The sequence below is a fragment of the Syngnathus typhle genome, linkage group LG14 (assembly GCF_033458585.1).
Source record: "Syngnathus typhle isolate RoL2023-S1 ecotype Sweden linkage group LG14, RoL_Styp_1.0, whole genome shotgun sequence".
Lineage (NCBI taxonomy): Eukaryota > Metazoa > Chordata > Actinopteri > Syngnathiformes > Syngnathidae > Syngnathus > Syngnathus typhle.
In genome coordinates this window covers 12,085,797-12,207,692 of record NC_083751.1, presented here as the reverse complement: position 1 = coordinate 12,207,692, position 121,896 = coordinate 12,085,797, and the positions used below count along the sequence as shown (strand labels likewise).

At 45.5% G+C, this 121,896-nt stretch overlaps 7 protein-coding genes across 22 annotated transcripts; 4 read left to right on the top strand and 3 right to left on the bottom strand.

Annotated features, from left to right (window-relative positions):
* Positions 1 to 3,624: 3,624 nt before the first annotated feature.
* apc2 (APC regulator of WNT signaling pathway 2) lies at positions 3,625 to 16,335 on the top strand. The gene is made up of 13 exons (XM_061297492.1): positions 3,625 to 3,774; positions 3,858 to 3,948; positions 5,235 to 5,529; positions 5,863 to 5,971; positions 6,061 to 6,174; positions 6,234 to 6,308; positions 7,312 to 7,398; positions 7,459 to 7,816; positions 8,028 to 8,126; positions 8,200 to 8,348; positions 8,479 to 8,673; positions 8,737 to 8,951; positions 9,138 to 16,335. Exons 1-13 carry the CDS (start codon positions 3,631 to 3,633, stop codon positions 14,458 to 14,460), a joined length of 7,254 nt encoding a protein of 2,417 aa, XP_061153476.1. The 5' UTR covers positions 3,625 to 3,630; the 3' UTR covers positions 14,461 to 16,335.
* Positions 16,336 to 16,396: 61 nt separating this feature from the next.
* On the bottom strand, positions 16,397 to 48,218 carry LOC133167007 (uncharacterized). 3 transcript variants are annotated; one of them, XM_061297476.1, is made up of 2 exons: positions 42,390 to 48,218; positions 16,397 to 17,251 (listed from the first exon to the last, which is right to left on the bottom strand). In XM_061297476.1, the coding sequence occupies exon 1, from the start codon at positions 46,302 to 46,304 to the stop codon at positions 44,694 to 44,696; it is 1,611 nt and encodes a 536-aa protein (XP_061153460.1). In that variant the 5' UTR covers positions 46,305 to 48,218; the 3' UTR covers positions 16,397 to 17,251; positions 42,390 to 44,693. The 3 variants fall into 3 exon arrangements, with proteins under 3 accessions (XP_061153460.1, XP_061153462.1, XP_061153463.1); XM_061297478.1 differs by having other exon boundaries at positions 46,080 to 48,218; XM_061297479.1 differs by lacking the exon at positions 16,397 to 17,251 and having other exon boundaries at positions 40,800 to 42,538; positions 46,080 to 48,218.
* A 112-nt stretch (positions 48,219 to 48,330) lies between these two features.
* On the bottom strand, positions 48,331 to 51,017 carry lg14h19orf25 (linkage group 14 C19orf25 homolog). 3 transcript variants are annotated; one of them, XM_061297489.1, is made up of 3 exons: positions 50,733 to 51,005; positions 50,411 to 50,617; positions 48,331 to 49,989 (listed from the first exon to the last, which is right to left on the bottom strand). In XM_061297489.1, the coding sequence occupies exons 2-3, from the start codon at positions 50,574 to 50,576 to the stop codon at positions 49,826 to 49,828; spliced, it is 330 nt and encodes a 109-aa protein (XP_061153473.1). In that variant the 5' UTR covers positions 50,577 to 50,617; positions 50,733 to 51,005; the 3' UTR covers positions 48,331 to 49,825. The 3 variants fall into 3 exon arrangements, with proteins under 3 accessions (XP_061153473.1, XP_061153472.1, XP_061153475.1); XM_061297488.1 differs by having other exon boundaries at positions 50,818 to 51,003; XM_061297491.1 differs by having other exon boundaries at positions 48,331 to 49,977; positions 50,411 to 51,017.
* A 165-nt stretch (positions 51,018 to 51,182) lies between these two features.
* sgta (small glutamine rich tetratricopeptide repeat co-chaperone alpha) lies at positions 51,183 to 55,917 on the top strand. Of its 5 annotated transcripts, none has more exons than XM_061297483.1 (12): positions 51,184 to 51,329; positions 52,454 to 52,573; positions 52,632 to 52,741; positions 53,096 to 53,168; positions 53,225 to 53,324; positions 53,409 to 53,513; positions 53,832 to 53,973; positions 54,046 to 54,108; positions 54,301 to 54,338; positions 54,406 to 54,528; positions 54,897 to 55,020; positions 55,679 to 55,917. In XM_061297483.1, the coding sequence occupies exons 2-11, from the start codon at positions 52,474 to 52,476 to the stop codon at positions 55,006 to 55,008; spliced, it is 966 nt and encodes a 321-aa protein (XP_061153467.1). In that variant the 5' UTR covers positions 51,184 to 51,329; positions 52,454 to 52,473; the 3' UTR covers positions 55,009 to 55,020; positions 55,679 to 55,917. The 5 variants fall into 5 exon arrangements, with proteins under 5 accessions (XP_061153468.1, XP_061153467.1, XP_061153464.1 ...); XM_061297480.1 differs by having other exon boundaries at positions 54,897 to 55,038; XM_061297481.1 differs by lacking the exon at positions 51,184 to 51,329 and adding an exon at positions 51,363 to 51,494 and having other exon boundaries at positions 54,897 to 55,038.
* Positions 55,918 to 56,586: 669 nt separating this feature from the next.
* Positions 56,587 to 66,635, top strand: slc1a8a (solute carrier family 1 member 8a). 5 transcript variants are annotated; one of them, XM_061297472.1, is made up of 11 exons: positions 56,587 to 57,097; positions 57,451 to 57,530; positions 57,925 to 58,140; positions 58,371 to 58,413; positions 58,495 to 58,693; positions 58,784 to 58,883; positions 58,958 to 59,191; positions 59,378 to 59,572; positions 59,643 to 59,777; positions 60,208 to 60,310; positions 60,574 to 66,635. In XM_061297472.1, exons 1-11 carry the CDS (start codon positions 56,843 to 56,845, stop codon positions 60,718 to 60,720), a joined length of 1,707 nt encoding a protein of 568 aa, XP_061153456.1. In that variant the 5' UTR covers positions 56,587 to 56,842; the 3' UTR covers positions 60,721 to 66,635. The 5 variants fall into 5 exon arrangements, with proteins under 5 accessions (XP_061153456.1, XP_061153457.1, XP_061153455.1 ...); XM_061297473.1 differs by lacking the exon at positions 60,574 to 66,635 and having other exon boundaries at positions 58,958 to 59,044; positions 60,208 to 60,536; XM_061297471.1 differs by lacking the exon at positions 60,574 to 66,635 and having other exon boundaries at positions 60,208 to 60,536.
* A 2,001-nt stretch (positions 66,636 to 68,636) lies between these two features.
* zgc:113223 (uncharacterized protein LOC541424 homolog) lies at positions 68,637 to 76,285 on the bottom strand. Of its 2 annotated transcripts, none has more exons than XM_061297485.1 (8): positions 76,151 to 76,285; positions 75,521 to 75,578; positions 70,877 to 71,001; positions 70,735 to 70,809; positions 70,556 to 70,666; positions 70,368 to 70,496; positions 69,839 to 70,000; positions 68,637 to 68,974 (listed from the first exon to the last, which is right to left on the bottom strand). In XM_061297485.1, the coding sequence occupies exons 1-8, from the start codon at positions 76,283 to 76,285 to the stop codon at positions 68,828 to 68,830; spliced, it is 942 nt and encodes a 313-aa protein (XP_061153469.1). In that variant the 3' UTR covers positions 68,637 to 68,827. The 2 variants fall into 2 exon arrangements, with proteins under 2 accessions (XP_061153469.1, XP_061153470.1); XM_061297486.1 differs by having other exon boundaries at positions 70,556 to 70,651.
* Positions 76,286 to 76,912: 627 nt separating this feature from the next.
* Positions 76,913 to 81,564, top strand: reep6 (receptor accessory protein 6). Of its 3 annotated transcripts, none has more exons than XR_009717887.1 (6): positions 76,913 to 77,046; positions 78,756 to 78,849; positions 79,002 to 79,140; positions 79,212 to 79,898; positions 79,979 to 80,381; positions 80,821 to 81,564. XR_009717887.1 is itself a non-coding variant. In XM_061297487.1 (6 exons), the coding sequence occupies exons 1-5, from the start codon at positions 76,914 to 76,916 to the stop codon at positions 80,341 to 80,343; spliced, it is 612 nt and encodes a 203-aa protein (XP_061153471.1). In that variant the 5' UTR covers position 76,913; the 3' UTR covers positions 80,344 to 80,381; positions 80,821 to 81,564. The 3 variants fall into 3 exon arrangements, 1 of the variants encoding a protein (XP_061153471.1); XM_061297487.1 differs by having other exon boundaries at positions 79,212 to 79,380; positions 80,267 to 80,381; XR_009717886.1 differs by having other exon boundaries at positions 79,212 to 80,381.
* Positions 81,565 to 121,896: the final 40,332 nt, after the last annotated feature.

Below are 121,896 nucleotides of genomic sequence, written 5' to 3'. Positions count from 1 at the left end.
GAGGGCCAGATTTAGTAACGTGAAGTTTTTTCAGACATTTTTTAACTACAAAAATTTCATGCAAATTGGGACGTCAAACGCTGCGTGTTCGCTTCTCTTCCGGGGGAGGGGGGGGGTGCTAATGGGACGTCAAACGCTGCGTGTTCGCTTCTCTTCCGGGGAGGGGGGGGGATAATGGGACGTCAAACGCTGCGTGTTCGCTTTTCTTCCGGGGGAGGGGGGTGCAGCCATTTCTGGGGACTGGCTTGATTTCATTTGTGTGGCGGGCTTCATCTAGTGTTGAAACTGAGAAGTGCAACAGAGTTGAGCTCAAGCTTCTTGTGCGGGCCATATTCAATTATGTTTTCAGAATTTGCTGCGGGCCAATAAAAGCTGGACCGCGGGCCGCAGTTGGTCTGCGGGCCATAGTTTGGACACCCCTGGGCTAGACGATACGGTATGCTAACGTGACAAACACAAACGAAGCGCTGAGAACGAGCCTGACGTAACATTCAGTTATTCAAAAAAAACGATTACCGTATTTTGCGCCCTATCAGGCGCACCGGGTTATAAGGCGCACCTTCAATGAACGGCCCATTTTAAAACTTTGTCCATATACAAGGCGCACCGGACTATAAAGCGCATAAAATAGAAGCTTTACTGCAACAAACTGAAGTTGACTAGGGTTGCGGTATGCACCCACTAGCCAATAACCAACGAGCCTTCTGTAAACAATCGCGTTTCTCAAACGATCTCCTATAAAATGATCGGAACTGACTAAAGTTCGATCTAACGCATTGGTACTGCTTACCTATGTTTCCCTTCCATATCGATCTGTAGATTTACTCGAAACATTAACAGAGCAGCCTATTTTGACATGAAATAGCCTCGCGCGTATAGCAGCTATCGTTATAGCATTAGCCATCCGCAATTTCCCATGAGTCTCAGCTCGCAATCTCCCATGAGCCTCAGAAAAGTGTAAACAATCGCGTTTCTCAAACGATCTCCTATAAAATGATCGGAACTGACTAAAGTTTGATCTAACGCATTGGTACTGCTTACCTATGTTTCCCTTCCATATCGATCCGTAGATTTACTCGAAACATTAACAGAGCAGCCTATTTTGACATGAAATAGCCTCGCGCATATAGCAGCTATCGTTATAGCATCAGCCATCCGCAAAATCCCATGAGCCTCAGCTTGCAATCTCCCATGAGCCTCAGCAAAGTGTAAACAATCGCGTTTCTCAAACGATCTCCTATAAGATGATCGGAACTGACTAAAGTTCGATCTAACGCATTGGTACTGCTTACCTGTTTCCCTTCCATATCGATCCATAGATTTATTCGAAACATTAACAGAGCAGCCTATTTTGACATAAAATAGCCTCGCGCATATAGCAGCTATCGTTATAGCATTAGCCATCCGCAAAATCCCATGAGCCTCAGCAAAGTGTAAACAATCGCGTTTCTCAAACGATCTCCTATAAAATGATCGGAACTGACTAAAGTTCGATCTAACGCATTGGTACTGCTTACCTATGTTTCCCTTCCATATCGATCCGTAGATTTACTCGAAACATTAACAGAGCAGCCTATTTTGACATGAAATAGCCTCGCGCGTATAGCAGCTATCGTTATAGCATTAGCCATCCGCAATTTCCCATGAGCCTCAGCTCGCATTTTGAAATGAAATAGCCTCGCGGGTACAACAGCTATTTGGTGACGCCCCCTGACTACAGTTACCGTAATGTAGGGAAGCGATGCGACCTTGTAATTTACTAGTCGTACTAAAACGTACTAAAACATTTTGGCAGAGCACTGTGTACAACCAGTATGGATCAACAAATTCATCAATTGATCCATATATAAGGCGCACCGGACTATAAGGCGCACTGTCGACTTTTGATAAAAAATTAGGTTTTTAGGTGCGCCTTATGGGGCGGAAAATACGGTACATAAATAACACGTTTATAAAACCATCTGTGTCACTCCAATTCATTAAATCCATCGATCGTCCTTTGTCAACAATGCCGTGTGCCGCGCCGCAGTTCAAATTATTCCACAGGCCCATACAACAATATATAAACTATATTTTAAATAACTATCACATAAACAACAATATTATCAAACCATTTGTGTCACTCCAAATCATTAAATCCTTCGATCAAATTTCTCGTCCTTTATGTCATCCTGGTGACAGAGGACATGTCCAGAGGATATGGCGCTTTAAAGTGGTAATTACTTTATTTGATTTTTTCTCTCTATTTTTCATGTTTTGAAAATGTTCAAGATAAAGATATCAAAGCATGTGAAGTGATCAACTATACTAAAAATAACGTGAAGTGGTCAACTGTACTTGTAAGTGATGTGTTAATGATCAAGTAAAAATTTGTGAAAAAAAACATATATAAGTTGCTCCTGCGTATAAGTCGCCCCCCCACCCAAACTATGAAATAAAACGCGACTTATAGTCCGAAAATTACGGTATGTTGTCATTAATCCTTAGTTTATAATCACTGTTTTGTAGGTGAAAATGCTTTTAAATATTTTTAGGCAAACTGTTATGCTTCACTTTGAGCATGATTTGAGCAGTTAGATTACCTACCAAATCTTTGAATTTAAGAATTTGTGATTTAAGAAATAGCCTGTTAGTGTGAGAGTGTTTATAATTCTAATGTCCTTTTGTAAACGCGTGATTTGTCCTAATGAGCTTTTGTAGTTGTTTCCACGTGTGCAGTAGCTCAAGTATGGTGATATTAGAGAGCAACATTCACACCGTCATGAGGGAATTCAACTCACGGTGTTGGCACACAAGACAGGGGAAGTGTACAGCCTACACCATCAGCGACTCCCAGGCTAAGTGCTAACTACGAAGAAACCAGCACGACGTCACAAAGTGCGAATCAATGCCAAGCTAGGCAAGGCTAATGTGCTGTGCATGTGCATTGTTTCGGCTCCTCGCTTGTAGGATGGGGTTGCCGTGGTAACTTGACAGTTTTGGGAAGTGTTGAATCAGCACCTTTGATCAGCAACATTGCTGATGATGTTGATGACAGTTTTCTGTCCTTGCAGAGCTAACTAGCATGAAGTTAGCATAGCGGCTCACATCACGCCACCACGCTTTTCTGTACAAAGATGAACACGACAGCTGCGACTACTAAAGTAACCAGACGATTGTAGGAGGAGCAGTAGTAGAGTCATTCGCAGATGCTCTTTGTTTACTTTTTGATGCAAGAGAATGGTGAAGATGACCTAAAACCACTTCCTGTTTCAGGTCTGCACATCAGAGACCCCCCCCAGCTCAACAATTATTGATGTTTCTGTCTACAGTTTGTTTTTGGATTTAAAAAAAAAGAGACTATTTCCATAGCCAACATGTTAAAATATATAATTCGTTTATATCACACTATTTTACGCCCACATGTCATGTTTCATAAAATCACTTTTACTCATCCATTGACTTTTGATCCAGTTTTACTCTGAGGCTTTGCTTCTGGATGCGCTGCGGAAACAACACCAAACTAAAGTTAATCAAATGAGCTGACTTCAGTTGGATTTGGAATTAGAATATTTGCACAATCCGTCATTCTATCAATGATTCCATGGCTTCCTCTCCTGCAGGGGCGTGCCCTTCTGCCCTTGCGTAACCATGGCCAATGCAGCGGTGGCGTCCTATGACCAGCTGGCCCACCAGGTGGCAGTACTGCGCAAGGAAAACTCCCACCTGAGGCGGGAGCTAGAGGACAACTCTAACCACCTTTGCAAGCTGGAGAGCGAGACCTTTGGCATGAAGGTCCTAGTCTTGACTGCGACACTTCAAGGGTTCCATTTGCCGTGACCTGCCAATCATTTGTCGTTGTCGTGGCCCCCACACAGGAAGTGCTGAAACAGCTGCAGTGTAAGCTGGAGCAGGAGGCGGGGACTTTGGCGTCGTCGGGACGCAGCGACGTGCTCCACCAACTCAAAGGTCTGACCCTCTAAAAACACTCCCCATAGTGATGACGGTAACAGGACCGAGTTCCGCATGAGGAGGTCGCCCAACGAGCGAGAGAATGACAGACGGACTTTAGCGCTCTGACTGTTTCTGCCGTACATTGAGGATCTCCAAGTCTGGTTCTTGAGAGCCCCCTTCCGAAGTCATCGGCATCACAATCTCGAAAGACCATATATTTCTTGTGTCTGGAGGTTAGGTGTTTTTTGCACAGCGTCTGCTGTGGCTAGTGAGCCTCTCCAGTGCGCAAGAAGCCTGGGCAAGCTTTATGGAAGCCTTGAGTTTCCCAGGCATCAGGGCTTCCCTCTCGGCCTTCCTGTTGTCATCCAAAGGAACGGTGAACCGATACATTTGGCATCAGGTTGGCCGCAGGAGTTGCCAGAACAATGCTTTTTTAAAGCATGAGTCTGCCTAACGGAGTCCGAGCCGGGTTTCCTGTCGGGGTTTGCTCCCTTAGCCTTTTTGTTCCAGACGGTACCCACAAGGCAGCGGGGGTGCTATTTCCCCCATAGCTGGGACAGTGGTTAGCGGGCGCCAGGACATCCACACGCCGGTGGGCCTGTACGTCACGCCTAGGGGCCCACTGTTGCTCCCTTGATCGATCCCCTGCAATTTGGCCTGGAGCCGTGAGGCACCCAGTCACCATGTGTGGCCACGAGGAGGCATGCAGAAGTCTTGACGGTGGAGAGGCTATGTACCGGCTGAGGAGACTTACGCACTCGGCTCCTCTTTTCGCCCCCGGAAACAGGGGGCTAGCCGGCGGCAGTAGCTGAAAGCAGAAGGTAGCAAGCAGGAAGAAGCATGCAACATGCACTAACTACGAGCACTACTACTCCAACACCACTGCACTTCGCATCACAACACCCTGTGTGCAAGCACACACACACACCCTTCCGAAATACGAAGTAGTAAAAAGCGCTAATATTCTTCCTCAAGGACTTTAACACAGTTCGAAATATCAGCCACATACGCACTCGATGGGCTACTGCAAAGGAGCCCGGATGTGAGGCTCATCATAATAGAGTGCAGAGCACTCAACGACAGTTCCTGCTTGACAACAAGCGATGCTGCAACTTAGATGGGGACCTTCTCTGCCTCTTGTTGCCGTTATGGACTCAGCGCTGCCCGGCATTTCCTGGCACAGTGCGCTAGCACATTAGAGGCATGTAACTGTAAATGTCAACTTGCCTATAAAAAGTGCCTCATCTGCGGTACTGTGAGCTAACACCGTAATGCTAACTGATAATGCTAACGTGTTTCAGAGCTGCACGTGGACCTGACCAAGTACTACGAGCTGAAGCATCAAGATCATCAAGGTCATCGGTCACATCTGTTGGCGGACAATCAAGGAGGTCCAGCAGAAAGAGAAGACCACCTGGCACTGCCTTCATGCCAGGCCTCCCCCTCTTCGTCAGCTCAACAGCCAACTCGCGACAACGTTACCGCCATCATGTCGCCGCATCACTTCCTGGACGGAGCCCCGCCCAAAACGGCCGTCTTCAGCGGGGCGGACGGGCGCCTCAGCGACCATCACATGGACGAACTCTACAAGGAGAGGTGGGCAGGCGGGCGGCAAACAGGGGACGAGCGGGCGGGCGGTGAGCGCCCTGCGCTTGCGTCTTATCCAGTTGATTGATTTTGTGTTTTTTGGAGAATTTTTTTCTTTTGAAAGCGCATCCTTGCTGATGCACAGCGCTTCCACTGATTGGGCGTTTTGCTGGTGTTGGCCACCTTTGTGACGATTCCGAGCTAGCTACAAGAAAACAATCGAGGACTAGTGACTTTTCATTCCTGACCACCTGACAGAATCAATTTGACAATGCGTTTCGTGGTGGAGACCCTCGGAAGTTAGTGATGCAAACACCTAACGGTGCTCTCGTCCCACCGCAGGAACCAACTTTTGGGAGAAATTGACCGTGAGGAGCGTGAGCGCTGTTGGTACTCCACCCAGCTGGAGGCGCTATCCCAGAAACTCACACACCTGCCTCGCATTGACACGGTAAAGGCACGCAGACGTGATCGATGAGGGAAAGAGCGGCCCGGCCCAGCCGGCGGCTGACACTTGTGTGTTTCCTCTGCTTGCCGCAGTTTTCCCTGCAGATGGACTTGATCCGCCAGCAGCTGGAGTTTGAAGTTCAGCAGGTGCGCCGCATCATGGAGGAGCGCTTCGGCAGCGGCGAGCAAACGATGCATCGTGCACAGGTAGCCGAGCAGAAACGGCAGACCGGTGCAGCCTGCTCAAGCCTGTGTGCACGTTGCAGATGCGTGTCGCCCATCTGGAGCAGCTGGAGAAAGAACTGCGGGAGACCCAAGGGAGTCAAGAGAGCCAACTGCAGGTCCGGAATGTCTCCAGTGTGCCCAACTAAAAGACTTGGGCAACAAAGTCTTTGTTTTTGCCATGCAAAAGGCAAAACTCTTTGTCTTGACTCTGACTGCCGCTGGACAATGCGGCCACATAAATAGGAAGACTTTGATGCCTTCCGGGATTGTGACGCTGTCAATAGAGCTGTCTTTCGGAACTACTCTGTAAGTCGGCGCCAGCCGGAAGTCTGCGCAGTTGCCCGCTCCTCTGGGCAAGTTGGTGTGTCTTTATGATAAGACCTCTGCTTGCGCCTTTGTGACAAAATGCTGCCTGCCGTTCTTTTTGTAACACAATCGAGCTCTTCTTTCAGTCTTCAGCCGCTAGCCTCGTCCGCTACGCTCGTCTTTTTCCGGGTGTATTCAGACCTGACTTTTGTATCCGCTTTAAACGGACCAGGGTTCGATTGGAAGGCTGGTCCGGACCTTTTATGCAGGTGTGAATACACGAGAACGAATCCTGGTGCGGATTAAAGAAACGGGCCGAGACCCACTTTTTCAAGTGGTCTCGATTCGCTTACAAACGAACTCTGGTGCGGTTCGCTTCAGGTGTGAATACAAACAACAAAGATCCACACCAACAGCACAAATATGCAGAGCAGGAACGCAGCGCGTAGGACTCTCATGTTTTACTCCATTTGCGGGTCTGTGCTCTGTGTGCCGCCCTGGTCATTGCTGTCCAATGGGAGCACAGATCGTCACAAGCGTGGATGTGTATATTTCATTTGCAAAATGTACAGTCTGAATAGGAACCGCACCAAACGAAAAAAATGAAGTCCGCTTTTGGTCCAGATCAAACAAGCTGACTAAAGGATTTTTTTGGTCTGAATACACCCTAAGTCTCACTCACTTCCTGTTTGCCATTGTCACTTGACTCCACAGTGATAAAAAAAACATGATTCCGATCCAAAAGGTCTGCTTGTGCACTACAATAAAAATGTCAAAGTCATTGTCTTCTATTGGGCGTGCGTGTGTGTGCAGCTGCTGGGTGCAGAGAGGCCTCCTGTGGGAGAACCAGAGAGCAACACGACAGCCTGCGCAGACGGCATGACAGACGGAGGCAGCAAGGTAGCTAATCGGACGGCGTGACTGGACAGACTCGTTGTCAACGGCGACTGCCTCCTCTAGGCGGAGATGATCTTCTGGCTGCTTTCCATGCTGGGCAACAGAGACAGGGATGAGATGTCCCGGACCCTGCTGGCGCTCTCCAGCTCCCAGGACAGCTGCATTGCCATGAGGAAGTCAGGCTGTGTTCCACTGCTGGTCCAGATGCTCCACCAAGACGCCGGCGGGCCGGGAGAGGCGCGCTGCAGCCGCGACGCTAAGTCCCGAGCCGGCGCCGCCCTGCACAACATCATCTACTCCCAGCAGGACGAGGGCCAAGCCCGCCGGGAGATGAGAGTTCTGCACATGCTGGAGCAGCTCCGGACCTACTGTGACAGCGGCTGGGACTGGATAGAGAACCACACCGAGACCCGGATCACCAGTGAGTACTTTATACGCACACAATGATAAACCAGAGGGATGTCAAAAGCGTGGCTGGTTGTATTATCTTGAGATTAGGATGGGAGGCCTCAGTGTGTTCCACCGGTGATTCAGGTGTGCCTCAAAAAATGGCCAATCTCATTTCATTGGTCCCAAAAAAATGTTTGTGACATTGTGCCTTGGCTGATTTTTTTCTTGATCTACTCCGTCAGATATTCCCGAACCTGTAGACCCTCAGATCTGTCAGGCCACGTGCGCCATCATGAAGCTGTCCTTTGAAGAAGAGTTTCGCCGTGCAATGAACGAATTAGGTGGGTGAAATCCGCAAACCAAGCAGACGGTTCCCAATCAAGTTCTGAGAGAGTGCCTTGTGCTGCCCTCCAGGTGCTCTGCATGTGGTGGCAGAGCTGATCGACTTGGACCAGCAAATGCACGGCACGCATAGCGGCATGCACGACCTCATCAACACGGCTCTGCGGCGCTACGCCGGGATGGCCCTGACCAACCTCACCTTTGGAGATGTGGTCAACAAGGTGGGGGCCCACATGCGTTCCAAGCGAACACCAGCCGATGACGCTTGCGAGCATAAAGCGATCGGTGAAGGAGCAGTGCAGTGTGCACTTGTTGTCCCTGCCCGGTTCAGTCAACAGTGTCCATCCGCAGGCCACGCTGTGCTCCCGGAAGAGCTGCCTGCAGGCTCTTGTGGCCCAGTTGGGCTCAGACAGCGAGGAGCTCCACCAAGTGGTCTCCAGCATTTTGAGGAACTTATCTTGGCGGGCCGACATCAGCAGCAAGCGAGTCTTGCGAGACATTGGGTGCGTGTCCGCCCTGATGACGTGTGCCCTGCAGGCCACAAAGGTGAGGCCCATGAGACGCGGCTGTGTCGCACCAGAGCTGCATAAATTCGGCTTTCTTTTCTAGGAGTCCACGTTGAAGAGTCTGCTGAGTGCACTGTGGAATCTGTCGGCTCACAGCTTGGACAACAAGGAGGCGGTGTGTGCGGTGGACGGCGCTCTGGGCTTCCTGGTTAGCACGCTGACGTACCACTGCCAGACCAACTCACTCGCCATCATCGAGAGTGGAGGCGGAATCCTGAGAAATGTTTCCAATTTGGTGGCCTCGCGAGAGAACTACAGGTGTGAATGTCCGCTCGTGTTGTGGGTGGGATGGGTGGATGGATGGATGGAGGGAGGGATACTTTATTGATGGCCAGGGGGAAATTCAGTTTTCCAGCAGCATTCATACCGCAGATTGGCCGCCATTGCCCGCCCGCCCGCTTGCTCGCTGGCTCACCATTTGATTGGATGTTTTTTTGTGTTCAGGCAAGTCCTGCGAGATCACAACTGCCTCCAGACTCTGCTGCAGCACCTGCGCTCACACAGTTTAACCATTGTCAGCAACGCTTGTGGCACGCTGTGGAACCTCTCGGCTCGAAGCCCAAAGGACCAGGAGCTGCTGTGGGATTTGGGCGCAGTGAGCATGCTGCGCAATCTCATTCACTCCAAGCACAAGACCATTGCCATGGGCAGCGCCGCGGCTTTGAGGAACTTGCTGAGCAATCGACCCCCAAAGTACAGGGACGCTTCGGTGCTGTCGCCGGGCTCGTGCGTGCCTTCGCTCTACATGAGGAAACAGAGGGCGCTGGAGGCCGAGCTAGACGCCAAACACTTGGCTGAGACTTTTGACTCGCTGGCCGAAAGGAGCCCCAAGCACTTGAGCTTCACCAAGCAGCTGCGCCACATTGAAAGCCTGGCCAAGGATTACGCTTCAGATTCCGGCTGCTTTGAGGACGAAGAGGCCCCCGTTTCCTGCAGTCTGGACACTGCAACTTTATCCATGCTGTCCACGTATCTCAGCAATTCCGACTCACTGGAAAATCACAAGCGGGACAGTGAGCCCGGCCAGGACCTGGAGCGTAGCCGACCGCTGTCTGATGAAGTCATGTCCACTGCTGCTGAGAAACTGGCAAAGAAGATCACCAACACCGTTGCTAAGATTGATAGATTGGTGGAGGACATGAGCATGCATACATCCTCCGAGGACAGTTTTAGCCTCAGCTCTGAAGACCACCTAGCCGATTGGCCTTACGGATCAAAGGAACTCAACGAGAGTTGCGCAAAGTCGTGTTCCCCCTGCCGTCTCTCAGACACCACCAACTCGGTCCATTGCCAACGCCTCAGCAGGGCGCATGCCTTATTGCGCCTGAAAAGCGCTTGCACCAGTGTGTCCACCGACAGCTTGAACAGTGGCAGCACCAGCGACGTTTTCTGTGGTGGCAAAGACAGAGTTGGGCCCGCCCTAAAACTTTGCATCCCCCAGAAACGACCCGATCGGCTGGATCTGGAGGTGGCCCACCACAACGTGCAACATGCTCTCCTGAGTCAGCAAGATCTTCCGGAAAGAGATTCCGTGGACGGCAAAGACAAGATGGGTTTGGAACTCTTCGACTCAGATGCAGAAAAGAAGCAGGACCCGCCGGCGCAGACGCCAGTCAGTGTGTCCACTAAAGTCTCTTCTGACATCAGCATGGCCTCCGTCAATATTTCTCCTTCATATCTGCAGGTCCCGCTCATTCAGAGCTTCGCTAAATATGGTGTGGCAAAGACGTCAATGGGCGATCAGGCTTCTGAAGAGACGAGGAGGCAAGCCTGGGTGCCCACTGCAGGCAGCATCAGCAAGTTTTCGCCAGTGACGTCGGGCAGGAGTCCAACTGTTGGCACAATAGAGACGGTGCAGAAATACTCTGTGGAGAACACGCCTATCTGCTTTTCCCGGTGCAGCTCCTTGTCCTCACTTTCTTCTGGAGACGGAGCACTGGATGGACCAAGTGACAACGAGCTGGAGAGTGACTCCTCACTTGAAATGATTCAAGCGGGAGACGATGTCCAGCGGGCTGAGGAGGACGAGACCTTAGAGGATCTGAGTGACAGCCAGTTGCTCCTGACTGATTTCCCCAGTCAAGAGAGCCATCCCATCCCAATTATGTGTCCGGACAAAAGAGAAAATGTATTTCTTCGGAGATCCTCCCCAGTAGTGCTCGAAGACACATCCCCATCTAGTTCTTCAGAGAACTACATCCACGAGACTCCTCTGGTCATGAGTCGCTGCAGTTCTGTCAGTTCTTTGGGCAGTTTTGAGTCTCCGTCCATTGCCAGCTCCATCCAAAGCGATCCCTGCAGCGAGATGAACGACGGAGCCATCAGCCCCAGCGATCTTCCAGACAGCCCCGGCCAAACCATGCCTCCCAGCCGAAGCAAGACTCCTTGTTGCGTGGAGTTCAACGGAGGGGAAGTACACTCGGTGAGCTCGGCTGCTCAGTGGGAGAACACTCTGCGCAAGTTTATCGAAGTCAGCGACTCCAAAGACAGGTTCAACCTTCCTCCTGATTTGGACACCATGATCTACTTCACAGTGGAAAAGCCCTCAGAGAATTTCTCCTGTGCATCCAGCCTGAGTGCATTGCCCCTGCACGAGCACTATGTCGAGAAAGATGTAGAGCTGAAACTGACGCCGCTCCTCCAGCAACGTGACAGGAACCTAGCTCTCCAAGACCAAAAGGACCAGGCTGAGAAATACAGTGAAGGCAACTCTGACGACGACATAGAGATACTGAAGGAGTGCATCAATTCGGCCATGCCGTCCGGATTCAGAAAAGTCAGGCCTTCCTTGGTGACCAGCGTTGCTCCCCAATTTCTCACTTCCCAAAAAGCTTTGCATCTTCCCGTTTACATGATGCTACCAAATGGCAAGACGCAGCTGTATCCTGGCAGGAGAACCGTCGTCCCGCACAACCACGTCAAGTTTGACGACTCGGCCGTCACCGACTCAGCTGACGGGACTCCGGTCAACTTCTCCCGTGCAACTTCACTGAGTGACGAAACTCTCCAGCACCCAGTAAAGGACTGCCCGTCTCGGCCCCTGGCCAAGGAAAGAATACTTGATGAGGAGGCAAAGCGGATCCAAGACTTGAGACTCTTCTCCCACTTCCACAGAGCAAACAAGATGAGGCCTCCGCCGCTGCTGCTGCTGCCACCACCATCGCCCGTGGTTTGCTCAGACCACACAAGCAAACACGTCATCCCCACACAGAAGGTTCTGATGCAGAGCAAAGAAGTGGCTGACAGAGTGGCCAGCCAGAGGAATCGCCAGGACTCGCCCGGCCAACGGAAGAAGGTGAAATGCCAGAGTGCCGCTGGGAAGCTCCCAAAACCCGTTCTAAATCACAAGGCAGAAAATAGCCTTCATCAGAGGAGACACGCGGCACAGAAGTCACCTTCTTTAGATGAGACCAAGCACTTTTATCAGGACAAATCCAAAGTTGCCAGCAGAAGCCACACCAGGGAAGAAAGCAGAACTTCTCTCTCAACAAGCATGACCAACATCGTCAGGTCGCCAGCAAAGCCCATAGGCTTTCACGTGCTCAAGCAAAAGCTGATGGACGGCTTCCCAGCCTCTTCCTCACTCAGCTCCTCAGTGAGCTCCCTGAGCGACGCCGAGTCTGGGGATCACCGATACAAAACCCAGCAGATTTGCTCCAAAGACAGACACAACAAAAGTCTACATATGATGCAGCAGGCCAAGTCCTCGACCGTCTGCAGACATGTTGACGCTCTCCAAAGCTCTCCAAGTTCACTCAGCGTGGACTCAGAAGACGACCTCCTTCACAAGTGCATCACTTCGGCGATGCCCAAACAGAGACGGAAGATGGCCGCCAGGAAGAAGAAAGCGGAGAATGGCCAAAAGCCCAAGGAAGTCTGGAACATAAATGAAGACAGTGATGACCCAGCGTGGGATCAAGCATCGGACCTGAACAGTGTGGAATGGAGAGCCATTCAAGAGGGTGCAAATGCTGTGGTGACGGGACTTCAGGCAGCCAAGTCCCAAGAGTTCTCCTCTGAAGAAAGTGAATCTGTTTTGTCCTTTATGTCCACCTCAAGCTTTACCCCCAAGGAGAAAAAATTTGCTCAAGACAAAAAGGCCAACAAACCTCTGGACTTTGCACAGCGCAAGCCAGTGCCCAACTTGCCGGTGGTTTTCAGAGGCAGAACAGTCATCTACACTCCCATCAAAGAGACGGCTCCGTCGCAAATTCCTCCACCCAGGAAAGTGGCCTCTCCAAAGAACCCAGAGCTGGCTCAGCACAGGTCAAAGAGCCTTCACCGATTAGGACGACCGCAAGACACGGAGCTCTATCTGCCAAAAAGGAGCTCAACTCCACCTCCGAGGATACCGCACAGTTCTTCTTCTGGGTCGTCACAAAGTTCGACACCATCCAAGCATTCTCAGAAGAAACTCACAAGCAGGACTATCCAGAAAAAGAATAGCACACTGTCAAGTAGCCCCCATGAAAGGAAAGGACGCTCTTTGGTGGTTACTAAAGTGGAAAAAACACCACCACCCAAAACCCAGAAGTCACCAGTCAGAATACCTTTTATGAAGAATTCCGTAAGGCCAGCCAGACCTCTTTCACCTCTGATCACCCACCAGGCCACAGGGAGACAAAATCAGGTCGGTGGCAAACGAGTCCTTCCCACGAGCCCAACTGACCTGCACAGGGTGAGCCCAGCCCATTCTTATGATGGTGAGTCAGATGCCAGCGGATTCTTGAGACAGCTGACATTCATCAAGGACTCAAAGAGCGGACTGAAACGTGAGTGCATGCCCCGTGTCCACAAGTCCCGATCCCAGAATGCTTCCCCCCACCAGGCGGCTTCGGCAGTCTTCCTTTGCTCGTCCCGCTGCCAAGAACTCAAGGTGGCTGCCCAGCCCCCAAGAAAGATGACAGCAACAAGTACAGGCCAAGCACAGCGAGTCCACAGACCTCAGCTACAGGCCAGAATCGCCTCCAGGGAACGGGACCTGTCCACAAGACGTCCATCCAGGAGAACCAGCTCTGAAAGGCCCAACAAGGCAGCTCAACAAAATGCCCCAGGCAAAGTTTGGGGAGACAGACAACAACAGCAGCAGCACAAAGAAACATCTAAAACATTTCACGCTTCATCTCCGAGTATAAACACGCTGAGCCGAGTGACCAGTCGCTCTTCCCTCCGTTCATCATCCTCAGATTCAAGCGCACGAGCCAAAAGCGAGCATGATACAAAGAAGAAAAGTCCCAGAACCTGTATGAATGACGGCGTCACCTGGAGGAGGTTCAAGGATGAAGACGTAGCTCAGCTCTTAAAAAGCTCTCTGCCGCCAAACGCCTTGCCTCTGGTGCCATCACCTGATAAGGCCAAGCCATCTCTGTCTCTGACAGAGAAGATGCAGACGATCCTCCCAGCCTCGCGTAGTGTGAGTGACGCTACGGTTCAGACAGAAGAGTTCTCCAACACAAAGATCAACTCCAGCACCTCTCCCAGTGCGGAGTCAACGGCAGCCATTCTGGAAGATGCGGCCGGACGAGAGCTATTCAGGAAGAGTAGCGCCATTGCCGGGGGGGAGAACTTTCAAGATGGAGAGTCAGACGGCACCACCTCTACCGCAAAACCAGACGGGCATGTGGGCGGAGCCGTGCATTTCCGCCACGTATCTCCAAGCAAGGCGGCCAGAGTTTCTCCATTCAACTACGTCCCCAGTCCCATGGTCCAGCTGGAGGCCCCAGGCACGAAGGCCGACCACAAAACGGACAACAGAAGTCAGTCTTAAATGTTTGATGAAAGACATTTGAGAGAGTCTTCATTTGAGCTAACCTCGTGTGAATTTAATTGAATGAGCCAACGCTAATAAACAAAGGAAGGACATATCCTAACTCTTATTTATTGAGGCACAATATTACATTAGAGCTAGCAATATTGCAGTCGATATGTCAAACCTCGGTTTTCGAACGTCCCTGTTCTCGAACAAATTGGAATTTGAACAAAAAATTTGAGATTTTTTGCTTCGGTTGTTGAACAAAATTCTTAGGACGAACCTCGCGAGATGAGCCGAAGGGACCCGAGAAAACCCGACCGCGCGCCCCGGATGCCGACTGACTCCGTTTGTTATTGTATTTTCGTTACTTTGAGGATTGTATTAACCCCTAATCATGCCTCCAAAGAAAGCAAGAGCAGTAAAACCATCCTAAAACACAAAGACGCTCTTAAAGCAATGCGACAATGAGCGCCCTGCGCGCTGCGGTTGCGCGATCGGACCAAATTAAGCTCCCTGCGCACTGAGGTCCACTTAAATTTTGGAAAGTACATCAGGACTTAAAAAATATTTTCTAAATTTCAGCGACGGCTCTTTCACAGTAATGCGACCAGCGTGGTGCAGTTGCGCGTTCGGCGGCGCGCTACGGTTGCGCGTTCGGCGTTGCAGTTGTGCGATCGGACAAAAATGCGCAAATGAAAAAATGCTTTAAAAAGGCGGGGTTTTTTTGTCTTGGAACGGCTTAAAGTTTTTTCCATTATTTGTAATGGGAAAAATAGATTAGGAATTCAACAGATTAACTTCTCGAACCGCCTTCTGGAACGGATTGTGGTCGGAAACCGAGGTTTGACTGTACATACTATGTTTCTCTATTCATGAGTGCATCCTGACTCTAATTTAATGAGCGTTAGTGTACTTTGTCTAATTGAAGTTGCCGTAACACGACGCCATCAACAGTCACACGCCCTTGAGCCGATCTGAACACCCGGGTAGACGGCAGACTGTGAGAAGCGTTTCAAGAAAATGCAGGAAAAGATGATCATCCCGAGAACTACAACACGTCCATGTAAGCATACAAAAGTAAATGGGGGAAAACAGGCTTGGAGAACTGTGAGAGAGGAACTAAGTATGCTGTTACTTTTTTTTTCCTTTCATATTTTAAGCTGGTGAACTCGACCCATACGGCACCAATGTTAACATGACAATGTCGGCCACTCGAAGTTGAAACATGTTTTGGTCATCAGCGGCGATTGGCCGTAATAAAGTTAAAAAGACATACAAGAGGGTTACAGCCGGTGGACGACGCAGATGAAGTGTCTGGCTGTCGCTCACCCCGTGTTTGGTGTGCACGCAGCGAATCATGCTCGCGGTAGAACGCTAGTGTGGTGAGCGAAGCGTCGTGTGCTTGCTGTGCATGTAGAAACAAAAAGTAAGAGTTATTTTCGCATTGTTCTTCAACCATTCAGTTAGCCCCGTGCTATGGGTTAACACACATGCTGACAATAATTTGGCACTCGCGCAAAAGCATCAGTTGTCATATTAGCAGTTGATTGATACCAGTTAATTATTGTAGCTTTGACTGTGTTCCTCACAAGTTTGTACATAACAGCACACTAGAAAATAAGACGTGCCGATGCATTGCTCAATGTTGGTGTGAAGCAATATGAAAAAAAAAGGTGTTTTGTGTATATTTAGCGTAAAAAAAAGATCCGCCTATCGGCTTGTGCCATTTTTACATGTCAAGTTTCTCCCATGTTATCTTGCTCACCGTCTCGAGTTACGACTGTTATGGTAAAGCGATTTTGTGTTTTGCGGCTGGAGATTCGTCACAAGCGACTTGGAGCTTGCCTGACTGCAACTGTTCAAATTCTCAATAAAAAACGCTGAACGAAACGTCTCGTTTGCATTTCCGACTGGCTGCAACACATAGCAAACACCAAACAATATATAAAATGGAAAAGTCATAAGCGGGAATTGAACCCGTGACGCAAAGGAACAAAGTACAGCGTACTGAGCACCGCCATAACCGCTGCACCAATGTGGCACAAAGTTGACGCAATGGATAATTTTCATATAGCCAAAACTAAATTACCCGGCGAGGGTACGCGTTGATCTGATGCCTTGTGTATACACGCCCATGTTAACTGGCTTCTCGGAACCAACTTGACATGGTCGCGTTCCAAAGCTTCACGCCAAACTCACAGCAGGGCATCATGCATTTATGACATGATCAACTTTCTAGACACATATGGAAATGGATCTGTTGGATTTTTGGTCCACAATTTAGGGAGCGCGCTATCTGCGCCTCACGGCAAAAGCCATTGCATGCTCGTTTGATTTCTTCAGATTTAGGAAAATGCTAAGACACTGAAGCAGTAATTAGACTTACACACGTTGGTTGAGTACAATCACAATTTTTGTTAAGAAAGCTCTGTTTTCAGGAAAGTACACTACAGCGCTGGGCCTTTCGCGCGACCATGCTCAAGAGCAGAAAGTCATTCAGAAAAGGCAACGTTCAAGGTTGTTTGCTCAGCTTATATTCAGTTGCACATGCCAGTGTGGGCCGAGTTTGATGGGTGATGAGTCAGGGGGTGTGGCAAGTTCGAAGGAGATTTTGATTCCATGGGAGTGGGTGCTGGTTCGGTGAGAGCTGGTTCCGTGGGGGTGGGTGCTGATTATGGGCGATTCCGTGTGTGTGGGGGCTGTTGTCTTCCATCCCGTCTTTCAGCCTTGGCGATCACCTTTGGCCGGGTTCTTGGTTGTTTTTCCTCCTGCCGCTCTTCTTCTGGCACCTCTACCGGTGTCCTTCCTGTAAAGTTTACAGTGTAAACCATTCTTGCACATACATCCACTTCGCCCACTGTCGCACACTGCCTATTCATCATTCTTTCAATTTTGTCATTTTGTACGGAATTATGTGAGCTTTTGGCTGTATCATCATCAATTTATTAATGTTCCCTGACTATGCAAAGTTTGTACTCACTTACCATGTTTTTGTTTGTTCGTTCTTTTGATACTCCATGTACTACTTGCTTACGTCATCATATTCTTAGTTTAATCATGCTTTCAACCATATCTTTTCTTTGAGGCAAAATATTTCCCTCTCCAGAACGTTCAGTAGTAATTGAAAACTGGCGTCTAGCATTAGTCAAAACATAAGATACAATCAAGTACTGAACATTTTTAGACGACTTTGGCAGTGTCCGTGATTTAGAAAATCATCAGGCATGCATTAAACAGTTCCTTAAGGATCATTAAGCTATTCAGGCAATATATAAAAAAACATTAGTTATTTCAAAGTGCTCAGAAATAAATATCAGATCATAAAGTTATAAAATCCTTTGTCATTACCCCCTATCAAAAATGTCTAGTTATGTCTGCTTTGTCCTTTATGTAAACAACCGCCGCGCTGCTGACGCGACGTCGCATCGCGTTGCGCGTCACTCGACGGAGCTCTCTTTCACTTCCGTGGATTGAAGTCGGGCGCCGGCGCTCGGCCGGGTGGCTGTTCAGGGACGGTGGATGGGGCTCGGACAATGTTTTTACGCACGCCCGGTCTTACTCTACCGAGCTGTCTTTCACCTCCGTGGATGGAAGTGGCGCTTAGCCGGGTGGCTGTCCGAGGACGGTGGATGGGGCTCGGTCATGGCTTTTACGCACGCCCGGTCCTATTCTATGGAGCTCTCTTCCACTTCCGTGGCTGGAAGCCCACGCCGCCACACACCTGTAAGTTTGTTTTGTTAAATAAAGAGCCGTTTACCAAACCCACGTCTTTCCTTGAACTTTGTTAACGCTACAATATAGTTATATAGTAGATCTGTGGAATAACGACGAGGCTGACGTCAGGGTGCACGCGCGGTGATGTTGACAAAGGACGAGGAATTTGATCGATGGATTTAATGATTTAGAGTGCACAGATGGTTTGATAACATTATTGCTTATATAATAGTTATTTGATATATAATTTATATATCGTTATATGGGCCTGTGGAATATTTTGAAGTACAAGAGTCGTCAGCGGCGCGCACGTATTGTTGACAAAGGACGATTGATGGATTTAATGAATTGGTGTGACTCAGATGGTTTTATTAACGTGTTATTTATGTAATAGTTTTTTGAATAACTCTGAATTTTACATCAGGGCCGTTCTCAGCTCTTAGTTTGTGTTTATGTCACGTTAGCATACCTATCGATTAGCCTGTTGTTGCTCGTTCATGACTGTTCTTGGTGTTGGATTTTGTCGAATAAATTGCCCCCCAAAATGCGACTTATACTCCGGAGCGACTTATATATGTTTTTTTTTCACTTTATTGGCCATTTTATGGCTGGTGCGACTTATACTCCGGTGCGACTTATAGTCCGAAAATTACGGTAGGCTGTTTTATCAAAAAATGTGAGAGTGAAGGAGGAGGTTTGATTTGTAATCTGGCATTTGGGTGCCACTTTTAAGAGTCTGTGCAGGAGCATAGATCGTTTTAGTTTGTTTTTAAAGATATATTTAACAGTTTATCTCGGTGCAGTAAGGATATAGCAATTCCGAAAGACTTAAAATTAAAAGCAAAATTACATTTTAATTCCGACATATGCCAGCTAACATGAGGATGGAAAATAAATACATAAATAAATACTGGCTGAAATGTGGCATGTGTTGTAAACTGGGCAAGGAGACATTCACTTTCAAGCACTATCATTTAGCGCTGCTGACAACAATAACTTATGAGATGGTAAATCAAGGAGGAGTGTCATATTTGAAACACAGGCGCTGTATGACCTATAGATTGAACAATAACATTCACCGCATATACAACCATGTTGGTAGATTGTTAAATTACATTACAGTTTGATACAAAGGATTTCAGAACTTTATTTGATGAGAAACACTGGAACTAGGATTTTAGCCGTGTTAATGGGTAGGGTGGATGGATTACTCAGAAGGGGAAAAAAAAAAAAGCATTTAATAAGGGCAGCTTGATAGTAAGATGATGAGTGTGCGCAACTGATAGGATACAAAGTTTTAATAGGAAGATTTGGGGTGTAAGGAACAAATACTGCACAGGAAGACTAATAACACGAAGATAGTTTTGTGAAATTTGTGTCCCAGTGTGTTCTGCCCTAGCGCGTGGCACAAGTCTTGAACTGAGTCCTTGTACTCCACTGGCTGCCTCAAAATCAACAGAGGACTGTCCCTGGTCATGAGACACCTTTGACCTTTGGGAGAACAACGGGAACTATTATCATGCTTGAAGGGGGTAAGCATAGCTCTTCACAGGACAAGAACCATACAGTTGGTGGAATAAACACAGTTGCAGATCAAAAAGAAAATGGACTGAAAGAACAAAGACAAGATGGACGCATTTGAGAAAGGCGGACAATCCAGCCCTGAATCATCATCATGAGAATCTAAGAGGAGAGGCTGCTAAAGACTTGCACGAGGCACATGAAGTCAAACTGGACACATTGCTAAAGACTGCTGAAGCATTACAAAGTTGGTGGAGTGTGGGACAAAAGGGATGGATGTGTGTTTGGGTGCTGGGGCGGACATAACTGAGGAGTTTTGATAAAAGAGGGAATAATAAGGCTGCTTATTGACACTGAAACGGGGATAAAAAACAAAATACATAGATATGGACAGTGAAGATGCACTAATAATAACAAATCATACGACAGCGTGATCAAAAACTTTGGAAATTGGACATTGATTGATAGAAATTAAATCATTTCAAAGACATAATGAATCTGATGGAAATAATGAAATTTTATAATTGGACCGGTGAAAATTTGGATTCGGGCAACGGAAGGCTGAATTACGACAGAATTTAATTACACATCAATTGCGACTGATTTATAGGATGCATATTTGAGCTTGAAGGGGTGAGGGGCCATAAGAAATTTGGAATTCTGGATAGTCAGCAAAATAGTAATACAATGTACTACAGCAGGGACGCACGGAGCCTTTGGCATGGCATTCAGACCATCACGGACTACAAGCCCGCACCGCAGAGCTGTGAAGGGGACGTCCGTCTGCTCAATGACCTTAACCGCTTCTTTGCTCGATTCGACGCTCAGAACAGCACTTGCCCGCTGAAGGCCACTCCCCCTTCACACGAGCTGCCCCTGTGCCTCTCCGCCGACAGCGTGAGGAGGGCGCTTGCCGCTATCAACATCCGTAAGGCGGCGGGCCCTGACAACATCCCGGGTCGAGCGCTGAAGGACTGCGCTGGGGAGCTGACGGATGTCTTCACAGACATCTTTAACACTTCCCTGCAGCAGGCCATCGTCCCGTCGTGTTTCAAAGCTGCCACCATCGTACCTGTGCCGAAGAAACCTCCTCCGTCCTGCTTCAATGACTACCGCCCCGTGGCACTTACGCCCATCATCATGAAGTGCTTTGAGCGGCTTGTCATGGAGCACATCCGTTCCGTTCTCCCCCCCACCATTGACCCCTTCCAGTTTGCATACCGAGCCAAGCGGTCCTCTGAGGATGCCATCTGCTCTGCCCTCCACTTGGCCCTCACCCACCTGGAGAGGAGGGACTCGTATGTGAGATTGCTGTTTGTGGACTTCAGTTCTGCCTTCAACACCATTGTGCCACAACGTCTCATCAGCAAACTTGACAAGCTGGGCCTCAGTACCTACCTCTGCAACTGGCTACTGGACTTCCTCTGTCAGAGGCCACAGGTGGTACGCGTGGGCGACAAAATCTCCGCCAGCATCACGCTGAGCACGGGGGCCCCCCAAGGCTGCGTGCTCAGTCCGCTGCTCTTCACCCTCCTGACGCATGACTGCGCTGCAACCTACAGCGACAACCGCGTAGTGAAGTTAGCTGACGACACGACTCTGCTGGGTCTCATCACCAAGGGAGACGAGACTCAGTACAGGCTGGAGGTTGACCCTCTGGCCACGTGGTGCAGGGACAACAACCTCCTGCTGAACGTCGACAAGACCAAGGAGATTGTTGTTGACTTCCGGAAGGGTCACACCCAACACCTGCCGCTGACCATCGACGGTGCTGTAGTGGAGAGAGTGGGGAGCGCCAGGTTCCTGGGGGTGCACATCAGTGAGGATCTCTCCTGGTCCACCAACACCGCATCACTGGCAAAGAAGGCCCAGCGCCGCCTGTACTTCCTGCGGAAACTCAGGCGAGCGAGCGCTCCTCCGGCCGTCATGACTACGTTTTACCGTGGCACCATTGAGAGCGTCCTCTCCAGCTGTATTGCTGTTTGGGGTGGCAGCTGCACTGACTACAACTCGAAGGCCCTGCAGCGCATAGTGAACACGGCTGGTAAGATCATTGGTGCTTCACTCCCCTCCTTGAAAGACATTTACATCTCCCATCTCACCCGCAAGGCGACCGCGATTGTGAGTGATGTGAGTCACCCCGTTAACTCTTTGTTTGATCTTCTGCCCTCTGGGAAGAGGTTCAGGAGCCTGCGCTCCCGCACCACCAGACTCAACAACAGCTTCATACTCCAGGCTGTTAAGATCTTGAACTCGCTTCCCCGTTCTGCGTAGCGTCCTGTACTTTTTGCGCTATGCTTGCTGGCTCCGTTTTGCTCCTCTTATTTATTGTGTTATCTGTTTATTTATTATTTATTCATCACTCATACTATTTATTGTTTGAATTTTTGCCTTCTTGTTTTTATATTGTGTCGCTTACTTGTATTGCTATCGTGTAATATGTCTCGTCACCGTGGGATAGAGAAAACGTAATTTCGGTCTCTTTGTGTGTTGTGACATGTGGAGAGATTGACAATAAAGCTGACTTTGACTTTCGACTTTGACTTAATTAAAAAAGAATACAGTAGGGCTTTAAATAACAAATACATTGACATGACCCTTGCGACAATTGATTTAAATGGCAATTTACGATTGGCACTTGGGGTTAGGATTAGCAATCCATTCATCCATCCATTACTGGTGCGGCTTGTCTTTACGAGGGTCACGGAGGATTAACAATAATAACTAGAATTTGTCATTTCTGTAGAAATTGCGTGTGAAGGCGAAGAGGCTGAATAAAAATTCGGGGAATACTACAAGATTATGTTTAAATTCGGAACGTGTTGAATTGGTCAGAAAATGGATGAAAATATAGAAAGAATTTTGTAAAATTGGGCGTGAATTTCAAAATTGAAAGTTTGGAATATTTGGTAAGTGGAAAGTTTTGGAATAGGTAGGCATAAGATGAACAGTTAAAAAATTGAAATGGGTTGACTCAGTGGAAAAAAAAAAAAATTAGAAGGGGAAAAAGGAAATTTTGCAAAATTATACCGCAATGTTAAAAGTGAAAATGTGAAATTTTAATCTAGGAAGTGAAAGAAGGTGAGTTGGAGGAACTATGTGGAAGAAAATGAGAAATATTGAATGTGCCATGAAGAATGAATGGTGAAATATTGGCTTAATATTTGTAAATTTCTCGAAAACCGTAAATATTTAGAATATTTGGCATGAATATTTAGAATGTGTTAAAAGTGGAATGAAGTGAATCAGATGGATTCGTAGAAGTAGTTAAGCTAAAAAAAAAGAATAAATAAATAAATAAATAAAAAAGAGGCAGAAGAATGCAGAAGAAGTTGAATAATAATAAAGTCAAGGCAAGTCAAGTTTATTTATATAGCCCACAAGCAAATCTCAAAGGGCTTCAAATGTACAACAATTGACGATTTAAAGTACAGGAACAATAAGTGTGAGGGCCACAATGATGATCATGACAGCAAAAATATTTCTAATTGGTTTTGATAGGTACAAACGGGGACCGTGGAAGAAGGTTTTCAAAATGTGTGATATAGTGTGACTCCATTATCAAGAGTAAGCATTTCTTTTAATTCCAAGAATTGCCATCAACAAAAATGAGAACGATAATCTTCAAGGTGATAGTGTAAGTGGCAGGAGGAAGCTGTGTATATTGTTTTTTAAGCATTATTTTTAGTATCATTATTTTTTAGGAAGGTCAGTTATGCTTGTGAGGAGATGAATGAAGGAACAAGGTAACAGTAAAAGGGAGTGCTAAATTTTTGGTTCTTTGCCAGAGGTAGTTATTTGGAGGGATGAATTTAAACTGAAAGCAAAATGGAACTGTTTAGTGGAAGAAATATGGAAAGGTGGAAATATTGAAGTTACAGCTCAACACAAAGTGTCAAAATAGTCTAAGTGTGAGACGTGAGCAAAGTACCGTTTTTTCCATGTATAACGCGCAAAATTTAACTGATTTATTGTCCTAAAATCTGGGGTGCGCATTATACAAAACTTATTATAAAAATACTTTTTTTTTTTGCTAAATCCGGATATGATATGGAGGCCGCCATTACAGATGCGCTTTCTTCTCTGCTGTTCACTTCAAACACGCTCCATACGAACACAATGCTCTCGTATCAGACGCTTGCTCGATCACCTGCTCGTTTGCTGTCACAATGTACCCTACACAGACTTCAATGGAGAAGCCCCATTTCAATATTATGACCAGACGTGACTATACCAGCATTGACAATCAAGACTCTGTGCCAAGACGGTGTATGACAACAACTCAGACTTACCTGACTGTGTGACGAAATGTATGTGACCGAATTTGTGATGACTTGCTTTGTTTCGATGTTTTACCTAATTGTATTGCAGCCTCTAACAGCAACCCAGGGAGCAGATTGTGATTTATTTGTTAAACTCGTGTTTACTTTGCAGGTTGTCAACTGCAGTCTTGGAGAATTTTGCGTCATGTCTGTGAACATGCATTAACACCTAACTCCTTACTTTTCATAATGAGTTTGTAAACGTGATCGTTTTCAGGACAGGCTCGGCAGGCTCCAGTTTTCAATTTCATACGTTTATTTTTTGTTTATCATTATGAATTGTATTTTTTGGTATTATGGATGTTTATTGTGCGGAGAGCTGCATGCTCAGCTACAGGAGGGTGATGGCTTTTGTTCATACAGCCATGTGAGATGCTGCCAGTCGAGTTTCAGGGACTGAGAATTGGTGATTCCAGGCCAGGATGGCATCTGGAGGTACACCGAAGTCCAGCTGGCGATGGGTATGTTACCATGGACATAGTTATTTTCACTTTTTAACCATAGTGACACATTTTTTAGAATGTGTCAAAAGGGGGAGGGGAACAGGTGGATAAGTTATGAACGTTAAAGTTTGAATAACACATTATTCACGTGATTCATTCAGGATAAACAATGGAAGGGATTGATAAATTGAACAAATTTAAGATGACTGCAGGAGTATTATGGCGAAAACAAATAGATTCAACAATTCTTTTACCTATAAAATGGTGGCCTTTGGGTTTGACGTACAGTCGCTTCAAAGGAGGAAAAGCATGATTTAAGATACGTGATTGATCACTGATTAAATGTTAGTAAAACAACAGATTGAATAAATTACGATGACTATGCTCTGAAAAGGCTATCCCTTATACCAGGGGTGTCAAAAAATTTTCGCAGGCCGCATTGTAGTCATAGCTTCTTTTGGAGGGCCGTTATGACTGTCACCCCAAATAAATGTATTTCTCATTTTATATACAGTAAAAGCTACAAAACAAACTGACAAGTTACTCGTTTTCAAATCAGACAAGTAAAAACAGGTCTAATATTTAAAAATAAAATATTATTAAAAGTGAAGACAGTTTGCAATTCGAGTAATGGCACATGAATATGAAGCACAATTTGTCTTCGTGGGCCACATAAAATGATGTGCCTGGCTGCATCTGGTCCCCGGGCCTTGAGTTTGACACCTGTGCCTTATACCAGGGGTGGCCAAATATGCCTCAGTGACGTTATTGAAATCTTGTCTCCTGAAAACGACAAACTAAAACGAATGGTCCCGAAATGTCCCGCCACACATAGTAAGTGAAAAAACGTATTATGTTTTTGTTTGTGGAATTTGTTGAACTGAGAGTTTGTCTGTGTGAGACAATGCACACGATGTTCATTGTTGAAAATGTGGTCTTTGGTCTGTAGTTTTAGTACTGTAGGAGTCAATTTGTCATTATCATGTTGGTGCGTGACATAATAATGTCACACAATAAATTTGGCTGAGCAGAGGGGTGTGTGTGTGTTGTGTGTGTGCGTGTGTTTGCGCATGTGTGCGTGTGTGTGCGTGTGCGTGTGTGCGCGTGTGTGTGTGTGGGGGGGGTGTTCATGTGTGCTCATGTCTATGATGTGGCTCTTTGCGATGACACAGTAAAAAATGTGGCTCTTAGTCTCTGACGGGTTGGCTGCCTTATACTACAAAGGTAAAGTAGGATTAGAATTTGATAAAACTGAAATGGACATTCACATATTCCAAAAGAGTTTAAACTGCTTGCAATACTATTACAAACTAGAATTTTGCAATTTCTGGAGAAATTGCGTGTGAAGGCGAAATGTATGAATAACTTCTTCGGGGAATGCTGCCGAACGATGTTGAAACGTGTTGAATTACTTGAGAAATGTAGAATATTTGGAGAATTTGTGGTGAATTTCAAAATAGAAGCTGTGAAGTTTTTGGTAAGTTGTGGAATAGGTAGAAAAACGATGAACAGTTGAAAGTTGGAATGGGTTGAATCGGTTGAAAAATGTAGAAATGAGAAGGGAAAACGGAAATATTGGAGAATTGGGTGTGAATTTCAAAATAAAAGCTGTGAAGTTTTTGGTAAGTTGTGGAATAGGTAGAAAAATGATGAACAGTTGAAAGTTGGAATGGGTTGAATCGGTTGAAAAATGTAGAAATGAGAAGGGAAAAAGGAATTGGGTGTGAATTTCAAAATAAAAGATGTGAAGTTTTTGGTAAGTGGGAAGTTGTGGAATAGGTAGAAAAATGATGAACAGTTGAAAGTTGGAATGGGTTGAATCGGTTGAAAAATGTAGAAATGAGAAAGGAAAAAGGAATTGGGTGAGAATTTCAAAATAAAAGATGTGAAGTTTTTGGGACGTGGGAAGTTGTGGAATAGGTAGAAAAATGATGAACAGCTGAAAGTTGGAATGGGTTGAATCGGTTGAAAAATGTAGAAATGAGAAAGGAAAAAGGAATTGGGTGTGAATTTCAAAATAAAAGATGTGAAGTTTTTGGTAAGTGGGAAGTTGTGGAATAGGTAGAAAAATAATGAACAGTTGAAAGTTGGAATGGGTTGAATCGGTTGAAAAATGTAGAAATGAGAAGGGAAAAAGGAATTGGGTGTGAATTTCAAAATAAAAGATGTGAAGTTTTTGGTAAGTGGGAAGTTGTGGAATAGGTAGAAAAATGATGAACAGTTGAAAGTTGGAATGGGTTGAATCGGTTGACAAATGTAGAAATGAGAAGGGAAAAAGGAATTGGGAATGAATTTCAAAATAAAAGATGTGAAGTATTTGGTAGGTTGTGGAATAGGTAGAAAAATGATGAACAGTTGAAAGTTGGAATGGGTTGAATCGGTCGAAAAATGTAGAAATTAGAGTAGAAAAAGGAAATTTTAGAGAATTTTGGTTGAATTTCAAAATAAAAGATGAAGTTTTTGGTAAGTGGGAAGTTGTGGAATAGGTAGGCAAAAGATGAATAGTTGAAAGTTGGAACGAGTTGAATCGGTGGAAAAATGTAGAAGTTAGAAGTGAAAAACGAAATTTTATGAAATTTTGCAAAATTTTATGCAAATTTTAAAAGTGAAAACGTGAAAATTTTGAATTTGGCAAGTTTGGGAATGTCCCCAATGTGATTTGAATGTGTTGAATCATGTGAATTTGAAACTGGAACAACGTAAATGTGAAATGTTGAATCTGCCATTAAGAATGAATGGGGCAAAAATCGCCATAAATTTGTGAATTATGCGAAAACGGAACATTTTTGGAATGAGAAAAATGTGAGCACACGCCATGAATTTTTGGAATAAGTGAAAAGTGGAATGGAGTGAATCGGTTGAAGTATGTGGAAGTAGTTAAGCGCCAAAAAAGTGAGCGGAATAAGTTGTTGAATAATAACTAGAATTTGCAATTCCTGAAGGAATTGCGTGTGAAGGTGAAGAAGTTGAATAAATATTGAAGGAATGTTGTAGAATGATGTTGAAACGAGTTGAATCTGTTGAAAAATGTAGAAATGAGAAGGGAAAAAGGAACTGGGTGTGAATTTCAAAATAAAAGATGTGAAGTTTTTGTTAAGTTGTGGAATAGGTAAAGAAATGATGAACAGTCGAAAGTTGGAATGGGTTGAATCGGTTGAAAAATGTAGAAATGAGAAGGGAAAAAGGAATTGGGTGTGAATTTCAAAATAAAAGATGTGAACTTTTCGGGAAGTGGGAAGTTGTTGAATAGGTAGAAAAATGATGAACAGTTGAAAGTTGGAATGGGTTGAATCGGTTGAAAAATGTAGAAATGAGAAGGGAAAAAGGAATTGGGTGTGAATTTCAAAATAAAAGATGTGAAGTTTATGGTAAGTGGGAAGTTGTGGAATAGGTAGAAAAATGATGAACAGTTGAAAGTTGGAATGGGTTGAATCGGTTGAAAAATGTGGAAATGAGAAGGGAAAAAGGAAATATTGGAGAATTGGGTGTGAATTTCAAAATAAAAGATGTGAATTTTTTGGTAAGTGGGAAGTTGTGGAATAGGTAGTAAATTGATGAACAGTTGAAAGTTGGAATGGATTGAATCGGTTGAAAAATGTAGAAATGAGAAGGGAAAAAGGAAATATTAGTGAATTGGGTGTGAATTTCAAAATAAAAGATGAAAACGTGAAAATTTTGAATTTGGGAAGTTTGGGAATGTCCCCAATGTGATTTGAATGTGTTGAATTATGTGAATTTCAAACTGGAAGAACGTAAATGTGAAATGTTGAATCTGCCATTAAGAATGAATGGGGCGAAAATCGCCGTAAATTTGTGAATTTTGCGAAAACGGAAAATTTGTGGAACGAGAAAAATGTGAGCACCCATGTCATGAATATTTGGAATAAGTGAAAAGTGGAACGGAGTGAATCGGTTGAAGTATGTGGAAGTAGTTAATGGACAAAAAAGTGAGCGGAAGATGTTGAATAATAATAATAATAACTAGAATTTGCAATTCCTGAAGGAATTGCGTGTGAAGGTGAAGAAGTTGAATAAATATTTAAGGAATGTTGCAGAATGACGTTGAAACGAGTTGAATCGGTTGAAAAATGTGGAAATGAGAAAGGAAAAAGGAAATGGGTGTGAATTTCAAAATAAAAGATGTGAAGTTTTTGTTAAGTTGTGGAATAGGTAAAGAAATGATGAACAGTTGAAAGTTGGAATGGGTTGAATCGGTTGAAAAATGTAGAAATGAGAAGGGAAAAAGGAATTGGGCGTGAATTTCAAAATAAAAGATGTGAATTTTTTGGTAAGTGGGAAGTTGGGGAATAGGTAGAAAAATGATGAACAGTTGAAAGTTGGAATGGGTTGAATCGGTTGAAAAATGTAGAAATGAGAAGGGAAAAAGGAATTGTGCGTGAATTTCAAAATAAAAGATGTGAATTTTTTGGTAAGTGGGAAGTTGTGGAATAGGTAGAAAAATGATGAACAGTTGAAAGTTGGAATGGGTTGAATCGGTTGAAAAATGTAGAAATGAGAAGGGAAAAGGGAATTGGGCGTGAATTTCAAAATAAAAGATGTGAATTTTTTGGTAAGTGGGAAGTTGTGGAATAGGTAGAAAAATGATAAACAGTTGAAAGTTGGAATGGGTTGAATCGGTTGAAAAATGTAGAAATGAGAAGGGAAAAAGGAATTGGGCATGAATTTCAAAATAAAAGATGTGAATTTTTTGGTAAGTGGGAAGTTGTGGAATAGGTAGAAAAATGATGAACAGTTGAAAGTTGGAATGGGTTGAATCGGTTGAAAAATGTAGAAATGAGAAGGGAAAAGGGAAAAAGGAATTGGGTGTGAATTTCAAAATAAAAGATGAAAACGTGAAAATGTTGAATTTGGCAAGTTTGGGAATGTCCCCAATGTGATTTGAATGTGTTGAATTATGTGAATTTGAAACTGGAACAACGTAAATGTGAAATGTTGAATCTCCCATTAAGAATGAATGGGGCAAAATTCGCCATAAATTTGTGAATTTTGTGAAAACGGAAAATTTTTGGAAGGAAAAAAATCTAAGCAGTGTTGCCATGAATATTTGGAATAAGTGAAAAGTGGAATGGAGTGAATCGGTTGAAGTATGTGGAAGTAGTTAAGCGCCGAAAAAGTGGGCAGAATAAGTAGAATAATAACTAGAATTTGCAATTCCTGAAGGAATTGCGTGTGAAGGTGAAGAAGTTGAATAAATATTGAAGGAATGCTGCAGAATGATGTTGAAACGAGTTGAATCGGTTGAAAAATGTGGAAATGAGAAGGGAAAAAGGAAATGGGTGTGAATTTCAAAATAAAAGATGTGAAGTTTTTGTTAAGTTGTGGAATAGGTAAAGAAATGATGAACAGTTGAAAGTTGGAATGGGTTGAATCGGTTGAAAAATGTAGAAATGAGAAGGGAAAAAGGAATTGGTTGTGAATTTCAAAATAAAAGTGAAGTTTTTGGTAAGTGGGAAGTTGTTGAATAGGTAGAGAAAAGATGAACAGTTGAAAGTTGGAATGGGTTGAATCGGTTGAAAAATGTAGAAATTATAGTAGAAAAAAGGAAATTTTAGAGAATTTTGGTTGAATTTCAAAATAAAAGATGTGAAGTTTTTGGTAAGTGGGAAGTTGTGGAATAGGTAGAGAAAAGATGAACAGTTGAAAGTTGGAATGGGTTGAATCGGTTGAAAAATGTAGAAACGAGAAGGGAAAAGGGAAAAAGGAATTGTGTGTGAATTTCAAAATAAAAGATGAAAACGTGAAAACGTTGAATTTGGCAAGTTTGGGAATGTCCCCAATGTGATTTGAATGTGTTGAATTATGTGAATTTCAAACTGGAAGAACGTAAATGTGAAATGTTGAATCTGCCATTAAGAATGAATGGGGCGAAAATCGCCGTAAATTTGTGAATTTTGCGAAAACGGAAAATTTTTGGAACGAGAAAAATGTGAGCACCCATGCCATGAATATTTGGAATAAGTGAAAAGTGGAATGGAGTGAATCGGTTGAAGTATGTGGAAGTAGTTAATGGACAAAAAAGTGAGCGGAAGATGTTGAATAATAACTAGAATTTGCAATTCCTGAAGGAATTGCGTGTGAAGGTGAAGAAGTTGAATAAATATTTAAGGAATGTTGCAGAATGATGTTGAAATGAGTTGAATCGGTTGAAAAATGTGGAAATGAGAAGGGAAAAAGGAACTGGGTGTGAATTTCAAAATAAAAGATGTGAAGTTTTTGTTAAGTTGTGGAATAGGTAAAGAAATGATGAACAGTTGAAAGTTGGAATGGGTTGAATCGGTTGAAAAATGTAGAAATGAGAAGGGAAAAAGGAATTGGTTGTGAATTTCAAAATAAAAGACGTGAAGTTTTTGGTAAGTGGGAAGTTGTGGAATAGGTAGAAAAATGATGAACAGTTGAAAGTTGGAATGGGTTGAATCGGTTGAAAAATGTAGAAATGAGAAGGGAAAAAGGAATTGGGTGTGAATTTCAAAATAAAAGAAGTGAAGTTTTTGGTAAGTGGGAAGTTGTTGAATAGGTAGAGAAAAGATGAACAGTTGAAAGTTGGAATGGGTTGAATCGGTTGAAAAATGTAGAAATGAGAAGGGAAAAAGGAATTGGGTGTGAATTTCAAAATAAAAGACGTGAAGTTTTTGGTAAGTGGGAAGTTGTGGAATAGGTAGAAAAATGATGAACAGTTGAAAGTTGGAATGGGTTGAATCGGTTGAAAAATGTAGAAATGAGAAGGGAAAAAGGAATTGGGTGTGAATTTCAAAATAAAAAAAGTGAAGTTTTTGGTAAGTGGGAAGTTGTTGAATAGGTGGAGAAAAGATGAACAGTTGAAAGTTGGAATGGGTTGAATCGGTTGAAAAATGTAGAAATGAGAAGGGAAAAGGGAAAAAGGAATTGGGTGTGAATTTCAAAATAAAAGATGAAAACGTGAAAATGTTGAATTTGGCAAGTTTGGGAATGTCCCCAATGTGATTTGAATGTGTTGAATTATGTGAATTTCAAACAGCAACAACGTAAATGTGAAATGTTGAATCTGCCATTAAGAATGAATGGGGCAAAAATCGCCGTAAATTTGTGAATGTTGCGAAAACGGAAAATTTTTGGAACGAGAAAAATGTGAGCACCCATGCCATGAATATTTGGAATAAGTGAAAAGTGGAATGGAGTGAATCGGTTGAAGTATGTGGAAGTAGTTAATGGACAAAAAAGTGAGCGGAAGATGTTGAATAATAATAATAAAGTACAGGAATAACAATAGTGTGAAGGTCTTCACCTTCACACTAATAATAATAAAGGACAGGAATAACAATAGTGTGAAGGTCTTCACCTTCACACTAATAACTAGAATTTGCAATTCCTGAAGGAATTGCGTGTGAAGGTGAAGAAGTTGAATAAATATTTAAGGAATGTTGCAGAATGATGTTGAAACGAGTTGAATCGGTTGAAAAATGTAGAAATGAGAAGGGAAAAAGGAACTGGGTGTGAATTTCAAAATAAAAGATATGAAGTTTTTGTTAAGTTGTGGAATAGGTAAAGAAATGATGAACAGTTGAAAGTTGGAATGGGTTGAATCGGTTGAAAAATGTAGAAATGAGAAGGGAAAAAGGAATTGGGTATGAATTTCAAAATAAAAGACTTGAAGTTTTCGGTAAGTTGGAAGTTGTGGAATAGGTAGAAAAATGATGAACAGTTGAAAGTTGGAATGGGTTGAATCGGTTGAAAAATGTAGAAATGGGAAGGGAAAAAGGAATTGGGAGTGAATTTCAAAATAAAAGATGTGAAGTATTTGGTAAGTTGTGGAATAGGTAGAAAAATGATGAACAGTTGAAAGTTGGAATGGGTTGAATCGGTTGAAAAATGTAGAAATGAGAAGGGAAAAAGGAATTGGGCGTGAATTTCAAAATAAAAGATGTGAATTTTTTGGTAAGTGGGAAGTTGTGGAATAAGTAGAAAAACGATGAACAGTTGAAAGTTGGAATGGGTTGAATCGGTTGAAAAATGTAGAAATGAGAAGGGAAAAGGGAATTGGGCGTGAATTTCAAAATAAAAGATGTGAATTTTTTGGTAAGTGGGAAGTTGTGGAATAAGTAGAAAAATGATGAACAGTTGAGAGTTGGAACGGGTTGAATCGGTTGAAAAATGTAGAAATGAGAAGGGAAAAAGGAATTGGGTGTGAATTTCAAAATAAAAGATGTGAAGTTTTTGGTAAGTGGGAAGTTGTGGAATAGGTAGAAAAATGATGAACAGTTGAAAGTTGGAATGGGTTGAATTGGTTGAAAAATGTAGAAATGAGAAGGGAAAAAGGAATTGGGAATGAATTTCAAAATAAAAGATGTCAAGTATTTGGTAAGTTGTGGAATAGGTAGAAAAATGATGAACAGTTGAAAGTTGGAATGGGTTGAATCGGTTGAAAAATGTAGAAATTAGAGTAAATTAGAGTAGAAAAAGGAAATTTTAGAGAATTTTGGTTGAATTTCAAAATAAAAGATGTGAAGTTTTTGGTAAGTGGGAAGTTGTGGAATAGGTAGGCAAAAGATGAATAGTTGAAAGTTGGAACGAGTTGAATCGGTGGAAAAATGTAGAAGTTAGAAGTGAAAAACGAAATGTTATGAAATTTTGCAAAGTTTTATGCAAATTTTAAAAGTGAAAACGTGAAAATTTTGAATTTGGCAAGTTTGGGAATGTCCCCAATGTGATTTGAATGTGTTGAATCACGTGAATTTGAAACTGGAACAACGTAAATGTGAAATGTTGAATCTGCCATTAAGAATGAATGGGGCAAAAATCGCCATAAATTTGTGAATTATGCGAAAACGGAACATTTTTGGAATGAGAAAAATGTGAGCACCCATGCCATGAATTTTTGGAATAAGTGAAAAGTGGAATGGAGTGAATCGGTTGAAGTATGTGGAACTAGTTAAGCGCCAAAGAAAGCTAACGGAAAGCTAGCGCAAAATGTTGTAGAATAACAATAGTGTGAAGGTCTTCACCTTCATTAAAATTCCGCAGTGTGAATGTGTGTGTGAATGGTAGCACGTATGTGCTGCATGTAATATAGTGGGAAGAAATAACAAATTTCTGTCAGGAATTACCACAGAAAGTCGTTATCCCACTAAAGAAACATTCCAGCTTTAGAAATCCCTAAGATTTGACAGTTGGACTAAATTCATTAAAATGGGGGGCCGTCAAAGTGTTATTGACAATATATAAGAAGATGAGAAGTATACATGTTAAATAAGTTACCAAACTTGAGGCAAGTGTCATTAAGAACGATGAGGCCGCAAGTATGTTTGTCAGACAATGAAGCCACAGTGCGCAGGCGCACTGTTAAACAGAGGAGCCGCAGGCAAAAAGCTCTTTCTGCTCCTATGCAAAACATGCATCTAAAATACCTGAAACTCCCCCATATAATAGCAAAATATGTCATGCTCAGTCAATTAGAACTCCTGTACAAACAAGAAGCATGACGAAGGCTGTTAAATTCCCCCAAAGTATAAACGATGCTGATGTATGCTATGCGAATGATACAGGTGTCAAACCTTATTGAAAGATAAGGCCACTAATATGAAAAAATAAAAATAAAAATAGTAAAACCAACACATCAAATGGAGGTAGACGTTTGCGCAGCGCTGTTTGTTGATGTTGTTTGTGTATTTTGTCTTTATTGTGGGCCCTTGTCTTGTCCTTGTTTTTTCTGTGTGTTTCTGTGTGTCTATGTGTTAAAATTATGAAATTGGCTAAAATAGTGTGCAAGGAAATTTACTAGACTGCGGTCTATTAGATTTGTACCATGACACAAAAAGCAAAATGATTTTGAAACTAGAAGATGCAATTTCTGGAGAAATTGGATGTGAAGGCGTAAAAAGATTAATAAATACTTAGAGGATGCAACAGAATGATGTTGAAGCATAATTGAATCGGTTGGAAAAATGTAGAAATTAGAGATGAAAAAATTAATTTTGTGAAATTTTGCAGAACATTTAATCAATCAATCTTTTATTGGCCAAGTTTGAGCATGCCATACAAAGGATTAATAAGATAACGTGAAAACATAATTTTTTTTTAATTTAGCGATTTTGGGAATGTTGAAAACTCTCCCCGGTGTGACGTGAATGGGCTGAATGATGTGAATTTCAAACTGGGACAATGTTAATCTGAAACATGGAATGTGCCATTAGGAATGAATGGAAGAAAAATTGCCATAAATTTGCAAATTTTGTGGAAATGAAAAGCTTATGGAATCAAATGAATGCAAGCATCTCTTGCGTGAAATTTCGGAATATGTCAAAATTGGAATGAGTGGGTTGTTTTAGCAAGAACCTTGAGATGGGACAAATTCAAATGAGGAATGTGAATTGAAAATAATGTATGACTATGTGAACAGCTTGCAGAGGACTTGAGGAGAGTGAGACCAGTATATAATGGAGGCTGTGTGTGTGTGTGTGTGTGTGTGTGTGTGTGTGTGTGTGTGTGTGTGTGTGTGTGTGTGCGTGTGTGTGTGCGTGTGCGTGTGTGTGTGAGAGAGAGAGAGAGAGAGAGAGAGAGAGAGAGAGAGGGAGAGATGCAAATGAGCAGGAATGAATGATTGACAAGATACAGGTTGAACGGTTGACGTTGTTGGAGACTGCTATGGGAAAATTAGCAGAACAACTTTGAAGAAAGAGTGATCTTGAGCAAATTTAATGCTAAGAAAAGAAAATAGGGCTTATTTCACAGTGGTTGACTGATTATCATGAATTGAATGGCTGGTTTTACGCTTTCATTTAAAAGTCAAGTTTTGGTGTACATTGTTGATAATTGCTTTTGAAACAAAGGAAGCGTGGGGATGAGATTTCTTTCTCCTCATGCAGCATTTAGGCCTGAGAGGAAATGAAGTCAAGTAACAGAAGTTACGATGGGTAAAACCAGAAGTAAACTATGTTGGTTTACTCTCAGCGTAAGGGAGAGCACTGCAATGAAGCAGGAAACAGGCTATATTAGACACAACACGACCTATCACAAAGAACAATTTATGTTTTTTTTGTTCCCTGTGATTGCTGCAGAGCTTGGGCTCCACATTATGCTGAAATTGCTAAGCCACTGACAGGAGTGGCTCGTGGACAGCCGTTAGCAGTCGAAGATACATTCGCGTGGACACCGAAAGTGGAAGCATTGACAAATTGAAAATGGCATTAGTTCAGACAACAAAGGGTGCGATAATGGATAAGGTGTTATTGACCACGTCAGCAATGAAGCTGTTTTGCCAAAATGATTTTTTAAGGCAAACCCAATTGTGTCACTTATGTGACAACAGGGGGGGGGATGAGTTATAAGTTACCTTCGGTTTAGATTCTTAAGTGAAATTTAAAAAACAAAAAAAAAAAAGAAAAACGAAAAAAAAACATGTCCTATTTGTGTGAAACATGATCCACACGGGAACCTAAAAGAAACTATATGAAAATCACCCCCACTTTAGAAGGGTTAACACCTGTTGAAAAGAAAGTGGAAAATGTGTTCAAGTTATGCTATGTGGTGCTGCAATGGCAGTAGAATCGTCAGCAGATGTTAACTTGTTCCATCCCACAGACCTGTTTGTACCACATGCTGTTGATGTGTTGTTACTTCAAAGTAAAATGAATATGCTGTCTCCAGCCAGACATTTGTCTTATACAGCTCTGTTATTGTCACGAATCATTACACTGACCAGAGCGTGTACTCTAGAAGATGGACAAGACCTAATTGTATATACAGACATCCAGTGTGCATTTTCAACAGTTTTTACTTTGCAAAACAATGGGAAAGGCATGGAATGATAACTTCAACAGGAAAGCAAATAACACATGCACAACTTCTAATCCAGCTCCTCCAGGCAGTAATGTTGCCCACAAAGCTTGCAATTTTCAAATGTGAGGCACACACACGAAGGAAAGACTTGGTATCACTAGGCAATGCCTTCGCAGATAAAATAGCAAAGTAAGCTGCTATAGGCAAATACGGAACCTCAGACCTATTTCTGAGATTGCCGTCAGAAAAGGAGGAACTAATAAATACACAGATCTTGCATGATATGCAACATTCAGCCCCTAAACAAGAACAGAAAATGTGGATTGCTAAAGGTGCACAACTGACAGACAAAGAGATATACATTGTAAATAATAAGCCTGTTCTCCCTAAATCCCGTTTTAGAGCAGCTGCAATTTCGACACACGGAAGTTCTCATGTGTCGACAGGGGGGGATGCAAGAGCTAATATCACAACACTTTACAACGTATGGTTTCAATTTGTACTCAAAACTTTTTGTAGAGCGGGTGAAGTCTGTATAAAAAATAATCCACAAGGGAATGTAAAACCAAAAAGAGGAAAATTCCCAGAACCAACATATCCGTTCCAAATGTCGCGTATGGACTTCATAGAACTAAACAGGTGTGGATTGTACAAATACTGTTTAGTCCTAATCGATGCCTTTTCAAGGTGGACAGGAATGATCCCAGCAAAGAATGCAGATGCTATAACAGTAGCAAAGGCTATCTGCAAGACCATTATTCCCAGTTATGGAATCCCAGAGACCATTTATAGTGACAACGGACCACATTTTGTCAATACGATCATTAACCAAATGCATGGCAGAAACGGGAAGACCATGGCCCGAATGTCTAGATTTTGTAAAACTCTATATGAGGATTATGCCCTGTGGCAAGGTTTTAACCCGATATGAGATCATTCATGGCAGAGCATACGGGCTCCCACTGTTCTCACATGATCAAGACATCCACAGAAGAGCTAACTCTAGCTGACTAACATGATCAAAACCATGCAAACGGAAAATGTGTCAAATGCAAATTTACTGCCCTCCACTCCTTTATCTCCACAGGATGGCTCAGCAAAACCAGGTGACTGGGTCTTCATCAAAGTAATCAAACGGAAGACGTGGTCTTCACCCCGGTGGGAGGGACCATTCCAAGTCCTACTCACCACACCCACAGCTGTGCAGAATGACCCAGCTGGATTCATCTCAGCCACTGTAAGCTGCAGAGAGTGCTTGGCTCCTAGGCCCCGGTCAGGGCGAAGTATCCGGCTACAAAGGGGGTGCCAATTATAGTTTGGCATCAGTCTCAAACCGGTGAAGAACTAAGAACCCTGATCATTTAGCTCCCTAGGGGTTCAGGTGGCTCTGTGGAACTGAACGGAAAATGGCACTCAGAGGAGTGCTTGTCTGTGCTGTGGCTGTAGCATGCTTGCCAATGACATGGAGTGTCCAGGGTCCCCAAGGGGAGAGTGGAACTTCCGCTCGAATCAAGAGAATGACGACCGAACTGTTGACAAAGTATATAAAGATAAACCCAGATATACCCCATGCAGACAACATGTGGTACCAGTATGTATCCATGTTGGCCGAAACATACAATCAAAGTGAATGTTATGTATGTTCCATAATGCCACGATCAAGTCAACAGCCCGTCCTACATGCCCGATCCATGCCAGAGAAAAATGGATGGTGTTTCGCAATACTAAGGGCTTTTGGGTTTAATCCCATCGAAGGACTCAGACGGTCGGAAATTAATGAGGCACAACTAACCGCCCATCCCTGTTACAACATCTCAAGGCCATTCACAATAGTGTCAAGAAGTTCTGACGTCACACCCGCACCAGTGACTCTCGAAGTGAGTGAAACCATCTCACATCCCCTGTGCTTCCGACAAAGACGTGTTGATGGAATAAAGGTGGGAGATACAAAGCGCTGCATCACCACCGCACTTCTAGAACCTTCCAGCAAGACCTCGATGAATACCACCTTAGCAATCAGACAAATCCTAGCAGGAGGCGAAAATCCCCACTCCATCATCGAAGGGGGATGGTGGCTCTGTGGTCGCCGAGGCTACGCAGTCCTTCCAGGACGATGGGATGGCACATGTGCCCCCGTATATGTGTCAGATCACACTGTGTTCCTCAGTCTGACACATCTTCAGGAACATCATCAGCGAAAGACACGTGCAGCTGTTGCTCCCACCTTCCTACCCTACGACAGTGTCTGGGGCTCAGACGTACCAGATGAATACAAGCTTTGGAGCGCGGGACAAAAGGTGGCACTCACACTCTTCCCACAGGCGGGTGTGGCTAAGACTATTCTCCGAATAGAGACTATGGACTACAGGTTGAAGACCTTTGCCAATTTTACTCTAGAGGTCCTTACAGGTTACCAGTCGGAACTGCAAGCCCTGAGACTAATGGCACTACAGTCCCGAATGGTTTTGGACCTCCTGACTGCCGAGAAAGGAGGTGTGTGTGAAATAGTTGGTACCTCCTGTTGTACCTACATCCCAGGAGAAAATGACACCCACATCGAGTATCCCAGGACGAAACTCCAGCCAAGGATGGCCATCCCTTTTGGTGGCTGTTTTATGGCGATTGGAAGCAACTTCTCTTGAAAGTCGTAGTTTTTTTAGTTGCCATACTGTTATTTCTCTGTGTTTTTACATCATGCATCATTCCTTGTATTCGTCACATGATGACTAAAATGTTGACATCAGCGTTTGCTATCCGGAATGTCATGTTGGTCCAGCGTAAACAAGATGAGTGGGACCACCTTGCGTAAATCACCTACCTGTTTGTTTTTGCTTTTGGATGGTGCAAAACGAAATACATTCCATTATGATGAACATGGCCAGAGCCGAATGGAGAGATGTAGTTCTGATAAACTCTGGAATGTAAACTTTCATACTTTTTGATGTTACTATACTATATCGTGTAGGCATATACTCATTTATACACATATGTAGTTATTGGTTGATGTTTTGTTTTCCCATGAATTCCAATGTTAAACAGGGGGGAATGTTGGGAAAAATATACTTTTTATCATTGGATTCTATGTATCTACTTATGTGTGCAAGATTCTCCGCAACATGTGATAGTTTGGCCTCGTGATAATGTCTTGGGAGCAGATGGCTGGCTAAGGAGCTCATGTGTGGAGTTACGAGCCGCGCTATACAATGGGCCCATAGTTAGCTATCCATGTACATATCATGAGGTTGTCATGGGATGGCTGAAGCAGACAAACGTCTTATTTAAGTAGAAGTCATGAGAACTCCAACAGAGGTATCTATCCCATGAGCACCAAGACTACGTCTTTTGTCTAGCTAAAGTCATGGGACGACCATACCGCTTCTGTCCTAATAGTATCGCTGTTGCGCGGTGGTCATGAGATGTAATTGTGGAATGTCCTTCCCGTCTAAAGAAGCTATGCATTCATGTACATGTACACTTGCCCCTTTGTTTGTTCCTCAATAAAAGGCACGACCAAACTGAAGGAAGGGCGCAGATCCCAACCACACTCGTTGTGTCTGGGATTGAGCCCATCTGAAGATGATCGTTCGCCAAAAAGGAGATATCCTGCCTCTGTGAGATTCTTTTCAGAAAAATGTTGTGAACCCAACATCTGTCTGTCTATATGTATGTATATATGTATGTATGTATTTCGTTATTTGTTTATGTATTTTTCTCTCACATTCTCTTTCTCATCTTCCACTTCTTTCAGCTGCTCCTGTTAGGGGCCGCGACAGCAGAGCAATCGTTTCCATATGTTTCTGTCCTGTCACACCAACCATCTGCATGTCCTGCAACATCCTCATCTCTGCCACACTCTCCATTATTTTGGCCGGTAGAGATTTCCAAGCCTCGCTTCTAACATTCTTTCCCATAACTTCATGCTTTGCTTAATCAACATAACAACACCTCTGTAGCTACTACAGTTCTGCACAATGCCGTGGTCTGAAATAAGAAATAGGAGTCAGCACCTTTCCAGGAATTTTCTCGCTTTTTAAGAATCTCCCCTGCCATCTCTCCTTGATAGTTCCATGCCGTCACTGGAATGTCGTCTAGGCCAATTGCCTTTCCACTCTCCATCTCTTACAAATGTCTGGGTATGAATTTTATCTATATTTATTGAAGCGGCTCCACAGAGGGACGTGGTGTGCCAACAGAGGGACCCTAGTGGTATCAACGGTTTTGGTGACATCAGTTAAACTGAGCTCAACAGAGGGAGTGAAGGAATGGGGTCGAAATAAAAAAAGTCCTGCCTAGCTACAAAAACAGATATGCTCAAACCTCATTGAATAAAGTACATAAACAGAAAAGTATATTCACATATTAAATCAATAAAAGAAACATTTTAAGCATATAATTATACCTACACACCAAATCAATAAAGAAGACATGCGTAACTAGACATTTTTGATAGGTGGTAATGACAAAGGTTTTTATAACTTTATGATCTGATATATATTTCTGAGCACTTTAAAATAACAAATGTTTTCTTATATATTGCCTGAATATCTTGATGACCTTTAAGGAACTGTTTAATGCGTGCCTGATGTTTTTCTAAATCACGGACACTGCCAAAGTCGTCTAAAAATGTTCAGTACTTGATTGTATCTTATGTTTTGACTAATGCTAGACGCCAGTTTTCGATTACTACAGAACGTTTTGCACAGAGGGAAATATTTAGCCTAATAAATAAACGATACGGTTGGAAGCATGTGTTACGGCTCCGAGTCACAACGAGGGACAAGTTTTGAGTTTCCCAGGGTGTTTTTATTCGCCTTCCACTTCTACACAACCGCCTCTTTCACCTGTCCGCACCTCTCTCTTTTCTCTCGTTTCTTCTCCTCCCCTCACCGATCACCGTGGTGCCTTTTCGGGGAGTCGGAGAAATCAGCATTCACAAAAGAAATACATGCAGCCTAGTTAAACAAACACCAGAACGATCACCATGACAAATGCGAACACACCGAAAGAAAATAAATAAGTGGAACATCACTCAAACACCGGTAATCCCATCGAGAGTCCCACACCCTCCCCCACTTAAAAAAACAGTGTCATCCTGACCTAACACTCACATCAAGGTAACAATTTTTTTTTTTTTTTTCACGTACCCTGACAAATATACATTGCAGTTGTATATACTCCTGAAAAATTCAGTGTAAGCATTCAACCACCCAACATTTTCAACAACATTTTCAATAAGACCGGCATACACATGTGGCATTTGTCCATGTTCATGTTACAACCACGTTTGTCCGGTTCCTACATCTTCATATTTGGCTGTATTTGCCACCATCAATGAACGACGAAATACATCGGTGGTATAATTCAAATAAACAGCTAACTATGACGTCCCAAATCATATATATAAACATAAGCATTCAACACCAAGGTCGCCAGAACCCCCTAACATCTAAACATTTAGTAGCTACTGTCCTCTCTGTGAAAGTCGGTTGACCCAGCGTATTGTAAGTCAAAATTTGTGGCTTCCGTCTTTCCCTTTTTGAGTACCACCTTCTCTGTTCTGCCGCTCTTGCGTCTTCGAACTCCGGCTCCTCGGATATATCACCTGCATCTGCAGTGTACTCAACTTCCCTACCAGATGGAGAAGGGACTATCTCGACCCTTTCCTCCTCCTCAGCTTGTTCGGAACGCTCTTCCTGCACGGAAGCATCCCTCGCGATTTGTGGGACAAATTCTACTGCAGTGGGGTCCAGCAAACGCAAGCCGTGCGGCTCATGGACAGACCATGTGGCAGCATCCAATAAGTCCTCATCTAGATCCCCCTCCCTTTCCGCCTGCTGCATCTGTTGTGCCTTTGCTCTCCCATTTTCATCAAAGTGTCTTTGTTTTGTTTTTTTCTTTTCCACCCTCTTATTTTCCTGTGGAGTTAGTGGAAGAAAGTCACAGGGCAATAACAAATTCCTGTGTAAGATCCTTGTTCTGCCTGTGCCATTTTCTGGCTCTAACTCAAAAACTGGACTGTCCTCACCCTTTTGGTGTTTGATGACGTAAATCTTGTCTTCCCAATATGAGCGGATCTTTCCCGGACCTCCCTTCTCAACGACATTTCTGACAAGAACACGGCTGCCCACCTGAAGTGGTGGACCATAGATTTTCCTGTCGTATTGTCTTTTACCTCTATCGGCTGACTTAACTGCATTCCTGGAGGCGATGTTGTAAGCCTCAATCATCCTGCTTCTCCATTTTCCCACATAGTCTTGGTAGGAGCCCGGGCTTTCTTCCTGCTCAATGCCAAATAGAAGGTCCACCGGAAGCCTTGGTAATCTACCAAAAAGTAAGAAGAATGGTGACTAACCAGTGAGCTCATTAGCAGTACAGTTGTAGGCATGTACTACTTTGGGAAGGTGTGTTTTCCAGTCCAATTTTTGCTCTTCGGTAAGGGTTCTCAGCATAGAGAGGAGAGCCCTATTGAATCGTTCTGTTTGCCCGTTCCCTTGGGGATGATATGGAGTTGTGTGAGATCCCTTTACACCGGACAACTCCTTCAGGTGACTTAACAGCTTGTTTTCAAATTCTCTCCCTAAATCGTGGTGGAGCCTTTCTGGGAAACCAAATCGAAGGCAAAAGTCATTGAACAATCTTTCTGCCACAGTCTTTGCTGATTTGTTGGTCGTTGCATATGCCTGTGCAAAGCGTGTATAATGGTCCATGACCACTAGAATATACTCGCAACCCCCCTTACATTGTTCCAGATGGAGAAAATCAACCAACACTAGCTGAAAGGGGTGAGTGGTTACGATATTCTGCATCGGTGCACGCGCTTGCCTGTTTGGTTTTCTCTTCTTCAGACACTCGCATACATTCATGACAAAGTGTTCAATGTCTCTTTGCATTTTGGGCCAATAAAAACGGTCCCTTACCAACTTTAGTGTTCTCTCTGAGCCCAAGTGGCCCATTTGTTTGTCCAGTTCATCCAGTACAAGGGGGTGATAGATAGAAGGGGGGAAGCAATTGTTTTTTGGTTGCAGTTACTCTGAACAAGGTCCCGTCCTCCCTGATCTTGAGCTTGTCCCACTCTCTGGCCAACGCCTTTACCTCTGCACTCTCAGCTTTCAGCTCATATGGTAACGGTCTCCTTTTTTCCTGCAAGTGACGATATATTTGACCTATTACAGCGTCCTGCCGCTGAGCCGCGCAAATCTCTTCTCTGGTCAATGGCTGAACAGTATGTGGCAGTCCCTCCGCTCCAGTTTGCTGCTGAAGCACATCTAAGGAAATTGCGCTGAAGATAGGAGTTTGTTCAGCTTGCTGTGCTAATATGCCCTGTCGGGTGGCTGTTACAACATCCTGGTCGACAGACTGTGTACAATGACTCATATAGTCCTCAAAATCAATGGCCATCCTCGATAACCCATCTGCATTCGTTTTGCCAGGTCTGTATTTTATGGTAAAATTGAAATCTGCCAATTCTGCTACCTACCGCTGACCAGAGGCATTCAATTTGGCCGTTGTTAATACATAGGTGAGCGGATTATTGTCTGTGTAGACCACAAAAGATGGTGCGTGTAACAAGTAATCTCTAAAGCGCTCACAGATGGCCCACTTCAGTGCCAGAAACTCCAATTTACCCGCGTGCATGTGGTAATTTTTCTCCGGTGGTGTTAAAGTTCTGGATCCATAAGCGATAACTCTTAATCTTCCATTGCGTCGCTGATATAGCACGGCTCCCAACCCCGCTTGAGAGGCATCCGTATGTAGCACAAACGGATGATTCAAGTCTGGGTAAGTTAGGATAGGAGGACTAGACAGTTTGTCAACCAGAGAACACAGAGCCTGATGGTGAGTGTCTGTCCATGTAATCGAGACAGAGGATGACAACTGTCCTCGACTGTGTTTGTTTTTCCCTTTTCCTCTTTCCCTCTGCCGCTTTGAGTTTTGGGGCACATTGGAAGTGGTTGATGGCGCTGCTAGGAGTTCGTACAACGGTTTGGCAATGCGGGAAAAGTCTTCTATATATGGCCTGTAGCAGGAGAGAAAGCCCAAAATTTGCCTCACCTCCCCCACATTACAGGGCTGCCTATCTTTTAGTGCCATCACAGGAGCAATTTCCGCTGGATCCATACTATGACCTTCTTTCGACACAATCCTGCCCAAAAACCTGACTTTAGGCTTGAAAAGTTCACATTTACTAGCACTTAGTTTGACACCATGCTTCTGGTACCGTTGCAAAACTGCCCTCACGCGTTCAACATGGTCCTGAAACGACTTACTGTGAACTAAATTGTCATCAAGGTAGGGTAGACAAATGTCATCCCGCAACCCCCACAGACATTCCTCCATGCTTCTCTGGAATTCGGCCGGGGGAGAGCTGAGACCAAATGGGATCCGTACCCACTGGTACAGACCCCAAGGCGTGATGAATGCTGTGAGTGGCTGACTTTCTTCATCCAAGAACCCTTGATGATATGCTTTCCCTTGATCAAGTAAACCATGAACTACCCGTCAATGTATCAAGCATGTCTTGTATCCTGGGAATAGGGTGTCTGTCCGGTACTGACTTGCGATTAAGTTCGCGGTAGTCTACACAGAGTCTAAGCTCTCCCGATTTCTTTCTTACACACACTATTGGTGAAGAGTACGGTGACTTGGACTTCATGACCCAACCTCGGTTGATTAAATCCTGCAGATACGCTTTTACCTCCTGGTGTAGGGGTTTTGGCACACTAATGTATGTTTTCTGGACCGGGGTTTGGTCATGAAGGGAAATATGCATGCGGAGAGTCGGAATGCTGCCAACATCATTTTCATCTCGAGCAAAGGCCTTGCACTCTTCGCGGAGCATTTTCCTCACTAACTGTTGCTGCTCATTAGTTAGATGGTCTAGCATTAACGGAGGGTCCCAACTTTCACTCGCGTTACGGGGAAAAGACGATGAACTTTTGAGGTCTGCCTCGTTTCCATCCATTTTTGGCTTGCTCGCAAGCTGTAGAGCTGCTGGATATACATCCTTGACCCCCTCAACATGTCCCAAATTAATACGTGGATACAGAGTGATATTATGACTCGAGGTATTAGTGATGGGTACTGGGACCGTGGTTGAGTTGCCTCTCTTTGCCTTAAACAGTACTTCTTGTATAAACAATCCTTCAGGCAAACTCTGGTTGGACTCTGGGCAAAACAGCATAGCAATGTCATCATCAACCTGTATATGCGTGCGACAGCGAACAGTGGTAGTTCCATTCGGACCTAAGACAATTTTACTTCTTCCCGTTTTAACCTGAATCTCCTCGTTGACTACGTGGTGTGTATGCAGCAACTGGATAACAGTCTTAGCTGAGACCATGTCCATAGCATCACTCACAATGTTAGCTGTACATTCACTCTCGGTTGAGCCTTGTTTCACGTGCTCATTAATGACTTCCTCGATCACATTGAACCCTATGATAGGGCTCTGAGCCACATTGTGGTCGCTGGACACGAGGACAGGCACTAACAGGCCAGAACTTGAAACTTCTGTGCCCGTTATTTTAAACTCAACAGGAACCCACCCAATAAATGGTATTTTTGTCTGATTTGCGGCCAGTCCATTTAGAGGTTCTGGTCCCAATAGTTCCTCAATCTCTCGAATTGTGGTATAGAGCAAGTGCTCCTTTCTCCATTTATCATTTATCACCGTAGCTTGTGCGCCTGTATCCCACAGGGCTGTAACTGGTACATTATCAAAAGTACACTTGACCATCCTACGTCTACCAATTAATTTGACAAGTTTTCTCCCTTGCTTATTTTGAAAAATATCAAGTTTACCCATGTGTGATGACCACCCTTTTTCTCGCCTCTCACTCAAATGATGATCCACCATTCTTACCGCGGTGCAGATGTGTTTGTGTTCCGGCCAGTGTTGAGTCTGACAGGCTTTGGAACAGTACGAGGCAGTAGAGCAGCTTGTGCAGGTCTGGAGCAGCGTGTCACCTTGTTCCTCTCGTCGACAATGGTGGCAGTAGCGGGACTCCTGATGAGTTGGCTGGGTCACTGCTGGTCCCATGGCAGCGGCCCTCTGGCGTTTCCCTGAAGTAGAGGGGGAGCTCGGCATCCTCTGGATATGTGACCTGCCTGGCCACACTTGAAGCAGTGGGTGCAATTGTCTCCCTCGCCGTTGTCCTGGCAGGTCCTGCAGCCTCTCCTTCTTTGGGTGTTGTAGGTTGGTTTCCGGGCGGGCTGGAACTTGCCGGCATTCAAGGAATTAAGCACCATTTGTTTCATCTCTGCCACTTCAGTTTTTAATTCAGCGACCATGGCCTGTACTTCCGGTGGAGCTGCAGCCCTCTGGATTTTCTCTTTCACTACTGCTGTGTCCTGGGATGGAGTTGTGTGCACACCGCCCTGCCGTTCATCCGAAGTTTGCAGCTCATTAATTCTAGGTTGCTTGATGCCGCTCCTCCTTAGCTTGTTTAGCCGCTCAGCTTCAAGGTTAGCTGCCTCATTGAGCCTTTCGATCAGTCTTTCATCTGTTACCTCCAAATTGTCAAGAAGTGATTTCAGCTGGAATTTAATGTTGTCATTCAGTAGTCCTGTGCCCACTGATCTAAAAAAATTCTTCTTGACCAGGTCTGCATTGTAGTGTTCAGCTGGTTCTCCTTTGAATGCATCTAGGAGCCGATCTTCGAGCTCAATGGCCCTGAATAGAAAGTCCTGGGGCGATTCTTTGGGCTCCTGGGAAAGGTTGATCAATTTTTGATACAAGTCGGATGTCTCATCTTCCCTATAATGTCCTCTTAGTATTGTTTTTAACTGAGAAAGGGTTATATCAGTCTTTAGTTCAAGCATATCTCTGAGTTTAACCGCTTCAATCACTTCTGATTCGCTGTGGCCTTTACGAAGTCCGAGTTCCATTTGATGGAGCAAGTTGGTATAGGACAGCCTTTCGCGCTGCCCACTTTCACCTATTTGTCCACAGATGCGAAACTCCCTGCGAATAGTCACCTCCGATATTTTGGCAGGTGATGAGCTTTGGCTCACGGCTGGTGATATGTCCACCATTTTAAGTTTCTCTTGCAATGCTTTCAGCTCTACCCGCAGCTCCTCGTAGTTGCGCGTCACATCAGTGGGGCGGTAAAAAGTGCTCCTCTCGCGAGCGTCACCTTCCCACCCAGTGTCTCTAATAAACACCAGCAATTCATCAATGAATTGGACTACTTCCACTGACTTGTGACTTTGCTCAACTTCATCAATTTTATTTTCAATGAGTTTCATCAAGTCTCGTCGGCTCAATTTCTTGATGGCTTCCTCGTTCTCGCCAGTATCGTCGACATTGGAGCCCTTTAGAAAGTTACATACCCCCACTAGTTGATCCCATTCTAGCCTACACAGCGTGGTAGTAACTTGGTCTCTTAACTGTTCTTGTTCCATCCTCGGCACTCACGAGGTAATCCGTTTGTCAGGAAGATCCCGGTTCGTTGTTGGAGCAAGGGGGGATTCGTTGGTAGCGATGCGCTAACGTTAACCGCTAACGATGTACCCACTCAGAGCTCTTGCTGATCTCGAGCAAAACAAAAACCCCTGGCTTTGTTACGGCTCCGAGTCACAACGAGGGACAAGTTTTGAGTTTCCCAGGGTGTTTTTATTCGCCTTCCACTTCTACACAACCGCCTCTTTCACCTGTCCGCACCTCTCTCTTTTCTCTCGTTTCTTCTCCTCCCCTCACCGATCGCCGTGGTGCCTTTTCGGGGAGTCGGAGAAATCAGCATTCATAAAAGTACGGAAGAGGATTAGGGCGTATTGGTCTCCATGTGTTGAAGCAGTTTTGAATGCTTCATTGCCTGGTTAGTTAGCCTGTCGCCACATATTAGCTTTGCGGGCTCGACTGGGGAAACATGTCACGTGACCGGGACGAGTGTCTTGACCTGAATTAATTTATCGTCGATAAAAAAAAAAATTCAGTGCGGCTTGGCGGCCCGGTACCAAGTGACCCACGGCCCGGTACCGGTCCGCGGCCCGGTGGTTGGGGACCACTGCTGTAGTTCATTGCGTCACGGATTCAAGTCCCGCTTATGATGTTTATATTTTTTATTTTAGTGTTTGCTATGTGTTGCAGCCAGTTGGAACTGCAAACGAGACAATACGTTCAGCGTTTTTATTGAGAATTTGAACAGTTTTGCAGTCAGGCAAGTTACAAGTCGCGTCTGACGAATCTCCAGTCGCAAAACACAAAATCGCTTTACCATAACAGTCGTAACTTGAGACGGGGAGCAAGATAACATGGGAGCAACTTGACAGGTAACATCAGGTCAGACCCCGAAGGTCACATCTTCCTCGTACAAGCCGCTCGTACAATGTTTGTATTCAGGTCAGACCCCGAAGGTCACATCTTCCTCGTACAAGCCGCTCGTACAATGTTTGTATGTGTTCAACGGATTGCATTCACATCTGGTTGTCGAGTCTCTTCCACTCGTGTGGAAATCAAAGCTAGCCAGCTGCTATTCTTTTTAGTTCAACTTGTTGAATTTCTTTTTGAAAGTGAGTCGGTTGTTGTGACAAAAAGACCTTTACGTGCAAGCTCAAGCCACAGCGAAAAACGTGTGAAATAGGTAGGACGATGTTGACGTGATTTGTCATGTTTTCACCCAATAAAAAGTCATTCAGCATACAAAAACTATAGTTACTGGACGCAGCGTGAACTTTGTGTAGTAGAGTGAGACTCGGACCGCAGCTGTTGTCTTACGAGGTACAAATGATGGGGGAGACGCTAGGGCTTTTTGGGGCGAACATCTTTGTTGTTGAGGGCTGAAACATCTTTGCTTTTGGGGCCACTCAAATCTTTGGAGAGACATCACTCTGACATCGGTTGAATAAAATCTTTTTCCAATCAGCCGTGTGTCACTGGAGTGCTGCCCTGGGCCAGCCATTGTCCGAGTGTTTTTGGAGACCAGCGAAACAACAAAGACCATTCACCACAGTCTCAGAGACATTGCTGTGCAATAACATCCTGCTCTCTACGCTTTATTTTGAATTGTCTATATTATATGTACTATGTGTCCACTGCATCCATTGCAGCCTGGTCATCCTGGAAGAGGGATCCTCCCATCTGTGGTCTCTTCTCAAGGTTTCTCATTTTCCCTAGTAGGAGTTTTGAGTTTTTCCTGAGAGTTTAAGATCAGGGGATGTTTGAGAATATTAGTCAATTTTCGCATATGTACTGAGTGTTGTTAGTCACCTAAATGTTGAACAGAGGCTGAGATGTACCGAAGTCAAATTCCTCGTTTGTCATGCTTAAACATGGCCAATAAAACTTCTTGAGTTATCGTATTTGAGTACAGGAAGGAGGATTCCCCCCGTTTTTTTTTCTTTTCAATTTGCAAGAATACATTGTATGCGCCACGGTCAGACTCGAGATGTTCTTTTGTGTTTGTGGAATAACAATTGAAACAATTATGTCATAAATTTTCATTCATCTTGGGTGTCGAAGTCTCAGCGCCCTTTGCTCTCCTAACGCTGCAGGTGAATTTTGAAATGAGCCTCGAACCGTGATGAGAAGCAGGGGGAATATCACGCAAGCAGCCTTTGCAGCCTCAATCAATTTCCGGCTCGCAGGTTGATGCGGCAGCTCCAGAGGAGTCAGCAAAGTCCACCTTTGACCTCCGCCACATGGAGGTCCAGTCGCTGGCCCGCCGCCCTCAGGTGGGCCCGCTGGCATGTAAGGACCATCTCCACTTCCTGCAGCTGGCGCTTTAGGTCCGCATGACACCGACATTGGCAGAAGGTCCGCTCTGCCTCACCGGCTGACGACACAATGTTGCAATATCAATCATAATGGCTGGACCACCTGTCTTTCAAGACCCCGGAAGGTACAAGCTGAGACTTATTTCAAATACGGGGTCCGGGTGCTGAGATTTTTTTTTCTGTGACTAAAAAGTGACTAGTGATGTGGGCACCTGAGGTTCGCCCGGCCCCCACCATCAAAATTCTTTGCTCTGCTGAACACCTTGCTGTCAAACCACAAAGACACGTTAGAATGTGATAAGTTTGAAGCTAAATGTGAAAAGCTTTGCATTAGAACGAGCAACGTTTTATGTTACCCGTGATGATCGCAAACAGCAACGACCTCCGAGCTAAAAAATCCTTTGCAATTTCAATTGGAGCTGGCTGCACTCGTGAAATTACAACATCCATGTCAAGTACAAGCGTGTGGCAAGGCCTCACCTTCTTGTTGTTGTGGCAGCAGTGGCGGTTGTACATGTTGCAGGACGGTAAAGACCGGGTCGTCAGCCTTGGCGCTGCTGATGTCCTCCAGGATGAGGTCCACGCTGGGTGGAGAGGGTCTGCTGGGCAGGACCACGCGCTTTTTGCTTTTCAAGCTTACGTTCATCGTCGCGTTGACCAGGACGAGCAGGGTGACGATCGGTCCGCCTGGACACGACACACCACGACGTTCATTTGGTTCATGTTGGTGCTTTGCCAGTTGGCGAGTTCAGTGTTGATGAGTATGATGTCCGTGAAGGCTTAATGCCGCGTCACACTTAACCGTCTTAATGCATCCGAGACCAGCACGCCTCCGGTTATGCGCCACACTGACTAGCAATCTTCATACGAGCCTGTGTGCGTGTTACCTTTTCTGTTAGCTTCGTGGAACCTGGCAGCTCGAATGACGTCACTGTTTACGCGTTTTCTTCAATCAGATTCACTTGTCCATTTGAAAGTTCTCCCGTAAATAAGCATTAGTGCACGTTTGAGGCGAAGAATAATTCTTACGCCATTTGGAAATATGCAACGTTGCCGAACATCTACTTTACTTGACTGTCACGCTCATTTTGGCTTTGTTTAGCGCCACCTGTTGTCTTGGACGATTGATTCGCGATTGAATAGGTCATGAAACGTTTCTTTATTTTTGCCATTTTTCAATACTTTTTAAAATTAATTTCTTTGTTGGCAACCGTTGCTCTGGCATTAGCGTCGACGCCCAAGAGGCCAATTTGGCTGAGCGTTTCAGCGAGTGCTGGGTGGCTGTGTCTGACGTCATAACCACGCGCCGTTTGCCGAGCGGAAAGAAGGAGAAGCAGCAATCAACATTTCTCTCACCGCGGTCTCGCACTCGCTCGCGTCTGAAGCTTTACCACAGTTGGTGAGACAAAAAATGCTCTAGTTTGATTTTTTTTCTAGCTCGCCAGGCAGGTGTCGATGCGAACCAAATGCGCTCGATTGTCCGGTTAGCTTCTAGCTTCGCGTGTGGCCTTGCTGGATGGCTGACTTCTTTGCGTGGTCAACCACATTACAGTTCATATTCGAAGTAAGAATCATTTTCTCAGAGCACAATATTTAACACGAACACGCCAGTATTCATCGTCCGTCACAACACAAAATTCATCAAACGCCGCTGGTTTCAAGAAGATCGGCTCCGGTTTTCTGGCAGGTTTGAGTCATATTAGACTAAGTTGCAATGACGCGTTTTATCGAGTTAGGTGTTCAACGACTAATTAAACGAGAGCAGCGTTTTCAGCATGGTGCTTTTTAAGACTATTTCGGTGCTATCAGTCCCATTGTCCGGTGGAAAATACGATTAAAGTTATGATTCGTGAAAATGTTAAATCGGTGGAAAATAATGCAGCCGTTTTTGGCTCACTTCGTAATGCAAATCTTAGTGGAGAATTTCTCCTAAACTGGAGTTTTGAACTCTACCTATGAATCTTAAAAAAAAAAAAAAAAAAAAAAACTGATCGCAAGCGTCTGGCCTTCTCCATCATCCGCTACCTCCACGAGCAGCCGCAGTCAGCCATTCCAAGGCCAGACGATTTAAAAGAAAACACTTTAAGGCCGGCCGATGTTTGACAGAGAAAAAAGAAATGCAATTAATCAGGCCGAGTAATAAAGCCACTTGTCTTATTACTACCCCTTCGCACTTACAAGAAAGATACGAATTCCAGGCAGATCATTTGACTGTTTGCCAAGACATTTCAATTTCAATTAGGGAGAGAGGACGTTTCCTCCTCCCAAAAAAAGAAAGCAACAAAGCCTGAAGTGACAAATTTCTCCTTAGATTCCGGCCATCCATAGAGTTTTTCAACCCGATGTGCCTCTTAGATGGAGACGATTCGATGCGTATGACGAGGAGCAATATGATTCTCAGATGGTGCGTTTCAGAAAGTAACGATTTGTTTGGGTCGCAACGGTCACCCGACTCGGATCTGTTGTCACGACAGCCCTTCCTGTCGTGCGTTTGGCCAAGTTGTGTTTTGTCGTTGGAAATAGCCGTGACAGTCCGTGCCGCCATGACGGACAGCAAGCGTCTGGCCTTCTCCATCATCCGCTACCTCCACGAGCAGCTGCAGTCAGGCAATCTATCGTCTGGAGCGCAGGAGAGCCTGGAAGGTGAGCCGCTGGCCACGCGCTTGGCGAACGGCGCCTTCTCACCTGCGTCCCCCTGCAGTGGCCGTCCAATGTTTGGAGACGGCCTTTGAAGTGTCCGCGGACGACCGGAGCCTCGACGTCCCGCTGGCGTTACCAGAGATCTTCGCCTCTGCCACTCGCCAGACATCGGTGAGAGCCGCCCGCCGTGATTGGTCTGCCGCCAATACGTTCCCGCGGGTTCTCTGAGTCCATGGGTGAAAATGACTACGGCTTCTTGGACCGCAGTGCGATTTGATCAGATAGAGCAATCGCGGTGAGCACAGCAGCAAACAATCCCTTTGGGTTGGCATAATTGAGAGAAGAAAAGGCCTTGGAGCTCGCAACTCAGCGGCTGTCGCAAAATGTTCGAGGTGAAGACACTGCGACAAACTCGACATTTGGGACACGAGGCTTGTCAAAATTATGCAAAATGTCTGCTCATGTGGGCCTGGCTCGAGACAGCCAGGCGTCAACGAGTGTCCCGTCTTTTCTGCTGTGTAACAGTCGCGGGAGAACAACAATGACACCACTATTGGCGAAGGGCAGCGAGGCGAAGCCGAGCGACTCAAGGCAGACGGTGGGTACGCTCACGCCGCTGCCCGCTTTCCCCGTGTTGACGTGATCCCCGTGCAGGTAACGACCAAATGAAGGTGGACAACTACGCCGCCGCCGTGGAGTTTTATTCCAAAGCCATTGCGCTCAACCCGCACAGCGCCGTCTACTACTGCAACAGGTGCGTGGGTAGCCGGGGAGATCACCAGCAACATCGGAGAGGTGAACGTCGGACTTGACGCCATGTTTGGTGACTTGCACACAGAGCGGCGGCATTGAGCAAGCAGGGGAATTACGCGGAGGCGGTGCAGGACTGCGAGCGGGCCATTGGCATCGACCCAAACTACAGCAAAGCTTATGGCAGGATGGGGTGAGAAGCCCCGCCACAATGTTCCGCGTTCCATCTACCCGCTGAAATTGGGCCCGCCCATTTTCTGCCGGGTATGGGAGTCGGGAAAATTGGTCACGTCTTTGACCCAAACGTCCTGCTGAGCGGCTTGCCGTTCATTCTGGCACCGAGGCTTGGACCGGCCCTCACTGGTCCCGTCTTTTGCCGTTAATGAGAAGGACGTGTCCGAGCAAGCGTTTGGCTTTGCAAAAGTACAACCAGTTTCGTCCAGGAGGCACCAAACATGGCGTGCGGTCAGAGTGAGGTGGCAACCTGTGTTGCGTGCATGCGTTCACGCAGGTTGGCGTTGGCAAGCCTCAACAAGCACTCCGAGGCGGTCACGTTTTACAAGAAAGCTCTGGAACTTGATCCGGACAACGACACCTACAAGTCCAACCTGAAGATCGCCGAGGAAAAGATGGGTGCCACCAGTCCCGCAAACGTGATGCCCTCTCTCTCTGCCACGCTTGTGGGGGTTTGTCCACATCTTACATGTTTGTGTGTGTGTTGTCAGATTGCAGAAATGGGCGGAGTGGACCTTGCCGGACTGCTCAGCAATCCCGGTTTCATGAACATGGTGAGGAATACCGCGTTGGCTAAGCACGTTTACACTGTCTCCCATTGTTGATCCCGTCCAAAGATGGATCCTGTGCGTTTCCCACTGACGCCGTGAAGCCCGATTGGTGACATCACGGCTTCTCAGAATAACACAGGCCTGTTTGCATGTTTTGCGCTACCTTCTCTTGTTCTGACTTGCCGTTTGTCGCAGGCGTCGTCGCTGATGACCAACCCACAGGTCCAGCAGATGTAAGTGTGCGCGCATTTGGCTGTCTCTCTTGCCTGGGCTGACGGGCGCCTCTGGCTTTCGTGTCAGGATGTCGGGAATGATGCCGGGAGCGTACGGCGCAGGTGGCGGCGCGGCGGGAGGAGGTGGTGGAATCCCGGGAGGAGCTCCTGGTCCGGCGCCAGTCGGAGATCTATCAGGACTCATCCAGGCGTACGTACACTGCAACAAACGCCGCTACTTTGTACCTTTGCATTTCAGTAGTGATGTGACGCGACGGCAGTCGATCCAAAAGTTGCGTCTTTATGGGTTGGACACGTGAAGAGATTTTTCTTGATAGCACACTTTGCATTTGAAGACAAAATGACAGAAATCAACAAGAAATCAAAGTTGACAAAAACGTAACCTTGCTATGGAGAGGGATTTGCCCTATGTGTCATCCATCATTAATCTGTGCGGCCGCTGCATTGGCCTGGACGTTTTGGACAAAGTGCGACTCCAAATAATAGAAAGACGTCTGTGCCGTGGATGCACGCGACGATGCTAACCGACGCACGTGTGTGTGTTTTGGTGGCTTTCAGCGGTCTGCAGTTTGCTCACCAGATGCAGCAACAAAATCCAGAACTCATTGAGCAGCTCAGGAGTCAAATACGCAATCGCACGCCGAGCGCCGGGAACGAGGAGCAGCCTTGACGCCTGCACTCGGTAGCTTCGCCCGTCAAAGTAAGCTTTTGGAGACAGGTGGGAGGAAGTTGTCACATGCGGGTTGGAAGGAGGGCACCAAATTATTACCTCACCGTGTGATTGGGAAGGACAGATGGTGGTGATGACATCTCCAGCAAAGCCATCGGCGGCCTGGGGCGGCCTTTTGCTGCCACGTCATTGAGCTCCTTTCCTGCTCCCTTCTCAAGCATTTCCACTGCTTTTTCCAAGATGGGCTCCTATGATTTGAGATACAGGCTCCCAAATGAAATTGGACTCTCACGCTACCCTTTGCACATACTTTGCCTTTGTCGTCAGCCGGAGAACATTGGGTCACTTTTCCAACCCACGAGCCGTCCGGAATCTGACCTCAGGGTCACGAATGATTTTGATGCGCAGCTTTTTTGCTTTTGTCCAAGCGCCAGCCAGTCTTGTTCGTTAAATCGGCGAAGACATTTTAGACTGGCTTTTGATTTGGTGTTTCAGCGCTTGAATGGCATTTGCGTTCCATTCAATGGGGAAAGCAACGCCTCATCCGTTTTGCACCATTCTCAAATGCCTTAAGCCTGACCATGTGACACCGGCCCTCCCACCTTTACTTCCTACGATGATGTTGACCATAGAGACGAGTGTGTGTGTGTGTGCGCGTGGTGTGTTCCAGGCAGGCCGCGTAAGAGCAGAGGAGCCGGCGTTGACTTTTTCGCTGAGTGTGGGACGATTGTTGCAACGGAAAGGGAGTCAAATTGGTCAGCCGACGATTCGCGCATGAGAGGAGCCTTCACGCTTTCGCCTAGCACGCCTTCTCAGGGAAGGCCCTCCCACTTCCTGACCACCACGTTGTGTGTGCGCGTGCGTGCCGAGCCTGGTCATCGAGGCGGAACAATTAAATGGATTGACGTATCTGCTCTTGGCTCAAAATCCGTTACACAATGATGACAGGTTTGCCACATTTTATTTGGTCAGCTGACTTGATGGAACCTTATAGCTAAAGCTGTAACTAACCACCATTTTAGTCATCCTTTCATTAACCGAGAAAAACACCAAGCAAAAACCAAGTTGACGGTGGTATAAATGCACAAAAAGAAATTAATGATGGCTCATTTACACCTCTCAGGAAATGGGCAAAAAAAGCAACTTTCCAGTAAAAGCAGCCTGCTATTAAACAAAGGCAAGAGTCTCCAGAAAGCGGTGCGAAGACTAATGGAGGGGCCCACAGAACATGTCAAGATGATGTTTGGTGTGACTTGTAATGTTTGGCAAAGGTTTAAACTAGCTTACTTTTGACCAGCCATGATGAAAGGATGTGAGGGCAAACCTCTCTGCACAGCGGAGACAAATGGTGGCCGTCACTGTCGCACCTGGCGGCGCGCATCCGGAACACCTGACCGGAGAGGCCTTCAGATCAGAAGAGGGTTTCCCCTGAAGAGACGCTGGAGCAACGGCTTCAGTTAACATCTTATCACCCGGAGCGGCAACTTGGCCAGAGAGGGATGGTCGCCGAGCCGCACCAATACGATAGGTGTACTGATGACAACCGACAACTATAATTTCATTGAAACGGAAGTGAGTCACTGTTGACACACGCTCAGCTCCTTCCGATATCCGTAGCTTGGCTTTCTCCCATCGCTTTGTAGTAATCAAGTGTTGCAGTCTCTTGAGCCTGAGTTGACTTCTGAATCCAAGCGGCCCAGGCGACGCGGAGGAAGGAGATGGTGTGAGCGTGGTACCTGACGCTAAGCTTCTTAGCCCCGCTAAATCGGCGTCGACTTAATCCTTCCGCAGGAGAAGCTGCCGAGCCGTCGCTTGCCGTTTTCCAGCAACAGTCATGGACGAGCTTCTGCTGGCCAGCGGCGGCGAGGAAGAGGACCCTCGCTCAGAACGCTCGTCCTGCGCGGCCGGGGATGGAGGGGGAACAGCGGAGTGCCTCAAGTCTTTCCTCTGCACCACTGCCAGCCGTGACGTCCGCCTGACGCTGCGCAACTTTGCCAAGAGGAATGGCCTCCTGACCCTGTCGGTGGCGGCCGTGCTGACGGGCTGCGCGCTGGGATTTGTGCTGAGGGCCACGCAGTTGTCCACGCAGGTACCCGCCGCCAATACGCAGAGTTGGCTCCAAACCGAACTGGCTGCCACATTGCTGCCATAGCGGAAGAAAGCACGAGAGCACGTTTTACCTTTTACCCCAAGAACTTTGACGTTTCAGCTTAGGCAGGTTGCTGCCACACCAGATGGGACTTGACTATTAAGCTGTCACGTAACGAATACGAGAATTGTTGCGTTTTTACTTCAGCTTTTCAGAAGACAATTCAAGAGTAGCACTGCACACCATTGGCCAGTGCAAACGGAGGCAAAAGCCGGACCGTGGACCGGGAGCTTGATTAGTGAGCCACTTGGCGGGCGGCGCTCACGGAGCTTCGTTTTTGTTTTGCACGGCAGGCCAAGATCTACTTCTCCTTCCCTGGCGAACTTCTCATGAGGATGTTGAAGATGCTCATCCTGCCACTCATCACCTCCAGGTAGGACCGACCTCCCGTGCCTGGGCCAATGCAGGTCACTAGAAGAACTCCAGCCAAAACTGAAAACAACAAAACATTTGAGTCAAAACAAGATGCTTTTGAAGAAAACTAACTACAACAAACAATAAAAGCACATTTCAGACATTGTGTTTTCAATAACAGCATACACGCTCTGAATTGATTTCTGGCCTGACGCAAGAGGGAAGGTTAGACTCGACTTGCGCTCAGAAAATACGAGATTCCAAAATACTAATGTTAGAAATACAACAAAAGCTTTTCCAATTAAAAAAAAAAAAAAGAAAGAAAGAAGAACTAACAAAAAGACTCTAAAAAGCAATCCAATAAGAAAGCAAAAGTGGAATGGGAACGCCCGACGCATGCTTGATGTGCTTAGCTTGATGTCGGGCCTCTCGTCGATGGAGTCTCGTGCGTGCTGCCGCATGGGCGTGCTGACGGTGACCTACTACCTGTGGACCACCTTCATGGCGGTGGTGGTGGGCATCGTGCTGGTGATCATCATCAAGCCGGGCGCCGGCACTGACATGGAGAGCAACCGCCTGGGGGGCGGGCCCGTCATGACCTCGGCCGATGCTCTCCTTGACCTCATCAGGTGGGTCCGCCCTGCCCACCATCCGCTGAGTGCTGACATCCACCCACACGTGCTAAGATGTTACATTGGCATACAAACACACGGACTCTACACTCGCGTAAATCCAATTAGCTCAGAGACTAACGGCCCTATATTTAGTCATCTGCGCAGCCAGCTTAGCTTTGAGCGCCAGCTTAGCTTTGAGCGTGCGTTGATCACCGACGCGTGCTGCTTGGCTGCTCCGCCCACAGGAACATGGTCCCGTCCAATCTGATCGAGGCAACCTTCCAGCAGGTGAGTGCGACCGGCGCCGCCCCCATTGTCGTGCCTTTGCTGCCGCTCGCCCGCCCTCACGCTTGCCGTTTACACCTTCAGTACAAGACGGACCTGGTGCCCATTCTGAAAGTGCCCGCCCGGACGGTGATGCCCAACTTTGTGTACATGCTGCCCGCCGCCGAGGGCCGAACAGTGGTGCTGGAGCTGACGCCGCCGCCCCAAGTGACGTACAAGACCAACCCGGGAAGCAGCCAGCAGATGAACGTGCTCGGCATTGTCATCTTCTCAGCTACCATGGGTGAGTGGCGTAAAGGTGCTCTTAATGTGCTTTGCCCGTCATGTTTTGAGGCGGCTCAGTTTGCAAACGTGTGTGTGTGTGCGTTGGCAGGATTACTGCTGGGCAGGATGGGCGAGCGCGGCGCGCCGCTGGTCAACGTGTGTCAGTGCATCAACGAGTGTGTCATGAAGATCATAAACGCCGCTGTGTGGTGAGTCCACAGATAATGGCCTGATGCCCGTCCAAAGATAATGGCCTGACGCTCGCCGCTGCCTTTCTTTGCAGGTACTTTCCATTCGGGATCATCTTCTTGGTGGCTGGCAAGATCCTGGACATGCAGGACCCCAGAACTTTGGGCTGCAAGTTGGGCTGGTACGGCGTCACCGTGCTGGCCGGCCTCTTTGTGCATGGCCTGCTGCTGTTGCCCCTCTTCTACTTTCTGCTGACTGGGAAGAACCCGTTCACCTTCATCCGCGGCCTGCTGCAGGCCTTGGTCATCGCCCTGGCCACCTCGTCTAGGTCGGTGGGGAAGGGACGCATTGTCGCGGTTCAAAGTCCAGCTGGGTCGCCAAGTTCCGTCTTCCGTGGACAAAGACAAAACGTTTGAGTGTAGTTCTCCAGACGCGGTCGAAATTCCCGGAGTGTCTTTTTGCCACGATTGACTGTGAGGCAAAAAAAAAGGTGTGTTCTTGTGTCTGCGTGCAGCTCGGCCACACTGCCCATCACCATGAAGTGTCTCCTGGAGAAGTGCCACGTGGACCGGCAGATCGCCCGCTTCGTGCTACCCGTGGGCGCCACCATCAACATGGACGGCACGGCACTCTACGAGGCCGTGGCCGCCATCTTCATCGCGCAAGTCAATGACTACGAGCTGGACTTTGGCCAGCTGGTCACCATCAGGTGAGGCCCGTCAGTGTCGGCTCGACCTACGTCTTGCACGCTTGACCGTGCTTGCGCGTGTGCCCACCAGCATCACCGCCACAGCCGCCAGCATCGGTGCGGCCGGCATCCCTCAGGCGGGCCTGGTTACCATGGTGATCGTGCTCACCTCCGTGGGCCTGCCCCCCGACGACATCACGCTCATCGTGGCCATCGATTGGATCCTGTAGGTCATCAGTGACCCCTCTGTGTCATTTCACCAGTGCTTCTCAAATAGTGGGGCGCGGTGCTATTCCTGGGGGGGCGCGTGTGACCCTGGGGAACAGGCTTTTTTTTTGGCAGTAGTAGAATAAAGTGTAATTGCGAATCTTCACAGCAGGGGGCAGTGGCGCTCTCATTGTTACTTCTGTGACGTTTGCGACAGTGCAACATTTTACGACTTACAAGACAAGTTAGGATAGTCACGGTGGGGAAGGGGGGGCGCGAATAGTTTTCTTCTTGCTAGGGGGGGGCGTAACAGAAAATAATTGAGAAGCACTGCATTACACGCACGTGTATTTCCGTACGCTTGCATATTCTCATCTCCCTTCACTAACATGTGGGCGACGCGCCGTCCCTCTGCCGCTCATTTGACGTGTGCGTGCGTGGGCACGCAGGGATCGATTTCGCACCATGATCAACGTGCTGGGCGACGCGCTGGCGGCGGGCATCATCGCACACCTGTGTCGCAAGGACTTCCCCCTCAGCGGCGAGGGAAAGGTACACACACAATTTCCACTGAATTGCCAGAAGGTGTCTGGCAAAACTTTTATGAGTTCCACATTTGAACCCAAAAAACAAGCACACGCCAAACCAAGCCACCACCCATTGCAAATTTTAAAATTGAATGTACAATATTATATTTTCCTAATTGAACCCCCCCCAACACCCACCCACACACTTGACGAGGAATGATGAAAGATCCGTCTGGAAAATGAATTTGATAGCAGGCTAATGGCGAAAGGCCGGCTCTTTTCCTGCAGACCGTCCCGTCGTACGGCACACATGAGTGCAGCAACGGCGCCCAGCACGTGGACGTGCCTTTGACACACGTACACACGCATGGAGATGGCGACGCGGCATTTGAGAGGCACGCGCACACAGTCTACTACAACATCTGCCAGGTGTGAGTGCGAACGCGGTTATCCCCTGTTACCGCGGCGACATGAACATTCCAACGACCTCCGTGTCACCCGAGCAATCTTCTGGGTGTATGCGCATGCGCAGGTTTAGCCACTGACCACGCAAGATCGTCGCGTCTCTTCTGACAACGAGTGAGCGTCAATTTTGCTGGCGTGCGTCTCTTGGGGCCCATTCTCGAGCTTTGGCGCTTTACTTTCCGTTTCCATGTCAATGTCGACAAAGCAACTCGTGCGTCAACCCTCGCGTTGATTTTCTTAGTATTAGTTCGTGCCAAGGTTATTTTAGGTCACGAAAACAAAGTAACTCAAATTGACATTGAAAAACATTTTTGTTCATGAAAAAAAAAACGTTCTCACAAATGAAAACTGACACGTTTTATGTTCACAAAAGTAAAAAGTAACATTAATCGTTGTAAAAATTGAGTCGTTAATGGACGAGCTTGGACTTGATTTGAAATGTGTTCGTTTCGGTATTACTGCACGGATGAAGAATGTTTGAGCTGTGACTGGGGAGATCTCGCAAATGACGTCAACTTGCAAGCTAATTGAAGCACCACCGGATGACGTTGCGCCTCGGCGACGAATTTTCTTCTTGGCCCAAATTGGTCCCTGGCTTTTGTCGATGAACTGAGCCGGAAATGTAACGCTCGCTATGAAGTGCAAAGAAATGTTTTACTTAGATTTGGAAGAAATATCGACAGTATCACGAAAAAATTGTGGAAGTTGGTTTGATCCAAGGCACAAATCCACGTTGCCACTTGGCCAACAAGGCTTCCTTGCTGTTTGCCAAGGCTTGACGTGCATCCAACTTCGCCTCATGTTAATGATGCGATTCATTCTGCGGACAAGTACCTGGATAATCACGTTTAGTCGGACTTTGACGACACGATATTGCATGCTGTTTTAATCTTTCACACAATTTAGCAAATTTAAAAAAAAAAAGACAAACTAAAACACCATGTTATTGACAAAACTCAAACTAATAAAAAATTAACTAAGCCACCCTGAAAACGAACTAAATTTAAATCTCAAAACGATAAAATTCCATTACTATATAGCCCTTGAAAACCCAAACTTGTGCACGAAATCAAAACTACCTAAAAGGACAATTGTACAATTTGTAGCAGACCTGTGTATGCGGGTTTGCATTTGCTGCATTTGTAAAATGACAATTGCACAATTCGAAGCAGGCCTGGTCTGTGTGTGCGGCTTTGCGTTTACTGGATTTGTCTGCCTTAAAGTCGGGGTCTCCCGTCTGCCAAGTGTTCAACTCATAGACTTTTTCTACGCATTTTTAAAGGACTATTCTGATGATGCTGTATGACATTAAAAGATTTTGTAACACGCTTTGGCAACGTTTTTTCTTGATTTGGACTTTTCAGAGGAAAAATGCGGAGGCATTTTTGCAGCTGTCGACAAAGGCTTATCGCCTTAGTGGCATTTAGCTTGTCGGGGACGCTCAAAGGTCAATGATGACCCATTTATTTAACTTGACCTTGCCTGCCGGCTGGTATTTTGAAGAGTCTATTTGCTTCAAGCCGTCGCACTGACGTTAATACCACCAATTTTAGATGGTTCAATCATCATACGCTTCTTTTTATTTTATTTTTTAACTTTTATCCATACGCTTCTTTCACATGTCCAAGTGAGGACCTGCGTGAACTTGGCCCCCCACCCCCCGCAAAATTTAAGCAAAATAGTCTGTTTCGTTTGTGCTTCGTTTGTGCTGGTTTGTGCAGCAAACATTTTCGTTTGTGCTGCTATGGTTTTTTAGTTATGAACGATTCTTTTATAGGTCATCCAGAGTTCACCCAGCCCCCCATCTGCTCAAAATGGACCCAAAATGGTACCGTTCGTTTGTGCTTTGTTAGTGCTGGTTTGTGCAGCAAAAATTTTCGTTTGTGCTACTTCCGTTTCGGAGATATTAGACATTTATTTATAGCGATGACGTCACCCAGCCCCCCACCTGTCTCCAAATGGACCCAAAATGGTACCGTTCGTTTGTGCTTCGTTTGTGCAGCAAAATTTTTCGTTTGTGCTACTTCCGTTTCGGAGATATTACACATTTATTTTATAGCGATGACGTCACCCAGCCCCCCACCTGTCTCCAAATGGACCCAAAATGGTACCGTTCGTTTGTGCTTCGTTTGTGCAGGTTTGTGCAGCAAAAATTTTCGTTTGTGCTGCGATGGTTTTTTAGTTATGAACGATTCTTTTATAGGTCATCCAGAGTTCACCCAGCCCCCCATCTGCTCAGAATGGACCCAAAATGGTACCGTTCGTTTGTGCTTCGTTAGTGCTGGTTTGTGCAGCAAAAATTTTCGTTTGTGCTGCTTCCGTTTCGGAGATATTAGACATTTATTTTATAGCGATGACGTCACCCAGCCCCCCACCTGTCTCCAAATGGAGCCAAAATGGTACCGTTCGTTTGTGCTTCGTTTGTGCAGGTTTGTGCAGCAAAAACTTTCGTTTGTGCTGCTTCCGTTTCGGAGATATTACACATTTATTTTATAGCGATGACGTCAGGTAGCCCCGCCCCCTTGTTTACTTCCAAACGACCCAAAATAGTGCCGTTCGTTCGTTTGTGTTTCGTTTGTGCTGGTTTGTGCTGCAAAAATTGTACCGATTGTGCCGGATGCTACGGTTTTGCAGATATTACACATTTAATTCATAGCGAAGACGTCACCCAGCCCCACGTCACTATATTTTGTCGCGAATTTCAAGCTCCTGGAATGCTCCTGATGCAGGACGAATACAAGGTAAATATGTTCTTAGCCTTTTTTTCTTTTCTTTTTACCTTACAGAAAACTTTCACTGCGGGGAATGGCTTTTAGTAAGAGGATATTTCTGTAATTATGTTTGTATCGTGCTCATTGATTAATTTCCTTGTTTTCAATAAGCCTATGTGATCATTTTTTTCAATTACATCTGACATGCAAAAGGTTCACCGCAACCTAAATACCCTGATGAGTCTGTCTGCTCCAAAACATTAATTAATGCAACAATTAATACATCCACCATCGTTCCAGTAGCCAAGAAGCCCGCCATCACAGGTCTGAATGACTATAGACCCGTCGCACTGACATCTGTGGTCATGAAATCGTTCGAGAGGTTAGTGCTGAACCACCTGAAGGAGGTCACGGGCCCCCTGCTTGACCCCCTCCAGTTTGCCTACCGGGCAAACAGGTCAGTGGATGATGCGGTCAACATGGGACTGCACTACATCCTGCACCACCTGGACACCCCAGGAACGTACGCCAGGATCCTGTTCGTGGACTTCAGCTCGGCGTTCAACACCATCGCCCCTGACATCCTCCAACAGAAGCTCATCCAGCTTGCGGTGCCTGCCTCCACCTGTCAGTGGATCACCAGCTTCCTGACCAACAGGAGACAGCGTGTGAGGCTGGGGGGCATCACATCTGACACCCGGACCACCAACACTGGAGCCCCTCAGGGTTGCGTCCTCTCCCCACTGCTCTTCTCCCTCTACACCAGGCATGTCAAACTTAGTTTGGCTCTGGGGCCGGATCCAGAGTTTCTTTTCTCAGGTGGGCCGGATCAGTAAAAGAATGTCAACTCCAACTATTTAGCTTTGTTTTTCAGTACTATGCTTTATCATTCAGCCTACATTTGTAGCCTACCCTACATATTATAATCACGGATGACAAGGGATCTTTTCTAAGCATAACACATTTATTCACAAACAATGGAGAAAAAAAATGATTTTCATGTTTGGCATTGAATGTGTTAACAACTGGTTTATTTTAACAGTTGAGTGAATGCAGTTTTACACCTGAACCAACTCACCACACTAAACAAACTCAAGTGGGAGCTATGAAAAAAAATGTTTTGCCTTAATTGTCATACTGCTTTGAAATAATAATAAATAAAATTACAAAATAAAGGTTTTAGCAGTGCATGGGCAATAAGATTAGACTACATCAGCTCAAACTACTAGGCTGGGCCTACTGAAGCTGAGAATATACTGCACAATATTAATTGTCTTTAATATGAAACCAGATTAATCTTATTTTTAATGATTTCTATTCATGCGTGCAAACAAATGTGTCATCACACTTTTTTCTCTCTCACTGCACTCCTGCAGTCTACTTGCTGCTGCTGGCTCCTGAAACTTGGCATTTTTTGCTTTTACAAGTGCGTCGATATCAGGTGTCAAATCCTGAGTAGCAGCACATTTAACAATGTCATTCAAGTGTTCATTTGTTAACTTTGAGCGCTGCTTTGTTTTATTATTGTTCATCACGGAGAACACCTGTTCACAAAGATAAGTAGTCTCAAACATGGAGAGAACCTTTGCAGCCATGGCTGTTAATTTGGGGTAACCTGGCACAAGATACTGATAAAACGTATCCAATCCCACGGACCCAAATGTATCCTTCATAGCGGAATCGCACTGCAAGTCAATAAGCTCGAGCTGAATGTCAGCTGGCACACCAGAAGGCTTCACTGTAAATGGCGAGCGAAAAAAGCCGAACTTGTTCTCAAGTTCACTGAAAACCTGAAACCTCCGCTCAAACTCTCGCAGCAAATCTGTTATGTTGTCTTTATATTTATCCAAATCGGGACGATCCGGTGCCTTCGGACGCACAGCTGTGAGACATGAGAAGTGCGTGGTGCCACCGCTGGATAGCTGCGTCTCCCACAATTTTGCCTCGTAGCTCAAAGAAGCGCTTGAGTACTACACCTCTGCTTAACCAGCGAATGTTTATTTCCTGGTACTAACTCGTGTCAGTGCCGCATGGTGGACGTGAGCTCTTTTACACATTTACTGCCCTCTAGCGGTCGGAGGGAGCATTTGAGTTGTATTTATTTTAAAGAATCATAACTTTTGATAGAAATGAGCTAGTGACTCGCTTCTTTTTTTGACATACTCAGAAATTTATGACGGGCCGGATCAAATCATCCAACGGGCCGGGTCCGGCCCGCGGGCCGTATGTTTGACATGCCTGCTCTACACCAATGATTTCTCCTCAGGTGACTCCCCTGTGAAGCTCCTGAAGTATGCAGACGACACCACTCTCATCGGACTGATCCAGGACGGTGATGAGACTGCGTACAGACAGGAGGTGGAGCGGCTGGTCCACTGGTGCAGTCAAAACCATCTGGAGCTGAACTCGCTCAAGACCGTGGAGATGACAGTGGATTTCAGGCGAGACCCTTCACCACTTTTACCCCTCACTATCCGCAGTAATACTATTCTTTCCACAGACACCTTCAAGTTCCTGGGAACCACAATCTCTCGGGACCTGAAATGGACCGGCCACATAGACTCTGTCCGGAAGAAGGCCCAGCAGAGGCTGTACTTCCTGAGACAGCTCAAGAAGTTCAACCTGCCGCGAGAGCTTCTGAAGACCTTCTACACTGCCATCATCCAGTCTGTCCTCTGCACCTCCATCACTGTCTGGTTTGGATCGGCCTCCAAACAAGACAAGCACAGACTACAACGGACAATCAGAACTGCAGAAAAGATCATTGGAATCAACCTCCCATCTATCCAAGACTTGTACCTGTCCAGGACCAGGAATCGGGCAAGGAACATCTCTACAGACCCTTCTCACCCGGGTTGCAGTCTGTTTGAACTACTCCCCTCCGGACGGCGTTATAGAGCTCGGTACGCCAAAACCAGCAGACACAGAGACAGCTTCTTCCCCCAGGCTGTTGCTCTGATGAACTCACACCACTCATAGAGTCTCAGAGACATTGCTGTGCAATAACATCCTGCTCCTCACACCTTTTTGAATTTGTCTACACTGTTTTTGCCATTATTCACATGTCCTGAATGTTGTTAGTCACCTAAATGTTGAACAGAGGGTGTGTTTCTACCGAAGTCAAATTCCTTGTTTGGCACGCTCAAACATGGCGAATAAAAAACTCTTGAATCTTGAATCTTGAATGTATGTGAAGTTGATGACAGCCAGAAAAAGAAACTTGAAAACGTGAAAAAATAACTTTCTTTGTCAAAGGGAACATTATCAACATTTTTTTCCAACAATTCAAACAATGCATCACTGCACTGTGTAGAACACAGCATGTGGGAAGATCTTAGTATTTACTGATGCTGCTTTCACTCCACTTCCCAGGTCATTATAGATCTCCCAGGCATATGTAGTCCTCCTGCAGTATGCCACATAATGCCCGAGAGAATCCTGGGTCAGTCCTGGTTCAAAGCCAATGACTGCTCTCAAAGTAAAGGTCTTCTCTTTTAGCTCCAGACTGGAGGGAAATTCAAGCAAGGCAACTTCCTTGCAACTGCTACCAAGGTCAGTGTCAATCCACACAAACTCTCCCAGATTGTAGCTGTGAGTAACATTACCTGAACACAGAGCCTTGCCTGTATTGTTGTCCAGAGTTTTGAATGAAGACGGACACTGGGAAGGATTTTCAATTGGCCTGAGGCAGAGAGAGTCAGGAAGGCTGAGTCCCTCTTCAGCAGCAGTCTGAAGAGAAGCCATGCCACAGGTCTGCAGGACAGCAACGTTTGGACAAACAAGTGAAACTTGCCTTGTTACTTGTTGGCTTAAACTGCAGTACTGTGAGGAGCATTGTTTTATCAAATAAACACTTGGGATATTCCTCATTGCGCTCTCAATTACAGTGGAGATGTGGCATTGTGCATCAATTTGGAGAGCACCAGAGGTCAGGAGGACAGGTTTGAATATTTCCCCCAGCAGTTCTGCCCTCTGTGAGTATACCTGTGGGTTCACACTCTGTGTTGTGATGGTTTTCACCAGGTGGAGGAATTGGTTCCCACATTCATAGTTCAGAACAGTCTTTTCAAATGAAAAACTTTCACAGAAAGAACAGCATAAGCATTGCAAGACAGAATCAAATGCACAAGTATTGAGCACAAACACTTTTGATGTGCGAAGTTTAACAGGCTGTTGATGGTTCCCGTTTTTCAACAATGGTACCTTGACTTTTTTCCAGCCCACTTGTGTGTCAATATGCAGCCATTCAGGACAAGAAGAGAGATATGAAGTTATCTTTCTTTTTTTTGGTGGGACCGCTAAACCTCTCCAGTTTTCAACTACACTGTCAGTAGATGCATCTGGCTCCACTCCAGGATGAGATTTTTCTCCCCTTTTGTTTACTACTTCAGTTTGAGAAGTACTGCAGACATTGTCAGGCTCTCTGACGGTCGTGGCATCACACACATCACTTTTTTGTTTTGCAGAGCAAATCCGCATGTTTCCCTCAATGAAGGAAAGATGACGAGCAACAAACCGGTCCACACGAATGGGTAGGCACTCTTTAAGCAATGCGACAGTGAGCGCCCGGCACGCCTCTTTCCCGTGCGCGCACGGAGCGCGGTGGTACGTTTACGGGCAGTCGGAGAAATCAACGCCAACAAAAAAAATTACATCCAGCCTAGTTAAGACCATACCAAAGACTATAAAAATGGGACCCATTGCCTCCCTGCGTGTGTGACGATCATTGGGACTTAAAAAAAAAAAAAAAAAAAAAATTTTTTTTTTTAATTCATAAAAATTGGGTGCGTATTATACATGGGTACAGGCTTTTTTCCAGCATCAGCATGCCATTTTTAGGGTGCGTATTATACATGGGGGCACACTATACACGGAAAAAAACGGTATTCATAGTAGGAAAGGAAAGCGAGTGGAGATTTTGCCATGGCAAGTGGGTGGTGGGCATGATCGGCAAAGGTCACCTGCAGGAGGTCACCGCCTATCAAGCGGCAAAGGTGAACGTCGCCACACTCACCTCGGTCAAAAGCACTCCTCTTGTCCGAGTAAAAGACCTAAACGTCTTTTCTTGGCACAGAGATGCCGCGAGAACGCCAGTGTTGCCCAAACGAAGCTCTTCTCCTCCGTTCCCTGGGACAAAGGTGGTAGCAAAAGCACTACTTTGTACTTTACTTTGCCTGAATTTTCAGCTTTCTCTTTATTTGGACTTTTCCTCAGCGGTTCTGTGGCTGTTGGCCAAGTGTATTATGGGATGCAGCAAAGCTGAGTTACTTATTTCCGGGCATGTGTTTGCTATCTGGTAACCAGGTGCAAACAGCAGCTGGTGCAAACAGCAGCTGATGCAGCTCAGCACAGCAACGGTTTTCCCGTCATTGCTTGTGAAAGTCAGCGAAGGCGGGAAACCACATGTGGTCTTTTTTCTGCAATGAAGCAATCCTGCTCGCTGGCATTGCCTTGCGCCGGCCAACTTTGTTAATCCAGCACACCTGAGCCCACGCCAGCGACATCGTGCAAGTCTGAAAATGCACACACACACACACCAAAGTATTGTAGTGAATTGTCTTCGGTGGTCAGCTGTTCTTCGGGAACACGCTGTGGAAGGTGGCTAGCTCGGGGAAGGAAAAACTTCAGTGACACACGGCTGATTGGGAAAAGATTTTATTCAACCAATGTCAAACTAAAGTGCCTCACGCCCAGAAAAAAGGCTGAGTCTTCCAGTCTCCTTCCTTTATACCGAAGGCTACTGGTAACTCAGTAGTCCATCCTGCTGACCCTATACGGTCTTCCTAGAATTCTTTCCTGACTACATCAACCTGTTTTCTTTATACCTTCTGGCACCAGTAAGTCTACATGCCTGGAGCCAGGCGCTGACTTACCATACCAGGCACCGATATCTCATACGACTTGACCAGTGCCCGACATGATATGCAAACCAGGCCTTAAGAGTAGAATATACATAGAATAAGAGCAGAATGAACATATACTAATGAAAATATACTACAGTAGCATTGCCTTGAATTTGTGTCACACAAAAGGAAATGGAACATCTTGCTCGCTGTCAAACAACGCCGCTGAGCCATTTATGCTTGCAACAAAGCAAAAGGAGCAACAACGACACCCATTTCCCCCTAATGTCATGAGGTATTGACTTAAAAAAAAAGTCCAACTACTTTCTTTCAGGCATTCTGCCAATATGTTAAAAATTAGGTTGAATCGTTGATTTGTACTTTTTATGGCTGTATTGTGACTGCGGCACATGGTTTTTGTTTGGCACTCCACCCTTGATGTATGCATGGCTAAGTCAAAACCCCCAGCCAATAGGCAACAAGCCGGATGTAATGACAGCAATGTGAGTGACGATGATGATGAAGGCCTTTTACCTGGAAAAGCACCAGCCCTCCAGCGAGGCCGCCCACCATCCTGGCGTTTTGCTTGAGCCACCGAGCAATCTTGTCAAAACATCCGTCCAGGAAGACGCCCTGCTGGGCCAGCGACCACTCCTGCCGCTGGGTCCCAAAGCCGCACATGGTGTTCAGCACCAACTGGTGAGGACACACATAGATCTTTCAGAAGATCGGGCTTGAGGAGCAGCCCTGAGGAACTTCAAAGGACCGGGCCCGAGGACCGGGCTTGCGGAGTAGCCGTGGGGACTTCCTCTAAGAATTTCTGTACGAGACCCTCCCTCGCTCTTCAGCTCAAACAAGAAGTGCACAAGCACTCTCTCACGCGGTCTGCACACCCTCTTTCTCCGCCTCTCTCCGCTTCCCATGCTTTCTTATGTTCACTCCCCCCGCCCACCCTTGACCGACCCTCCGGTTTCACTCCACTTCCAGCCAGCCGTGTCCTCGCTATGGGTCTACTTTCTGGGACGGAGTGACATAAGAGGGAGTGAGCAATTGAGTGAGTGACCTGGTTGCCGGGGGCCATGCAACAGGAGAAGGGAATGCTGCAGGCCTCCACGCTGGGATTGGCGTCGGAGCAATCAAAGTAGACATTCCTGGACCAGTCCCGGTAGCCCTCCACGCCGCAGCACTGGAACTGAATGCGCAGATCGCTGTGTGAAACCATGCTCCGTGCCCTGCCGTGAGTGCTCGTACCTTCTTTTGGACAAAGTCGATGGCATTCTCCAAGTCACGATCCTCCCGATAGCCAACAATGCTCATCATCATCAGCCGCTCCGTCCGCTCCATCACCTCCACAACAAAGTTCTTATCACGTCACTAAGGAAAGCATTCATCCGCAATCATTCCCCCAAGGCGTGGGTAAGGCATCCTACCGTGTCCGTGAAGAGATAGGCCGCAACTCCCGTTGTCAGCTGCAGGAGCAGCAACAGCGCCAGGATGCACACAAACTACAAACACCCGCAGGAAGAGGGGATGTCACAACCACACCAAGTCCTCTGAGGTGTAATGTCATACCGTCTTGAGCAGGCAGGTGACGTTGCGCAGTGCGCCCAGACATCCCAGGAAGGTGATGAAGAAGGTAAGGGAGCCAATGACCATCAGGAGCAGAGCGGGGTCCAACGTCAGGGTATCCACCACATCTGCAATATCACACTCATTTGAACGGCAAGATACGACATGGGTGGGCTGGCCTTTTGAGCCCACAAGCAGGGCTGTGGACTCGTTCGGATTTTTGCACCGAGTCCGAGTCCGGCCTCTTGGCCATGCGTCCGAGTCTGGCTGTCCATTTTTTCTGTTAATTCATGTGACTGCTTAGTCTTTATTCAAGGCTAATTTAGATCAAAATCTAAATAATTGATACAGTTTTGTGATGGCTTTGTCTTTATTAAACATATACGTAAACGAATACAATAAACAGATACTTTCAAGTTTTAATCATTAATTACACCATTATAGCTCAGACATTTATCTAAACACAAATAATTAGTGACGACCCCTTATTTGCAAAGCGAAAAACCCATGTCGTACGGCGTCAGCACTATGTTGTTTTCAATAAAAACATGAACTCACGTTTGCGTCAGTCAATTTTAATTTTTATAAAGGATTATTCTCATTTGATGCCATCCGCGTTCTGCCATTGAAGCGGGGTGCATTCAAAGACCAGTCGTACAGACGGAACACTCATTCACTTCACCAAAACGCAACAATATAATTACGTGAGCTCTTTGCATAAACCTCGATGCAAAGTGTGGTGTATTTTTATTCTGGTATCATGCAATGTTTATCTCACTAGTAAGCCTAAGTGTGACCGGGTCATGTTCGGGTCATGTTCGTGTGGGATTGTTTGGGGCTTGGTCCAGGAAGGTAGACTCATTGGCGCCAGACACATCTGTCTTCCATTAACAACTGCTAAGATACCACCATGTAGAGGTAAGGAGGCAGGCTGCGTGGTCATAGGTCAGCCAACAGCCCCATGTGCGCGCTCCCGCGTGGAGGAAAGCGCAAGGGTATAAGGTTTGGGCGAGAGTAGACAAAGGGACTCGACATCTTGGCTAGGGCGCGAGACACTTCTCTCTCACATCGGTTGAATAAAATCTTTCCCCAATCAGCCGTGTGTGACTGAAGTTTTCCTTCCCCAAGCCAGCCACTTTTTCACCATTTTGTTTGGAAGACCAGCTGACCATCGAAGAGAATTCACCACAAAAGAAACTCCTCTTTTTGGGTACAGGCACAAAGAGTATATACCGTTTTTTTCCGTGTATAGTGCGCAAAATTTAACTAATTTATCGTCCTAAAATCTGGGGTGCGCATTATACATGGGTACAAAAAAAAATGTAATTTTTTTTTTTTTTAATTTTTTTTAATTTTTTTTTTTTTTTTTTTTTTAAGTCCCAATGATCGTCACACACGCAGGGAGGCAATGGGTCCCATTTTTATAGTCTTTGGTATGGTCTTAACTAGGCTGGATGTAATTTTTTTTGTTGGCGTTGATTTCTCCGACTGCCCGTAAACGCACCACCGCGCTCCGTGCGCGCACGGGAAAGAGGCGTGCCGGGCGCTCACTGTCGCATTGCTTAAAGAGTGCCTTTGTGTTTTAGGATGAACAGCAGAGACCAAAGGAACAAGGCAGTGTTGTGAAATAAAATATTACCTGTAATACGCATTTTGTTATTTGCTGATTGAAACTGCTAATTAAACTGTGAATTGAAACTACCGTTTTTTTCCGTGTATAGTGCGCAATATTTTACTAATTTATTGTCCTAAAATCTGGGGTGCGTATTATACATGGGTACAAAGAAAAAAATTTTTAATTTTTTTTTTTTTTTTTTTTTAAATAAAGTCATGGTACAACAAAACCAACAACAGGACTGACCGACAAAGTCGTGGAACAAAAAGACAGGGTGACATTACCAAAGACAGGAACAGAATGACAGTAACACATGCAATGATCCAACGGTGAGCGAGGGGCAGACAGGCCTTAAATACAAAACACGTTACATCGATTGAGGTGACTCAGGAAGAGCGGGGTGACACGAACAGAAACTATGGCAACCTAGACACATAGCAAAACTGGGGACGAGACATGACAAATCTCCCCCGAAATAAAACTCACCTTTCTTCTTGTTTGTTGTCAATCGCGCATCGCATTCAGCCATCCTGCCCAACACACTTAGTAAAATTCATAATTGACAACACATCGTTTGATGCGATGGTGCAATCGATGGTGTGTTATTGTCAAATATTGTTTGTTTTTTAATCTCCATCGCGGACCGGACGTCATACGGAGGCCGCCATTACAGATGCGCAGAACGGTTGCGCAAGACACGTCAGCTATATAAAGAGCGAGAGTTCAGTTCTCCACCTATTAGTTTCAATTCACAGTTTAATTAGCAGTTTCAATCAGCAAATAACAAAATGCGTATTACAGGTAATATTTTATTTCACAACACTTTGTCTTGTTCCTTTCGTCTCTGCTGTTCATTTCAAACACGCTCCATACGACCGCAATGCTCTTGTATCAGACGCTCGCTCGATCACCTGCTAGTTTGCCGTCTGTCACAATGTACCCTACACAAATCCGAAACATTTGTTGCGGCTCCGAGTCACGACGAGGGGCAAGTTTTGGTTTCCAAGGGTGTTTTTATTCCTCTTCAACGTCTCTCCCATACAGAGCCGCCGTGTGCGCACGGAGCGCGGTGGTGCGTTTAGGGGCAGTCGGAGAAATCAACGCCAACAAAAAAATGACATCCAGCCTAGTTAAGACCATACCAAAGACTTTAAAAATGGGACCCATTGCCTCCCTGCGTGTGTGACGATCTTTGGGACTTAAAAAAAAAAAAAAAAAAAAAAAAATTAAAAAAAAAATTAAAAAAAATTCATAAAAATTGGGTGCGTATTATACATGGGTACAAGCTTTTTTCCAGCATCAGCATGCCATTGTTAGGGGTGCGTACTATACATGGGGGCGCACTATACATGGAAAAAAACGGTAATAGGAAGAAAACAACTCGCGCTCTTTATATAGCTGACGTGTCTTGCGCAGCCGTTCTGTGCATTTTATTTCACAACACTTTGCCTTGTTCCTTTCTTCTCTGCTGTTCACTTCAAACACGCTCCATGCGACCGCAATGCTCTCGTATCAGACGCTTGCTCGATCGCCTGCTCGTTTGCTGTCTGTCACAATGTACCCTACACAAATCCGAAACATTTGTTGCGGCTCCGAGTCACGACGAGGGGCAAGTTTTGGTTTCCAAGGGTGTTTTTATTCCTCTTCAACGTCTCTCCCATACAGAGCCGCCTTTTTCACGTCCGCACGCGTCTTTCCCGTGCGCGTACGGAGCGCGGTGGTGCGTTTACGGGCAGTCGGAGAAATCAACGCCAACAAAAAAAATTACATCCAGCCTAGTTAAGACCATACCAAAGACTATAAAAATGGGACCCATTGCCTCCCTGCGTGTGTGACGATCATTGGGACTTAAAAAAAAAAAAAAATCTTTTTTTAAATTCATAAAAATTGGGTGCGTATTATACATGGGTACAGGCTTTTTTCCAGCATCAGCATGCCATTTTTAGGGTGCGTATTATACATGGGGGCGCACTATACACGGAAAAAAACGGTATTACAAAGGAGACTTTATACTTAATTATGATCATCATTCATCCATCCATCCATTTTATTTTATTACTCAGGTATTTTCAAAGCAAATTAATATTGTTGCATTTATTAATTTGCTTTAACATGACAGCGCAATATAATTAAAAGCTGACACGATAGCAATGTCAAACGTGTTCATTTAAGAAAAAGCCACACACGTTTTGTGATCAAATCTTTCATAACGAGAATGGTTTGAGTGAATTGATTTTACAATTTTTATCCCCCCTCCCCACCATCTGTCACTTTGCTTGGGACAAAAGGAGCCTTCAGAACTGAAATTTCGTCTCAATTATTCATTCAAATCAATTCACTCAAATCATTCTCGTCATGAAAGATTTGATCACAAAACGTTTCCGTCTGTACGACTGGTTTTTGAATGCACCCCGCTTCAATGGCAGAACGCGGATGAATTTAAAGACATTACGACGAGTTTGGTGGAGTTTTTACTGCTTCTTCCAACTCCTACCGCGCTGACTGTAACCTGACACTCTCTGGCTGCGTCTTGCCTCTTTTTTTTTTATTGTCGGACTCGGTGGACTCTGTCAAAATCAGCACTGAGTCCGAGTCCGGCAAAAATGACCGAGTCCGACCGTGTCCCCGAGTCCGAACCGAGTCCACAGCCCTGCCCACAAGTATGCTGAGTGAGGAGTCGGCGTGGCGTGATGACCCATCTTAAAGGATGGCATCCAAAATACTACATCATTCTGTCTTTTAACGCTTTGTCTTGAGCGCACACGGTTTGATGTGGACAAAAAAAATGCAATAAGGACGTGACCACTCATTCTCAATGCACGTTGGTTACCAACACGGCCGTCGCTTAGCTGGCCTTTGGGCGTCACCAACGCACTGTCAAATTTAGCGCTGACTTCCGCAAGGTTGCGCTCCTTCCTTGCCGGCAAGTTAGACTAACTATGAACTGGTTTGAGGTTAGAACAGCAAATGCAAGTCGCTCACATATGGCTGTGTGCTGGTCGAGTGACGTCGACGCGCGCAGGCGCTCTGACCTTTCTCCTTGGCCACCTTGGCGTAGATTCCCACCGCAATGAGAACGGTGCTCAACACCTGAACAATAGCACAACCTTACTGGATGACCTTTGTTAGCTCCAGTTCATATTGGCGCTCACAGCGACAGTACCGACGGAATATCGGATTTCTTCAAAACGGACGCTCGGTAGATGAGACTCTCACCGGCCATGAGACTTAAAAAAGGACCAGCGAGGCGTCCTCTTTCAAATGTGGATGAAAATGCAAATTGGCTCTGAGTCCGTAGACCCGCATGGTGCTCATCCCGCCTATCGTAAGTGGTGGAAAGGGTGGCTAGCCCCTACCCTAGTGCAGGTGTCTCCAATGTTCCAACGGGCCAATGTAGCCTCAGTTGCATTGCCTTGCGCAGAGGGCTTTACGTGCCATTAATATTTACCAGCTCTTTTGTGATTAGGAGCGAATTAAAGCAACTTGATCTGACTCTGAGACGTCTGTTCAGTTGCGAACAAAATTCGTCTCCAAAACGTGCTGAAGATGTGAAAAAAGACATTGCACACACGCTGGATGAGTAACTGGGCTGCGCCCCGGGGAGGAAGGAAGACCTTTTGAGTGCAGTGTGACAAACAGAAGAAAAGCGGCATTGTACTGACCCAGAAGACGTAGCAGAGGATAAACAGCAAGTACTTGACGACACGGTAGCCTCTCATGGCGGCGACGGTGGCTGAGCTTGAAGTGCCCCTCCTGAGAGGAACTTCCGAACGAGCGTGTGGCAGCCTGTGCTGCATTCCTGCTCACGAGACGCCCACACCGGCGGGGAGGAAGACACTTTGAGTTTTGGGACTTTGACAATTTATCATGAAAGTCATTGTCTTTTCAAATCTGCCTTATCTTTTCAGGTGTAATGACAGCTTCCTGACGTCGAGCCAACATGTTTTTAAGCAAACCTCAACAAGTGACACCAGTTTCAATGCTGCTAGGAAGAAGAACACACACACGCCGTTCCTAACCTTGGTTTTGCATGCCTAAAAACTTGATCGACAGTGGAGAAGGAAAGGAAAGACGAGAGAGCGAGGAAAATTGAATTTGAAACATGCACATAATTAGCAATGGTCAATGTGTGTTAGCAAGAATCTATGGGGGGGAGGGGGGCTGTACAAGGGTTTTAGCTCTTCAAAGTCAACAAGACCATGTTTTAATCAACTTCAGCTGAGAGGGCTAAGAGTGGCAAAGCCTCTGGCTCACTATGGCAACATGTGACATCATCTTTCATTTGGCCCAATGAAGTGACCTGCTTTGATTGCATCAGACTTAACCCTGCCCCACCCCTTGGCGTGTGGCAGGTGTTTAATCAGGTTCTCTTCCTCCTCAGCCTCGTTTTCCTCCCCCGTCGAAGACATAGAGGACACCGAAGACATGGGCCTTCTCAGCTTCCTGTCTGCAGCCAAAGAACGTGCCGAGAGGTTCCTCAACGAAAAGAATGTCGTCACTGACTTCCTGGGGAAGGTCGAGGAGAAGACGGGAGTCAAGAAGAAGATCCTTGCGGCCGGTATGCTCCAGTGCATGTGCGAGTCTGTGTGAGTGTGCATGTTTGTGTGTGCGCTGAGGTTCCAAGAGGATTACCTTAATCTGCCAAAGACGAAGCCCCATGGTGTCAGGATTGAGTTGAGCCAGGGCGACCAAATGGAGCTTGAACCAGAATTTATTGAAGGGAAGGTGAACAAAGGAACCGGCGGAAAGAGGCTCACGGACAGCGAGCGGGAAACGGGATTCCCCTTGTACCAAGCGCAGACCAGGAAGAGGTTCTGACCGTGAACCTACAGACAAGACCCGGTGAAGACACAACAGGCGCGGACACAAACGGGAAGAAACAGGAGACACAGACGGAGAGGAAACACGCGGACAGGGTTTAAATACATGAGGGAGCAGGTGACAGTCATTGCGTAATGAAGGGGTGTGGCTGAGGGAAGTTGCCGGCTGAGCGTCCTCTGGCACGGGCGTGCCACATGGCAGCGCCGCTCTCATAAATTGCGCGTGTGCTAAGTGTGGCGGAGTTACCATGACCCAGCTAATTAGGTGCGCGTGTGCTAAGCGAATGTCACAAGCAGAGTTTGGCTCAGTGGCGAAGAACAAAATCAATACGCATACGTGACCTGTGTCGGTGAAGCCCATGTAGCCTTTGGGGGCAATTAATGCACACTGAAAAGAATTGCTCACATGCTCATTTGATAACCACTTTCCATGAGGTGTACTTTTGGGCATGTCAACATCCAAATGTGGAATCAATGTTGAACATTTGAGGCCCAATAAAAAGAACATGTGTAGGAACTAGGGGTGTAAATCGCGGGTTTTGTCACGATACGATATAATATCGATACAAAGAACTACGATACGATATTTGCCGATATCTTAAAGCCTGCTGCGATTCATTCACGATATATCGCGATATAGTGCTCTACGATTGATTTATTTATTTTTTTAAATAAAAATATAGAACAATATCCTGATTTATAACAATTCATACGCAAAATCAACAAGGTACTGCAAACTCTTTATTTAGGAAATTACAAGAGTATTGCAGTATACAAAGTGCTTATTTTAACACTGAACTTTGATGTCGTGTTCTTTCTTTATAATGTGCGGCGAGATTTGTGGTCCCTGAATATTTGATCACCGCATGGCAGGATTTACAAACTGCACGTGTCTTGTCCGTTGAGCCATCTTTTCTTTGCAATCCAAAGTGCTTCCAAACGAATGACTTGAAGCCTAAAGGGGAGCAAATTTCTTCGTCATTTTGGACACTAGCCATAGCACCAGCCCAGGAGCCGCGTACTAGTTGTCGACTCCCCTTTCACGTGCCTGCTCTGCTCACAACACAACGACGCGCACTGCTCCCTGCTCCCGGAAAGAGGAAGCAAGCAACAATGAACTGGATTTCAAAATAAAGTCGCGTCTAATGTCCGAGGTCAAACACGGCGATATAAATCGATGTTTACGTTTAGCATCGATGCCAATAAATCGTAGAGCATTATATCGATTAATCGATGTGTATCGATGTATCGTTACACCCCTAGTAGGAACATGAAACACTGTCCAACAGAATACTTATTTCCTGTGGAGTTCTTCATACACAGCACACACAGTTGTCCGGGCACACAGGACGTGCTGAGCTTTTGCGTCCGCCAGCTTCGAGTCGCCATCGGCGCCTGCCTGATAGCCCTTGTGGAAATGACCCGCTGTCCTGCGCCCTTCCCTCAGGTGTGGTTTCAGTGACGGGCTTATATTTGGTCTACGGTTACGGCGCTGCCCTCCTCTGCAACTTGATCGGTTTCGTCTACCCGGCGTACTACTCGTGAGTCCCTCGGCGGTCCGCCATCTGGACTAGACTAGAACACTTGACTAGGTGCATACTCCATATCCTTGGAGTCCAGCTGAGGCTTTGTGTGCTAGTCCAAACAGCTTCTCCCAGTGCGGGAAGTCCGTCCATGATATTTGTGTGTTCAGAGTCAAAGCCATCGAGAGTCCGAGCAAAGAAGACGACACAAAATGGCTGACCTACTGGGTGGTCTACGGAGTCTTCAGTCTGGGCGAGTTCTTCTCTGACATTTTCCTCTACTGGTTCCCCTTCTACTACGCCTTTAAGGTAAGCAACCTCCCTGCCTCCTTCGCCACGCCTTGCCACACCCTTCTCCTGGTCTCATGCCTTGGCTGCAGTGTTTGTTCCTGTTGTGGTGCATGGCCCCCGTGGCCTGGAACGGATCCCAGGTCCTCTACGACCGTGTAGTCCGACCCATTTTCCTCCGTCACGAAGCCGCCGTGGACAACATGGTCAGCGACATCAGTGGGAAGGCCATGAGCGCAGCAGAGAACCTCACCAGGGAAGGTATCATGCGGGTCCACTCCCACCTAAAGCGTAAACCTGTCAGTCCATTCAGGTCTAGACCGACCGGGTCATTCCAGACCAGCCCAAACCATTTCAACTTCAAGCTAGTACAGATGAATTCTGGCTCCGTAGATCAGCCAAGGAAAATTCACAAAAGCCCATGAAACTTGATGCCAGTAAAGACCACGGTGTCCCGGCAGTGCGCTTTTACATCATTTGGGGTAAGTCTGGATCGGCACAGAGCAGTCAAAGTGAGAGTGCGCAGGTCTCGATCTGTAAAGACCAGTCGAGGCAAATGCGCCGGATGAATAAAGTTGCCTTGTATCATATTGTCTAATTTCCATGTGTTGTTTCCGCTGCAACTCACTTGCCATCTTTGCGGGACAACTTTTCAGGACAGCGACTTCATTTAGCCTTCTCACTCACAGATTACACTGGATTCATATTCCCTGTTTTTTTGAAGGATTCTAGAGAAACTCCTCCATCTTGAGGATCTGTAGTCAAGGTGATCGGTTTAGGTAGGCAATCAGTTTTTTGCCAGCCAGGAGCACCCTCAGCCTTTTCTTGACAATCATTTGGAAAATGTTTGTATGGTTAGGGTTGCTACAGCCCAGGTCCATTTTGTCCGAAACAAACCGGCACGCATCATCTCCACATCAGACGGTCCTGTCCGTGCGTGCGCCAGTCGGGACCTGCACAGACTGCGTTGTTGCCATCTGGTTCTCAATTAAGCGATGCTCACACATCTAGACCTGCGTGGACTGCTGCTTTGCTCTGTACACTTCAGACCCGACTGGGCAAATCCATTACAGGCGTGTCTAGACCAGTTTAGGGCAGTCCAGATCAGTCCACATTGGCTCCACGACCTGCTGTGCTCTGTTCACAGTTTTGTCCACCCTGGTGAAAAACAAAGCCTTGGTGTCGCCCGAAGTGAAAAGTCAGCCTCCGGCGAAAGTTCTGTGAGAAAAAACCACACGTCTCCTCTGAGTGAAGACCAAGAGGTGCGTACAGTCAAAGTCAAACCCTGACTCCTCTTTGTTCTTTCATCATATCGTCGACCCCCTTTAGCCTTTCCTGGGTTAACAAGCAGGTAAGACAGCAGTTAGCATGCTAGCATGTCACTCTAGTTCCTGCCCCCTCCTCGCATTTCACACCACAGCCCTCACCTCGCCCCTTTTCATCATATCTCACCCCAAGTCTTTTAGCAATGGCCTTTTGTAATTTCACAATCACAAGGTGATGTATCCTTGCTGTGTGTTAGCATACCAACAGTTAGCATTTGACTTTCAAAATGTAGATACTTGGACACAGGTTACAAAGTTGAGACCCTATCGATCTGCCTTTTTGTTTTTTGCTATCCAAAAGACTTTCACTTGTTGTTCTCTGTTAGCATTCGGGCAGCATGTGAAATTGGAACACTGTACGTAATTGTGCCTTCAGCTCGTTTCCTGAGCGCCAAGAGGAGGCGGGGCCTGGTCCGGAGGAGAAGGAGCGCCACGCTGGACTTTTTTTTCTTTCTGCTGTTGTCTTTCTTGCTCCTAGCAAATCAATCAATCTTGAAAATGTTCCTTATCCCTGAAGTCAGTCAAATGCACTTTGTTTGTATTCATAGAAGCTGATGAAATGGTGACCCATTTTTTTCTTGACCCAGTTGTAGTTGTTTGATTTTGGAGCATTTTACCCCCAAAAAAAGGCCTCCAAACCAAGTTTTACCCACTTGGTTGAATTCATTGAACAAGGAAGCTCATTGTGTACTGTAAAACTAGGTGGCCATATTACGTAGTTTAGTTATTTATTATCTATTTGTATTATTTATTTCCTTTTCAATCATACATATTTTATATGAAGTATTTATTAGTAGTGTAGTGTATTTTTATTTAGGTCTCATGCAATGTATATTTCATTTCTAAGCTTAGAGGTGACTAGGTCACGCGTGCATGGGATTTTATGGGGCCTGGGCCAGGAAGGCAGACTTCCTGGCACCGGGATACAGGAATGGGCCATTTGGTTAGAATCAACAAGGCAGGCTGGGGGGTCAGAGAACATCCAGCAGCCCTCGTGTGCGTGCGCCCGAGTAAGGGGGGTCGCGGGGTATATGACCCAAGGCAAGAGAAGACTTCTTTTTTTGGCTAGAGAGAGACACTTCAATTCTGACATCGGTTGAATAAAATCTTTCCCCAATCAGCCGTAAGTCACTGAAGTTTTCCTTCCCTGAGCCAGCCACATATCCACCGTTTGATCTTGGAGACCAGCAGAACATCGAAGAGAATTCACCACAGTAGCATAGTTTAAATTCATATTAATACTTATTTAGAATCACATCTGTTACAGTTTTCATGTACACGTCTTGCTTGAATCAATCTTTTTTTGAGAACTAATAAAGTTCTCCCTCAATCAAATGCACACTTTGATGCTGCTGGAAATTGGTTGACTACAGAGTTTTTGCAGTTTAAGTCAAATTGTAAAACCACAGTCATTAGATTCTGTCTGAAGGTGCTGTCTGATCAAATTCCATCATCTCGTGGTCCTCTAGCTTCAAATATGAGGCTATTGAGATTACAGTCGTGCTTTCATTTCTCCTATACTCCTAAAAGGTTTGCGTGTGGTCACCCCCGCTCCCCCTCCTCAATGTTAAATGTTGCATAGTGGCGAGCTGACACTGTTTGCGTATAGTGTTGCCACCTGTCCCGGATTGTCCTAATTGTCCCGGAGTTTTATGGTCTGTCCCAGAAAAAAAATAAAAAATCTGGGACACTGAGATGTCCCGGATTTTTGTACATTTTGTGCAAAATGTGTGTTTCAGTTTAATTGTAGTTTAGTTTAGTTTATTGTTTAGCACATATTATTATATCAATAACTGTGCAAGGAGGGAGACGAAGCCTAGGGCTTGTAAAGAGCTCCACTCCTCCTAACCCCCAATTCCAACCCTTAATGCTGAGTGCCAAGCAGGGAGGCAATGGGTCCCATTTTTACAGTCTTTGGTATGACCCGGCCGGGCGTGCCTACATTCATAAACTTGTGCACAGCCTTACTGGTCTAGAAAAATGATGTAGCCTACTAATTAGTGGTGGTTTAGTGACGGCAAATTCTGAATGGTGAGGTGGAAACAGAGGGTGTGCTTTCTCATAATTGGGGGAGGGGCGCACTGTGGTGATGTCATCAGGCATGTGTTGAAGTAAATGTCCACCCATACATCCATACATCCATCCGGTGGTGCATAGCCATGTGGCTGTGCAGGCCGATGCGTGATCCGCAGGTCTTGCCACATGAGGGACAGGGGTATATGGTACTGGAGGGCGTTGGCCCTGCAGCACGCTGATGCCTCTGTGCTCGGCGTTGTATCCTCCTCTCTGTGGCCTGCTCCTGAAAGTGAGTAATACCCTGGTGGCAGGTGGAACTCCAGGTGTGGTGAACAGCAGCCAGGTACTCGAGTGCTGTAGGTGTAATGTCACACTTCTTCAGGAGGGTTTTGAGGTGATCCTTGTAGCGCTTTTTCTGACCCCCGCAGATCTCTGACCACCCAAAAGCTGGTCAGAGACGATCTGCCTAGGGAGGCGGTGGGCAGGCATACGGATCACATGCCCTACCCAATGTAGTTATTTCTGCGCAACGGGCAAGGCAATGCTGAGTGTGTGGGTCCGATCGAGCGGAGGCCAGGCCGATGCGGACCTGAATGTCTTTGTCGATGTTGCAGGAGGGGGACAGAATACTGCCTAAGTAGGTGAAGTGTGGGACGATGGCAAGGGGATGACCATCGAGGGTGAAGGTGGGCGCACAGGTTTGGGGGGGGTGGACGCTTGCACAACTATCTGCGTTTTCTTGATATTAGTTTGAAGACCAATGGCGCCGTACAAGGAGGCAACCACATTTAGTGCACACTGTAGGGAGTGTGGTGAGTGAGCGAGGAGAGCACGGTCATCTGCATACTGTAGCTCCAGTATGTGTTGGGTGGTGGTTTTTGTAAAGGCTTGGAGGCGCCGAATACTGAATAGGTTGCCATCCAATCTGTACTGTATCTGTACCCCATCGGAGGGGTCAAAGAGTTTATGAGAGAGGAGGGTAATGGTAGAGAGGAAAATGTTGAAAATGGTTGGTGCTAGAACACACCCTTGCTTGACCCCCACATCCACACTGAAGAATGTGGATTGTTGGCCACCAACGCTCACACAGGCTTGCATCTCGTCGTGGAACTGACGCAGGAGGTTTCTGAACTTGGGTGGAACCCCAAGCTTCCCCAGCACTTCCCACAACAGTTCCCGGTTGACTGTGTCAAAGGCCTTGGACAGATCAATGAAAGCAAGGTACAGGTCTTTGCGGTGTTCTCTGCATTACTCCTGTACCTGTCTAGCAACAAAAATCATGTCAGCAGTGCCTCGCTCACGCCTGAAGCCGCAGGCAGGATGTTTTCACTGACATGGGATGCTAGGCGGAGTAGCATGATCCGTGCTAGCACCTTCCCGGCCGCTGATAAGAGGGAAATGCCTCTGCTGTTCCCACAGTCTGCTTTGTCACCTTTGCGCTTAAAGATTGTTATGATGTTGGCATCCTTCCAATATTACGGGATGACTTCAGATGACCAGACGGTGGTGATCAGTTGGTATAGTCTGCGGGTGAGGAGGTATCCGCCATGCTTCAGAATTTCTGCCGGGATTCCATCAAGGCCCGGGCTCTTGTTGTTTTAAGCTTAAGTTTTAAGGCGGTTGTGCTAACCAGTGCGCCACCGAGCCGCCCTTGAAGTAAATGTAAATGTCCTAAATGCAAAAAGACCAAATGGCTCATACACGCGTGAGAGATGATGTCAAGCGAGTAAAGTTAAAGTCCCAATGATTGTCACACACACATCTGGGTGTGGTGAAATTTGTCCTCTGCATTTAACCCATCCCTGTATGATTTTGATCCATCCCCTGGGGGAGAGGGGAGCGGTGAGCAGCAGCGGTGCCGCGCTCGGGAACTTAACTTAACTTTAACTTTAAGATTACGGATGGACAGCTCCACGGATCCAGACGGGGCCTGATGAGATTTAGGGGCAACGTCTCACATAATCGCAGATATTAAGAGATTTAAAAAGTTTGATGACACCTTCAAGTCGGAAAATACTTCTTGGAGCAGGCAGACGAGACCAGGACGAGCGACATTGCGTCTAAGAGGGGAGACGCGGAGGTGAACAATTAAAGACAACGTGTGAAGGCATTGCTGAACAGAGCACACCAGTCCAAACTACCCCACTGGTCTGTGGCAGAGTCCGGACCGGCAGCAGCAAAGTCTTACCCGCGCACAGCGGCAAATGGAGAAACAGAACTGCGCTCGGCAGAAACTCGGGAACAAAACCGCAATCAGTGGAAACTCAGGAACAGAACCGCACTCAGCGGAAACGGAACCGCAATCGGCAGAAACAGAACTGCAATCGACGGAAACTCTGAAGCAGAACCATAATCGGCGGCATTCGGGGTAACAGAACTGCAATCGGCAGAAACTCGGGAAACAGAGACTGAAAATGTACACACAATGGAATGACCGGGGACGAGTCGTGACATACCATCCTATCCACAGGACATATTCTCCGTCAAGATTGCTACGGCTAACGGAGTGTCAGTGACTTTCCAACAAAGATGTAAACAGCTCATTCATGAGGACGGGACCAGAGTCGACATTAAAGAGGACAACAGGCTGTACTATCTGGATACCTACAGCACTGGTGTGAATGATCAATGTCATGCTCCTTTTACTGTACAAACCTGGCACAAAGTTTTAGGCCATTGTAATTATGAAGATGTGTGTAAGCTGCAGCATGTTGTGAAGGGAATGAAAATCAAAGGGCCGCTAAATTGGTCGATTCTAAACTGCGAGGTTTCTATGAATGGTAAGTTTGCTCAGAGTCTGAACGGCATTCAGCTGAGAGAGCAAAAGTAGCGCTTGGTGCACACTGATCTTTCTGGCCTAATTGAACCCGAAGCAAAAGACGAGTTCAGATATACTTTATCCTTTACGGATGATTATTCTGCTGTTGTGTTTGTGTATTTTCTGAGATCAAAGCATGATACTACTAAAGCTACAGAAAAGTTATTTGCCGATGCTGCCCTTTTGGAGCAATCAAATGCATTAGGTCAGATAATGGCACAGAATACAGAGGGAAAGAGTTCCAAGCGCTACTGTGCAGAAACAAAATACGGCACGAAACCTCTGCCCCTCACTCACCCCATCAAAATGGGACTGCTGAAATAAATTGGCAAACATTATTTGAGATGGCTAGATGTATGTCAATTGAGAGCAACTTACCTAAGGAGTATAGGCCTATGCTGTTATGGCTGCTGCAATAATACGAAGCAGATGTTATAACAACAGATTCAAACAGACACTCTACTACATGCTAACAGGAAAGTAGCCAGAAGAGGACATTTGGGACCGTGTGTTAAGCATACAAGCAAGAAAAGAAGAGGTTAGACCCCAGGTGTGAAAAGGGAGTGTTTGCAGGGTTCAACAAGTATAGCCCACCTTGTCTACTACCCAAGTACGGGAAAAGTTCTAAAGCACAGACTAGTGAAGTTTATTATGAACGATGGTGTTGTACAACATAAAACTCAGACTGATTTAGATAATTATGGTAACAGGGCTGTACTACCCATGCCTAATCAAACACCAAAACATAGTCTAGACCAGTAGTCCCCAACCACCGGGCCGCGGACCGGTACCGGTCCGTGGGTCACTTGGTACCGGGCCGCCAAGGCGCACAGAAAAAAAAATAAAAAATATCGACGATCAATTAATTCAGGTCAAGACACTCGTTCCGGTCACGTGACATGTTTCGCCAGTCGAGCCCGCAAAGCTAATATGTGGCGACAGGCTAACTAACCAGGCAATGAAGCGTTTAAAACTGCTTCAACACATGGAGACCAAGCATCCTGCAATAAAAGACAAACCTTAATAACTTCGGGTGTCATTGTCTCCGATTACGTCTAGCTGGGACCGGCTCGTTTCTGAGAAACAAACTCAGTGCTCCCACTAATTCAGTGCTTCTCAATTATTTTCTGTTACGCCCCCCCTAGCAAGAAGAAAACTATTCGCGCCCCCCCCCCCCTCCCCACCGTGACTATCCTAACTTGTCTTGTAAGTCGTAAAATGTTGCACTGTCGCAAACGTCACAGAAGTAACAATGAGAGCGCCACTGCCCCCTGCTGTGAAGATGCGCAATTACACTTTATTCTAGTACTGCCAAAAAAAAAAGCCTGTTCCCCAGGGTCACACGCGCCCCCCCAGGTATAGCACCGCGCCCCCCACTATTTGAGAAGCACTGCACTAATTCAACGTAATGGTGAGTTTTATTTTTGTCATTTGTACTTGTTTTTATGTCAGTCGTATCATTTTATTTCATCGGATTTATATATTTATTATAAATGTATTATTTATTTATTTATTTATATAAATGTATTATTTATTTATATAAATGCCGGTCCGCGAAAATATTTCTGACATGTAACCGGTCCGTGGCGCAAAAAAGGTTGGGGACCACTGGTCTAGACCAGACATGGGCAAACTTCGGCCCACGGGCCTCATCCGGCCCACTGGGCCGTTTAATCCAGCCCACCAACCCTGAATAAATTATACAGTCAAACCTCGTTTTTTTTTGCCACAATCCATTCGAGAAGTGAATCGGTTGAATTCCGACTATTTTTCCCATTACAAATACCGTTTTGGCCCGAATATAAGATGATGTTTTTGCATTGAAATAAGACTGAAAAAGTGGGGGTCGTCTTATATTCGGGGTCTAGACATTATACCCATTTTCACTTTAGCACAGCGGTAAGTCAAAGGTTACTGGTATCGACTGAGTACCGTTTTTTTCCGTGTATAGTGCGCAATATTTAACTAATTTATTGTCCTAAAATCTGGGGTGCATATTATACATGGGTACAAAAAACATTTTTAATTTTTTTTTTTTTTATTTTATTATTTTTTTTTTTTTAAAGAAAGTCATGGTACAACAAAACCAACAACAGGACTGACCGACAAAGTTGTGGAACAAAAAGACAGGGTGACATTACCAAAGACAGGAACAGAATGACAGTAACACATGCAATGATCCAACGGTGAGCGAGGGGCAGACAGGACTTAACTACAAAACACGTTACATCGATTGAGGTGACACAGGAAGAGCGGGGTGACGCGAACAGAAACTATGGCAACCTAGACACAGCAAAACTGGGGACGAGACATGACAAATCTCCCCCGAAATAAAACTCACCTTTCTTCTTGTTTGTTGTCAATCGCGCATCGCATTCAGCCATCCTGCCCAACACACTTAGTAAAATTCATAATTGACCACACATCGTTTGATGCGATGGTGCAATCCTCGATGGTGTGTTATTGTCAAATATTGTTTGTTTTTTAATCTCCATCGCGGACCGGACGTCATACGGAGGCCGCCATTACAGATGCGCAGAACGGTTGCGCAAGACACGTCAGCTATATAAAGAGCGAGAGTTCAGTTCTCCACCTATTAGTTTCAATTCACAGTTTAATTAGCAGTTTCAATCAGCAAATAACAAAATGCGTATTACAGGTAATATTTTATTTCACAACACTTTGCCTTGTTCCTTTCGTCTCTGCTGTTCATTTCAAACACGCTCCATACGACCGCAATGCTCTTGTATCAGACGCTCGCTCGATCACCTGCTAGTTTGCCGTCTGTCACAATGTACCCTACACAAATCCGAAACATTTGTTGCGGCTCCGAGTCACGACGAGGGGCAAGTTTTGGTTTCCAAGGGTGTTTTTATTCCTCTTCAACGTCTCTCCCATACAGAGCCGCCTCGTTCCCCTGCGCGCACGGAGCGCGGTGGTGCGTTTAGGGGCAGTCGGAGAAATCAACGCCAACAAAAAAAATGACATCCAGCCTAGTTAAGACCATACCAAAGACTATAAAAATGGGGCCCATTGCCTCCCTGCGTGTGTGACGATCTTTGGGACTTAAAAAAAGAAAAAAAAAAAAAATTACATTTTTTTTTTTAAAAATTCATAAAAATTGGGTGCGTATTATACATGGGTACAAGCTTTTTTCCAGCATCAGCATGCCATTTTTAGGGTGCGTACTATACATGGGGGCGCACTATACACGGAAAAAAACGGTATGTTGCTGTGATCGTGTGGGTCTTTGACATAAAGTGAGTACCGTAATGTTTAAACTATAAGTCGCGTTTTTTTTCATAGTTTGGGTGGGGGGGCGACTTATACTCAGGAGCGACTTATATATGTTTTTTTCACAAACTTGATCATTAACACATCACTTACAAGTATAGTTGACCACTTCACATGTTATTTTTAGTATAGTTGATCACTTCACATGCTTTGATATCTTTATCTTGAACATATTCAAAACATAAAAAATAGAGAGAAAAAAATCAAATAAAGTAATTAACACTTTAAAGCGCCATATCCTCTGGACATGTCCTCTGTCACCAGGATGACATAAAGGACGACAAATTTGATCGGTGGATTTAATGATTTGGAGTGACACAAATGGTTTGATAATATTGTTGTTTATGTGATAGTTATTTAAAATATAGTTTATATATTGTTGTATGGGCCTGTGGAATAATTTGAACTGCGGCGCGGCACACGGCATTGTTGTCAAAGGACGATCGATAAAAGACGAGAAATTTGATCGATGGATTTAATGATTTGGAGTGACACAAATGGTTTGATAATATTGTTGTTTATGTGATAGTTATTTAAAATATAGTTTATATATCGTTGTATGGGCCTGTGGAATAATTTGAAATGCGGCGCGGCACACGGCATTGTTGACAAAGGACGATCGATGGATTTAATGAATTGGAGTGACACAGATGGTTTTATAAACGTGTTATTTATGTTATAGTTTTTTTTAAATAACTGGATGTTACGTCAAGCCCGTTCTCAGCTCCTCGTTTGTGTTTGTCACGTTAGCATACCGTATCGTTTAGCCTGTTGTTGCTCGTTCATGTCTGTTCTTGGTGTTGGATTTTGTCGAATAAATTGCCCCCCAAAATGCGACTTATACTCCGGAGCAACTTATATATGTTTTTCTCACATTTTTGGGCATTTTATGGCTGGTGCGACTTATACTCCGGAGCGATTTATAGTCCGAAAATTACCGTATATACATTTCATTGTTACTACTGTCCACTGTTGTGCCGTTTGTCCGATCGCGGTTTGCTTCGTGTGCGCAGGTCCGGAGCGCTCCTTTAATTTTGCCTCGCATCGTACGAGTAGCCGTTACGCAGCGGTCTCGATCGATGACTTATGTTTGGTCTGTTGCCGAGAGTATTTCATTTTTTTTTTTTTTTTGCGAATAATTCGGTAAAGCAATCAAAACTGAACCACGTCTTCCCTCCCGTATTCTGACCGACACCCGGGGGTGAAAAGAGCGTAACCATCCGAGGCAACTCCCTATACAGTCCTCAGGCTCCCCAACAATAGCGGTAGCAGTTTGCGTTATTTTATTGCAATGTTTTTCCTTATTCAGATCTGTTTCAAGACTAGAGTTAGACTTCACTTTGACTGACTTTGGTTAATGCAGTTATTGCAATTTTGTTGTTTTATCACAGTAGATTGGTTTATTTACATTTCAAAAACCAGAAGCCATTCATTTACAAATGTGATTGCACTTTGGTTTACATATTTAAATGTTCAGATATTAAAATGTGAGTTTTTGCATGATTTGAATGAGGCAAATTTGGTGAATTCTCTTCGATGGTCAGCTGGTCTTCCAAACAAACGGTGAAAAAGTGGCTGGCTTGGGGAAGGAAAACTTCAGTCACACACGGTTGATTGGGGAAAGATTTTATTCAACCGATGTCAGAGAGAAGTGTCTCGTGCCCTAGCCAAGATGTCGAGTCCCTTTGTCTACTCTCGCCCTAAATATATACGTACCCCCGCGCTTCCCTTCCCTCGGGTGTGCGCACACGGGGCTGTTGGATGATCTATGACCCCCCAGTCAGCCTCCCCAACTCTACAAGGTGTATATCTTGTCAGTTGTTAATGGAAACCAGATGTGTCTGGTGCCAATGAGTCTACGTTCCTGGACCAAGCCCCAAACAATCCCGCACGAACCTGACCCGAACATGACCCGGTCACACTTAGGCTTACTAGTGCATTGCGTGATACCAGAATAAAAATTTACCACACAAAATAACATGCTTTTTCTCTCGAATATATTGTTATAATCATATGTTTCAGATGTAATTATTTTCTGTATAAAAATTAAATTTGGTGTTCAAAAAGTCTTTTTTTCAAACTTGAGTCTTGAAAAAGAGGGGGTCGTCTTATAATGGGGGTCAATACGGTAATAGAAAACATTTTAATCCGTTCCAAGACTAAAAAATCCCGCCTTTTTTGAGCATTTTTTCATTTGCGCATTTTTGTCCGACCGTGCAACTGCAGCGCATCGCTGAACGCGCAACCGTAGCGCACCGCCGACCGCGCAACTGAACCGCGCTGGTCGCATTATTGTGACAGAGCCGTCGCTGAAATTTAGAAGATATTTTTAAAGACCTGATATACTTTCCAAAATTTAAGTGGACCTCAGTGCGCAGGGAGCTTAATTTGGTCCCATCGCGCAACCGCAGCACGCCGGGCGCTCACTGTCACATTGCTTTAAGAGCGTCTTTGTGTTTTAGGATGGCTTTACTGCTCCCACTTGCTTTCTTTGGAGGCATGATTAAGGGTTAATACAGGGGTGGGCAAACTTTTTGACTCGCGGGCCGAACTGGGTTCTAAATTTGGACCGGGGGGCCGAACCAGGAGCAGATGGACGTAGGCTTTGTGTGAAGTCATATAAGCGACCTGTAAAGGTCATTGCATAAAAGATTTTGGCCTTTAGTACGTAGTAAAGCATGGATATTCCAAACAAGTTTTTTTTTTTAAACAAATGCATTTATTAACAGCATTAAAAAAAGAAATCACTAAAAAACTGCTATCAGTGATTCTCATAAAATACGACACTGTTATTATGAATAACAGTCTCCATCACTTCAGTGCCTGCAGGTCAGATTAATGAAAGATGTTTATCTTATGAGATCACATCAAACGGCAAACATTCTGACCAAATATATCATCTTGAAGAATCGGTGAAAGCATGCATCCACATAAAGTCATCAAAACGGCAACACGGTGAGGGGTATCCGAAAATCAGAGCAGAGTTTTAACTCACAAACACCTGGTAACAGAGGTGAGGAAACGGGAAACACTTCCTTAAAGTAAGGCTTAAGAACTTTACAGGTTAAGATTACCGTTTTTTTCCGTGTATAGTGCGCCCCCATGTATAGTACGCACCCTAAAAATGGCAATTTAATTTTTTTTTTTTTTTTAAGTCCCAAAGATCGTCACACACGCAGGGAGGCAATGGGCCCCATTTTTATAGTCTTTGGTATGGTCTTAACTAGGCTGGATGTCATTTTTTTTGTTGGCGTTGATTTCTCCGACTGCCCCTAAACGCACCACCGCGCTCCGTGCGCGCAGGGGAACGAGGCGGCTCTGTATGGGAGAGACGTTGAAGAGGAATAAAAACACCCTTGGAAACCAAAACTTGCCCCTCGTCGTGACTCGGAGCCGCAACAAATGTTTCGGATTTGTGTAGGGTACATTGTGACAGACGGCAAACTAGCAGGTGATCGAGCGAGCGTCTGATACAAGAGCATTGCGGTCGTATGGAGCGTGTTTGAAATGAACAGCAGAGACGAAAGGAACAAGGCAAAGTGTTGTGAAATAAAATATTACCTGTAATACGCATTTTGTTATTTGCTGATTGAAACTGCTAATTAAACTGTGAATTGAAACTAATAGGTGGAGAACTGAACTCTCGCTCTTTATATAGCTGACGTGTCTTGCGCAACCGTTCTGCGCATCTGTAATGGCGGCCTCCGTATGACGTCCGGTCCGCGATGGAGATTAAAAAACAAACAATATTTGACAATAACACACCATCGAGGATTGCACCATCGCATCAAACGATGTGTCGTCAATTATGAATTTTACTAAGTGTGTTGGGCAGGATGGCTGAATGCGATGCGCGATTGACAACAAACAAGAAGAAAGGTGAGTTTTATTTCGGGGGAGATTTGTCATGTCTCGTCCCCAGTTTTGCTATGTGTCTAGGTTGCCATAGTTTCTGTTCGCGTCACCCCGCTCTTCCTGTGTCACCTCAATCGATGTAACGTGTTTTGTATTTAAGTCCTGTCTGCCCCTCGCTCACCGTTGGATCATTGCATGTGTTACTGTCATTCTGTTCCTGTCTTTGGTAATGTCACCCTGTCTTTTTGTTCCACAACTTTGTCGGTCAGTCCTGTTGTTGGTTTTGTTGTACCATGACTTTCTTTAAAATAAAAATAAAATTAAAAAAAAAAATTAAAAAAAAATAAATAAAAATTTTTTTTTGTACCCATGTATAATACGCACCCCAGATTTTAGGACAATAAATTAGTTAAATATTGCGCACTATACACGGAAAAAAACGGTAGTCGCAAATAGGTGGTGCATCAATGTCCTTGAGCATCCTGCATTGTTTGAAAATGAGAATGGTCGCTAGTTTCAATCCCTGCTATGTGTACAAATCCTATTCAAAATGCATTTTTTTACAATAAACTTGAGAGCCCCCCCTGTTCATTTTCAGTGGGAACAGTGTTGTTGGTCTCCCTTTTTTGCTAGTCTGGAGTAAAATTTGTTGTGGCAATTCTTAGGAGAGATCCGAGGTGTTGGTCCGTTTACCTCGATCTGTGACGGGTTGATGTTGATGTGGCTGAACGTCACGTCGCGTACGTCGAGCCAAATTGGCCACTCTCTTTTAAACGCTCGGCACTGTGTCCACCTTGCTTTTCCTTGGGCGACTCATTTTAATGGAAGGATTCCAGGGGAAGGGTTGTGGGTGGCTTTAGCGCAAAACTGCATCTGAAAGCTCAGCGCGCGAATTACAAGAATGCTGTCGTCAAAGCCCACGCTCTAAATTCGGGACTGATACGAATACAGCGAGAGTGCGCCATGTCTGTACTACTGAGTACGTACACGCACTTGTGAGTGTGCACCGAGCTTTCTGACACGGCTTCCGGTAGTCAATGCGCAGGCGAGCGCTTCGCCATCTACTGGGGAAACGCAGTCATTGCAGGCAAAATGACAAAAAAAAAAAAGTTTAATAATACAATTTGTTCAGGGTTGGCGGGACGGATTAAACGGTCCCGTGGGCCGGATATGGCCCGCGGGCCGTAGTTTGCCCACCCCTGGGTTAATACAATCCTCAAAGTAACGAAAATACAATAACGAACGGAGTCAGTGGGCATCCGGGCCGCGCGGTCAGGTTTTCTCGGGTCCTTTCGGCTCATTTCGCGAGGTTCGACCTCTGAATTTTGTTCAACAACCGAAGCAAAAAATCTCAAATTTTTCGTTAGAATTCCAATTTGTTCAATAACCGGGACGTTCAAAAACCGAGGTTTGACTGTATTATTAAACATTTCTTTGGGTCATTTCCCCTACAATGAACCGCCCGCGCATTTACTTCCGGAAGCCGTGTCAGAAAGCTCAGTGCACACTCACTGTGCTTGTGAGTCGACTGAGTAGTCGTACGGACCCGCGCACTCCGCGCTCGATTTCTATCAGTGCCAAATTTCGAGTGAGGCCTGTGACGTTAGCATTCTCGTAATTTGCGCGCTGAGATTTCAGATACAGTTTTACGCTAAAGACACCATCAAACCTTCCCCTTGAATCCTTCCATTAAAATTAGTGGCCCAAGGAAAAGAAAGGTGGACACTGAGTGCCAAGTGTTTAAAAAAGAATGGACAACAAAATATTTTCTCGCTTAAGTCTGATTAATGCCGGTTTGTCTGATATGATAAGAAAAGGTTGCAGTATTCAAGGAGTACAATATTAGCTGTAACTTTGCTAGGAAGCATGCTAACTACGCTAGCAGTCAACACATGAACGGGCGACTACAGCGGAGAGGTTGACAGCTAATTTGAAGACTCAGCAATACTTTTTTCACCGACAAACTGCAGATCAAAAGTCAAGTACAGAGGCAAGTTTTTGATGCAACACCTGTTTTCGACTAATCTTAACTTTTAAAGTTTTTAAGGGCGACTATAAGGAAGTGTTTCCCGTTTCCTCACCTCTGTCACCAGGTGTTTGTGAGTTAAAGCTCTGCTCTGATTTTCAGATACCCGTCACCGTGTTGCCGTTTTGATTTCTTTATTACTTTATTTAGATGTATTCTTTCACTGATTCTTCAAGATGTTGTATTTGATCAGAATGTTTGCCGTTTTATGTGATTTCGCCTCCGTGAGTCGTCACCTTATCGTGGTGGAGGGGTTTGCGTGCCCCTATGATCCTAGGAGCCATGTCTGGGGCTTCATGCCCCTGGTAGGGTCACCCATGGCAAAAGGGTCCTAGGTGAGGGGCCAGACAAAGCACGACTCACCCAAGCCCCTTATGACGAAAAACACGAATGGACTTCGTTTTCCCTCTCCCGGATGCGGGTCACCGGGGCCTCCTTCTGGAGCCAGGCCTGGAGGTGGGGCTCGAACGCGAGTGCCTGGTGGCCGGGCCTTCGCCCATGGGGCCGGGCATAGCCCAAAAAGAAAATGTGGGTCCTCCTTCCAATGGGCTCACCACCTGTAGGAGGGGCCAAAGGGGTCGGGTGCAAAGTGAACTGGGCAGCCGCAAAAGGCGGGGACCTTGGCGGTCCAATCCCCGGCTGCAGAAGCTGGCTCTTGGGACATGGACTGTCACCTCTCCGGCTGGAAAGGAGCCCGAGCTGGTGTGTGAGGCACAAAAGTTCCAACTAGACATAGTCGGACCTGCCTCCACACATAGTTTGGGCTCTGGTACAAGCCCTCTCGAGAGGGGCTGGACTCTCTTCCACTCTGGAGTTGCCCACGGTGAGAGGCGTCGAGCAGGTGTGGGCATATTTATTGCCCCGCGGCGGGGCGCCTGCACCGGTGAATGAGAGGATAGCCTCCCTCCGCCTTCGGGTGGGGGGACGGGTCCTGACTGTTGTTTGTGTCTATGCACCAAACAGAAGCTCAGAGTACCCACCCTTCTTGGAGTCCCTGTAGAAAGTGCTGGAGAGCGCGCCTCCTGGGGACTCCGTTGTTCTACTGGGTGACTTCAAAGCTCACGTGGGCAATGACAGTGAGACCTGGAAGGGTGTGATTGGGAGGAGTCGTGTCATCGGATTTGCGGCCGCATGTTTTGGACACTCGGGTGAAGAGAGGGGTGGAGCTGTCAACTCATCACCACCTGGTGGTGGGTTGGCTCCAATGGTGGGGGACGATGCCGGTCCGACCTGGCAGCCCCAAACGCTCTGTGAGGGTCTGCTGGGAATGTCTGGCAGAATCCCCTGTCAGGAAGAGCTTCAACTCCCACCTCCAGCAGAGCTTTTTCACGTCGCGGGGGAGGCGGGGGACATTGAGTCTGAGTGGACCATGTTCCGCGCCTCCATTGTTGAGGCAGCCGACCGGAGGTGTGGCCGTAAGGTCTTTGGTGCCTGTCATGACGGCCAGTGTTCCCTCTAAGCTGCGCAGCTGCGCAATTGCGCACTGCTCGCGAAGTCTCTGCGCACAAGAAACTCCATGCTGCACACAAAATAAAATTCAGCATACACTATTTGCTCAGTATCTAATGTTAGACATAATCTAATCTAATTAAGTGGACCAATGACTTTCTTTCTGTGCCTTTCTATAGTGCAAATCATTGATTGACCAGTCAATGTTATATGGTTCACTTACGCTACATAGCCAATCATAGCCTTGACAGTGCCTGAAAATGTGTCCTGCCCATCCGTCCCGTGCAGGTTTGCTAGCTAACAACACTGCGGCGGAGTCAAGAGATGCAAATGCTAAGTTAGCTAACCCCTTATCATGGCAAAATGAACAAGCAGCGACGCATCCACTCGTCAAGCCAAAGTACTGTAAATAAGAGATGCCGCGGTTCTTTTAAGATGGAATGGTTGTCGGAGTGTGTGCAAATAAAAGAACAAACGGTGAAGCTGGGTGTGATTTTGTCTTTTTTGAGTGAGAGTGGTCTACTATGCAAAACATGCAGTGAAGCCAAAGTGGCGGGCGAGTTTACGGAGGGAAAAATATGGACTGAATGGAAGTTTGGCTACCTCATTTGCCATTTGAAAGCTGTTGGAATTGTACAAAGACTCAAGATGGGACAGGGGATCGGTACATTATTGTGGGTGAGCGCAAAAGACCGACAGAAAAGGAACGAGCTGTCACACAAAACAAATTCCGACCCTGAGTATGTTAAAGTTCTCGTTGACAATACGTGTTGCCGACAAAATCTCCGCCAGCATCACGCTGAGCACGGGGGCCCCCCAAGGCTGCGTGCTCAGTCCGCTGCTCTTCACCCTCCTGACGCATGACTGCACTGCAACCTACAGCGACAACCGTATAGTGAAGTTTGCTGACGACACGACTCTGGTGGGTCTCATCACCAAGGGAGACGAGACTCAATACAGGCTGGAGGTTGACCTTCTGACCACGTGGTGCAGGGACAACAACCTCCTGCTGAACGTCGACAAGACCAAGGAGATTGTTGTGGACTTCCGGAAGGGTCACACCCAACACCTGCCGCTGACCATCGACGGTGCTGTGGTGGAGAGAGTGAGCAGCGCTAAGTTCCTGGGGGTGCACATCAGAGAGGATCTCTCCTGGTCCACCAACACCGCATCACTGGCAAAGAAAGCCCAGCGCCGCCTGTACTTCCTGCGGAAACTCAGGCGAGCGAGCGCTCCTCCGGCCGTCATGACTGCATTTTACCGCGGCACCATTGAGAGCGTCCTCTCCAGCTGTATTGCTGTTTGGGGTGGCGGCTGCACTGACTACAACTTGAAGGCCCTGCAGCGCATAGTGAACACGGCTGGTAAGATTGCTGGTGCTTCGCTCCCCTCCTTGAAGGACATTTACACCTCCCATCTCACCCGCAAGGCGACCACGATTGTGAGTGATGTGAGTCACCCCGCTCACTCTTTGTTCGAGCTTCTGCCCTCTGGGAAGAGGTACAGAAGCCTGCGCTCCCGCACCACCAGACTCTCAAACAGCTTCATACTCCAGGCTGTTAGGATCCTGAACTCGCTCCCCCGTTCTGCGTAGCGTCCTGTACTTTTACTGTCTGTATGCACACTGGCTCTTATTTGTTGTGCTATCTGTTTATTTATTATTTATTATTACTCTTATTATTTATTGTTTGTGCCTTTTTGTTTATGATGTTTTTTACTTTTGCGCTATGCTTGCTGGCTCCGTTTTGCTCCTCTTATTTGTTGTGTTACCTGTTTATTTATTATTTATTCATCCCTCTTACTATTGATTGTTTGAATTTTTGCCTTCTTGTTTTTATATTGTGTCGCGTACTTGTATGTCTATCGTGTTATGTGTCTCGTCACCGTGGGATAGAGAAAACGTAATTTCGGTCTCTTTGTGTGTTGTGACATGTGGAGAGATTGACAATAAAGCTGACTTCGACTTTTTATTTTTATTTATTTATTTATTTATTTATTTATTTATTTATTTATTTATTTATTTATTTATTTATTTATTTATTTATTTATTTATTAATTTATTTATTTATTCAGTCATTTATTTATTTATTTTAATTTTTTTTAAACGTTTATTTCGAACATTAAAAAATACAGGAAAAAAATAAAAAATACAGAAAAATGATAACTCCATAGTACAATAGAAGATAATAGATAAGATATTGCGGTAAGCAAATGTTAAAGAGTTCAATAGATCTATTTAATCTGGTGTTGCACACAATGGTCCACAGTGTGCACGTGTGTGTTTGTTTGCACAGACAACAGGAACATTGATGACGGCAATCCCCGAACCCGCTGGTGGACACCGGCGGTAAGGGATGCCGTCAAACTGAAGAAGGAGTCCTACCGGACCGTTTTGGCCTGCGGGACTCTGGAGGCAGCTGACAGGTACCGGATGGCCAAGCGGAACGCGGCTTCGGCGGTTGCTGAGGCAAAAACCTGGGCGTGGGAAGAGTTTGGCGAGGCCATGGAAAATGACTTCCGGACAGCTTCAAGGAAATTCTGGTCCACCATCCAGCGTCTCAGGAGGGGGAAGCAGTGCACCGTCAACACTGTTTAAAGTGGGGATGGCGTGCTGCTGACCTCGACTCAGGACGTCGTGAGTCGGTGGAGGGAATACTTCGAGGATCTCCTCAATTCAATTCAAGTAAGTTATTACGGAGCATGCGTGAGGACGCGGGTGCACCTGGCTGCCGCTTCTCTCTGCTCCGATTCCAACTTCGACAGATTTTTACCTCGAAATCAAGCCGGATTACCCGCCAAAATACCGAGGTTACAACTTCAAAAACCTCGGAGTGTTCTTTGTCCGCTGTGTGCTGGCTGGACTTGTTGGTGCCGGCGTGGGAGCCATCGACGCTACCTGGACGTGGTGGGCTCCTTGGCGGACCTGCATCGCCAGCCGGCGCTGCCGCGGCTTCCTGCCCCCAGGGCTTTGCCCGGCTCGCCGTCGTCGAGGACGACACTGTCGAGGACGACACTGTCGAGGACGAAGCCATGGCCACTCACGCTTCTCACCATCTGGCTTTCACCATTTGGCTCCTCAAACCCCACGACAATACTTCATCATCATTCACCCCAGAGAAATGCAACACTCTTTTGTCATTTTTCAACTCCAAAATAGAAAACATCTACCGCCAGCTCTTATCCTCCCCCTCTAGTACCCCACAACCTGAACCCACATTCTTTTCATCATCCTTCCCCAGGCTATCAACTTTTTCTCCCATAACGTCTGCTGACCTCTCCCAAATACTCTCCACCATGAAATCCTCTAACTCCCCGCTGGACCCCATGCCATCCCAACTAGTTAAAGACTGCCTCACCCCCATTGCCCCACTCATCATAGACATCATCAATTCCTCCCTCTGGCACAGTCCCCTCACCTCTTAAGATTGCAGCCATCACTCCTCTCCTCAAAAAACCTAGCCTTGACCCTGAGGACCCCAATAACTACAGACCCATCTCTAATCTCACATTTGTATCAAAATTACTGGAAAGAGCAGTCACATCTCAACTCAAGACCCACCTCCTTTCAAATAACCTGTATGAACCATTCCAATCTGGTTTCCGTACACACCACAGCACTGAAACGGCCCTACTTAAAGTCACTAATGATCTCCTACTTTCCTCTGACTCTGGTTCTCTCACTATCCTTCTCCTCCTTGACCTCAGTGCTGCCTTCGACACAGTAAACCATTCCATTCTTCTCAACCGCCTAGAATCCATCGGCATCACCAACACCGCCCTCTCCTGGTTCAAATCCTACCTGTCTGATAGATTTCACTACATCACCATTGACCAACACAAATCCTACAACACCCCTGTTGCACACGGAGTCCCTCAAGGATCAATTCTGGGCCCCATTCTTTTCACTCTGTACATGCTTCCCATTGGACACATCATCCGCCGCCATGGTTTCAACTTCCACTGTTACGCTGACGATACTCAACTCTACATCTCCATCAAAACCATCTCCCCTGCCATTATCTCCACCCTCACTTGCTGCCTCACAGACATTAAAGAATGGATGACCCAGAACTTTCTCAAGCGAAACAGTAACAAAACGGAATTTATCATCAATCGGTCCTAAATCCAGCCTCCCCACCTACCACAACTTCACACTCTGCATTGATGGCCACTCTGTCACTCCCTCCCCTCTAGTCATAAATATTGGACTTTATATGGATCCCACACTCTGCTTCAAACCGCATATCAACCATGTCATCAAAATACCCTTCCATCTACGAAACATTGCACGCCTACGTCCCTTTCTCTCCACCCCTGCAGCAGAGACATTAGTTCATGCATTTATTACCTCCAGACTGGATTACTGCAACAGCATCCTGTACAGTCTCCCCTCAACTGTCCTTCACAAACTGCAATATGTTCAAGACTCTGCTGCCCGACTGCTCACCCGCTCACCCAGCAGACAGCACATCACCCCTGTCCGCCGTCATCTTCGCTGGCTCCCCAAAAAACAGCGCATACATTTCAAGATTCTTGTCAGCACATAAAAGGCTCTAAACATCTTTGTCCCCCCCCTACCCATCTGAACTCCTTCTCCGCTCTGCTGACGCCAACCAACGACGTCACACCCATTACCTCGACCAAATACCGGACTATTGGGGATAGAGCCTTTGCCATTGCTGCCCCCACTCTCTGGAACTCTCTCCCCTTGACCATCCGTAATGCTGATTCCCTGCACTCAACCACTAGTTTATTTCAAATCTCATTTTGAAGATTTTTTTTTTAAACAAATGATGTCGAGTCAGTTTTTGGATGAGTATAGAGAACTTGATTCTTTGTAATATTCAAGGACAACTTCAGTCCACTAACTTTTTATTTTCTTGGTGAGAAGGCAGTTGATATTGTTACCGCTGCGCCTGGGAGATAGAGGCTGTCAACAAACCAAACACCATCTCAAGACCCACCTCTTCAACTCTGCATACAACCCCTAACTCTTCGTGTGCGTGCGTGTGTGTGTGTGTGTGTGTGTGTGTGTGTGTGTGTGTGTGTGTGTGTGTGTGTGTGTGTGTGTGCGTGTGTGCAGGTGTGTCGGCAGAGCAGAGCTGTATTCTGGCAATTTAGTGGTGAATGTGTTGCCAACTTGTCTCGGACTTCACGTGCTATGTGTACAAATAATATTCAAAATGCATTTTTTTACAACAAACTTGAGAGCCTCCCCTTCATTTTCAGTGGGAACAGTGTTGTTGGTCTCCTTTTTTTGCTAGTGCGTCATAGTCTGGAGTAAAATTTGTTGTGGCAATTCTTAGGAGAGATCCGAGGTGTTGGTCCATTTACCTCGATCTGTGACGGGTTGATGTTGATGTGGCTGAACGTCACGTCGCGTATGTCGAGCCAAATTGGCCACTCTATTTTAACATTCGGCACTCACTTCTTTTCTTCGGGCCACTCATTTTAATGGAAGGATTCCAGGGGAAGGTTTAGCGTAAAACTGTATCTGAAAGCTCAGCGCGCGAATTACAAGAATGCTGCCGTCACAGCCCACGCTCTAAATTCGGGACTGATACAAATAGAGCGCGAGTGCCCCGTGTCCGTACTACTGAGTACGTACACGCACTTGTGAGTGTGCACCGAGCTTTCTGACACGGCCTCCGGTAGTAAATGCGCAGGCGAGCGGTTCCCAATCTACTGGGGAAACGCAGTCATTGCAGGCAATATGGCCCAAAAATCTTTTTAAGAATACAATTTATTCAGGGTTGGCGGGCCGGATTAAACGGTCCCGTGGGCCGGATGTGGCCCGCGGGCCGTAGTTTGCCCACCCCTGGGCTAAACGATAGGTATGCTAACGTGACATAAACACAAACGAAGAGCTGAGAACGGGCCTGATGTAACATTCAGAGTTATTGAAAAAAAACTATTACCGTATTTTCCGCCCTATTAGGCGCACCGGGGTATAAGGCGCACCTTCAATGAACGGCCCATTTTGAAACTTTGTCCATATATAAGGCGCACCGGCCTATAAGGCGCATAAAATAGAAGCTTTACTGCAACAAACTGAGGTTGACTAGGGTTGCGGTATGCACCCACTAGCCAATAACCAACGAGCCCTCTGTAAACAATCGCGTTTCTCAAACGATCTCCTATAAAATGATTGGAACTGACTAAAGTTCAATCTAACGCATTGGTACTACTTACCTATGTTTCCCTTCCATATCGATCTGTAGATTTACTCGAAACATTAACAGAGCAGCCTATTTTGACATGAAATAGCCTCGCGCGTATAGCTATCGTTATAGCATTAGCCATCCGCAAAAACCCATGACCCTCAGCTTGCAATCTCCCATGAGCCTCAGCAAAGTGTAAACAAACAATCGCGTCTCTCAAACGAGCTCCTATAAAATGATCACAACTGACCAAAGTTCGATCTAACTCATTGGTACTACTTACCTATGTTTCCCTTCCATATCAATCCGTAGAATTACTCGAAACATTAACAGAGCAGCCTATTTTGACATGAAATAGCCTCGCGCGTATAGCAGCTATCGTTATAGCATTAGCCATCCGCAAAAACGCATGACCCTCAGCTCGCAATCTCCCATGAGCCTCAGCAAAGTGTAAACAAACAATCGCGTCTCAAACGAGCTCCTATAAAATGATCAGAACTGACCAAAGTTCGATCTAACGCATTAGTACTACTTACCTATGTTTCCCTTCCATATCGATCCGTAGATTTACTCGAAACATTAACAGAGCAGCCCATTTTGACATGAAATAGCCTCGCGCGTATAGCAGCTATCGTTATAGCATTAGCCATCCGCAAAAACGCATGACCCTCAGCTCGCAATCTCCCATGAGCCTCAGCAAAGTGTAAACAAACAATCGCGTCTCAAACGAGCTCCTATAAAATGATCAGAACTGACTAAAGTTCGATCTAACGCATTGGTACTACTTACCTATGTTTCCCTTCCATATCGATCCGTAGATTTACTCGAAACATTAACGGAGCAGCCTATTTTGAAATGTACAACAGCTATTCGGTGACGCCCCCTGACTACAGCTACCGTAATGCTGGGAAGCGATGCGACCTTGTAATTTACTAGTCGTACTAAAACGTACTAAAACATTTTGGCAGAGCACTGTGTACAACCAGTATGGATCAACAAATTCATCACTTGATCCATATACCGTTTTTTTCCGTGTATAGTGCGCCCCCATGTATAGTACGCACCCCTAAAAATGGCATGCTGATGCTGGAAAAAAGCTTGTACCCATGTATAATACGCACCCAATTTTTATGAATGTTTTTTAAAAAAAATTTAATTTTTTTTTTTTTTTTTTAAGTCCCAATGATCGTCACACACGCAGGGAGGCAATGGGTCCCATTTTTATAGTCTTTGGTATGGTCTTAACTAGGCTGGATGTAATTTTTTTTGTTGGCGTTGATTTCTCCGACTGCCCGTAAACGCACCACCGCGCTCCGTGCGCATGGAGCGTGTTTGAAGTGAACAGCAGAGAAGAAAGGAACAAGGCAAAGTGTTGTGAAATAAAATATTACCTGTAATACGGATTTAGGTAGAGAACTGAACTCTCGCTCTTTATATAGCTGACGTGTCTTGCTCATCCGTTCTGCGCATCTGTAATGGCGGCCTCCGTATGATATCCGGCTTGCGTGTGTGCGAGAGCGAGAGAGAGCGAGAGAGAGAGCGCGCGAGAGAACGCTCAACCGTAGCGCGCCGCCGACCGCCCAACTGCACCGGGCTGGTCGATTATTGTGACAGAGCCGTCGCTGAAATTTAGAAGATATTTTTAAAGTCCTGATGTACTTTCTAAAATTTAAGTGGACCTCAGTGCGCACTGCGCAGGGAGCTTAATTTGGTGCGGTCGCGCAACCGCAGCGCGCCGGGCGCTCACTGTCGCATTGCTTAAAGAGCGCATTTGTGTTTTAGGATGAACAGCAGAGACCAAAGGAACAAGGCAAAGTGTTGTGAAATAAAATATTACCTGTAATACGCATTTTGTTATTTGCTGATTGAAACTGCTAATTAAACTGTGAATTGAAACTAATAGGAAGAAAACAACTCTCGCTCTTTATATAGCTGACGTGTCTTGCGCATCCGTTCTGTGCATTTTATTTCACAACGCTTTGCCTTTCTTCTCTGCTGTTCACTTCAAACACGCTCCATGCGACCGCAATGCTCTCGTATCAGACAAGGCTTGCTCGATCACCTGCTCGTTTGCTGTCCCGTGCGCGCACGAAGCGCAGTGGTGCGTTTACGGGCAGTCGGAGAAATCAACGCCAACAAAAAAAATTACATCCAGCCTAGTTAAGACCATACCAAAGACTATAAAAATGGGACCCATTGCCTCCCTGCGTGTGTGACGATCATTGGGACTTTAAAAAAAAAAAAAAAAAAAAAAATTAAAAAAAAAAATTAATTTTTTTTTTTTGTACCCATGTATAATGCGCACCCCAGATTTTAGGACAATAAATTAGTTAAATTTTGCGCACTATACACGGAAAAGAACGGTATAAGGCGCACCGGGCTATAAGGCGCACTGTTGACTTTTGATAAAAATTTAGGTTTTTAGGTGCGCCTTTTAGGGCGGAAAATACGGTACATAAATAACACGTTTATAAAACCATCTGTGTCACTCCAATTCATTAAATCCATCGATCGTCCTTTGTCAACAATGGGTGCGCGCCGCTGACGGCGCTTGCACTTCAAAATATTCCACAGGCCCATATAACGATATATAAATTAGATATCAAATAAGTATTATACAAGCAATAATATTATCAAACCATCTGTGCACTCTAAATCATTAAATCCTTCGATCAAATTCCTCGTCCTTTGTCAACAACGCCGCGTGTGCGCCCTGACGTCAGCCTCGTCGTTATTCCACAGATCTAGTATATAACTATATTGTTGCATTAACAAAGTACAAGGAAAGACGTGGGTTTGGTAAACGGCTCTTTATTTAACAAAACAAATTTCCAGGCGTGTGGCGGCGTGGACTTCCAGCCACGGAGGTGGGAGAGAGATCCATAGAATAGGACCGGGCGTGCGTAAAAGCCATGACCGAGCCCCATCCACCGTCCCCAGACAGCCACCCGACCGAGCGCCGGCCTTCGACTTCTAACCACGGAGGTGAAAGAGAGCTCCGTAGAGTAGGACCGGGCGTGCGTAAAAGCCATAATAGTTTTTCGAAACTTCTGTGTCACTCCAAATCAATCCTAAATCCTTCAAACTCTTCATCCTCCGTGTCACTTAGAAACAAAGCCGCTAATGATCCCGGTCGTCATCTTCGTCATCCCGTGATCAATCTTTGTCCTTTTTGTAAACAACCGCCGCGCTGCGCTGCTGACGTCACTTGAAATTCAAATTACAATAATCCCTTGCTACATCGCGGTTCATTTATCGCGGTTTCACTTTTTTTATTTTGTTTATTTTCTCCTCATTATAAGTCGCCCTCCCACCCAAACTATGAAAAAACCCGCGATTTATAGTCCGAAGATTACGGTAATCATTTCAGTCCTTCCTTTTTTCTCTCTCATTTTTTTTTACATCATCAGAAAATGTCTTGATATCAACCATCTCTGTAATCCCTTTCCAGCAGAGAAAGAACGTTCTGTCAATCTTTGGAAGGCAGCCTGCTACATTTCATTTGCATTTAGAGGTTGTTCTAATCCTCTAACAGCACTTTTTCGCCGAGTTTAAGAAATCTGTGTTCCAGTGGATGAATCACACCGATGCAGAATGGACCATTTTGTTGATACTGTATTGATCCACCCCAGAGATCCAACAATGCCACACAACGCATTTGTTGTACCGTAATTTTCGGACTAAAAGTCGCACCGGAGTATAAATCGCACCAGCCATAAAATGCCCAAAAAAGCGAAAAAAAAACATATATAAGTCGCTCCGGAGTATACCGTTTTTTTCCGTGTATAGTGCGCCCCCATGTATAATACGCACCCTAAAAATGGCATGCTGATGCTGGAAAAAAGCCTGTACCCATGTATAATACGCACCCAATTTTTATGAATTTTTTAAAAAAAAATATTTTTTATTTTTTTTTAAGTCCCAATGATCGTCACACACGCAGGGAGGCAATGGGTCCCATTTTTATAGTCTTTCGTATGGTCTTAACTAGGCTGGATGTATTTTTTGTTGGCGTTGATTTCTCCGACTGCCCGTAAACGCACCACCGCGCTACGTGCGCGCACGGGAAAGACGCGTGCGGACGTGAAAAAGGCGGCTCTGTATGGGAGAGACGTTGAAGAGGAAGAAAAACACCCTTGGAAACCAAAACTTGCCCCTCGTCGTGACTCGGAGGCGCAACAAATGTTTCGGATTTGTGTAGGGTACATTGTGACAGACAGCAAACGAGCAGGCGATCGAGAAAGCGTCTGATACGAGAGCATTGCGGTCGCATGGAGCGTGTTTGAAGTGAACAGCAGAGAAGAAAGGAACAAGGCAAAGTGTTGTGAAATAAAATGCACAGAACGGATGCGCAAGACACGTCAGCTATATAAAGAGCGAGAGTTGTTTTCTTCCTATTAGTTTCAATTCACAGTTTAATTAGCAGTTTCAATCAGCAAATAACAAAATGCGTATTACAGGTAATATTTTATTTCACAACACTGCCTTGTTCCTTTGGTCTCTGCTGTTCATCCTAAAACACAAAGGCACTCTTTAAGCAATGCGACAGTGAGCGCCCGGCACGCCTCTTTCCCGTGCGCGCACGGAGCGCGGTGGTGCGTTTACGGGCAGTCGGAGAAATCAACGCCAACAAAAAAAATTACATCCAGCCTAGTTAAGACCATACCAAAGACTATAAAAATGGGACCCATTGCCTCCCTGCGTGTGTGACGATCATTGGGACTTAAAAAAATAAATAAAAAATAATAATAATTAAAAAAAATAAATACATTTTTTTTTGTACCCATGTATAATGCGCACCCCAGATTTTAGGACGATAAATTAGTTAAATTTTGCGCACTATACACGGAAACAAACGGTAGCCTAGTGCTGACCCTCAAATACCAACACAACTTTTAAGAAGCTCTAATAAAGTATTGAAGTCTACAGTGTCGAAGGCAGCACTAAGATCGAGTAATAACAATACAGATGAAGTGTTTGAATTCATAGCTATGAGGAGATCATTAGTCACTTTAGAAAATGCTGTCTCGAATGAATAATTCGCTCTAAAACCAGACTGAAAAGATTCATATCGATTATTGGCGACCATGTAATCAACAAGCTGCTGCCCTACTGCTTTTTCAAGGAGTTTTGCTATGAATGGGAGGTTTGAAACTGGCCTATAATTACTGAGACAGTCCGGGCCGAGATTTGGTGTCTTAAGTAGTGGTTTAACGATAGCGGTTTTAAAGGCTGTTGGCACTATCCCAGAGGAGGGAGACAGATTAAATATATTTAAGACGGACGGTCCTAAAATTTGAAATTATTCTTTAAATAGTTTGGCTGGAAGCGGGTCGATTAAACTCGTTGTTTGTTTAGCCGCACCAACCAATTGTGTAAGTCTTTCAAGGGACACGCTTTTAAAATTTGAGAGGGTTATTGCATGATCGTTAGTGCCGGTAATCGGCGGTCTCGACTGAGCGATCGGAATGGTCATCTGGATCTCATCCCTACTGGATTCAATCTTTCGAGCAAAAAATTTCATGAACTCGTCAGTTGAGTAGAAGGAGCTATCGGAGGTCGGCTGGCGTAGTGTTAGCTTTGCCACTGTATCAAATAAGTATTTAGGATTGTTTCCATTGAGATTAATGACTTGCGAAAAAAATTGAGTTTTTGCTAAGATAAGCGCATCTTTATATTTCAGGAGGCTGTCACGCCATGCCTGATGGAAAACCTCAAGTTTGGTTAAACGCCATTTGCGCTCATGCTTTCTACGTAATTGCTTACGTTTACGTGTTTCATCTGTGAACCACGGAGTAGGCAATCTACGGCGAGTTTTCAGACATAGCGGCACCACAGAGTCGATGGCATTTAACAATGTCGCATTGAATTCATTTGTAAGTGTCAGGGTCCGGGGTGGCGTACCTTTTTTGTCCGAAGGGAGCAACTGTGAGCAGAGTGGCAGAGTGCGACTCATCAGGCTCGTCAGAGGAGGGCTCTTAAGAAGCATGCTGTCAACTGCTCGTCGCCTGAGTGTCCCATTGTTGTGATCTTCGCCACGGTTGTGCCTCTAGCTCAGGGGTGGGCAAACTTTTTGACTCGCGGGCCGAACTGGGTTCTAAATTTGGACCGGAGGGCCGAACCAGGAGAAGATGGACGTAGTGTTTGTGTGAAGTAATATAAGGGACCTGTAAAGGTCATTGCATAAAAGATTTTGGCCTTTAGTAGGTAGTAAAGCATGGATATTCCAAATAAGTTTTTTGAAAACAAATGCATTTATTAGCAGCATTAAAAAAAAAAAAATAATAATTCACTAAAAAACTGCTATCAGTGATTTTTTGCTAGTGCGTCATAGTCTGGAGTAAAATTTATTGTGGCAATTCTTAGGAGAGATCTGAGGTGTTGGTCCGTTTACCTCGATCTGTGACGGGTTGACGTTGACGTTCATGTGGCTGAACGTCACGTCGCGTACGTCGAGCCAAATTGGCCACTCTCTTTTAAACACTCCGCACTGTGTCCACCTTGCTTTTTTCCTTGGGCGACTCATTTTAATGGAAGGATTCCAGGGGAAGGTTTGTGGGTGGCTTTTGCGCAAAACTGCATCTGAAAGCTCAGCGCGCAAATTACAAGAATGCTTTCGTCACAGCCCACGCTCTAAATTCGGGACTGATACAAATAGAGCGCGAGTGCGCCATGTCCGTACTACTGAGTACGTACACGCACTTGTGAGTGTGCACCGAGCTTTCTGACACGGCTTCCGGTAGTAAATGCGCAGGCGAGCGCTTCCCCATCTACTGGGGAAACGCAGTCATTGCAGGCAAAATGACCAAAAAAAAAAAAGTTTAATAATACAATTTGTTCAGGGTTGGCGGGCCGGATTAAACGGTCCCGTGGGCCGGATGTGGCCCGCGGGCCGTAGTTTGCCCACCCCTGCTCTAGCTCCTCGCTCATAGTTCTCGCCTTGCTCTCCGACGCCAAGTTCTTCAGATCCTCTGGTTCGCAATCCACCTGGCTGAACTCCTCACGCTCCGCCACTGCTGCCCGGCTCCGTGCTCCTGGCTCCAATCATCCCGCTCTACCTCCACCGCAGCTCCTCCAATAAACACTCCTCGCTCATTCTGGACGTCTGAGTTGATCTTTCTGTATGTGGGTCAAATCAATCGCTAAAACGATGACAGTAAGATTATCAATAGAGCCGATATATGCGGGAAATATGGCAGTTGCCGGCGACCGTAACTCAGATATTGCAGTTGCAGTCACTGAGTTAATATTACGGCTGCTGTAATTCTGATTGCACTCTTGTCTTTGAAAAAAAAAAGTAAAATTTCAAATTTTATTAAAAAGATGATCAGACATAACAGTAGTGTATTCAAGATTCAAGAATTTTTATTCGCCATGTTTGAGCGTCCCAAACAAGGAATTTGACTTCGGTACATCACAGCCTCTGAGGTTGCCAGTCCTCGGGATAATACCAGATCTAAGGTATTTCCATTCTTATGCGTTGCTGCCTGTACGACTTGCGTAAACCCAAACGTATCAGTTAAAGTCTGAAACGCCGAAGTAAGTGGCTCTGACGGTAAATTCACGTGGATATTGAAATCGCCCATGTTTATTATATTATCCGCATTTGTCACGAGATCAGCCACGAATTCTGGACATTCATCCAGGAAGCCAGAGTACCGTTTTTTTCCGTGTATAGTGCGCCCCCATGTATAATACGCACCCTAAAAATGGCATGCTGATGCTGGAAAAAAGCCTGTACCTATGTATAATACGCACCCAATTTTTATGAATTTAAAAAAAAATTATTATTATTATTATTTTTTTTTTAAGTCCCAATGATCGTCACACACGCAGGGAGGCAATGGGTCCCATTTTTATAGTCTTTGGTATGGTCTTAACTAGGCTGGATGTAATTTTTTTTGTTGGCGTTGATTTCTCCGACTGCCCGTAAACGCACCACCGCGTGCGGACGTGAAAAAGGCGGCTCTGTATGGGAGAGACATTGAAGAGGAATAAAAACACCCTTGGAAACCAAAACTTGCCCCTCGTCGTGACTCGGAGCCGCAACAAATGTTTTGGATTTGTGTAGGGTACATTGTGACAGACAGCAAACGAGCAGGAGATCGAGCAAGCGTCTGATACGAGAGCATTGCGGTCACATGGAGCGTGTTTGAAGTGAACAGCAGAGAAGAAAGGAACAAGGCAAAGTGTTGTGAAATAAAATGCACAGAACGGATGCGCAAGACACGTCAGCTATATAAAGAGCGAGAGTTGTTTTCTTCCTATTAGTTTCAATTCACAGTTTAATTAGCAGTTTCAATCAGCAAATAACAAAATGCGTATTACAGGTAATATTTTATTTCACAACACTGCCTTGTTCCTTTGGTCTCTGCTGTTCATCCTAAAACACAAAGGCACTCTTTAAGCAATGCGACAGTGAGCGCCCGGCACGCCTCTTTCCCGTGCGCGCACGGAGCGCGGTGGTGCGTTTACGGGCAGTCGGAGAAATCAACGCCAACAAAAAAAATTACATCCAGCCTAGTTAAGACCATACCAAAGACTATAAAAATGGGACCCATTTCCTCCCTGCGTGTGTGACGATCATTGGGACTTAAAAAAATATATATATATATATATATATATATAAAAAAATTTTGTACCCATGTATAATGCGCACCCCAGATTTTAGGACGATAAATTAGTTAAATTTTGCGCACTATACACGGAAACAAACGGTAAGCCCCGGGTGAACCGTAAATAACAGCAAGATAAAATGATGGTAAAACGGTGGATCGGACAGTGAGAATTTCAAATGTTTTAAATACGTTAATTGAACGAGGCCTAAATCTAAGCTCGGAATTTGAGATGAGGGCGACACCCCCACCCTTTTTTTGAGGACGCACCACATGCGAGCTCATAAAATTTGGAGGTGAGGCCTCATTAAGTGGCAGCAGTTCATTAGGTTTTAACCAGGTCTCGCAAAGACGAAATACGTTTAGATTATGTTTCATGATGAGGTCATTAACGAGAACTGCTTTCGTTTGAAGTGATCTAATATTCATAAAACCGAGTTTAAGTGTAATCGGTTGATCAGAGTTCGTATCTATTGAAGGATTTTTAAGCGAAATGCGAGTAAGATTGTGTTCTCTAGCCCTGACATCACCTCTCAAATGTCTATTAGCGCGGTGGGACGATACGACCGTGGGAATTACACATGTAGTTTTATCTGAAACAGGCATCAGCGATACCGGTCGAGGTGGAGTGATTGGATTTGTCTACTACCTCAGTAGAAAGTATGTCTACGTGTACTGTAGCACTATTCAAACTGTGACGCTCTAGTCTACACAAGGAGCTATGTGCATGCTTGGAGTCTAGCCTAGTGCTAGTTAACTTTAACTTAACAGACTCCAAACCCATCCTAACAGGTGGCCTTGTCACCTGTGCCCCGGCCTGCTCTAAAGTGACCTGCCATTAATGGCTCAAACAGTAATCTATATTCCTTGAAAGAGTGAAGGCGCTTTCACGGTTAGGATGAAGGCCGTCCTTCCTCAGCAGGTCAGGGCGGCCCCAGGAGGACCGGTTATCTATAAAATACAGTCCCTGCTTTTTACAGAACCCAGCCATCCATCGATTAAGGAAGACTAATCTACTTAACCTCTCATCAGTGCCTCTCCCAGGCAGGGGGCCAGAGACAAATACTTGATGCCGACTCATCTTTCTGGCGAGATCACAAGTCCTCGCTATGTTTTTCTTCGTGATCTCTGATTGCCTCATTCGAACATCATTGGCGCTGAAGTGTATCACTCACTATGTCCGAGTAGCTAGTGTTGTTGGACCTATGCTGTTGACTAGGCCTATTGCGAGTCAGCTCCCTAAGATTAGCTTCTATGAGGGGTGCTCTGCCTCCAGGAATACACTTTACCGTGGCTGAATTTTTAAGCGTGATGTTTCGGGTAATGGAGTCACCTATGACCAAGGTGCGAGGGCCAGTAGACCGAGATGACTTTGGACGGCGATGCGTCTTACCTGGCTCATTGCGATTAGCAAGCCACTTGGGGCAAATGCTAACTGGGCTACCAGGCTGACTACAGCAGGGGTCATCAACACGGTACCCGCGGGCACCAGGTCGCCAGTGAGGACCGCATGAGTCGCCCGCAGGACTGTTCTAAAATTAGCTCAAATAGCTGCACTTGTCAGTGAGCTGCATCTATTTATTTTACAGTCAAACCTCGGTTTTCGAATGTCCTGGTTCTCGAACGAATGGGAATTCGAACAAAAAATTCTAGACTTTTTTGCTTCGGTTGTCGAACAAAATTCGGAGGTCGAACCTCGCAATATGAGCCAGGAGGACCCGAGAAAACCCAACCGCGCTGCCCGGATGCTGACTGACTCCGTTGTTATTGTATTTTCGTTACTTTGAGCATTGTATTAACCCCTAATCATGCCTCCAAAGAAAGCAATTGGGAGCAGTAAAGCCATCCCAAAACACAAAGACGTTCTTAAAGCAATGCGACAGTGAGCGCCCTGTGCCCTGTGCACTGAGGTCCACTTAAAATTTGGAAAGTACATCAGGACTTAAAAATATTTTCTAAATTTTAGCGACAGCTCTGTCACAATAATCAAAGTCAAAAGTCAAAGTCAGCTTTATTGTCAATCTCTTCACATGTCAAGACAGACAAAGAAACCGAAATTACGTTTTCTCTATCCCACGGTGACGAGACATATTACACGATAGACACACAAGTAAACACCACTAGGGCTGTGGACTCGGTCGGATTTTTGCACCTCTTGGCCATGAGTCCGAGTCCGGCTGTCCATTTTTTCTGTTAATTCATGTGACTGCTTAGTCTTTATTCAAGGCTAATTTAGATCAAAATCTAAATAATTACAACAGTTTTGTGATGGCTTTGTCTTTATTAAACATATACGTAAACGAATACAATAAACAGATACTTTCAAGTTTTAATCATTAATTACACCATTATAGCTCAGACATTTATCTAAACACAAATAATTAGTGACGACCCCTTATTTGGAAAGCGAAAAACCCATGTCGTACGGCGTCAGCACTATGTTGTTTTCAATAAAAACATGAACTCACGTTTGCGTCAGTCAATTTTAATTTTTATAAAGGATTCTTCTCATTTTATGCCATCCGCGTTCTGCCATTGAAGCGGGGTGCATTCAAAGACCAGTCGTACAGACGGAACACTTCACTTCACCAAAACGCAACAATATAATTACGTGAGCTCTTTGCATAAACATCGATGCAAAGAAACTCCTCTTTTGGGGTACAGGCTACAAGGAGTATATATTACAAAGGAGACTTTCTACTTAATTTAAAGTGATCATCATTCATCCATCCATCCATTTTATCTTATTACTCAGGTATTTTCAAAGCAAATTAATATAGTTGCATTTATTAATTTGCTTTAACATGACAGCGCAATATAATTAAAGGCTGACACGATAGCAATGTCAAACGTGTTCATTTAAGAAAAACCCACACACGTTTTGTGATCAAATCTTTCATAACGAGAATGATTTGAGTGAATTGATTTTACAATTTTTATCCCCTCTCCCCACCATCTGTCACTTTGCTTGGGACAAAAGGAGCCTTCAGAACTGAAATTTTGTCTCAATTATTCATTCAAATCAATTCACTCAAATCATTCTCGTTATGAAAGATTTGATCACAAAACGTTTCCGTCTGTACGACTGGTTTTTGAATGCACCCCCGCTTCAATGGCAGAACGCGGATGAATTTAAAGACATCAAATGAGAATAATCCTTTATAAAAATTAAAATTGACTGACGCAAACGTGAGTTCTTCATGTTTTTATTAAAAACTAGGGGTGTAAATCGCGGGTTTTGTCACGATACGATATAATATCGATATAAAGAACTACGATACGATATTTGCCGATATCTTAAAGCCTGCTGCGATTCATTCACGATATATCGCGATATAGTGCTCTACGATCGATTTTTTTTTTTTTTTTTAATAAAAAATATAGAACAATATCCTGATTTATAACAATTCAAACGCAAAATCAACAAGGTACTGCAAACTCTTTATTTAGGAAATTACAAGAGTATTGTAGTATACAAATCGCTTACTTTAACACTGAACTTTGATGTTGTGTTTTTTCTTTAAATGTGCGGCGAGATTTGTGCTCCCTGAATATTTGATCACCGCATGGCAGGATTTACAAACTGAACGTGTCTTGTCCGTTGAGCCATCTTTTCTTTGGAATCCAAAGTGCTTCCAAACGAATGACTTGAAGCCTAAAGGGGCGCAAATTTCCTCGTCTTTTTGGACACTAGCCATAGCACGAGCCCAGGAGCCGCGTACTAGTTGTCGACTCCCCTTTCACGTGCAGCAACGCCGCGCACTGCTCCCTGCTCCCGGAAAGAGGAAGTAAGCAACAATGAACTGGATTTCAAAATAAAGTCGCGTCTAATGTCCGAGGTCAAACACGGCGATATAAATCGATGTTTACCTTTAGCATCGATGCCAATAAATCGTAGAGCATTATATCGATTAATCGATGTGTATCGATGTATCGTTACACCCCTATTAAAAACAACATAGTGCTGACGCCGTACGACGCCGTACGACATCGGTTTTTCGCTATAATTCGGTATAATTTGACGTAGTCCAAACTCACCCAAAGTTAAGGTTTCATGGGAATATTATTGTCATAATTGTCTGGACCATATATGATATTTGTTTAATGGTAGTTATTGATAGATCTTGAAGATGTCAAGTTATAGGTGCATATAGCACGTTCATTGTAAGAGGGAAAGAGATGTTGTGTATTTTGGGCTAACTCAAATTCCGTAGTAGAAAAACCCCGGAAGTGGGATGGGCGCATTCTGTGTTGTTGTGGTACGCACTGTGAGTAAGGAATAAAGCAGTTATCATTCACGTCGTTGTCCGACCTATTCTTGCTATCTAAGAACCTGGAAAATAGTAAGGATATAACATATATCACGGGTCATTACGGCGAGTTTGGTGGAGTTTTTACTGCTTCTTACAACTCCTACCGCGCTGACTGTAACGTGACACTCTCTGGCTGCGTCTTGCCTCTTTTTTTTTTTTTTTTTTTATTGTCGGACTTGGTGGACTCGGTCAAAATCAGCACTGAGTCCGAGTCTGGCAAAAATGACCGAGTCCAACCGAGTCCGAGTCCCCGAGTCCGAACCGAGTCCACAGCCCTGAACACCACAATATAAAAACAAGAAGGCACAAACAATAAATAATAAGAGTGATGAATAAATAATAAATAAACAGATAACACAATAAATAAGAGGGTAGACAGTAAGCATAGCGCAAAAGTACAGGACGCTACGCAGAAAGGGGAAGCGAGTTCAGGATCCTAAAAGCTGTTGTTGAGTCTGGTGGTGCGGGAGTGCAGGCTCCTATACCTCTTCCCAGAGGGCAGAAGATCAAACAAAGAGTGAGCGTGGTGACTCACATCACTCACAATCGTGGTCGCCTTGCGGGTGAGATGGGAGATGTAAATGTCCTTCAAGGAGGGGAGTGAAGCACCAATAATCTTACCAGCCGTGTTCACTATGCGCTGCAGGGCCTTCAAGTTGTAGTCAGTGCAGCCGCCACCCCAAACAGCAATACAGCTGGAGAGGACGCTCTCAATGGTGCCACAGTAGAATGTAGTCATGACGGCCGGAGGAGCGCTCGCTCGCCTGAGCTTCCGCAGGAAGTACAGGCGGCGCTGGGCCTTCTTCGCCAGTTATGCGGTGTTGGTGGACCAGGAGAGATCCTCACTGATGTGCACCCCCAGGAACCTGGCGCTGCTCACTCTCTCCACCACAGCACCGTCGATGGTCAGCGGCAGGTGTTGGGTGTGACCCTTCCGGAAGTCAACAACAATCTCCTTGGTCTTGTCGACGTTCAGCAGGAGGTTGTTGTCCCTGCACCACGTGGTCAGAAGGTCAACCTCCAGCCTGTACTGAGTCTTGTCTCCCTTGGTGATGAGACCCACCAGAGTCGTGTCGTCAGCAAACTTCACTATGCGGTTGTCGCTGTGGGTTGCAGTGCAGTCATGCGTCAGGAGTGTTAAGGTTTGCAGAATATCTTTATCGTATGATTATGTTGGAATGTAACCTGTAATAATTTAACCAGCTTGTCCTGTCTTAACAAAAGTAGTAGACCAAAGTGCTAAGATCTTTTCAACTTATTGACTAGCTGCAGAGGAAGCAATCAAAGTTGCTTTGTTTACAGAATGTCGTAAAAGGCCCCCTGCTATGCTTTGATCAGCACGGGACCGGCTTCACCCCATCCTGTGTTCCCACACCCCCACTTTCAACCCCACTCTGTTTCTCTCAATAAATAAGCACCTGACGAGGCCTGAGTCAGACCTCCATTCGACCATCGCTGTAAGCACAGCTATGAATGGACTCTGCGCCTGCAGGTGTTTAAAATGACTTGCTTGACTCTTGTGTGGTTCTTGCAAAATAGGTTAGAGTGAGCACCACCCTAACATTTTGGTGTAGAAAGCCGGGACCCTCATACCCACCATCTGGCTGACGGAGGAGGATGTGCTGCATTGTCGACAAGCCAGCGTCCTTTAGGGGGACCTGGAAAAGAAAGTCCTGGGAAGAGAATTTCTTCGCTGGGCCAGCATCTTAGGTCTGCCTTCGTCTGCCAGAGGTGGATTGACAGGTTCCGGCAGTGCAACGGACCAGGGGTCAGGTAAGTTAAAAATTGTGTGGTTGTGAAACGCGTAAAAGTAAAAGTGCACAGGAATAAAAATAGGCAAGACAGAAGATAAGAAGTCTTGTGGAAGGAGGGTGTGTTGTAGAGTCCCCCTCCGGATGAAGTGGCTCTTCTGGAGCAGTGGTTTTCAAACTGTTTTATATATTTTTGTAAAATCTCACGTACCTCCGTGTACCCTCATTTGACAACCACTGTTCTAAGGGGACAACTTCGCGTTGGCAGAGCTGGGTAACTGGACAGTTGTCTTCAGTTCCCAGGGAAGGAAGGGGTGTTGTAGAGTCCCCCATCCGGAAGCAGCTCTTTTATTTTTTAAAAGAGGACTTCGCGTAGGCAGGGATAAGAAATTTGTGTGGTTGAGAGAGTGACTGGTAGGATAAATTGACTGCAAAGAGAATTTGGTGGAAGGTCAATTTAAACCTGCATTGAGGATCCTCAAAGAAAAGAAAAAAGAAATAAAAAATTGTATAAACCTAAAATATCAAATTAAGATGGGAAACAAAACCGGTAAATCCCTAGCTCTTGAAGGAGATGAGAAGTACATGGCAGGTAAATTTGTTAATTGTATGCAATACATGCCGAAGTGGAAGAAAAAGTATGGAGTAGAAGGAAAGTTGAAAGTGGAAAGTTTTGTGTGATCTAAAAACCTGCTGGCCGATGTTAAATCGCAGGAAAAGTCTCACACGGTCCCTCTGCCTTAGGCGACCAGAATGCTATCAATAAAAAAAATGAAAATAAAGCCATGATCCGTTCTGAATGAAGCAGGTCCCGTCCAATGGTGCAGCCATGTTGGCAGGAGAGCCCTTACGCCTTGAAGTGGCTCTCCCATCCTGGCACACAGCGGTGATGTCCAAAGCTCCCATCCAGTTTCCTCCTGGAGAGCAGTAGTTGTTAATGCATTCGTGGGTCATGTTTTCTTGGATTAAAACACGTGTAGTCCATTCCAGGTAGCGTTCTGGTTTAGGCCACTTGTGGCATCTGTCGTCCTCCAACAGTTACATTGGGATTAATCCAAAAGAGTTTGATCACAGATTCATTCCTGCGAGTCCAGGGCGGTAGGGGTAGCGTCACTGAGTGACAGTACGGTGTTGATATCCAACTCCTCCCATGGATGCCATACATTTCGCTTCAGTGACATTCATTGCTCTGGCCTCCAAGTGAACTTGTGTGGATACGATCAAGATAGTTTTAGAAAACCCTGACAGTACCCACTCCAGGGGTGTGCTGATGGCGTGGTAGCAAGTGGTAGCAAGTGATATTGACGCAGGGTGATGCCTAGGGAAGGTGTGACAATAGTTGCACGAAGGATAAAAGGCACTGAGGCAAAAAAGAAAAACAAAGAAAAAGTATAACCAAAACGTCAAAATAGAGGGTGGCGTTTGCGCAGCGTTGTTTGTTGGTATTGTTTGTGAGCTGTGTCTCTGCTGTTTTTGTGTTGTCTGTGTGTTGTGTTATGTGTTAAAAGGATGAAATTCGCTAATATAGGTGCACTACAGAATTTATTTATCTGTAGTCTATCTGATTTGCACCGCAAAACAAAACCGATTTTGTTAAGATAGGAAGGAAAAATAAAAATTTGCAAAGCAATTTGTTTATGGGCAGAAACTGGTCCACGCTCCTTTAATGCCTAGCCTTGGTTAAACAAAATTTGAGAGATGGAAGGAACTTGCTTTCTGGAATTGCAACAAATGTTTCGGATTTGTGTAGGGTACATTGTGACAGCAAACGAGCAGGTGATCGAGCAAGCGTCTGATATGAGAGCATTGGGGTCGCGTGTTTGAAGTGAACAGCAGAGACGAAAGGAACAAGGCAAAGTGTTGTGAAATAAAATATTACCTGTAATACGCATTTTGTTATTTGCTGATTGAAACTGCTAATTAAACTGTGATTTGAAACTAATAGGAAGAAAACAACTCTTGCTCTTTATATAGCTGACGTGTCTTGCGCATCCGTTCTGCGCATCGGATCCATACTAGTGCGCATGCGCAGTCATACTGCCTCCGTATGACGTCCGGTCCGCGATGGAGATTAAAAAACAAACAATATTTGACAATAACACACCATCAAGGATTGCACCATCGCATCAAACGATGTGTCGTCAATTATGAATTTTACTGACTAAGTGTGTTGGGCAGGATGGCTGAATGCGATGCGCGATTGACAACAAAGAAGAAGAAAGGTGATTTCAAGTTTTATTTCGAGGGAGATTTGTCATGTCTCGTCCCCAGTTTTGCTATGTTGCCATAGTTTCTGTTCGCGTCGCCCCTCCCTTCCTGTGTCACCTCAATCAATGTAACGTGTTTTGTATTTAAGTCCTGTCTGCCCCTCGCTCACCGTCGGATCATTGCATGTGTTACTGTCATGATGTCTGTTTGGTTTCTGTTCCTGTCTTTGGTAATGTCACCCTGTCTTTTTGTTCCACGTCTTTGTCGGTCAGTCCTGTTGTTGGTTTTGTTGTACCATGACTTTCTTAAAAAAAAAAAAAAAAAAAAATTAAAAATTTTTTGTACCCATGTATAATGCGCACCCCAGATTTTAGGACAATAAATTAGTTAAATTTTGCGCATTATACACGGAAAAAAACGGTATTTATTCATTTATTTATTTGCCATCCTCATGTTAACTGGCATATGTCAGAATTAAAATGTAATTTTGCTTTTAATTTTAAGTCTTTCAAAACTGCTATATCCTTACTGCACCGAAATAAACTTTTAAATATATCTTTAAGACGACCAAAAACAATCTATGTTCCTGCACAGACTCTTAAAAGTGGCACCCAAATGCCAGACTACAAATCAAACCTCCTTCACTCTCACATTTTTGATAAAACAGTCTACTTATCTAAACACTGTCATCACCTACTAAATTAATGGCCTGCAAGTACAATGTTGTTGCTGTGGTCCCTCAAAACATGTGACTAAAATTGGGATAATTATTAACCCCGATCAATCGAGCAATTATCTCCTCACTATTTACAAGTTAGCCCCCCTCTCTTCTCTCACTTCTCCTCAACATTGACCTCTCCCGGGGGACCCAGCCCCGCCTTTGCGGTATCCTCGGCACAGCGCCCCTGGACGAGGGGGGGGTTGTCAGCGTATCAATGTTGACGTCACAATCTGGCCAGGCCCCCGCGTCCCGCTGGCCCCCACCCTCGCCGGTATGAGCCGAACGGGCCCCCTCCTTTCTTGAACATTCTCTGATCCATCCCATCTTCCTCCTCACACGCCCGCACCCACACATGTGCACAAAAACGCACACACACCGAGCGCGCACACAACCGCACATTAACACACACGCATCCGCACGGCACGCCCGCCAATACACAAAGTGCTCGCACAGAGCTCAGACGAACGACGACAGACTGACACAAACTTTTACAGAGATTACGCACATACACACAACACACAAACAAAGGGATTTGAATCCATCTCTCATGTAGCTCACGATTTGCGCTTCCACATCAGCATACATTCCTCTCAATCTCACTCCATTCATTCCTCTCATCACACACACACTCCCCCCAATTTGGTTGCACATTTTGGATATTTTAGCGATCTGGTCTCTCACAGGAGGAACTGTTACCACCGGATACTTTTTGAGGAGGCCTCACTTCTCCTCGGGGATCTCAAAAACACCCCAGCTATTTGAATACGGTCGTCACCGCACCCTTGTCCGCCACGACGAAGCAAAACAGAGGAGTCCGCACTCCCACCACGGAATTTAACTGTTTCTAAAAGAAAAGAGGAGCCCGCACTCCCACCACGGAATTTAACTGTTTCTAAAAGAAGATTCAAGATTCAAGAGTTTTTTATTCGCCATGTTTGAGCGTGCCAAACAAGGAATTTGACTTCGGTAAAAACACACTCTCTGTTCAACATTTAGGTGACTAACAACATTCAGGACATGTGAATAATGACAAAAACAGTGTAGACAAATTCAAAAAGGTGTGAGAAGCAGGATGTTATTCCACAGTAATGTCTCTGACACTCTATGAGTGGTGTGAGTTCATCAGAGCAGCAGCCTGGGGGAAGAAGCTGTCTCTGTGTCTGCTGGTTTTGGCGTATCGAGCTCTATAACGCCGTCCGGAGGGGAGTAGTTCAAACAGACTGCAACCTGGGTGAGAAGGATCTGTAGAGATGTTCCTTGCCCGATTCCTGGTCCTGGACAGGTACAAGTCTTGGATAGATGGGAGGTTGATTCCAAATGTTGGGAAAAATTTACTTTTTATCATTGGATTCTATGTATCTACTTATGTGTGCAAGATTCTCCGCAACATGTGATAGTTTGGCCTCGTGATAATGTCTTGGGAGCAGATGGTTGGCTAAGGAGCTCATGTGTGGAGTCACGAGCCGCGCAATACAATGAGCCCATAGTTAGCTATCCATGTACATATCATGAGGTTGTCATGGGATGGCTGAAGCAGACAAACGTCTTATTTAAATAGAAGTCATGAGAACTCCAACAGAGGTATCCATCCCATGAGCACTAAGACTACGTCTTTTGTCTAGCTAAAGTCATGGGACGACCATACCGCTTCTGTCCTAATAGTATCGCTGTTGCGCGGTGGTCATGAGATGTAATTGTGGAATGTCCTTCCCGTCTAAAGAAGCTATGCATTCATGTACATGTACACTTGCCCCTTTGTTTGTTCCTCAATAAAAGGCACGACCAAACTGAAGGAAGGGCGCAGATCCCAACGACACTCGCGGTGTCTGGGATTGAGCCCATCTGCAGATGATCGTTCGCCAAAAAGAGATATCCTGCCCCTGTGAGATTCTTTTCAGAAAAATGTTGTGAACCCAACATTTTGTGGTGGCCCGTACGGGGATTCCTGAAAGTCTGCTTGCTGATCCGAGGAGTGTTGAAGACGCCGAATCCGTGCACGGCAGAGGTCATCACAGGACCCTGAAGGAAAGCCCTGGGGAGCGATGTTCATCCACCAGGCCGGCGAAGTCCAGTTCAGCACCTCTCGGCGGCGACGATTGACGGAATCTTCAAGAGAAATCTTTCAGAGATTCGGTGAGACCTCTTTGTTGGCTGCGTGGTTGGGGTATTTTAGTCCCCGGAAAAAAGGGTACCCGGGTAAGGGCGGCGGAGTCCTTGTGAATTCC

Excerpts from the sequence above, each read along its gene's own strand:
- apc2 (XM_061297492.1), top strand. The coding sequence starts at position 3,631 with ATGGCCAATGCAGCGGTGGCGTCCTATGACCAGCTGGCCCACCAGGTG. Across the intron at positions 3,949-5,234 it reads CGTGCTCCACCAACTCAAAG|AGCTGCACGTGGACCTGACC; the intron begins GTCTGACCCTCT and ends AACGTGTTTCAG. Across the intron at positions 8,349-8,478 it reads TTGGAGATGTGGTCAACAAG|GCCACGCTGTGCTCCCGGAA; the intron begins GTGGGGGCCCAC and ends GTCCATCCGCAG.
- lg14h19orf25 (XM_061297489.1), bottom strand. The coding sequence starts at position 50,576 with ATGAACGTAAGCTTGAAAAGCAAAAAGCGCGTGGTCCTGCCCAGCAGA. Across the intron at positions 49,990-50,410 it reads GCTGCCACAACAACAAGAAG|CCGGTGAGGCAGAGCGGACC; the intron begins GTGAGGCCTTGC and ends TTGTGTCGTCAG.
- reep6 (XM_061297487.1), top strand. The coding sequence starts at position 76,914 with ATGGGCCTTCTCAGCTTCCTGTCTGCAGCCAAAGAACGTGCCGAGAGG. Across the intron at positions 77,047-78,755 it reads GAAGAAGATCCTTGCGGCCG|GTGTGGTTTCAGTGACGGGC; the intron begins GTATGCTCCAGT and ends CCCTTCCCTCAG. Across the intron at positions 78,850-79,001 it reads GTCTACCCGGCGTACTACTC|AGTCAAAGCCATCGAGAGTC; the intron begins GTGAGTCCCTCG and ends TTGTGTGTTCAG.
- zgc:113223 (XM_061297485.1), bottom strand. The coding sequence starts at position 76,285 with ATGCAGCACAGGCTGCCACACGCTCGTTCGGAAGTTCCTCTCAGGAGG. Across the intron at positions 70,810-70,876 it reads TCACCTGCCTGCTCAAGACG|TTTGTGTGCATCCTGGCGCT; the intron begins GTATGACATTAC and ends GGGTGTTTGTAG. Across the intron at positions 68,975-69,838 it reads GAGGGCTGGTGCTTTTCCAG|ACTTGCACGATGTCGCTGGC; the intron begins GTAAAAGGCCTT and ends GTGCATTTTCAG.
- slc1a8a (XM_061297471.1), top strand. The coding sequence starts at position 56,843 with ATGGACGAGCTTCTGCTGGCCAGCGGCGGCGAGGAAGAGGACCCTCGC. Across the intron at positions 58,141-58,370 it reads GCTCTCCTTGACCTCATCAG|GAACATGGTCCCGTCCAATC; the intron begins GTGGGTCCGCCC and ends CTCCGCCCACAG. Across the intron at positions 59,192-59,377 it reads GCCCTGGCCACCTCGTCTAG|CTCGGCCACACTGCCCATCA; the intron begins GTCGGTGGGGAA and ends GTCTGCGTGCAG.
- LOC133167007 (XM_061297476.1), bottom strand. The coding sequence starts at position 46,304 with ATGCCGAGCTCCCCCTCTACTTCAGGGAAACGCCAGAGGGCCGCTGCC.
- sgta (XM_061297483.1), top strand. The coding sequence starts at position 52,474 with ATGACGGACAGCAAGCGTCTGGCCTTCTCCATCATCCGCTACCTCCAC. Across the intron at positions 53,514-53,831 it reads AAAGCTTATGGCAGGATGGG|GTTGGCGTTGGCAAGCCTCA; the intron begins GTGAGAAGCCCC and ends GCGTTCACGCAG. Across the intron at positions 54,529-54,896 it reads CTATCAGGACTCATCCAGGC|CGGTCTGCAGTTTGCTCACC; the intron begins GTACGTACACTG and ends GGTGGCTTTCAG.